The sequence below is a fragment of the Rhipicephalus microplus genome, chromosome 9, assembly GCF_043290135.1.
Source record: "Rhipicephalus microplus isolate Deutch F79 chromosome 9, USDA_Rmic, whole genome shotgun sequence".
NCBI classification, from domain to species: Eukaryota; Metazoa; Arthropoda; class Arachnida; order Ixodida; family Ixodidae; genus Rhipicephalus; species Rhipicephalus microplus.
Window position 1 is genome coordinate 98,949,567 of NC_134708.1, and position 144,179 is coordinate 99,093,745.

Here is a 144,179-nt window from a genome sequence, read left to right on the forward strand (position 1 = left end):
CGGACGAAAGTTGAGAGACATGTGATGTGGCACGCCCTCAAGACTGGCGCCATGGGAGTGAAGCGACTGCAGTACAAGCAAAACTTCATCGACATGATTGCCGTGGTGAGCGCTCAGGGAGTGTGCAAAGTGGTCGACGTGGCGTTCAGTCATTTACTGGCCCATTGCATGGACAAATAGTGACTGTAGGCGCTTCATGCGAGTTTCAGGGGCTCTAAATGGCGGAAATTGGGAACGCCCATAGAATCCTTTTAAGTAGAGAGATACGCCGGCAAGGTCTAAGGAAATGCGAAAACGCTACTCGAAAGCTCAAACTTCTTACTATGTTTACATTCTCTCGCCCGACATTTTTTCCCGTTTACGCTCAGTTCAAAAAGGATGCTTATAACTTCGTCACAGAACATCACCGACGTGTCTGAAGGCTGTTTTTCACTTCAAACTTTGCACTCGCTATTTTCTTAGCAAAATTTGAACGTTATGCACTAAGCACACTCACTTCGAAAATATATACGTGAAAATACCTGTCCATGCTGTTAAACAAATGCATTCCCACACCTCGCAAGTATATTGTCATTCAAAATACGTTGCAAAGGCTGCAACTTTGAATAGAGTGAGAATAAATGTCTTTGAAAATGGTGGTCCGTCGGGTGCTGTTGCACCAATTGAGCAGAATCCACTGGCAGGCGCTCTTCATCTGCCTTTTTTTTTTATTGATATGATATATAAGGAGATGTTGGCGCACCAGTATGGCGCCGGCTACTCCTTAGCCGTTGATTGAACCTTGAACACGTATCTCGAAGCAAAACATACAAAGCAGTGCATGGAAAATAGAAAACTCAGGCACAGATATGCAAGGGCACAATTATACGCACATATCACAATGGTAAGTAAATTTTCGTAAGTCAATGTAAGAAGTCTCTGGAAATGTCCCTCGTTAACATTCGGTCCACCAGCACAAAACAGCAAAGCACACGTCTGGTCCTTATAAAGATGCATTCGCTCGTATGTACATAATAGTCGACACGTCATTCATTTCACAACACACACTTGATGGGTGTCCCATGATACTGTACATAATAAGTACATGTGTTACAAATGAAAGTTTGTTCTTTGTTAATACTTGTCAGCAATCCCGCTGTCTTGTAAAAAACGTGTTAATGCTTTCAAAGCGTGGGACTGCAAAGCTCCAGTTGGCCATGGGCCCAGAAGTTTTTTCATGCTAAATGGTCTGTGGTCCAATGCGAACAGTTCGCTTTTAAGACGGCGTCTCGGCGTGTCATAATGTGGACAGTCTATGAGAAGGTGACAGACGTCTTCATCTATAAATCCGCAATCGCATTGGGGAGTTTCAGCTCTGCCGATTCTGTGCAAAAAATGTTTTGTGTATGCGGTGCCTAGCCTCAATCGGTGAATTAGAGTTTCTATCCTTCTATCTAATGCCAGCTTAATTTTGAATTCAATAAATGGATCGATGTGATATAAATCGCAGCTCTTTGTACTTTGGTCAAACCAAGCAGTTTTGCTCATTCTGAAAGTTGTGTTTTTTTATAATACTGCGCAATTCATTTTTCGAAATTGGTAAAGAAACAGTAACGTCTTTACGATGTGCTTGTCGTGCTGCTTCATCGGCAGCTGTATTTCCAGGAATGTTGCAGTGGCCAGGTATCCACTGAAATTTGATCTCATGTTGCGCCTTCTTTGCTTTGGTGAGCTCCTTCAGTGTTTCGTATGTCATACTATCACTTACTACTGTCCTGTTTGTACTGGAGAGTGATCTTAATGCGGCCTGTGAGTCACTGAAAAGTACCCATTTTCTAGCGTCTGCTACCGAGTTTATAAAACTTTAGAGCATACAGAATAGCGAAGAGCTCAGATGTAGTAGATGACGTCATGCGACATAATTTAAGCGATTCCTGAATATTGAGCTGTGGTATGATAAATGCCGATGTTGAAGACGTTATAATACTTGAGCCAACTGTGTAAATCTGCATGTACCCTGGATACCGCATGCGTATCTGATCAAGCGCTAGTTGTTGAGCAGCTCGGATGAACATGTCTGTCTTTCTTATAATGTCATCCACTGAGAATTCAATGTTTGGTATTGCATGCAGCCATTGTGGATAGTCCATTTAGGAGCTCCAAAATTCATTTCTTGGTAATATATGTACATTACTCTGTATATGTTTATGAACATTGCTTTTATTTCATCGTAATATCTCCAGTGCCAATAGGTGGCCATTTTGTTGCCTCTATAAGCGAAAAAAATGGCGGCACGTTTCGATTGTCCTCGTGACTGGAAATGGTGATTGCCTCGTCTCTGCTATAATAAGGCTTCTGGAAGTCACTCGTGGAACACCTATGCAGACGCGCAGTTCCCTAGCTGATAGTCGTTGAAGTCGCTCCTCTGAAGTGCGGGAAGGCCGTGTAGGACTGTTGAGGAATATGCAACTTTTTGTCGTATTAAAACATTGTGAACAGCGAGCATGGTAGATACAGATCCGCCCCATGATGTCCCAGCCATTCTGCGGAGTATATTCACTAGCGTATTCACCTCGTTTTCTAGTTTCTTTATGTGAGGTGCCCATGATATCTGCCTTCTTTATCACTTCAGATGTCGTTGACCGAGTCAACCATTTGTTGCGAGGCTATCGCAAGCATGATGAACATCACCTACCTCAGCCCTTCGAGCATGTGCTTTCGTGAAGAAGAGGTGCGTATTATTGGCAGCTACGTAGAGCAGACCACTTCTCTCACTTCCCTGGAGTTACTTCAGATTGAGGTGAGTGAAAGTGAAAGTGCTGACCAACCACTTCTATGTTAGCATTCGGGCAAATCTTGGCAGGCGATGGTAGTGAACTGTGGTAAATAAATAATCACGCATTTACGCACTAAAACACGGCAGGGCGCATTTGTTCCCTTATTAGACACACATTAGTAGTCTTTATGTGCCGTACTCACGAGCTGAAACGGAACATTGTTTTTTACTGTAACCTCTGCTGAGTTTATTTGCTCGTGAGAGCCACGTCGCGTGGCAGCGAGTCGGTGTTCCGGTTAAAATTACTCGGGAATTCACCCTGGTTTTGTTGTTGTGCTGCACTGCTGAACTGAAGGTCACGGGATTCAATGGCGGTCAGGCCTTCTGAGTTTCGATGCAATTCTAATTAGAGAAGATCGTTAGACTTGCTCTTGAGTGCGCGCTAAACAGGTACAGATGGTCCAAATTTTCAGAGAGCTTTACAATAGCGTACCCCACAATAAAAACGTGGTTCCGCAATGCACAATACAAATACCGTTGCAGGTTATCGCAATGTGAAAATATCTGGCGACGCTGTCAATGAAACAGCGAACATCACTTAGCCATAAATGTCCACATTTACATCCTTGAGGATAGCATAAAATGCGTTTTCCCTTGCGCTCCAACAGCTTGCCTCGTTCGTACATTTATGAAAACATCTGGTGTATTCTTGTGGCTTGTCATTCTAGATAGAGGTTTACCTCACAGCCAAGAGAGTCACGAAATCGCGGTGGCGGCGTCGCCCTATTTATTCATAAAAGTTTTTCTTTGATATCTTTGCCATACATTTCGTGCAGTTGTTCTTTTATGGAAGCCTTGTTCGTAAAGTTAGAATTTCCTCTCATTGTTGGTGTCATTTATCGGCCTCCCAATTATAGTCTACCTGATTTTCTAGCTAAACTGGAAATGATTTTTATGACAATATTAACAACGTACACTGATCCCGTTGTGGTAGCTGGGGACTTTAACCTTGATACTAGCTAAGATGCTAATAAGGACTACTCATTCTTGCAGCGGTCATTCAACTTCAGAAATGTTATAACCACCCCCACGCGTGTTACAAGTGTATCTTCATCAATTATAGATCACGCTCTAACAAATATAGATACCGACGTTCACGCTGGCGTTTTCAACGAACCCATTGCTGACCACCTTCCGATGTTTATTGTACTTAATAATTTATTCCAAAATAACAAGGAACATCGACGACATAGTATCAAGACAGACTACACAATGCTGAGAAAGAGCCTCTTGCAGATCAGTTTTGATGATATATACGACAATGATGTTAATACTGAGTTCTCGAACCTGATAGGAATTCTTAAAAACGCAGTTAATAACTGCTTTCGCGTACTCCCTGCACGTTCATATCAATTACCAATTTGCCCTTGGATGAATGATGACATTTTGCAACTGATAAAAACGAAGAATTTCTGGTACAATAAATGGAAATGCCATAAGACGAACCGTTACTATTTAGGTCAGCACAAGCTACTGCGCAACAAATGCGTTATGATAATCAGGGCCCGTAAAAAACAATACTACTCATGCTGCATCCAGGAGGCATCTGGCGATACACGCAAAATATGGGCTATCATAAATGAGGTTACTGGGGGCCGTCAATCACAGCGTGTTACTCCTGACAGCGTTGACAACAGCACCGTCGAAGCGTTCAACACCTTCTTTTCTTGTATAGGCAAAGCTCTGGCAGACAAAATTCCCCGCTCTACAGACAGTTACATTGCGTCAAACCCAGTTGTCAATACCTTTGTGATGTATGATATTGAACTTTCCGAAATTTTTCATATTATTAAACTAACAAATCTGCTGGGCTAGACCAAATTACCGCGCGATTGTTAAAAGAAAATGTGGATATTTTAGGCCCAATCCTATGCAATTTATTTATACATTCTATACAAAACGAAACTTACCCATCTATACTAAAAATTGCAAAAGTAATTTCAGTTTACAAAAACGGTGACATTTCCGATCCGTCTAGCGACAGACCGATATCGCTTCTTAGCGTTGTAAATAACAGTTTAGAAAAAATTCTATCAGACCGCATAAATAAGTTTTTACAGAAATACATGGTTTTTTGTCCTCAGCAACATGGATTCCGGTCTAATTATTCTACGTCATCCGCAGTGTTGACATTAGCACAATCGATTAACACGGCCCTAAACAACAACAAGCTAGTGGGAGTTGTTTTTCTTGGCTCACAAAAAGCATTCGATACGGTAGATCATTCAATTATTTTGCATAAAGTAAAGCACTACGGCATACGTAATCAAGCCTATGAGTTATTTTCTAATTACATCAAAAACAGACAGCAGGCTGTCGTGATGACCGATATTACTTCCACACTGCAATATCTGAACACAGGGGTGCCACAGGGATCGGTTCTCGGGCCGCTGTTCTTCTACCTTTATATCAACGACTTGCCTCATGTATTAAGCTCTTCCTAAATTATTATGTATGCCGATGATACAGGATTAATATGTACGGCCGACAATGTTTTTGAATTACAAAGACAAAAAAAAACAGAATTGAAAAAAAAAAAATTCCCAGTGGTTTTTTTGCTAACAGATTAACGGTTAATGCTAAAAAAACGAAGTACTATATATTTCATTCCCGCAGGAAATTCATTATTAGTTAATTAGTTAATTAAAGATATTCAGATAAAAATTGGCAACTGCATATTGAAACGTACGGACAAGTGTAAATACCTCGGGATTATACTAGATAATCACTTTCACTGGGCAGGTCAAATAAATGCCGTCGGTGTAAGGCTGGCTTCCAGCTGCCACGCGCTTTTACAAGCTAGAGGCTACTTCGATAAAAGCATTTTGCGGGCGCTTTACTTTGCTTTCATCAATAGTCATTTAATCTACTGCATGGAATCGTGGGCCTGGACTTATGATTCTTATCTGGATCCCCTTCGAAGGCTACAAAAGCGTGCCATAAGAATAATAACTCACAGTAAGTACAACAAGCCAAGCCGGCTGTTATTCCGATCGCTAAAAATACTAGCCTTCGATCTTTTGCGTGACTATAAGATGACCGTTTGTGTTAACAGTATCGTAAAATACAATAGCCCATTTGATGTCTCGTTATTTTATTCCTCTTCCCGCCCTACTAGAAGCCTGACGTTCGGTAACTTTAACTTGGCGCCAAGAAACAACGTTTATGGTGAGAGAATAATGCAATTCACCAGGATAAAGATCTGGAATAGTTTGCCCACTGAATTGAAGACATCACACAATGCTGCGGTAAAACTAAAAAATCAATTCTTGAGCAAGCTGTAAATGCTTCTTTTTCTCTTTGGTGGTAAGCACTTACATTTGTATAAATATACGCTGGTGAATCTTGTAAACCTAGCAGTTTTTTCCTTCTAACTAAAACTTGCGATAGTTTGATGTTCTTTATGTATTTTGACTGGTGTTTTTGGGTGTGTCCACGAAGTTATCTGCCATAACTTTTTGTATGCGCACATGCAGTTTTGTTTGGTGTGACCAGATTGTTTAAGAAGAGAGAGACTTCTCTACTCTGTATATGTGTATATTTACAGTGTCTGTAGAGCTACAAATGTATTAAGTGTATTATGTCTATTATTTCCTGATTCTATCCATTACTTTTCTCATTGGACCCTACACTAGCCTCAGGCTATGGGTCCAATCAGTGTTTGTAAACTTCATGTGACAAATGATAATAAACGTTCAATCCACCAATAAATCAATCAATACGTAGCTTCCGAATGAAGCTTTGCAGTCAGGAAAATAAAAAGAAGGTGAGGAACATTACTACAGGAGAAACATAAACTTGAAATAAGCAACCTATTTAAAGCGTAGGACACGAAAGAAGCAATAACTACCATATAGTTCTCGGGATCGTTGACAAACGAAGCTGAAAGCGGTGGCGCCGATATGTAGCACAGTGTTTACATGTTGCGAAGTAACCCTACCGTGCGAAAGTATCTGACAGGTGAAGCTTCGTAGCACTGACACAGAGATGAGTGCCTTTATATATGAAAGGAACAGAAAACACAATGTTCATTGAGGGTGAGAAAATTACCATTTGGGTGAAGCGCTATCTCCTTGAGCACATCAGACGTCAACATATGTGATGTGAGTTTTCCACCTTTTCGCACGTGCTTAGGCACAACATTTAGGAATCATTGAAGCAACGACCATGATTTATCGCGATCGTCAACAGTCAACACGTGGGCACAAACAGCTGAATTTTGCCCTCGTATATATATATATATATATATATATATATATATATATATATATATATATATATATATATATATATATATATATATATATATATATATATATATATATATATATATATATATATATATACCCACGAGCTATTCGAGCGTGTTCTCTTCATTACCCGTGAAGGTTATTGACCTGCCGTTGCGATGCTAACGCTCCCTCTCTCAGCTGTACTCCGCCCTAGAGCGCGTGGTCTACGGGCCGCGTGCGCTCGCGTTTATTTCATAATAAGGATGGTTTGTATGCCTCTTCCTTAGGCCGGGAAGATTTTGTTCAAGATATTGTCGCAACGTGCAAAGACCAAGCAGGACACAAGGCTTCCTTTCGACGTTAAAAGCAAGGTTCTATTCACATACAAAAACAAAGCGCAAGAGCAGACGCGTAACGTCGTCTTCCTCGAAAAATGCCAGAGACTTTTGTGTTTACGGCTAATAACCGTGACATTCGCCTCCCTCTCAAGAAGGCATCGTCCCGATGCTTCATCATCATGGCGGAAGGGTTTGTAGTCACTGGCAGACCACGGGTTCATTCGGACAAATAAGGTTTCATCCGAACCACGTGCACAACTTCTGGAGCATGTCTTCGACGTCTTCAACAATGGGGACTGTCGGGAATCACCTCATAGTCAACATCACTGAGACGACGGAGGACTTTATACGGCCCAAAGTACCGTCTCAAGTGTTTCTCCGAGAGGCCACGACGGCGAACTGGAGTCCAGATCCAAACTTTTTGTCCTGGATCATAGGAGACAGGTCGGTGACGAAGATTATAGCGCCTTGTGTCATACTCCTGGTGGCAACGAATACGTACGTGGGCAAGTTGGCGGGCTTCTTCATCAAACTAAGTTATGTAGTCTGCACTGGTGTCAACGCCATCACTTTCATGTGGCAACATAGCGTCGAGCATGGTTGTGACGTCACGGCCATAGAGAAGACGAAATGGTGTCATGCGTGTTGTCTCTTGCTGTGCCGTATTGTAGGCGAAAGTGACGTAAGGCAGTATCTCGTACCAGTTTTTATGTTCCACATCGACGTACATTCAAAGCTTATCCGCGAGTGTTTTGTTCATCCGTTCCGTCAGACCATTTGTTTGTGGATGGTATGCCGTTGTGCGCCGGTGAGATGTTCCACTTAGATTTAAAACTGTGCGTCATAGCTCGGCTGTGAACGCTTTTTCTCTGTCAGTTATTACTTCAGATGGAGCGCCATGCCTCAGGACTATATTCTCAATGAAAAACTGGGCTGCTTCACTAGCTGTGCCCCGCTCCAAAGCCTTGGTTTCGGCGTAGCGAGTAAGATAGTCTGTGGCTATAATTATCCATTTGCGACCAGCTGCCGAAGTTGGAAATGGTCCTAGAAGATCCATTCCGCCTTGAGCGAATGGAGTTTCCGGTACTTCAATTGGATGGAGGAGCCCTGCTGGTTTGACGGCTGGCACTTTCCTACGTTGGCACTCAAGACAAGTCCAAACGTGCTATTGAACGGTTGCCGTCAGTTTTGGCCAGTAATACTTCTGTCTCACTCGGCATAGCGTTCGTGTGTGGCCTAATTGACCGGATGTTGGTTCGTCATGGCACGCCTCAAGCACTTCTTTTCTGAGTGGTGTTGGGACGACAAGTAAGTAGATGTTGCCGCTCGGAGAAAAGTTCACCTTATAAAGGACCTCGTTGCGCAAACAAAACGATGCTATCCCTCTTACGAAGAGCTTTGGCATAGCAGATGTGCGTCCCTCTGAGAAATCAATAAGGTGTTGCAACTCGGGATCGTCACGTTGCTGCTGTGTGATTGTAGATGTGTTGACTACACCGACAAACGCCGCATCGTCATCATCTTCAGCATTTGCGTCTTCAAATGGGGCGCGAGAAAGGCAATCGGCGTCTGTATGTCGCTTTCCGGATTTATAAACTATAGTCATATCGAATTCTTGAAGCTTGAGGCTCCAGCGCGGCAATTGTCCTGACGGGTCCTTTATGTTCGTCAACCAACAAAGCGAGTGGTGATCGCTGATGACTTTAAACGGGTGGCCGTACAAATATGGACGAAACTTCATGACCGCCCACAACACCGCAAGACACTCTTTTTCAGTGGTAGAGTAATTCTCTTCTATACGGGAGATAGTCCAACTTGCATAAGCAATTACTCGTTCGGCGCCATCTTGCCACTTAACGAGCACAGCGCTTAAGCCGACATTGCTGGCGTCGGTGTGAGCCGCTGTCGGAGCGTCATCGTCGAAGTGACCGAGAACTGGCGGGCTTTGAAGGCGTTCTCGCAGCTCGTTGAACGCTTCCTGCTGCTCTTAACCCCACACAAATGTGACTTCTTCTCGGATGAGTTGTGTTAAAGGTGATGCAATACGCGAAAAATTCTCAATGAAGCGTTGGTTATAGGCGCACAGGCCTAAAAAACGCCGCACTGCCTTTCTGTCTGATGGCGTAGGAAAACTTGCAACAGCGGCTATTTTGTCTGGGTCAGACCGTACACCTTTACTGCTGACAAGGTGTCCCAAGAAAAGGGACACATTGTCCCTTCGAAGCTAAAGTGACATTTTTCTGGCTTAAGTGATAGTCCGGCCGATCGTATCGCTTGAAACACCGCGTGTAGTCGCTTCAAGTGCTCGTCAAATGTCGCTGAAAATACAATTACATCGTCCAAATATACCAGGCACGTTTGCCACTTTAGACCTGACAGGACTGCGTCCATGAGCCGCTGAAACGTTGCCGGTGCTGAGCACAAGCCTAACGGGAGAATTTTAAACTCATAAAGACCATCGGGTGTCACGAATGCTGTTTTTTTTCTCGATCTATTTCATCAACTTCCATTTGCCAATATTCGCTCCGTAAATCCATCGAAGAGAAATACCGGGCATGGCGTAGTCGATCGAGAGAATCGTCTATACGAGGCAGCGGGTAAACGTCCTTTTTCGTAACCTGATTGAGCTTGCGGTAATCAACGCAGAAACGTAAAGTGACATCTTTTTTCTTTTTTTCTTCACCAATACTACCAGTGACGCCCAAGGACTTTTTGACGGCTGAATAACGTCATCCTGAAGCATCTTTCGCACCTGACTTTCTATGGCCTCACGTTCTCGTGGAGCTACTCGGTAGGGGTTCTGCCGTATGGGTCTGGCCGTTTCATCCGTAATTATGCGATGTTTCGTCAACGGCGTTTGGCGAACTCTGGACGCCGAAGAAAAACAGTCCTGGAACTCATTAATAAGCTTCAGAAGGCTTTGCTTCTGTAGTTACGCAGGAGGAGGAGGAGGAGGAAGAAACTTTATTCAGAAAAAAAAAATTGAAATGCAGGCAGTTTGGTCGGGCCCTCAATCCAGGGCTCCGCTGGCACGAGCGGCTCGCTGGACCTGGTCAAGCAAAGCTATTTGGCTCTGCTTGCCCTCGTCCGCAAGCCATGCCTCCCACTGCCTGTGAAACATGTGTGGTTGCTTCGTGATGTGTGGGCTGTCGATGTGTGTGGGCCTCTGGGTGCACTCCCATGTTATGTGGCTGAGTGTTGGTAATTGTGAACACCACGGACAGGTGTCTTTATATCTTGCGGGATATATTCTACTTAGATGGTACAAATTGGGAAATCTATTGGTTTGTATGCGTCTCCAATCCCTGCTTTGCTGGCTATCCAAGTCCTTATGTGGAAGCCCATATTCCTTTCGTTGCTTCCTTTGTTGGAGGAGGATGTCACGCGAATTGGAAAGAGGTTCAACGTCGTGGCCTGCCGTCGCTCGGTTGGTGATGCCTCGAGCTATACGGTCTGCCACGACGTTCCCCTCCAAACCTTCGTGAGCAGGACACCATATAATGTGATGGTCTCCTGTTATGGGCTTATTTAAAAATTTATACGCTATTTTAGGTAGCGTTCCTCGGAGAAACATTCGGCATGCCGCCTGTGAATCGGAGAGCACAACCACTGATTCTCCCCTGATTTCTGCGTTGGATATGGCTATGGCTATTGCTGCCGCCTCTGCCACTCGTGTGAAACAAGTTTTAACCGACGCCATTGTGGTGTGATTTTGTGCTACAATTGCCACTACATGTGACCCTCTGCTCGCTTTACTTACGTCTGTAAAGACGGCTTCTGAGCTATTCTGAAATGCTTTGCGTAAGGAGTCTGCTCTCGCTTTCCTCCTTCCTGCGTGATACGTCGGATGCATATTTCTGGGAATAGGCGCCACAGCTAAATGTGTGCGTTTTTCCGCATCTATTAGCACCGTTTCCTCGTCACAATATTGCGGTCGCAATGTATATCCCATCTTTTCCAGAATTCTTCTCCCATGATAGCTTGAATTGAGCCTTTCCTTTTGAGATAAAAGCACCGCATTCGCATACTCCTCAAAGGTATTGTATATGCCCAATTTCTCTACCCTCTCGGTTTTGGCATTTTCTGGAATCCGAAAAGTCACTTCGCTCCCTCCTACGGCTGCGTTCATGGAAGAAGCGCACTGCATTCAAACTCAAACAACTGCGATAGTTGTTTGAGCTCGTCCACTGTATATCTGTGCGCACGTTTCGTAGCTTCTTTCTGTTTGTTTCGTTGTCAGCAGCGCTCCAAGTGTCGAGCTATGAACGTCGCTAGTTCGCGCTCGTCCTGTGTGTGTTCTCTTTGTGTGTTAATTTGTGCTTGAGTTATGCGCCACTTCGAGCTCCTTGCCGATCATCGACTGACATTAGTTTCTTGATATTGCATTCATGGCTTGGCCTTTGTGATGAAATTCATGTCTTTCTGTTTCCTTGTCGCATTCCCGCTTTCCCGCCACTGTCAGTGCACAAGTGCCTCTATGAGCCTCCCTCTCATAGAGGCACAAGGAGGAGAAAGACGCCTAGGTCCTGCTTCTTTGTTAACCTTGAGGCGCACCTTATTGTCTATGCCATATTTATTTATTTATTTATTTATTTATTTATTTACAAAATACTGCAGGCATGGAGCCCAAGCAGGAATGGTGCAGGCAGTAAGGCAATCAAGCCAAGCATAACACAGCATACAATAATCCAATCATCACACACATACAACAATAAGAAAGGGAAAACAACATGGCACCGAAAGTAAGCAATCAACAAAAAGGATCAGTGGATAATAAAACTGCAAATCATTTTTACATCCTCAGGAAAACATCTGCGTCAATAGAATCTGTCGACAGCAGGGCGGCAAACGGTAAATTGTTCCACTCACAGATTGTGCGCGGGGAAGCTAAGGAAAGCCGACTCCAAATGTTTATTTTTAGGAAACTATAGCTTGCCTGCTTCCCATCGAATGTCTGAGGCCTAAATTGCTCTCTAAACTGTGTGTCTTGCAGGCTGACGACGCGAACGCCGGCCTCTTCCCGGACCACTTGACTCGCAACAAGAGTCTGAAGTCTCTGCACGTGCACGAACCTTTCCTGCACGCGAGAGAAGGCAGGGCCTTCGCTCATGTCGTTTTACACCACGTGACTCTCGAGAAGCTTAATGTAAGGTACAATGTAAACTTCAATTGAAAATATTATTTCAGCTGTGCTCGGCAGAAAGTTTTTTTCCTTCGCGACTTTTTTCTAACGCAGTAATGAAGCGATGGAAATTTGTTCACCGGCAGTAAGGATTAGCAAGTTTAGAATGTATGTAGTCAAATCTACTGTAACCGATGAATAGTCAAGGACACAACTCACGTGGGCCGAAACCACCACAAGCTGCGAGCGCACTGGAAAGGCAAGGAACAATCGTTTGCAGCTTTGAGCCTTTCGCTCCTCTGTTGCGTCACAATTGTGAGAATTTTTCGTTGGGGCGACTGATGCTACACGACCTCTTAACTTGGATCTCCGGGAGGGGGGGGGGGGTATGGGTTCTTTAAGATATCTTACCGCGCAATACCGTCTTGATCGTCGTGCGAAATTATAGCCGTCACGCGATGCTGTGCTCATGCTGCAGGTGAAGGGATCCCCACAACACAGCCCGTGTGCCCTTCTGTCAGCGGCGACTGTAAGCCGGTCATTGCGGCAGCTTACAGTGCGGGAATCCTTCATTGACCCTGTGGACATCGAAAAAATGGCCACCGCGCTGGCGATACCCTGTCAGCTTCCCGAATTCGTTGCAGAAGTGATGGCGCCTCCGCCAATGAGCCGACTACGAAAACTCGCCTTCACAAAGTGTGTGCCTCCTTCCTCGCACCTACAGCGGGCATACGCGAAGCTCATTGGAGGCAAGTTAATTCTTGCCGTTATCGTGCTTTGACTTGATTGCGATTGTCTTACACATTCATGCCATGGCATCAATGAATTAAATTGTACGCTATAGTCTGAAGAAAAACGGAACTGTTCATCGGGGAACTTGACCATAGCGAAGCGAAGTAATATTAGAATTGTAGGGGCAACCACACTGATTGAAGTACGATGTATGTGAGAGACGCGTCGATTCCATGCAAATATCTCTTGGTGAATATCAACTTCAGGGTTTGCAGGTTTGGCTACTTTTTGAGGCCACTGGGAGCAGCAAAACATTTCGGCTGTTTTTCTGCTATTTTCTTCTTGCCTCTATTTCAGGCAAATTGCTGATCCCTCGCAACGTAGCAGGACGGGGCGTTTAAGTATATGTTCTCAAAGCATCACGCCAAAGTGTGCTTCCAGCTATCAAAATTGAATTGAGCGCTGTGAATGAACCTAAATGAATGGCTTAGTTCATTTAGGTTCATTTAGAATGAACCTAAATGAAAGGCCTGACCCACACAGGACGCAATCTTCTCCTGTTTGGCTCTTTCAGAGGAGCCAAACGCGAGGAGGACTCGTTCGAATTGAATTTCTAGTTCGCAGAACCGCTTTTGTTATAAGTTTAATCCCTCTTCACTTGTTTTATTGGCAGCCATTGGTCTCTGCCGAGCCCGGGTTGTTTTATTATGTCTAAAGGCACACCGACTACCGTTTGAAGTCAGCGCATCGCTCCGTCGTCATTCTTAGTCCACGTTTTTTTTTTCTTTTCTTGCGTGAACATGTTTCAAGACGAGAAATTACTATCTCACAAAAATGCATCTATTGCCATAAGTGTGTGCGCTCGAAGGTGCAAGTAGTGTTTATTGACATTTATTCGCATCCTGTTGACGTAGGTGCTCTGGTCGAGCTGCAACTGTCTCAATGCGGCCTGGGTGAAGAGTTCGCGGCGCGGGCAGTGAACAGACTGCTCTCTGACCGGCGGCTCCATGAACTCAACCTGGAAATTAACCCCTTCTCGATCAAAGCGATAATAAGCATGATAGAAGTCCTACGCGTAAGTTATACATGACTATGCATTTTTATCAACACATATAGGAAAAGCTCTAAACCTCTTATACTACTTTTTTTTGCTAATACGTGTGACACATGATGATGAGCCATGATGTTTTACTCCTTTGCTCCTAAAGGTACACGGGATGAAATTTATTTCAGTGAAAAAGCTGTCGAGCCCGTAAACTTCTATCACTACCGGTGACCGTGCACCAGTTACGGAGAAATCGCCCCTGAAAGAGTATCTAAGAGGGTTTTTTTTTGTTTTTTCATGACAGAGAACAAAGTGCACCGATTGCTTTCATTTTGTGGGCTTGGTGGTGCAAGTGGTGTTTTTTTTTACCTTTATTTGCATCCTGCCTACGTTTGTGTCCTACTTGCGCTGAAACTTTCTCAATGAACTTTCTCAATGAAACTTCTCAATGAAGGAGATCTTCAGGCAAAAATTGAATCTGTAAGCATGATCAGTGAACAAGATTAAAAATATAAACTTCAAAAATCTTACACAATGTCGCAGGGCAGTGGTAGGATTAAGAAAGGGTTACTCCACTGGCGGCTCCGCGAAGCCGCCAAAAGCTTTTTAGGAATATTTTAAAGAGAAAACATCTTAGTTCAGCAACAGAAGCGCCCTAGACCAGCAGCCAACCCAGAAAGGCGTTAGGAAAGTGTTCATTTCCCGAACCAGGGTGGATTCTTTCTGAACGGAGTGACATGAATTTGAAAAAAATGTATAGGTACCAATATGGCTTCTATTCTCGGTAACTACAGTCTCAGAATCATTCGTAAAGCTTCTGTGCTTTCTTTCAGCGGAAACCGTGCCTCATGGCCACAAATATATGGAGGCCCTCCAGACAGCAGGCCCGATTGTCAAAACGGGTTTTCAGTAATGCACCTACCTCCACGTGTATATGTTGCTGCTGTATGGCGATCGCAGTACAGACTAAATGAACCAGCACACAAAACATGTTGGGAAAACAGCAAAACCTGTGATTTTGTAACGGCCAAGAATATTTGCACCGTGGTTCACTTGGCGCACTTTAACATTTTAAAGATAGCAATACACTACCTTTATTAACGAAACGTTTCAAAGATAAGTGTGTTAGGTTTCTTTACTTCACTAACTATCATATTGGGTTACGAAGGGTTAGCGTTCACTCTAAAACACCCTTTAGGAGCTGATGGGATTATAGTTCTTCGAGACACCTGTAGCGCGTCAGGCAGAATTCCAGCAAATAACGGAAACTCGCAAATAAAAATAAACGCAATATATTTGAACCTCGTGAGAGAGCGCTCCCTTCCTCGTTTGTTCTCGCCTGACTGACGCAAGTTCTATTCCGAATAATTTTGTTTATTTGGAGTGTACATGCTCAAGGCGTGGCACAGGACATGATGCGTAGTTCTGAAGTGTGATTTTTGTTGCATGGTCCTCACTTCTTTGGCATGAGGAGAATTCGCGACCTATACATAAAAGTATTTAATGGCGGAATCATTTAAACGTTGCCATTCAAAGCCAAAAAAAGAGAACACTTTTTGTTTTCTTCTGCAGTTTCAAAATGGAGGCACTAGAGGGGTAAATCTGTTTTAATTTTGTTACGAGACATTTTGTACATGAATACAGCTCTTTCAAGATCTCCGTTGAAACGGGTCCTTCACATTGCATACTCTAAATCTCCTGCATAATGTAACCACCAAACTCCACTATTTAATAGTAAGTAGTATACTCTTCTTTATTATATCAAATGATGTTTACAACTAACTCAAAATGGCTACCATACCGATGAAAGGATGACGAAAGCATCGACAGAATTTCGCAGTTCGATTACTTTGTTTTTCAATTTTCGATGCAGTACTCGAAATTGCCCGTATATACCTCAATTATCGGAGTGGCCAATACTTATTTTTGCAGAACAGAAATATTCACACCAGTACTGAGGGCTCAATATAACGGGGCTTTATTGGTTACACCACACGGCCCCTGTGGGGTTAACGTGATGGTACTCAGTCGATTTTACCTTTTGCAATGCTATCTTGGTTTGACGCGTATATGCGCCCCCTACGTTGATTTAAGTGGATGTTACCTAAGTGGTAGCCATTATGTTTGACCACGTTTAAAAATAAAAGTTTTAAGCCGATTTCGATCTCGCACCACAGTGGCGTTTGGGCGTGGTAAAACGCCTTTTTCCTACAAAGCAAAAGCAATATACGGGCATAGTAAACGTTTATAAGGAATGTACACTGCGTTAGTGTATATCCTGCCTAGTTTTGTAGTGTAGTAGCGAGCTACAAGCATGAACGCTTATGCAGGTTAAAGGACGCTGAACGTGCTGGTGCTCAATATGACAGCCGAGCATCCGCAGGGACAAGTTTCTTCACTTTTTGACATGATCCGTCAGATCGACGCCTTCCCCCGCCTGCGGCTTCACTGGGTCTATCCTCGGGTGCTGGATTTTCCGAATTGCGTCCTTACGGCCCACACGCCCTCAGTTTCTATGAACCTGGACGAGTACAGAGCAGAGGACGCGGCCGAAGCACTGGGTGCCATTGTCCGCAGTGGCAACCTCGACTACGTCTCACTTGAATGCAGTGCGAAGACGCGGCAACCCGTGCTTAAAAAAATTGGCCGACACTCTCGCAAGCACCTAGTCTCTTAAGAAAGTACCGCTCAATTCTTACCTCCTTGTTAGGTCGGGGCGTGCATACCCTTAATGCTGCAAAACGCACGAATCATTATGCAAAAAAAATATAGGCTGAGGAAAATGCAAACCATTCGTTCCTTGTACTGAGGGTATATTTATTGAGTAAAAACAGCGAATAATTTGTCGCACGCCGTAATAGGTAAAGCAATCAGTAAATGCTTAAAGCTGCCACCAGAGTTCAATTAGGCTTCATATTGTTAGATTAGTTATATTTTGTTCGTGGTATATCTAATGGCTCTGGTTGCGGGATTGTGATATTTTTGTAGGTGTGAAATATCGAATGACCGAGGCTTCTCGTTCTTGCGTAAATAACTGAGGACCTCTGACACTCAGAGCTGTGACACTTAGAACTTTTTAAAATTAAGAACGATCCAGTGAAACTGTAGAAGTAACTAATGCGTTTGATCAGCTAAAATGAACACAAGTTTTGAAATCAAATCATTTTACTTCGCTAGTAACTACCCTTGGTTATTTGGCTGGGGCTTCTACGATTGATTTTAATGAAGGGCATAGAGTTTGTCAATTATTTAAGGGTTCTGATTGCCTAAGTGATGTAGATAACACGTGGTCATAGGAAAGATCAGCAATATTCTTGTCACAAGAAATTTAAAATAGGAAAGATTTTCTTGCGAAAATGAGTCGTAATGACACAGACGTATGCATGTAATAGATGACAGTATACGTAAAATTTGTATTCATGAACGAGGTAATGGTAAAACCACTGCGATTGCTTTCTGTGCGTTATCTTAATCTATAGGCGCAATGAACTCTCGTGTCTACCATAACCTTTACTTTGCAATAAATACATGAATCGGTGGTGAGTTTGTAGTGCTATAAACTATACATCAAAGGGCCCAAACACCTCTAACATTTTTTGAAATAATTTAAATACACACGCGCATTGTGTACGCTATGAAGCCGTGATTAACGATTCAATAGACACGTGACAGCGCTACGACCTCAGGTTCACCACTAATTTATGGACACGATATCTCCTTCTTTCCTGGTCTTTGAGGCCTTCGCGGGACGCTGAGAACTTGAATCTCCGACGCGCAGCACAAATATGCAGTGATTGGTCGAACAAAAGCCTAGGACTTCCGGTTAGTCAGCAAGCAGCTGTCCGCACTGCCTGTTCTTGTTCGTCATGTTTTCCGTGCGCGTGCACGCTCTTGTGCATCGGCTACTGAAGCCCTTACACAGGATCTGTAATGGCATGATTCGCAAAACCACGGGCCGGCATGGCAATAGAGGTTCGCTGAGAGAGTGAAAAGACTCAGTGAAATGAGTATACACCCCACACTCCTGCAGCGGGCCGTAGGAGTAAGTGGAGTGGATGAAGCTGGTTAGTCCCCGATCCTTTGAACCATGGTATTCGCCTGTTGTCCTTGGGAAGAAAAAAATTAGACTTCATGATTCAGCATTAATTACCGGATTCTCAACGCCGTCACAAAAGGGGATGTTTATCCGCTTCTAAGAATAAATGACAGCCTGGATAGGCTATGAAATCCCCGATACTTCTCCTTGGTGGATTTTAAAAGTGGATAGTGACAGATGGAAACTGAAGAAAGAGGTCGCGAAAAGGCAGCGTTTTTGACACTTGATGTTTTATGCGAATCCAAGGTACTTCCCTTTGGTCTTCATTAGCACGTGCCTCATGCCCCAACGTATAATCGAGACAGTGCTTTCCGGTCTGAAATGGCAGTCGTGCATGGTTTGACGATGTTGCAGTCTTCTCTGCAACCTTCGACGAACATTTGGAAAGCTCCGAACTGTGTTCACTGCTATCAAGTTAGTGGGCTTGACGAGAAAATTGCAATATTGCCTCGTCGGCTTCCGTGAGCTTCTTTTTTTCTGCCATCTCATGAGTGCAGAAGGTGTCCGCCCAGAACTCGAAGAAAGAAAGAAAAAGAGGCTATAGCGAAATTTCCGAAGCCAACGGACAACTCGAAAGCTCTTAGGTAATTTTGAGGTCTCTGCACCCATTTGTTTTCGCGAATCGTGAAACCGCTAATGCGACTGACCAAACAAGACATGATTTTCATATTGCTTGATGACAAGAGGGTGCTTTCAATCAACTATGGAGGCGTCTTCAAAGCCATGCCGTTCTGGTGTATTTTGACGAAAGAGCGGGAACAGGTATCCACATGAATGCAAGCTATTTAGGTCTTGTGGACAGACTCATCGAACGGCAAAACGGACAAGAACGAGTCATTCCGTATGAGATGTTGCACTCTTTGAAAAGCGGAGGTGAACTACTCGGCGACCGAGAAAGAATGCCTTGCCGTGACATGGGCTACCAGCAAGTTTCGAACATAGTTATGTGATAGGCCTTTTCGAGTTGTAAGCGACCACCGTTCACTATGCTGGCTGGCTAATCTCGAGGGCCTATGTAGACAACTTGCAAGATGTAACATGCGATCATGGTTGTCTATAAGTCCGGGCGTAAGCACAGTGATGCAGATTGCTTACACGTGGTCTGATTCAACCCACTGTTTCCCTATCTATTTAATACGTAGAAGATACTGCTTACTTGGGAGGTGTGATAATGTCCAAGATGGCACATCATCAGCAATCCTACCCTGCCATCCCTGTTGATCAAGTACCTACAGGGGCCGTCTGTCAATGTTACATCAACTTTCGCCGACGGTTTGTCAGCATTCGTCCCTGGAAACAACGTCATGCGTAACTCTGACAATAATACAGCGTCATTCCTGCTTGTTGCCCCTTCGATTGTGCGACCAGAGATTTTTTAGGCTTGCCAGGGCAATCCATCAGCAGGACACGCTGAAGTACGCCCGAGGTTAGCATGAACTCGCACTAAATGCTACTGGCCGAAGTTGCTCAGCACCGTACGACACTGTCAGAACTTGCCGGAACAGCAGAAGACGTAAAACCATACCATTAGAGCCATTACACCTCCTTCAACTGATAGAAGCACCAGAGGCCCATTAAGCCCATTAGTAATAGAAATACGCTATACTGGGGCCATTTACTACGTCGCCGTTAGGGAGAAGGTAGATAATAGTTGCAACTGACTACTTAACCCGTTATGTTGAAACCACGTCTATTGTTCGAGGATCAGCTGTTGAAGAAGCCGATATTTTAGTCTTCCACATCGTACGGCGGCATGGAGCTCTAAGAGTGTTGATGACGGGCCGAGAAACTGTATTTACGGCCGATCGTAAGAAGTAAATCATAAAATTTACGCACGAGCGTCATAAGAAATGACGGAATATCGTCCACAAGTGAGTCGCTTGCGGACGATATTACGACTTACCGAATTACTGAACAGAACGCCCGCTGATATGTTGTTGATGACGTGGATATAGAGCACCGTAAATGAAAAAGTATTATGAAAAGCACCATTCACCTAGAGCATCGTGATACAAGAGACAACGCGGATGACGGCATTGCAACTTGTTTTTCGCCGGATGGTCAGCACACATTTAGGTGCAATGCAATGGGTAACATTAACGAGACTTCAAAGAATGACTACGATTTCGGCAACTACTTACGAAGAGCAGAAGAAGCACAAAAGTTGGCGTGAAATTGTATTCACCAAGAGCAGAAAACCGACAGGCACTGACGCAAGCTGCGCAAAGGGACGTTCTGTACGCATCGGGAGACAGAGAAAGGGCATGGGTTTCCGCATGGATGCGTGACCTATCGGAAAAACTGCTTCACCACTCTTTCGGTCCCTTACAAAGTGCTCCACCGCCTTGGCTTGACGTGGCACAAGATATTTCATCATGATGGCGGTATCGCACGGAAAATGCATGTCGTCAGGATGAAACCGTATTACGACAGGCAATGAACCATTGAGGACACAACGCTGTTCGACCCTAACTGCATTCACTAAGTGGTGTTATAAACACTCACCTAGCAACTAGTTTGTTGCTAGTATCGGAACGATGTACTCGGGAAACTGGAGCAATGACACCATGTTATTTCAAGTTACGCACGCTCTCTGACTCTTATGCCCTGCGAACGACTTACGATGGGTATGTCTGCGGGACACAGCTACGCACAACCCGTGCGAGACACAAAAGGTGGAAAAACAAATTGGCACCTTATCTGCATGTATCTGCATGTAACAAAACGTTTATTTGATGTTCTGCGCTAGAAAAATGGTGAATGGTATTCTAGAGGGGCTGCGTAAAAGTGCCTCGAGCGTGCAGCGGAGGCGAACGAGGGCACCAAGTCACGTCACACGTGAAACATGAGCGCAATCTGGCAGTTATCTTCGAAAACGAAATGCGTGGCTCTAATACGGGCGTGCGCGCCCGTCTCAAAGGTGTAAAGTGTAGAACGCAAGGCGACGGGAAGGTTCTACCACCGTGTTGTCTTAGCAAAGCATTGGAAACACTTCCCTTTTCGTGCAATGGTTGGATGGTACGCGTGATAAACGCTACGGTCCTTAGAATAACTTATGTACGCATTTTCTTGTAAAAGACGCACATACAGAATATATACGAGTTGTTATGGTTTAGACATGCGTGATAATTGCTTTTTAATTGACCATCGCACAAGTACGAATGCTGAAACTTGAGCAACATTGGTGGGCGCTGCGAATGGGGTCAGCCGTTTAAAGTGACCGGTGTCGCTAAGAGTGGACAAACAGACAAATGGATAGATAGAAAGACAGACACAGACAAAAATTTTTGCTTTGATGGCCCCAAAAAAGACTTTCGTCTTTAAGAGAAGTTTGTTTTCTGGACTGGAGGGAGACTACGTCGCTCAATTTGTTTATCATTCTCGGGCACAGGTTTGACCTACATACATTGGTTTATTAAGTGTGCTTTGGAAATGTGCGTTCCTATATTCAAAAGAACCCAGTTTAAAGGGCACGCATTTTAGTTCAACTAGACAGTACATCCGCATTCCACATAAATTATACCTTAACATAAAAATGCAAACAAGCTTTCTTGTTTTTTTTTTTGAATCTGTACCAAAATAAATGTTTGGATGGCCTTCGAAAACATCCGTACAACAAAGAAGTAATATGATCGCTGACGCATGTAAAAGCAGTATGCCATGAAAGTAAGAACCACGTATTTTAAGCTGGAATCGCTACATGCAAAACTGATTCGACAAGCATTAACGAATGCGTAAGAGGTGCCTGATGATATAGGTGCTCGACGTAACTGATGTAAGAACGCATCGTACGTATGGTAATGCTACACACTGCTTCCGCAACAAGTCGCATAGTGGATCATAGCACAAAAAACTTGATTCCGTTTGTGGGCTTTATCAGCTACATGGAAGAAAGTGCATAAAAACAGTGAAACACTCGGTTAAACACCAATTTCATGCAGTTTTGCAAGCACTAGCTGTAACCTTATTTCTGAGGAGCGCATTGTGATTAGAGTGACACTGCATTTCGTAGTATAGCCGTGTAGTGGCATCCAAATTAACATATCTTTTAGGTAAGTGTTAATTTAAAAGAGCTCTTCATTAGAAGTGAGAAATAAGCTTTCTTCCAGAGCGTAATATTACGACCGTACGTACAAAAGTCTCCATGTTTACTTGAGGGCTGCTGTGTAGATGATAATTTATACATTCTCATTTCACCATCGCTGCAGCTTATTGAAGGCCGTACGACTCTATAACGATGTAGGGTATGTGTGCATCGCAAAGCATCCGCATCACTCAGAAAAAAACTACGCACATTACCAGGGTTTCTCTGGACCAAAATAGCCATAACATTGTTTTGCTTACGCAGGAATTTGCTGCTGACAGCTTTGCTGCAATGGTGAAGCAATGAACGCGATAGCAACAAATTTGAAGGTGACACAAAAAAATTGCAAGCAGATCGAAACATGCCCCGCATTTCTGACGCACGATTGACGTGCGAAACATACTCACTAGGACATATTGCTACGGCGTACCACAAATGAACATTGTAGAAAAGAGGACGATGTTTAGGGTGAGCTCGCGCAGATCGGGCTCCATATTGTATGCCTGCCTGTTTACCAAAAGTAAAGGCATTTTTCATACGCCTTCTCCCCGTAACATTTTGGCGGAGAGTGCGGGTCTTCCCACAGTCAACACCACGACGATTCTACGCTGCGGACGTTCCTTGGCTGCCTGTGCGATGCCTGATCAAAACGAACACGAGGATTCTTCGGAGACTACCCCAACCGTGCTTCGTCCAACTACGCAGCAACCAACAGCACCGCATCCAGCTGCGACTAACCGCACCGTCGTCCTGACTCAACCGCGTGACCCAGGCGCCTTTTCGGGCAGTGACAGTACTGACGTGGAGGAATGGCTTCAGCTGTACGAAAAGGTGAGCGCTCTTTACAACAGGGATCCGACGCTCATGTTGACCAATATTATTTTCTACCTTTATGGCACAGCTAAAGTTTGGTTTTCCAACCACGAGGAAGATATCACGAGTTGGGACTTCTGTAAGCAGAAACTCGTCGATCTCTTCGGCAAGCCCATCGGGCGTCGTCGTGCTGCGCAGAAAGAACTAGCGTCCCGACTCCAGTCCGGCACAGAGTCGTACGTCACATACATACAACATGTGCTCGCCCTCTGCCGGAAGGTAGATGACAAGATGCCAGAATCTGAAAATGTCGCGCACATCCTCAAAGGAACCGCCGATGACGCCTTTAATCTCCTCGTATTTCGAAACTCATCGACCATAGACGACGTTATTAATGAATGCCAACGCTTCGAAGACGCGAAAAGTCGCCGTATCACTCCACACTTTTCGCGTCTTCCCAACACGGCTGCAACATCAACCTGCGAGGACGCCCGTTTGGCACCAGCCCCTGCTGCTTCCGACAATATCGTGCGCATCGTGCGCCACGAAATCGAGGCAGCATCTCCCCTGTCTGACCAAGTCCAGGACCCTGACGATTCTTGCGCCACGATTTCTTTAATCAAGAGTGTCGTACGCCAGGAACTGGCCAACGCCGGACTTCAGACGCTATGCCCCGTTAACCGACCTGACTACCGACTGCCCAGTACACCTAATATGTCCCGCGGACCGAACAACCGCCCACGTTACCGGAACCCGGCAGAATGGCGAACTTCCAATGACAGGCCGATCTGCTTCAACTGTGGACGAGTGGGCCATATTTCACGTCATTACCGCTCTTCCTGGGGTTGGCAGCCATGGTCGCATTATGCCAACACTCGACGCCCACCTTCCGGCTCTCGGATGCCGATATACACGGCACAAGATGATGCTTCGCCATCCAGGCCCGCCCAACCAAGCCGCTCCCCGTCGCCCTCTGGACGCATGTCCCGCTCAACTAACCGACATCGCTCCCCCTCACCCTCCTACCACCAGTCCTCGGGAAAACTGACGGGCGCAGCTCCTAGAGGTGAGCCTGCTTCGACAACCCGACCCAAAATTCCTCTACACATGATACCCGCACACAACAACTTGATGAAAGTAAATGTTGACGGTACTTCTGTGGCAGCACTCATTGACACCGGCGCTCACATATCAGTCATGAACTCCAGCCTTTGTGCTCGACTCAAGAAAGTGCTCACTCCTGCTCCGATCACTCTTGTCCGAGAAGCTGATGGTGCAACACCAGCGGTCACCGGGATGTGTGCCGCCCGTGTCACTGTTGCTGGACGTCATACCACTGTTCTGTTTCACGTACCGGACCACTGCCCACATGACATCATATTGGGACTCGATTTTCTGTCGGAGCATTCCGCCCTAATTGACTGTTCTGCTGGTGTTGTTCAGCTTGTCCTACCACACGCCATTGACCCTCCTGATCCTGCGCCGCCAAAGCTATGCTCCACCGACTTTGTTCGCCTATCTTGTCGAGCTGTGACGTATATCGACGTCTCTTCTGATCCACCTGTGGCTGACGGCGATTATGTCATTTTGCCTAATCCTCCAGTACTCTGTTCGCTCAATGTTGCGTTCCCCCACACCATCATCATAACGAAGAATACCGTGGCATGTGTCCCTATTGTGAACTTTGGACTTTGCTCTGAAGTGCTGCCACGAGGAATATCCCTTGCAACCCTTGCCCCGGCCGGCGACTACCACATATCGGCCTTAACAGAGGATACACCGTCATCTGCAAGTATTCAGTCGCGCAGTACACTAGACTGCATAACTGGAATGATTGCCTCTGATCTCCCGGCCGAGCATGTGTCTGCGCTTCGTGGCATTCTTGCGTCGTATCAAGACGTCTTTGATCTCTGCGACCGACCCCTAGGTCAAACGACCGTCGTAAATCATCGGATCAACACCGGTGATGCAAATCCAGTACACCGGCAACCCTATCAAGTTTCCTCCACCGAGCGCTACGTGATCCAGCAAGAAGTCGACAAGATGCTTGCCCGAGACATCATTGAACCTTCAAGTCCTTGGGCTTCGCCCGTTGTGCTTGTGAGAAAGAAGGATAACAGCTGGCGCTTCTGTGTCGACTACAGAAATCTTAACAAGGTTACAAAAATGACGTGTATCCTCTGCCGCGGATAGACGACGCTCTTGACTGCCTTTATGGAGCAAATTATTTCTCTTCCATCGACCTTCGTTCCGGGTACTGGCAGATATCAATTGATGATCTGGACCGTGAAAAGACGGTATTTATAACTCCCGACGGGCTCTATCAGTTCAAAGTAATGCCGTTCGGGTTATGCAGTGCCCCGGCTACATTCGAACGAATGATGGACGCTCTTCTTCACGGTTTCAAGTGGTCAATCTGCTTATGCCACCTTGATAACGTCATTGTTTTTTCGCCAACTTTCGAAACTCGCCTCGAGCGTCTCTCAACAATTCTTTCGGTTTTCCGCAAAGCAGGTCTCCAACTAAACTCGTCGAAATGTCACTTCGGCCGCCGGCAGCTCACTGTCCTTGGACACCTTGTCGATTCTTTTGGTGTTCGTCCCGATCCTGAGAAAATCCGTGCCGTCAAAGATTTCCCTGTGCCGACCTCTGCGAACGATGTTCGAAGCTTTGTGGGCCTTTGTTCTTACTTTCGTAGATTTGTGCGGAATTTTGCTGACGTCGCACGAGCGCTCACGGAACTACTAAAAAATGTGACTTTTGTGTGGGGACCTGAACAAATCAGAGCATTCGTTGAACTTACGAGTAGACTTACGACGCCACCAATTCTCGGCCACTTTGATATATGCGCTCCAACGGAAGTGCGTACCGACGCCAGCGGCCACGGAATCGGAGCCGTTTTGGCTCAACGACAGCATGGCTGCGAGCGCGTTATTGCATACGCTAGCCGTCTTTTATCGCCAGCAGAGCGAAATTACTCCATCACAGAACGTGAATGCCTCGCACTCGTCTGGGCAGTGGTTAAATGTCGGCCGTATTTGTATGGATGCCCGTTCACGGTTGTCAGTGATCACAACGCCTTATGCTGGTTGTCGTCCTTAAAAGATCCTAGTGGACGTCTCGGCCGGTGGGCTCTACGGCTACAGGAATATTCCTACACGGTTGTCTACAAATCAGGTCGCCACCATGAGGATGCTGATTGCTTGTCGCGTCATCCAGTAGACCCAGCAGACCTTTCTGAGAGCGATGAGTCTACTTGCGTTTTGGCACTTTCCACGTTTAGCAACATCGGAGATCAGCAACGCTGTGATCCTCACCTCAGAGATATAATCCTTTGGCTTAGTGGTCCCACAACTCCTCCGTCTCTCCGTATGTTCCTGCTCCAAGATGGCGTCTTATATCGCTACAGCATGCATCCTGACGGACCTGAGCAGCTGTTGGTCATCCCACAACATATGCGTCAGACTGTCCTTGCACAGTTGCATGATATTCCGACAGCTGGTCACCTGGGAGTTTCAAGAACTTATGACCGCGTTCGAAGTCGCTTCTTTTGGCCCGGTATTTACCGATCCGTCTGCCGTTACGTCGCCTCATGCATATCTTGTCAACACCGCACAAAACCAGCAACCCTTAAAGCGGGATGCCTTCAACCCATTCAGATCCCATCCGAACCATTATATAGGGTAGGTGTTGACTTACTAGGACCGTTTCCTTTATCGGCCAGCGGAAACAAGTGGATAGCAGTCGTTACGGATTACACCACTCGGTATGCCATCACACAGGCCCTTCCTACCAGTTGTGCGACCAACGTCGCTGACTTTCTTCTAGAAGACGTCATATTACACCACGGCGCTCCTCGGCAACTGCTTACCGACCGGTGTCGCTACTTTTTATCACAAGTTATCCAAGACATATTGCACTCTTGCGCTACAAAGCAGAAGTTCACAACGGCGTATCATCCTCAAACCAACGGGCTCACGGAGCGGCTAAATAGAACCATCACGGACATGCTCGCCATGTACGTTTCTTCCGACCATCGTGACTGGGACTCCGCCCTTCAAATTGTAACATTTGCCTGTAATACGTCTCGGCATGATACTGCAGGTTTCTCGCCATTTTTCCTCCTGTACGGACGAGAACCTACGTTGCCTTTCGACACGCATCTTCCTGCCGTTGGCCACACGTCAGAATATGCCCGCGATGTGATTTCTAGAGCTCTAGAGGCACGTGAGATTGCTCGCCAGCGTCTGAGCGATTCGCAGGAACGACAACGACAGGTCTACAACGCGTGCCATCGTGATGTCCACTTCAGTCAAGGTGACACAGTTCTTCTCTGGACGCCGTCGCGGCGAGTTGGCCTGTGCAAAAAGCTGACTTCACCGTACTCGGGTCCGTACCGTGTGGTGCGCCAAGTCACCGACGTGACATATGAAATTGAACCTCTTAACGCCACCAGCGCGCGATCGTGTTCTGACGTTGTTCACGTCACTCGGCTGAAACGATATTACTCAGACCAACCAAGCACCGAGACGGTGACTTCGCCGCCGGGGGTGATGCTACGGGGTACCACAAATGAACATTGTAGAAAAGAGGACGATGTTTAGGGCGAGCTCGTGCAGATCGGGCTCCATTTTGTATGCCTGCCTGTTTACCAAAAGTAAAGGCATTTTTCAGACGCCTTCTCCCCGTAAAAATATGAACGCGAATAAGGGGCTCAGTTGTTACTTTGCCGTGTCTGAATAGTGCGCCTTTTCACAAACGGAGTTTGTGAAAAGAGTGCAATGACTTTTGTGCAAGCGGTAAGTACTACAGAATCGTTCCTGAAAGCTCAAGGCGCACGATTGTCTTGCCAAAGTGAGATAAGTCAGCGCATTAGTGATCGGCCACCCGGCCGCCTCTCCACGGGGCAAAGTACGCGTGGGAGATGAGAGCGCGCTCCGCCGCGTCGGGATGATCTGGGGACGCACAGTCATTGCGCAATCTCGCTGGTAATGCTAAAAACAGGACAGTTCCTCCCGAGATGCCCTCGCCAGCGGTAAGTGGTAAACATAAATAACTTGCCGTTTACACGTTGAAGCAGGTACTCCTTTTTGGCTCAGTGGTTAACGCCTCGCACTCACAAGTAAGAGGTTGAACGTCCAATTCCGCGCGCCGAAGTCCTTTTCTAGATTACTTTTCTTTCTGACATGTATGAATACCCATACATTATGGGAGTGGCAGCCACGAGCCTGCCAATGACAGAAGAAAGAGGAGGACGGTGATCGGGGGTGCGCTGAGTGGCACGTGACAGGTGCTGGCAGCGGGAAATTCCTTTATGTAAATATTTGTATGCATTACATTAACCACCACACTTTCCTAGGCTATCGGTAATCTATCTGTTATACCTCCATTATTCCAAATGTGAACAGTGATTTTTAAAACCACTCGATTATTGGCCAATCACCCATAGTGGGTATGCGCCACTAACAATAGGTGAACAACAACAACAACATTATCGGAGAAAAAGATTTTTAGTAGCCCCATTACAAAAGCTCGGAATACAAGTAAATTTACCAGTAATTTTATCACTTGGCGGAACTTCATTTGGTCACTGCCACAGGGATGTATGCTCCGCTGTGTTTGATTACATCAACGCAACTAAAAGATTACCATGCTAGTGAACCACTACCTTTTCAGATCTTTAGTTTATGATTCGTAGTTATGTCTTTCAAAAACAAAAGATGGTTTGACCGCTTGCTCAGCACACATTTTTGTTTTTTGGTAGTAGTATTTTAAGCTACTTTTTCAGATTGGCTTCCTTTTCAGTTTAGTTTCATTTAAGTATCCTGCCGCCCGGTTCTTGGCCCATCCCCCTTTGTGGGTAAGCGCCATCCATCAAAGGTCATCAGCATCAGCATCAACAGTTGCGGTCCGCTGCCAGCATATGCACTTCTTAAGATCTTGTGTTAGCAGAATAATGCACTTTCGCACAAAGATAGCTAGCTACACATGCATTACATAAAAAGAACTGAAGTCGTGAGCGTACAAACAAAAATGAATTTATTGGTCTTCAACGTTTGTCGATATAAATAAATCGCCACTAGTGAATTCTTTATAAATAAAAATACAAATGCACCTAAGTTAATGGCTGTAGTACCAGTTACACAGAGGCCGAAAATTTACTCATGCGAAAAAATTCAGTTCTCCGGAGCATGATGGTTGCCGACAGAAAATACAGAATCTCCAAGTAAGTCATTTTGAGAAAGACGCAGACACTACGTAAAGATTCACCTGCATGTCCTGTCGACGTGTAAAAAAGACAAAAAAACTTTATTGATGTAAAGTACACTAGAAGAAAAACTTGAAAGGTAAAGTGAGGTTATACTTAATTTGTTCGAAAGGTTCAACATTATAATGTTGCAATCACCTGACAGAGAAGTTTTTGGTTTCTTTAAAAGATAACGCCTCTGTGCACACGTATTAGGAAAATATTTTGCCATTCCTTTCCCCGCCCCCTACCTTCTCAGATTTTCTTGCTCGTTCGCAAATTTCGTATGTTTTGGAGCCAATGGAATTACTTTCTTAGGGCTTGTACACACACTACCTGCACAGACGCAACGTATGTGGCGGGGCACCTGCTACAGGTTTGCAAGTTTCTCACCACGTACGTGTCTCTTGCTGGTGTCCCGCCAAGCCTGCCACGCACACACGTGTTTAACCGAAGCACGAAAGAGTGAATCGGTGATACTCGTTTACCCTCGGCTTGCGCGTGACAGGTGTTCCAAAAGATGCGGTCCGGCTATGGGAGTAGCGCGTGTACAGGCCCTTATGTACTTACGCATTACGAAGTGTAGCTTCCATGAATTACATGAGAAACTCTTATCCTTTTCTGGCTTGTGCCGTCATTCATTTTTTCATTCGAGGAGAAAAACTTCTCTGTGATCTGAAAATACCTACAAACTGTCATCGTGCGTGTCAGAGCGTTCACTCTGTTAACAGTGCACACGCTACAAAATGCAGGCATTCATCAACAAAGCCGTCCACTTCGTCAATGGCTCAATGGACAAGACAGACGCCCTGGCATTCGAGACCTTGCAACACTGTCACTCGGTGCCACTAAGCATACGCACATTTGGCGACATTTCCCTGGAGGAAGCACTCGAGAAGATCGCTGAGGCACGCGAGAGGCTCGCCTTGAACTACTTCTTCCTCGTGGGCGTCGCGAAAGCTAAGATGGTATGCCGTCAAAATCGCAAGACAAAGAAGAAAATTACTTTGCTCGACAATATTGGACGTGCCATGCAGGCGCGCATCTGCTCCTATCTCAGCTTGACCGATGTTGTGGACATATGAGGGACGGCACTCTTATGTGTGTGTGTGTGTGTGTGTGTTATTGTGCGTCAGCCCTCTAATAAAGTGACAACGACTTTACCGAAAGTCAGCGCACACATAACATTCAAGCCCTATCAAATCATTTTTTTACTGCCACACCAAAAACCGTCACAGTGCGCAAGCGTTTTTTAGTTTGCTATTGTTTCATCAAACGAGTATCATTTTCGAAAGATATTTATTGTTGACTCATAGTGTTGCATTCTCTAGGACATTTAGCCATGTTACAATTCCATGTTTATGCACATCATGCGAATCGGCTGTAAATGTGAACTTTTTACATTCTTTGTGGCAGCACATTCAATCATATTATTTGCTTTATTTCAGTAATGCTGTGTGCCATTATATTTACCGTGTGACGCCAGAAATACGGGGCACATAGCTTCAGTTTATTCATCGCGACATGTGTACACAACGTTAGACACAGGCTTTTTGAAACGACTTTTCTTTAGACAATGCTAAGCTGCTTCGACTTATACTATGACAAATTATGTGACAGTTGTTCTAGTATTAGCAAACGCCTTGAAATTTTTATTGGTACTTTTGATCTGTTTTGCTGTCACTATACTATGTTTTTGTTTTAGCCACCCCTGACAGCTTCAAAATATTAATTTGTTCATTAGAAATGGGCCTGTACCTCGCCTTCCTACACGATGACAAGTTATCGTGCCTCACGCTTCTCTACCTTGCATTCGAGGTGTATATGCTTCCGTAGCGGTAAGACCCAAACATTGCTGCAAGGCTGCTGTCTCGCAGAATTTCTCTGGTGTCTGAACATGCGTACTATACTGAGGAATACTGCTTGTTACGTGTGAAAGATTAAAGCTATTTTTAGGAGAAGCATTGTTTGTTGGCTCAGTACATTTTATTTCGGAATTGGCTTAGTTTTTGTCTTCCAGGTAAGTGAATGATGCTGAATCAGAGCATGTGTTTTAAAATTACCTCCATTACCTAAAAAGGTGTCTTTAGAGCACAGATTTTCAAGCCAACGCTTTTTAACTATTTACAGCGAAAAGTATTCTGTATACTATGCAGACAGCATTATGTATTGTGCACATGGAAGTATTCCGTATTCTGTAAACAAATGTAATACAGATATAGAAGTACATGCACTGGAAGAATAAAATACGGATACTGAAATACGCTTGTCTTTGACGTAGCGGTATATTTTGGTGACAGATTTCAATGAGATGGAATGGAGTTGTAGGAACAGACACTAATATCCTTCTTTTTTATTTCGGGGACGAGGGTGAACAGAAAGTGTAACTATGAAATCGCAGCTTACCGCAGGCTATGACAGTGAAGAATATAACAATATATTGACAATTATTAGAGCTTATTACACTGAAGAATATGGCAGTATATTGACGATTACCAGTAAACCACATTGCTTGATTCACTATTGAATTCGAGTGACTGTGGAGAAAGCATATAATAAGTTTACCTAAACCTTCTTTACTAAGAAAGCTCTTCCTTTAACTGCAGTTCGCGAACAAAGGCTTCTCACGTATACTGTGTGCTAGACAGCGTTGATTCAGCTTTTAAACAAGACTCGTGAATTCGCCACAGAGCAGGCTTTCGAGAGAAGTTTAGGGCTGCTGACCAACCTCGAAAGATAATGACACTGTCAGCGAAACAGACAATAATCCATTGTGGTTATGCTGACAGCGACGTGGAGTAATTTGTCACAAGAAGGATTCTGTGCGAATGGAGAACACTTCGCGGCCCTCACCATGTCGGAGACCAGTGGTGCGCATTTGCTTGATTTAGGACAAATAAGTCTTGGTGCATTTTCAAACACGTCAGATCATTGCTGACAAAAAGAGTTATGGGATACTCATGTTCGGCGCAGTATCTCGATACAATCGATAAATACATCGTAAACGTACCTCAATACTAAGATGCAGAGAGACATTTTGGTTCCTATGAGTACCGAAATACAGGTACCCAAAAGGATTTACAAGATACTATTTGTCACTCTCGTAGCACAATAACACCGAGAGGAATCTTTCATCTTTCCGGGATGATGGCAGTATTCCGTTGTAAAATAGTTCTCTTCCGACTGTAGTAGTGAATGGCCAGGATAACTAAATGTCCTTTCGGCTGCAACAGTGCTCTGCAAGCCGATGGCACCGAGTTCTAGGCTGCACGCATCGCGTTTGATTTCTGTATTGTTGAAGCATTCGAAATGAAAAAAAAAAAATTCTCCACCGTGTCGGGAGGCGTTCTTGCAGTCATTGAAATATTTGGTTTGCGCTGATTTTCACTTGCATTCCATGTATTGCTTCGTGAAGTGTGTGAGTGACTCGGTGTTCAAGGAAGCTGAACTCGCAATGACTCTATACTGGATACAGAGGCCGACAAATAGGCTTGTGACCTTCCAGTCGGTGGGTGGCGGAAAGGCAGTGGTGCCAGCTATTTTCTGCGGGTTGGCGGAACTCTGGACTTGAAAATGGCATGGCCCAATAAGAAATACTTTTCGCACACGCACCGGCGATTCTTTGGTGCGAGGATGAGTAAGGAGGCCTTTGTTGCAAATAAATGAAGAATAATGGAGTGCCCAGCTTATGTTCATTTTGTTTGCTGGACTCAAAATTATGATATCCTTAACCTCGGTTTGTTCTCTGAATCACAATGCTTTCTTCTTGTCTCTTAAGTTACATCTATCATTTTCCTGTTCATCGCTCACTGCGTCATATTCAATTTTAGTTGAACCCTCTTTGTAAGCATCCAACTTTCTACTCCGTAGGTGAGTATAACGGCAAGATGCAGCTGTTATTACCTTCCTCTTGAGAGCTGGCGGTAGCTTACGGTTCATGATTCTAGAATGCTTGCCGATAGTGGTGCATCCCACTATTAATATTCTGGTTGTTTCACTCTCATGGTTACGCTCCATGGTTACTATTTGTCCCAAGTAGACATATTTCTGTACAACTTCCAGTGTCTTGCCCCTTATCGTAAAGCCTTGTTTTCTGCCGGGACTGCTGCATATTACTTTAGTTTTACGCATATTAATTTTTAGACATGATTCTCTGCTTTCTTTGTCCAGTTCGGTAATCATGAGCTGTAATTCAGCCCTTGAGTTACTCAAGTCAACGTCATCAGCGAATTGCAAGTTGCTAAGATAATTTCAATTGACAGTTATCCCTATCTCTTTCCTAGATAGAGCCCCAAAGACCTTCTGTAAACAAGCGGCGAGTAGAATTAGAGAGATCGTGTCTCCCTGCCTTACCACCTTCTTTATTCGAGTTCGGTCGCTTTCTTTTTAGAGAGCTATGATCGTAGCTCTCTATAAAAAATGGCTGTGAATCCGCTGTCAATTTCTTCTGGTATGTTCATGTAGGATTCTTCGATGCCCTGATTCCATAGTGCCTGTATCACTACTGATATGTCAACTCAGTCAAACGCTTTCTCGTATTATATGAAGGCGATGTATAGGGGTTGGTCGTATTGCTAGCTTTTCTCTATCCCCTGATCGATATTACGAATATGGCTTATTATCGAGTAGCCTGTACGAAATCCCGATTGGTTCTTTTGTCGATTTAACTGTAATGTCGCCCTAGTTTTATTAGCTATTACTTTTGTAACTAGTTTGCAGAGAACGAACAGTAAGCTGACCAGCCGGTAACTGTCAAAGTCCTTGACGTTTCTTTTCTTAAAGTTCAAGATGACGTTGGCGTTCTCCCAAGATTCTGGTACACTTTCCGTCAAGAGAAACTTCGTATATAGGGTAGCCATGTTTTCTAACAAAGTTTCACCGTCATCTTTGGTCAGGTTCGTGGATCTTTTATCCTCACCAACGGCTTTTTGTTTGCCTATTTGCAGTTCTTCTAGGGCTTTCGTTTCTTTCTTTGTCGTTATAGGTAGGATGTCAAATTCCCCTAGGCTACCATTGCTTCTTACGATATAATCCTGTTTTTTTTTTTTTCGGCTTCTGCACAACTCTCTGTAAAGCTCTTCAGCCACCTCAAATATCCTATTCATATTGGTTATGACATCACCTTCTTCGTCCCTTAATGCGTACATTCAACTTTTGCCTATTCAGAAGTTTCTTTTCGCCGCTTTTAGGCATTTGTCGCTTTTTCAAGCCTGCTTGATTCTCTTCATATTAAACCTTCGGATGTCGGCTACGTTACGTCAATCGAATAACTACGAAAGCTCCACTTGCTCTTTAGGCTTCTACGCAGGCCTATATGTACATTTTTATTGAAGAATATCTTTATATAAAAAGGTGGACCGTATTTTAATACTAACAAGAAAATTGTTGCCCGCATACACAAGGGTACAGTCACGTGACAAGGCACATCTTATAGTTAAGGTTTCTGCCACCAGGTGGCGGTACAGGTGAATCAACGCCATTTTCATTGAAGAAACAACATTTATAACTGCACTTCCCACGAGAAAAGCACGGTTGGTTTGAGTAACTGTCACGGACAATGTTTCCACCTGTGCAGCGATCTCATTTCAAGCTTTTGGGAGTGATCACTCCCTTGAAACCATTTGGCTGAATAAATTTTAGGGATGCATCAAGCATCTCAATCCGGCATCTTTCAGATTGTTTAGTCTTGTACTTGGACTCACCTTGCCTCCAATACGATGAAAAACCTTTTATTCAGATTGATTGATTGATATATGGGGTTTAATGTCTCAAAACCACCATATGATTATGAGAAACGCCTTAGTACAGGGCTCCGGAAATTTAGACCACCTGAAGTTTTTTAACGTGCACCCAAATCTGAGCACACGGGCCTACAACATTTCCAGCTCCATCGGAAATGCAGCCGTCGCAGCCATGATTTGATCCCGCGACTCTCTTCTCCTGTAGTTACATCGTAACTACTCATAGTCTTGCGCTGTGCAAATATGTTGATTCCCAATCACGAACTAGCCCAAGCATATGTCTTATTAGGTGAATTGAGTGGTTTGCTTGCAGCAACCACTCCGTGGGCATGGTCAATTTAACTCAGCTGATTTTCCATGTTCTCGCTGGCCAGAAGCCCTCCCATCGCTGCGCCGTGCAGTATGTATTAGTGCTAAGACTGTAATGGCCTGCCTTTTTCATCAAAATGTTAGATTTCACAAGTTGGTGATTCCGAGTTCTTCGCCGTACCATAAAAGCTTCGATGCGAATTGTTGCACATTGGATCGGACGAACGCAGGAAAAAAGACAGAGTGAATGGAAACAGCGTTAAATATAAACTAGTTTTCGTTATTTGGTCATTGCATAAATATGCAATTTTTCCACACGTACTAAAGAAACCCAAAAAAGAAGGGGAGGGGCAGGGGGAGAAATCACATGTCAAGATTACCTCATGTCAACAAAAGCTTCGCAGAAAACTAATTTCTTCGTTATACAGGGCAACAAGTGTTTCACTTACGCAGTTGTCGCATAGTTTCTTGATATAAGAATCTTCTGACAGCTCACGCCCTACCCTAGTTTTGCTTTTGCCCGGAATTCTAACCCTTTAGATCATGGCCACGCACCTCTTGCATGGGCTGCGATGCGTGGCCAAGTTTGCCCTTTCTTTTCTGGCAATTGACGCAGCATGTTCTCCAATTCATTCAATAATGCGTTTGTCCTACGTACAAACGACCGCACGTTAACGGGATGTGGTACACAACTCCTGTGGCATACTTCAGAAAACTTTTGGCCGTTCCTGAAGACCTTTGGCCATAAGCCGGCAAGCTTTTTTGGCGCTGAAAAAACAACAACACTTGGAAGCAGGCCTGTCAGGCACTTTCATCAAGTATACGTAACTTTGTGCATATATGGCACAACTGTGGTATCCATCCTGCGCAGTCGCTCTGTGTTGCTCTCAAGATTTTTTTATTGAAATAGAAAATAAACCAAGTAGTTGCCACCGTTACTTGTCAACGGCTACCCCTTTCTACTTTATTGTTACAAATGAAGAATTAAAAGTAAGAAAATAGCATATATACCTATACAGTCCTACATAAGGGAGTACAAAAACGCTCCAAAATTTAGTGCATGCAGCAGCATAACAGTGACGCTTCCACAGTGGTTGCCTGCATGACGCCATGAACGGCGACATGCCATTTGAAGCAACATATCTCTCAAAAAGGTAGCGTGGCCGCCAGCACTGCGACCACGAGGAATGAAAGACGCCATACATCGAATCTGTAAATTGAGCTAAAAGTTACTTCATATAATTTTCGCCGTGAGGCACCACACGATGGGTTCTCTTTCCCATGACCATAAAGCACACGCGAAGGCTAGGTGATGGGCGAGAGCATTAATTGGCTAAAGGACAGAGTGGTGCGCGGCTGGGTCGGGCACACCTGGCTTCCAATGAAAAACTAGAGGCAATTGCGGTAGTATGCGTTTTACTAAATGTGTAAGAATTTGGAAATGTCCCTGGTGTCCGCCCACGTTAAAGAACACCAGATGCTCGAAATTCCCGGTGCCCACCACTAAAGCGTCTCTTATCAAATTATGGTCGTGGGACGTCCCGTTGTTTATTGTTGGCAGAAAACTCGAAGGAAAGAACAAATATAAAATGTTAGCATCGCATAGAACAATTCAGAAAAGGCGATGCAACGGAATGCAAAAATAAAATCAATCCCCACCAACTTCTTTCTTTCTTTCTTTCTTTCTTTCTTTCTTTCTTTCTTTCTTTCTATCACTCTTTCTTTCTTTCTTTCTTTCTTAAAAACAGTTACAAAATTGTCAAAGGAGACACGGCAAAAGGCAAACATTGCCCTATGAGGTCGAGAACATGGCTGTGAAATTACGTATTTTTAATTACATAGAAAAAATCCACGCTGTATATCCACAAAGGGAATGATGTTCGAGCAGCTTGCTTGGAGGTGCACCGGCACTTTCTAGGCGAGACCACATCTGTATTGAGGCTTGTCAATGAGCTGGCGCGTGATGTGAACGCTGAAGGCAGCTTTGTCGGCACGTAAAGCAACCTGTGGGGCACAGTGTTTGCAACATTATTCGGCATGTTAGCCAACCTGCCCCTTTTTGGCACACTGGTGGTTGCCGTGAGTAAAATCTCTAACGCTCATAGGCGCGTGTGGCGTGGAGCTACCTGGCGTTTTTCAACAGGGTTGAAAGCAGGCAGGTGGGAAGCTTGGGAAGATATCAGTAACCATGTGTAAACGCATCGTGGGAACTCGTCACGTGCTACAGTGCCTACCAAGCGATGGGAGGACGTGGTCGTGGACGTGGTCGCGAGTAGGCAAGGCGCAGGATGGATGGATGAATGGATGAATGGATGGATGGATGGATGGATGGATGGATGGATGGATGGATGGAGATGGATGGATGGATGGATGGATGGATGGATGGATGGACGGACGGACGGACGGACGGTCGGACGGACTTATCCGGCTGTGCCCTTTAGGTCGGGCGGCATCTCACGCTACTTAACCATAATTTGGGACTGATTTTCACCCACGCCTTGATTCTAGCCAACAATTAGTTAGCCTTCTCCTGCTTATGTCCACCCGTTTTGCCTATTTTGCCTTCACTGTCCCTAAACCACAGTGCTTTGAAAAATTCCGCGCTATCATTTTGGACTATAGGTTGGAGCCTTTTTCAGAACATTATTAAATATTCAGCAGTTTTACTCCTTCTCTCCACACACACTACGCAATGTGCCTGTGCCTTCGTATTTGGTATTTGGCTCGGTACGTCTTGGTCTGATGCTCTTGGTACTACGGATGGATGAATGGCTTGATATGGCGGCACCCTTTAGATCAGGCGGCGGATAACGCCACCAAGTCGTAGTACATGGTGAACCAAAAACTAGATTTTTTTTTCTTCAAATAATGAGGTTGAGGACTCGTACTTTGCAGTGAAGGATTTAATTTTCACTCGTGCCTTGACTTCAGCCACCAATCAGATAACCTCCGTCTAGTTATATCTACCCGCTTAAAGTCTATTTTGCCCTCCTTGTCCCTAAACCCCAGTGCTTTGAAAAACTCTGTGCCATCATCCTGAACTATAGGGTGAAGCCCTTTACAGAACATTATCAAGTGTTTGGCAGTTTCCTTTTCCTCTCCACACGCACTGCATACCGTGTCCACCCCTTCGTATTTGGCCTGATATTTCCAGGTTCGCAGCACTCCCCTCCTGGCCTCAAACCGTAGAGAACTATTCCGAGTATTATCATAGATCATTTCCTTGAAAATTTTTTCTTAAAAGTTCGATCTCGGTTCGCTCTCGGTGGCGGTGCGCCGTCTGGTGAGGATTGTTGGAATCTCAGCGTGAGCGTTGGAAGCCAACCAGCACGGCGACCGGAGAAGTGCACACTGGCAACAGTGGTGTGCACGCAGGTGGCCGCCAGACAAGGTGGGATCATAAGAAGCTTGCCGAGCAAGCTCCCAAAAGTTTTTGTTCGTGAAACGAGACAAACAACATGAACGATTAATTCGTGGGAATCAATACATACGGCTTGGAAAGGGCAAGATAATAAAAACGAATGAGAGAAAGATAGGCTTTGCGCTTGCATCTGGACTAGTACATGCAACTGCAAGTGCAATGACGAAGGTAAATAATATTCTTGTCAGTTATTGCGATGGAAGCTGCGCATACACATGATGACCTAATGGAATGAATCGTAAACATTTCATTGACCTCCCTGGCGCAGAAGTTGCGATATCTACATGATATTCGCGTCTGTTCAAAACTCGCGGTACAACCACACTCGGCACGCTGAATTGCCAGGTTGCTTCCAGTTTTGTGTTGGAGACTGTTCTTGTGCTCTCAAAACTGGTCGTGCACGCAGCGAGCCGTTTGGCCAAGTAGCGGCCAATGTAAGCCGATGGTACCTCGGCTTTAGTCTTGCATGAAACACTTCTCGTGTACCCACGCTTTTTTTTAAAGATGTATTCTTGCAAACAAGCTCACGCTTGTACCTATTGAGGAAGAGGCGTTAAGATAACTTTAAAAAAAGAAGGCAATGTTTTGTTTCTGTTTTTATTTTTGTGGAGCCTAATGACTAACATGTGCCTTCCCCATTTTCAAATGAGCGCTAATAGCACCCATCTATGCTTATATACAAAAGACATGTCTTGAGGAAAATACTTTGCTGGCAGCGCATGCGCTTCGGTGTGCTTTATGCACTTGCGCATCTTCGGCAGATCTCGTTACCTCCTGCGAGTAAAGTAGGCGTTGCCATATCTCGCAGTCGCTGCTCACGGGATATTATCAGACAATCTCAAGAATATAGACGTAAGAAAGCATGCATAGCGTTTCATGTTTCTTGCTGTCGCCTGCGCTGTACCTAATAACATATGATTTATCAAAGTGCGTAACGCCCAGACACGTCATGAATATTGATTGCCTCTTGATGACGTCGTGCACTGAGCAGCTCAGCGTGCATTCGCAACCTTTACCACAACGCGCAGAGCATGACAGCTCGAGTGGTGGAACTCGGCTGTCCTGTAACACCTGCAGCTTGCGTGCTCCGGAACACCTTCGGAACTTTGAAAGGGTCATTTTACAGAACTGCAGTTCGTCGTTTCCTATTGAAGGTAAGCTTCGTTTCAGAGCGCTACGTGCACGTAATAATGCCGTTGCTACACAGGCAGCCTCAACCACGGTTAACGTAACCACGCTTACGTTAATCACGTTTTGTGTATGTTGTAAGGAAGAGGGAACATGGTTAAGTAGCTAACAACTGTTCTAGAAAACTGAGCTTGGCAACCCCATAAAATGGTGGCGCCCATGAGAGTTGAGAGCATGCCGGCGAGTGTGTGTGAAAAACACAAAGTAGGCGGCACGAACCTCGAAAAGCCAGATAAAATTTGGGACAATTCTTTGCGTGAGCTGCGGGACAGGTCACATAATGTAACGGTGTACGTTGCAATAACAGCTGAGGTTAACGTATGTATTCGCATAGTTGTCTCTGGAAGAAATAAGTGACATTTGTGTGATAACGGCAATAAAATGATTGTTGCGTCAGTTAGTTCAGTGTGTGCTAGGTGGTGCAAGCCGCCTTAACCTAGGATGTTTTCGCAATATGTAACATCGGCGAAATGTGGTTGACACCAACGGAAATTCCATGGTGTTGACAGTGGTTGATCGTAACCTCGGGTAACTTGCCTTTGTAACATGGGTATCACAGCGCATTGCGGGTTGGTATCTCAGTAGTAGCAAAGATTCGCCCTGTGTCTTGTTTGTGGAATGCGCTGGTTCTTGAGATGCATTACCAAATTTGAGTAAAACCTAGACTTGCATGTGTATTTGTGGGGTGCAAAAGTTTTGTACAACAAGCGTGGTAGCATTGCCAACCACTAAGAGTGGGTGGATCAAGAATCGGGATAAAGTTCTTGCGCTAAGTAAAGTAAATGAGATGCGTGTTTGCGTTTTTTGCTCCATTTTTATGAAAGCCAGCACGTTGTTCACCACGTCAGTCATGTTTAGGCGCTGCATTTACATGGTCGTTTGAAGCAATTGTTTGCCGGCCGGGCTTTGTAGGTACACCCGAGAAAACAGCATGCTTAGGAACAATGGAAGTAGACTAGAATGCAGCCGTGAGTTCCCCACCAACCTTCCTCTAGCGAAATGGTCTCGTGTTTTGTCTTCTGGATTAGCCGTCGTAAATCTTTACAAACAATTCTACCATAGACGTTCTGCTATATAACCACGAGGCCTCTTTGGGAAATAAATTCGTAAGGAAGTTGATGATGAAGTGCAAAAGGCAAATAAGGTAGTGTTGGGCCAAAGTTTGTAGACCTTGCTGCCTTATAAATACGTGAGACAGCGACCAGAGAACATTTTTACCACCCAGTATGCATGTCACTCTGCGTAGCATCAGTGATATGCGTCTGCGATGATACTTTGCCTTTGCAAGGTGCTTCGACGTGTCGGTGCATTGGAGTGCGGTTTTAAAAGACCGTGTACGTTCATACTGACATCAAATTTAGTGATAAGAGTACCTTAGTAACCTGCGCTTCGCCGATGACATTTTATAGCTCAGTGATTCAGGGGACTTTGCAATCGGTGATTACTGATTTAGACAACGAGGGCAATGAGATAGGTCAAAAAATTATTCTGCAGAAAAGAAAGTAACGTACAACAACCTCGGAAGTGAACAGTTCTTCGGGTTAGCTAGCAGTGCACTTGAAGCTGGAAAAGAGTACGTCTACTTAGGACAGGTAATAACCGCGGAGCCGAGCACCGATATTGAAGTAACTCGAAAAATAAGAATGGCGATGGAGTACATTCGGCAAGCACTCTCAACAATGACTGGCGGATTGCACCATCCCTCAAGAGGAAGGCATATAACCCCTGCATCTGGCCGGTACTTACCTATATGAAGTAGAAATCTGGAGGCTTACAAAGAGGGCTCAACTTTACATTTAAGACAACGCAGCGAGCGATGAAAGCGAGAAGGATAGGTGCAATTTTAACAGACAAGAACAGAGCAAAGTGGGTGAGGAACAAACTGGGGTTGAAGATATCATAGTTCGCATCAAGAAGAAATGTACGTACATGGGTGGGGCACGTAGTGCATAGAAAATATTACCGTTGGTCATTAAGAATAACTGACTGGATTCCTATAGAGAAGGCAAGCGGATGAGGGCGAGACAGAAAGTTAGGTAGGTAGATGAGATTAGGAAGTTCGGGTATAAAGTGGTATGAGCAAGCACAGGACCGAGTTTACTGGCAGAACCTGGGAGAGGCTTTTGTCCTACAGGGGGCGTAATGAGGCTAATGATGATGCGATTCAGTGGCCCCACGCTGCACTTAAGTCTTCGTTCGTAATAAGTGCGAAAATTTTACGGGCCAAAAGAACGTTATTTATCTCACGAACGCCCTAACGGAGGGCTCCAGAAATATTTAGCAAAGGAAGTTGTTTAACGCGTACTTACATTTATGTTGTGCATCAAGGATTTCCCCTGCATGAATAAAAGAGCGCCGAGATTACGATTGAAACTGCCGCTGTCGAGTCAGCAGCGAAGAGCCGCAAACCACGTCCAGTGGCTTCTCTTGAATAAGGCTCACCACAGCTGTGCTCCGTGGAGCGCACCTTGTGCGGCCGGGCATCTAAGGCCACGAGTTTCTGTGTCCATCTATTACTCATCTTTCAAGCTCTGGAGCACACCGCTTTTAGTGGCTGATGGAGATTCTGTATATGATACAGTATGGAGAATCAACAGTAACTCTAGTAGCTGCATGATCATGGCACCACCCATGCTTGGCTGTAATAGTAAAGGGCAGCGAGTTTGATCATGTGCGCCACTTTGTTTTGATACGCGCGAGCGGTGCGCAGGTATACGCTGAATTGTGTTCAACCTAAAAGTGGTCGCCCCTGTCTAGAGACAACAGAAAAAGTTTAGAGATCACGCGAGTGCATGGCCGAAACCTTTCATGACATATCTACTACGTAAGCTGTGATTCACAGCAGCCCCACGCCAAATACGCGTCCATTCAATTACCGATAGTCTGGCGGTTTCCTCGCTTGGCAGAATTTGTAATATTGCGATAGCAACGATATGGACACGCTCAGCTGGATTTTGCCACCGGCATCGGCGTCACTCACCCTATATGTTTACGTACATGTATTTATCAAAACGCAAGAAAGAAAAAAACATCAAGGAAAAAACACAACAGCGCGCGGGATTTAACTTAGAACCTCTGCTTCGTGAGTACGAGGCGTTAACCACCAAGCCACCGCGGAACACGTGGTTGTGTATGCAAACGGGAAAATATTTACATTTACTGCTGGGGACAGAATCTCTGAGGGGAACTATCGTTTTTAAGCATAACAGCAAGATGGCGCGATGAGCGCGCAGTTGTGCGTGGTGGCGCATGCCTTCATCTCTCACGCGAACTCTGCCTCGCGGAGAGGAGAGGGTGTTCGTAAAGCTCCTGAACGCACATTCGCGCTCCCTCATCTCGCGGTTGGGAGCATCTTACGTATTGGCTGCCCTCAAGCTTGCACCCGAACGATTGTACTGTTGTTACCGGGCGCACGAAGGTCACTGCAATCATTGCACTGTCTTCGTTTGGGAAAACAGCGCACTTTTCAGACACAGCGAAGTAACAACTGAGACGCTTATTCGCGTTCATCTGTACCTGCGAGTACGTTTTGTGCGTTATTTGTGCGTGAGAAACGTGGGGCACGTTTTGATCTGCTTACCATTGTGCACGTAATCTTCCAATTTGTTGCTATCGCGTTTATTGCTTCACCTTTGACGCAAAGCAGCGACCTTTATTTTATATTTTTTAATGAACCTGCGGTCAACAGGCTTCGGAACGTGCAGGAAAAGCTCGCGCATCTTTCGCACGCCTCACCAACCTTCTTCCACGCACAGTGACGTCAGCTCGGTGATCGGTGGCGTTGACTGAATAACTTTTTATTGATACCTGGTTTAGACCAGTCAACGAGCTGCGTGCTACGTCACGTCGCCGATCGCCGAGTTGACGTCACTGCACGTTGAAGGAGGTTGGTCACGCGCAAGAAAATTGCGCGAGCTTATCCTGCGCGTTTTGAAGCCTGTTGATAGGCCCTTTAACGTGGCGCGCTCTTCGCACGTCGCGGCTATCTGCTTCTCCATCTAGGGCAGTCTGTCCAAGTGATTTTATTTGCAATCTTTTTCAAAGTGGCATCTACTCAACGGCACATTTTCGAAGCACGCCTTGATTGTATTTATGCTGCTTTCAAAGCTCAAATGTGACTATGATAGCGCAGATAAGCGCTTCGCGTGATAGCAACAAACTAACAATGTTTGGCACAGGTATGAAAAATTATTCAGTCAACGAATGACAAGTTCCATATCATCGGCACACTGCTGCGGCCGACAGTTGATCGTGCAGCACAGGTAGCTAGGACTGGGCAGAATATTCTTCAGGTAGCACAGTTCCCAATCTGTTTTCGAAAGACCGCTTACGAACAGGCCGATTATTGAATCCCCGTCGTTTCTGAAGTTAACCGAATTGATATTAGTGCTCTCTCTGCGCCGATCAAAACTGTGACGTCAACCCTTAAATGTTTTAAGTCTGTTCGGTACACCGCTGTACTCAAAATGCATGCACCCACGAAGACAAGGCCATGCCGCCTAAAGCGGTTGCCGTTCACCTCGAATTCATCATGTCACCATGGTGCGGTAGCTCATTAGCTATAAACTCAAGTTTTTATTTGCTTAAGATTCATGTCGTCAAGCTTCCACAGCAAAGTATTTTGTCGATTCACCACTGTTTTTGGAAAACATTAACAAATAAACAATGCTGCGGACTTAGCAAGTGGCGATGGGCGTTTCTTAAATCTCAGAGAAAATGATTTGCACGTTTGTTAGTTTTTGCTAATTTCTTTGCCTGGTACCACTTGAAATGGTGACAACAACGACATACGCTATCCAGCACTACGCTACGCCCTACTGTTATCAAAATCACAGACAGACTGTAAACGATGCATTTGTACTCCCGTAGCACAGTCCCGAAAACAGGTTCCTTCTTTCAGCATTGGTCGTTCACTGTCAGGCACGTCAATCGGCGTCACGCTTAAGCATGTCACACGCAAAAACAGAGTGCCTTCACCATATAGCTGTGGTAGGTAGCCGGACGTATGTTAAAATCTTCTCCCTGCGGGACCATATGCAGCAACTGTATTTTCTCTTTCTTTCAAAATGCGCTACCTTTAGGTTGAATGGCAGCGGCTGTTTTCCCAAATGCCGCAAGTAACCATGCGTGGCGGAGAATTGGCAACCCAAGCCAAGTGCCACTAACATGATACCATTTTTCACTCAAGCCTTCTAACCCCTATTAGGCTGTTCTGAATAGTTGTGGCTGCCAAACCGTTCACAACCACAGGCGTTCCCCGTTTTCTGTGGTTCATCGCCGGTCGCTGACATGCCAGATGTCTCTATTGGTCTAGAAGAACTTGTATTGTAACGATTTGATGCCTTGTTTGCTGAAAGTTTCGCAGCTGGCGCCAAACTATAGGAAAACGAAAAAAGGGGGAGGAAAGAGACAGATGGGCACTTTGCACCAGTTACGAAACATTCAGCGTCCACTGGTGACACGCTTTTGGGCCTTTACACGCATTACCTGCACAGTCACACCGCTCGTGCCAGGACACCTGCCGAATGCAACAACATGGCGAAACAGCTCATCAGCGGCGCCCGTTCGCCTTCTGGTTATGTGCAGCAAGTGTCCAGGCACATGTGCTGCGGACAGCGCGTGGCCCCTAAAGGGCCGTTACACGCGCTACCCACTGCTGCACCACAAGTGCCAGGATCCCTGCCAAGCGGAGAATGAAAGAGCGTTGCCAGTTCGCTAATTTTACCCCTGCTTGGGTGTGGTTAGTGCCCCAGCACGCGCGTAGCGGCTGTGTGGGTAGCGCTGCGAAGGGCCCTAACCACACTAGGTAGGAATGTTGTTGTGGCGAAGAAGTTGTGCATGGTTCTAGAACTATCACGCAGCCTTGTGAATTTTTCGAAACCGTGCCCTTATAGTGGAGCAAGAGGCGTTTGATAATCACGACGTGACAATCTCTCCTTTCACTCTCTCCTTCATTACCCTCGGCTGGTCTCCTCTGTGAAAGCCACTTTGACGTTACCCACGGAGTGCCCCTCCCGATCTTCCCCGTTAGATGTGTTCACTGCCGCGCAGTTGAAAAGTGGTATATATCTTGTCTGACAATGTCTACATCCGGTTGCCTCCAATCAGTTCACTGCGTGCTTCTTGGCTAACCGCTGTTGCCATGTCTGCCATTGCTTCTGCGAATAGCGCCCGTATGGATCTTGTATGGCTCGCACACCTTTTAAAGGATTGCTTACATGATGACCCCACCACGGTGCTCTAGTGGATAAGGTACTCGGTTGCTGACCCGCAGGTCGCGGGATCAAATTTTTATTTATTTATTTTATTTATTTACAGATACTGCAGGCCCTACCCGGACCCATGCAGGAGTGGGATACAAACAATGCATTCAAGCAATAACTAGTAATACACTGGAGTACAGGGCATAAATGAAAGAATACATAACTATCAAGTACAGAAAAGTCAAATATATTTTCTCGCTGTTCAACAGAACTGCACTCAACTAAGAATATTTTCAACATTTGTAGCCGGATGATTTGCACTCAAATGACACTATTTTCAGCATACATCACTTATATGGTAAAATTAATCTTTTCTATCTGTTGAGTGAATGAAGCCGTCGAGGCAGCATTCACTACTTCCGCAGGTAATGCGTTCCAATGAAAAATTGCGCGAGGAAAGAGAGCGAACTTGTGGGCATTAATGTGGCTGGGTTGCTGCCTAAAGGTTTTGTTGTGATTTGTCCTAGCTGAAAGTTTAGAAGGCTGCTGAAGGTATCGTTCCCGTGATAATTTAAAGTCCCCGTGATCAAGTTGGTAGACGAATTTTAATCTGGATATTATCCTGCGCTGTTCTAGTATTTGTAGGCTTGCCCTATTACGTAGATTAGTTACACTATGTTGTCGGGAGTAAGCGGAATATATAAAGCGCAGAGCTAAATTTTGGACCCTTTCTATTTTCTTAATCAAATATTGTTGCCAAAGGCTCCAAATAATGTCAGCATACTCCAATTTTGGTCGCACGAGTGCTTTGTACGCTTTTAGTTTTAACGTGGGAGGAGTGTTACGCAGTTTTCTTTTCAAAAAGGATAATTTCTTCAGTGCACCCGAACACACATATTCAACGTGCGTTTCCCAACTGAGGTTACTGGTAAGTGTAACTCCCAGATATTTAACCCGATCAGCTCTCGTGATTGCAGCATTTCCTGTGAAATATGTGAAATGAGGGGGTAACGTTTTGTTGGTAAACGTAACGGAATTTGTTTTTGAACGATTTATTTTTAGTCCCCACCTTATACACCATTCGTTAATTGAGCGCAAGACATCATTAAGTTTAATTTGGTCTTCTTGGTTATTTATGGATGTGTACACTACGCAGTCATCCGCAAATAGTTTAATCTGGATTGGTGGCTCGACACAAAAATAAATATCATTAATATAAACCAAAAAAAAGAAGAGGTCCGAGGACTGAGCCCTGCGGAACTCCCGAATGCACTGCCAACTCTTTCGAGAGACAGCCATTTATGGTAACACTGTCTTCTGTTACTCAAGTAGCTCGCGATCCATGCTACAACCTTCTGCTCAATGCCTATAGCTAATAATTTTGTTATTAAATTCTGATGGGTTACGACGTCAAAGGCCTTAGAAAAATCCAAAAAGATGGCATCGGTTTGACCTTTCAAATTAAGCGTTCTAATTAAATCATCAGTTATTTCAGCCAGTTGGGTGACAGTCGACAAACCAGACCTAAATCCATGCTGCTGGGCATACAGTAGTTTGTTATTTTCTAAGTAAGTGATCATGGCCTTAAATAAAACGTGCTCAAATAGTTTACAGCAAGTACTAGTTAAGGAAACAGGCCTGTAATTGTTAACTTCCAAAGTGGAGCCCGATTTATGTACCGGAATTATTTTTGCCGAGCGCCAGTCATCAGGAATAACTGCAGCGTCTAACGATGCAGTGTAAATGCGTTGTAAATATTTTGCCACCCAAACAGCATATCTACTCAAAAAAGTATTAGATAGTTCGTCCAGACCAGGTGATTTCTTTACATCTAGTTTTTGTAAAAGGCAAAGGACTCCATCCTCAGTGATTTCCACTTCTGGCATAAGGCTATCAGAGTCATGTGACTGCAACTGAGCATGCGTGGCTGTCCGTGTAAAAACGGACTGGAAAAAGATATTAAATTTGTTGGCAATGGTAGTCGCGTCAACAATACTTTCTCCCGCGACCCTGATCTCTGAAATGCCTCGTTTATCTTTTGACAGATAGCGCCAGAATTTTTGGGGTTCATTCTTCATGAATGACGATAGAGTATCTGAAAAAAAGCTTTCCTTTGCCGATCGCGTTAGTTCTCGCAACTTAGAAGTAAGGCTTGAAAAATCACTCGTGTTCCGACGCTTGCGCTGACGCTTAATTTTGCGTTTCAAATGAATCATTTCTCTCGTGAATCACGGATATTCCCTATTAACTCGTTTCTTTTTTAACGGCACCTATCTTTGCTCGCAAAAGAGAACAATTTCTCTAAAATTTGACCACATTTCATTGACATCATTAACTTGGCTAAAACAATCAAAGCGCGATTCCAAGTATTCTAAAATAGCGTTATCATCCGCATGAGTGTAATCTCTCACGAAAGTATCCGACGGTCTAGTAAATGAACGTGTTCCTGCAACAGGACATGACACAGTAAGCAACTTGTGATCCGATATTCCTTCTTCTACATTGGCTGAACAACCTTGGAACGAGCTGCTAACCAGTGCAAAATCAAGGAGGGATGATGAACTGTCAACCCTGGTAGCCTCAGAAACTAGTTGCTGTAAGCAGAAGTTGAATGCGGTCGTAATCAGTATATCTGCACTTTGAGATTCTTTGCCTTCATAAGAAAAATCAGCCCAGTTTATACCCGGTAGGTTGAAATCTCCTGTTATTATAATCCGAGATCGAGAATTAGTATTATCTGCAAGGTAGTCTTGAATGGCTTCTAAGTATTCGGGCGAAGAACTCGGTGGTCGATACACGCCCCCTAAAAGTATTCTTTTACCAAGAAATTTAATTCTGCATCACACGCTTTCGTGGTTGTTGATGCCATCCAAAACAGTAAATGCGACGTTTTTAATGGCGATTGCTACTCCTCCCCCACGTGACTCCCTATCTTTACGAATAAGCTTGTAAGAAGACGGTATGACTTCCGAATCTTGCACATCTGCATGTAGCCATGTCTCAGTGATTTCTGAGACGTGTGGCTGATAACAGGAGATAACGTTTTCAAGGAAACTGGCTTGTTAACAACACTACGCGCATTCAGTGAAACAACTCTGAGAACTTTGCTCACAGGCTGTCAATTTTTACTGCTGCTTCTCGTGTTCACTCGGGTTGTTGCAGAATGACGAGAATTTCGCCGGGCCTGCGCATCACGTCGTGTAACTTCCAGCCGTTGGTTTGAAAGCTCGTCCCAGATATAAACTTTATCGTCTACTTTCAGTTTATCAAACAAGAGCGAAACCTTTGCTCCATTGGTTTTTTTTCACTGCTGCTGAATGCCACAACCTGTGGCGTAAGTCGCGAACTCTCTTGGAAAAATCTTCAGATATGGAAATCTGTGTTCCTTTTAGCTTGAAACAAGCGACATAATTGTAGTTTTCTCAGAGTAATCAAATAGCCTTAACATAATTGGTCGGTGTTTCCCAGCACGTTTAAAACCTACTCTGTGGATGCGCTCTATCGAATTCACTTCGACGCCAAGTAAGTCCTTAAATACTTGTTGTTGAACCCTGTCTTGCAGAGATTTGTTATCTTCTTTTGATTCTTCACTTAAACCATAAATCATCAAGTTGTTTCTTTGACTTCGCTTTTCAAGGTCATCAACTTTAATCGTAAGCTCGTTCACTAGTTCCCTCGTCCCCTTGCACGCTGCTTCGTGCTCAACCAGCTTTTCCTCGCATTTTTGTGGCCGTCCAAGCTCTTTTTCAATCGACGCTATCCTTTCTTGAACACCACCTATAGTTATTTCCACTTGTTTTAGGTTGGCAGAAAGCATGGTGAGCGTCTTATTGGTTTTCGTTTGCTCTTTTAAGATTTTTCTAAGAAGCTGACTGTTTACAGTAGCCTCGGATTCTGATTCCGAAGACGGACCCGGGTTCATCTCCATGTCCTCCGATGCTAACAAGAGCAATCTAATGACAATCAAACAGTCACACAGCGAAACAAACATTGTGGGCTTGGCAGCACTATCAAAGTAAGAGAATCGTCACGAATAGACTGATAGACAGGATATTTGTCACCAACCTGGACGAAAAAGCAGAAATGCATGAGCGTCCGCCCGAAGAAGGTGCTGCCAAGCCCACTGAAAGGCCGCTGAAGATGGACCTTGGTTTTATAGTCTAGCTGGTCAGTGTCCGCTGACGTCACACTGCGAACGTCATGGCGTCGACACAACACCTGAGGCGTAGCTTCCCATGATGATGTTCCATCGAGGCCTTGTCCCTGCGCATGCGCGATGGTACTGTCTTGGCTGTGGTAAATCCCGGCTGTGGCGGCTGCATTTCCGATGGAAGCGGAAATGTTGTAGGCTCGTGTACTCAGATTTAAGTGCACGTTAAAGAACCCCAGGCGGTCGAAATTTTCAGAGCCTTCCACTACGGCGTCTCTCATAATCATATGGTGGTTTTGGGACGTTAAACCACACAAATCAATCAATTGCTTACACGATGGATCCGTGCGTTGAGTTGTGGTGCTACAGCAGCTCCACTCGAGATGAGATGCCACCGTGCCCAGACCACAACGAAAAAAATATTGAAGGACGCTTTGTTCATTCCAGTGGCAATTCGCCTAATGCCTGCGATCATTGAGACAGAGTTGGTCAGAATAGAACGCAATGCGTACGTGTATCTTTAGCGTCAATAGACACGCTGGGCACATCAACGCTACGCAAGCAGTGCGAGTGATCTAGAGGCCGATGCGATCTGCGATCGCCAGCGGCCTTCTAGCACCGTACCGGGGCACAAAATGATGGACGTGTGCATGGCACATTAAAAACGCACGCCTTGAAAGAAGGAGCGAGGACAGCTGCTTGCTGACTAGCCAGAAGTCGTATTATTTTTGTCAACCAGTCGCAGCATGGCTTGCACTGCGCATCACAGATTCAACGTGGCGACGTCACACAGAGGCTGGAGTGACCCGGAGAGAAGGAGGGGCCATATCTTAGAATTAGGATTACATCTGCGGCTGTAGGTGTGCCCTGCATTCATGGCAAGTTTGGCATCGTTGACTGTGATGGCACTGTGGATACGATGCGCGTGTTTACGTGAAATGTTTGAAAAAAATAGAGGATGAGATTTAAGGAAGCTTAAAGCATGCCACATGTTAAAACGAAAGTCGCCTTCGCCACATTGCGGCGGTCGCTAGCTGGAGCTACGCGCAAGTATTTCACTTATAGATTGGCAGGCGCTTGTGTAGTCCGTGAACTTTTGCGGTTAACTGTACCACCTCAGCAGCTGAGGTCCGCTGCATGTGTCTCCGGTAAATTTTTTTACAGGGCCACTGAAACTTTTCAGAATGGTCAAAAGCACTGCTGGTCGGCAGTCGAGGCACCTGGGACCACGCGCGTGAGCCAAGCGTTGCAGTGCAGCACATTGCGTGATATTCAGAATTACTGGCTGAAAGCAGTTAAGCATCGCCACCTCATTTTTCTAGAAGTGATAAGATATAAACAATGACTACTTTAGTATTTTAAATTTCAGTGCAAATGCACGCTTCTCAATGGGAGTTGTCGGTCCGCCTTTGTTTAGGGAGTGGTCGTTATGCGACGCTACATGATGGGTAGCGCCACTTGCGTCACAACTGCTTCCGAGCGCTTTCCCCTGGAGAGGCGATAGGCCTGTTTCTCACTGCAATATCGCACGTCTGTCAAATTTGTTCCTTCGTGCTCCTTCTCTGTGGCTTGAACCGATGCTGTCATCGTATCCCATGCAGTAGTGTTCTAGTGATACTTACCCATTGGTTGCCCACATAGCACCACGAACGGTGACACGTCTCAAAACGCCGCATCTTTTACTGAGCATGCATGACCTTCAATGTTGTGACCCCGGAAGAATGCGAGGTGCCACTTTACAGATTTGTACGCAACCAAACTAAAAATTACTTCAGTTGATTCCATTCGTGAGGCCCCATTTGAGGGGTTCTTTCCCCTATGACCGCAAAGCACCCACGAAGGCTAGGCGAGAGCAGGAAAGGTTTAGAGGAGAGGTTGATGAACCGCTCAGTCGTGCTAATCTGACTTGTTTGCATTGATGAAATAGAGGAGGCGTTGTTATAAATATACCCAAGCTATATACCCAAGCTATATACCCAAGTTTAGAGCTATTGGCTTATTTTAGCAACATGGCAGAATAGTTACTGCGACTGCCGCAATAGGTCACCATGTTCTCGCTTGTGCATGGCTTGTGCATGGCGCTTTCAGCATGGCTGCGCGTTCAAAAGAAAACGGTCAAAATCATGACGTGGTCGTGGCGAATCATCTTTTCGCGTGCCATCTTTTTCTGCTTCGCTTCCAGAACGTTCATCGGGAAGAGAGCAGAAATAAAGCAATTAACGTTGTACGGCAAGCCTGTCCATGGTGTGGCCACTAGCCATCACTGTGCCGCATTTTGTGTAGATGCCTAAACTAAAAACCAAATTAAGATGCCCTTTTCAGGTTAATACGGGCACTCCACTACTTTCTAACAATGGGAAACACAGCTCGCCAGCTCTGACCCAGACGTACAGTTTGCGCTTCTGGGTCACGTTAGGCAGGTGTCAGCAACCAATGGACCCCCCCCCCCCCCCAGTATAGGTCCCTGGACATCGAGCTCACGACCACTGTTCCAAATCTTTAGGAATAAGGTTGTTATCGTTTGCATGTGACAAATATCTTACTGCGCTGCTGCCTGACATATAGATTTGGGAGGCTATAAACTACATTAGTGAAACCATTCGATTGTTACTGCTGAATGTGTTCCAAGACCCCTTTAAGCAGTCGAAAAGACGGAATATAGGGCATGATTTCTTAGTTTTCTTGGTAAGATTGTTTTAGTGTATGTTTTACACTTTTATATTGTGTTTACGTCAAAAGACAATATTCCCAAGACACTACCATTGGCACGTTTGCGTATACTAATTTTTCATGACGTACCCAAGTCTCACAGGCTAACACTGTATACATAGTTTGTATTTGCTCTGCCCAGTTGCATCAGAACTTTCAAAATTTTCTCAATGTTTTTTATTGTTTCGCTCAGAGTGTCTAACGTATGAAAGTACGACTCGTAGCCCCTGGGCTCACTGCTATGACTGTACTGCGGTTCTTTCTTTCTTCACTGAGTACTAAGAAAATAATTATTTGGTTCATCTCCAAGTTGTTTCAGTCACTCCACAAGGGGAAAAAACACCTGCCCTATATATATTTTTCCCGCTGGTTCGTCCAGGTTCGTATCTTATTTCATCAAAGGCATGGCGTCGCCATCAACGTCGAGTGTGGAGATCAGTGTCTTGACTCCTCACTACATGGCCCTACTTCAGAGCCTGTGTGTCATCACCAAACCAACTCTTAACGATGTCACCGCCATCTTCAAAGAATTCCACCAACTTTTGGACCCCAAAGATTCCAAGCCTTCTTCTGAGCGACCAACTTCGTCATCAGCAGCCTCCGGCGCTTCCAAAAAACGCGCTGGCAAGTCAGGTAAGAAACCTGTTTTCATATTTTTAGTTGTGTTTAAACGTTATCAGACCCTTGCCAGAAAAAGCTAAATGCTAGGCGAGTGCGTACTGAACATTGGCATGGAAGAACATGCATGACACCTTCTCTCTTCACTCAATCGTTCTTTTTTTAGTCACAACCTCATTACAGCCACTACACACAAGTAATACTGAGCAAACATAATCAGAGTACCGGATGGGATATGCTATGCGGACGATGTTTACAGGTCTTTTTTTTTTGTCCGAGTGGCGCAAAGACCACGTGTCCCCTAGCTTATCTTTCATTCGAACGACATGTTTTGATCATACTATGATAAAATATGTCATATATTGTTTATTTTATTCTTTTTGCACAAAGAACTTTTTCGAAACGTTTGCTAGCTGCGCCTATACAACAACGACCGTTATTTTGTTCTCTTTCCTCCCTTTTCTCTTCCATTATTCTGGAATTACGTCGATTTATTCATGCGCTGATCAATTATTGCATCAATTGAATGATAGTGTTGACGAATACACTTACCGGATGTTTTCTCGGGGGTCACAAAATTGCGTAATCACGAGATGTGCGGACAACGTGCCAGGGATATCGCAACTTAGATCGTTGCACTGTGAATCTAAGATTCCAAAAAAAATGTGATTACAACAAAGAAACCTTTGTTTCTTTTCATCCAAGTGCACTCGTGACCTGTGGTTGGCCTCGTTTCATCATGGTCTTGTACTATGTTGCAGAGAATGCGAAGACAAAATTTGCCACTTGCGCCACAGTCCGGCTAATGATTGGTTATAATACTTGATAGTGGCCTATTCGGCATAGTTTTCTAGTATACACTAGAGGGAACTCTGGCGCTAGTTAGTGTCTGTGGGAGCTGCAACGCACGGCGCTTCAACGAGCATGGGAATGATGGGTAGTACACACATTCGTCTAAAATTCGTACTTCTGGCCTGCTTTTGGCTCCGTGTGCGTTCGTGTGGCTCGAAGTTGTCTTCTCGCGAAACAAAAATGAACAAACCTTGAGTGGTTGCGCTTCACCACCCTATTATTTTAGACTTACATTTCCCAATTGGGCGCGAAGTTCAAAAGGGTTGAATTTTTCTTTCAAAACAAAACATTAACCAGCAATAAACGAAGCCGCAGGTACGATTGATTGATTGATTGATATTTGGGGTTTAACGTCCCAAAACCACCATATGAATATGAGAGACGCCGTAGTGGAGGGCTCCGGGAATCTCGACCACCTGGGGTTCTTTAACGTGCACCCAAATCTGAGCACACGGGCCTACAACATTTCCGCCTCCATCGAAAATGCAGCCGCCGCAGCCGGGATTCGATCCCACGACCTGCGGGTCAGCAGCCGAGTACCTTAGCCACTAGACCACAGCGGTGGGGCGAGCCGCAAGTACGATTCACCGCCCGCAATGCGAAGAATAGGCAAATGTGTGTACTACCCATCATTCCCATGGTCGCTGAACGATCGCAGCGCCAGAGTCCCCGCTAGTTTTTTTAGGAAACTCTATGCTATTTGGAACAGTAGCGCAGATAATTTCAAAGAAGACGACAGCTAAAAACAAGACGCTGCGCTGCATTATGTGAAGTTTTGATCTGCAGTTTGACCGGTTCTCATATTTCGCCACCCATTCCAATCCTTGCACTGCTGTTCCGAATTAGGCAAACAAATAAGTAATTTTGGCCGCATTTTTCATGTGTCTTGATGATGATATTAACACAGGCCAGAAGACACAAAGCTTATCTGAGTGTGTCATACCAACCGCATGCTCGCGCCAGAAAGATGTCTTCTTGTCCTTCGAGCGCATTGGTGACGATAATAAGTGCGGAGCTGCTTTTGGGCAAAACCACGCATATAGTTGAAAAAGAGGTAGAAGAAAAGAAATACGCAGCTTAGACAAAGGTGAAGAAAAACAGAAATAAGTAGAAAGAAACGAAAAACGTTCGATACAATAAAAAGAGGGAGGAGATAAGCAATCTAAGACAAAAAAGAAAGAAAAGAATACACCATCTCCAGATAAAGGATAGGAAATTGACAACATTAGGCCGATTGCGCTAACCTTTAATTTTGTGAAGTTGATTGAGCGAGCAATAAAATCGGTATGATGAAGTTCATGAACGAGAAAAATATTCTAAATCCGTCTGAAATTCGCTTCGGATCAGGCTACTCGATATAGCGTGCACATATAGATACTGAGAGTCGCATTCGGTTAGCTCGGCGTGAAAATATGCCGCATGAGTCACGTTGGACATCACGAAAGCGTATGACAGCGTTAAGCATGCAGTTTTAGTAAAGCAGTTGCACAACATGAAGCTCCCAAATTACATTACTGCATGCATTGAGGAATTTTTGTGTAATCGCACATTCTTCTGTTCCCAAAGCGGCATTTCTTCGTCTACGTACGCGCAAATACGAGTCGTTCCTCAAGGGCTAGTCCTTTCTTCTGTATTATTTAAGATACTAATGAGTTCTGTACCACGACATCAGAACGTACAGACATGTTTATGTGGATGACATCGCTTTTTTTTTTTTGCTGCGGCCGACAATATTCACAATCTATACCAGGGGCTACAGTCACACTTATAAGTTCTGGAAGGGTGGCTTGGTGAACTACACCTGCATATGAATGCGCAAAAATGCTCCACACTGCCATTTTCTTTGAAAGACCCCATTCATATTTCTCTTTATTAGCATCTAGAGTGTATTCCGCAAGTTGAGGAAATAAAATACTTTGTTGTGCTATACGACCGCTCCGTGTCTTGGAAGGTACACATCGAATACACGTCAGTAAAGGGTGTTCGGGCGGTCGGTTTGTTACGCAAGATTAGTCAGTCGATTTGGCATGCGAAGGCAAACGCTTTTATCAACATACTGTGTGTACGTTTGACCGATGCTGGATTATACGCTGGCGCTCCTGCCTATAAGCTTCGCCCACTTGTAATGCTTGAGAGGCAAGCCTTGCGTCCGTGTTTGGGTCTTCCTAACTTTGTAACCATTAAAGTCTTGTATATAGAAGCTAGACTACCATTACTTGATTCAAGTTTCCAATATTGGCAGTACGATTATTTTTAACTCATGACTTTTTCATGATTTAACTCAACTAGTTAAACAAAACCAACCCGTGTACAGAATGCTACTGCTACAACTCTGGATCTGTTTTTCGTTAGCAACTGCATGCTGCGTCGTGTGGCAGACACCAATGTGCTTGATGGAATATCCGATCACAAACTGGTGTACATGTGCATTAAACTTAATGATGATCCAAAAGGCAAGAGGGAAGAACGCGTGGTGTATTCTCGCGTGCAAAAGACGTAGAAATACTGGACACATTAGACTTACATTTTTCTCGATTCACTTTACTTTCTGAATGTAGTACTTGTACTGTTAACAACCTTTGGTGTTTCTTCAAAAACCTTGTGTTGCAGTGCGTTCATGACTTTGTGCCAGAAAAAGTGAAAATAATATAAAATGTTAGCCCATGGATTACTATGCCAGTTGTTCGTTTGGGGCGAAGGGCAAACAGGATAAGAAAACAGCATCGTCAGGACCCCACTCCGTCGACCATGCTTAAACTCAGTAACGTGCGTAAAGAATTAAAAGACAGTATCAAGGAAGCAAAAGATCAGTACTATAACGTCACTTTAGAAAACTTCTTGCGGTCATCCCCAGCGAAATTCTGGCAGCATTTCGCCCCAAACAAGAAGCGTTTTCGTATTATATGTGCAAATGGGACTATCGTAACTAATAAAGAAACTATTGCAGAATCATTTAACACGTTTTTTTGTTCAGTGTTTACTGATGTTCAGTATTTTTATTTCCCAGTCTAAGTTTTTCTTTGCAGCATATTGGCCAAGGTGTCACACGCCTCAAGTTCTCCTTACACAGAGTTTCCTTGACAACTTAAATGTCCAAATAAGTGCAGTATCTCCAATCAGTGATAGCAACAGCTCCATCTAATTTTTCCAAAACAAGCGAAACTAACGTCGGACCGCACTTTAAATTCTGTTCTGAGTGATTTTCTGGTTCATTAATCAATAAGGACAGTCATTGTGACAGATGCTTCGCAAAATGAATAAAAATGTAGATTTGGGATATTCGCCCCTATTCTATATTGGTCATTTTCTCCACGCACTCCAAATTTTGTACCCATTTACGTAGCAGAGTTTTCAGCGATCATTTTGGCTCTCCACAAATTCACTGCAACAAATAGTTCGGCAATAATTTTAACTGATTCGCTGTCGGTGTGTTCTTCTCTCACTACAACTGACAACTCCCACGTGCTGAGTACTTTTAAATCATTAGTTCTACCGTATATAGAGTTGGTTAAATTGTTTCGGGTACCGGGGCATAAGGAAAGTTTTCACAATGAGATGGCGGATGTATTAGGTAAATCATCAATAAATGGCCCAGTTATTCACATACTCCTGCATCTAAAGTCGTTATAGGGGCTACATATAAGAGGAAAATTGTTAGAATTTTCTTTGCCATCCATCATAAACACATTTAAATTTCAACACCTAAATTCTCGTTGGAACAGTAAATTATGTTACACGCGCGCAGTGGAAGTCGCAATCACAAGGCTGAGGTGTCATACTCCATATCTAAATTTCTATTTACACAGAGCTGGTCTAGCTGCTTCCCGTAATTGTTAGTTTTGTGGAGTCCCTGAGACATGAGGACATTATCTTATATATTGTAAAAAAAAAATACGCGACGTTGCGCAAAATCGCGTTAGATGCCGCCTTCCGTCTCGTAGGATTGGAGTTGACCACTTCAAAGGTACTTTCGTTGGGGGCTTTGTTCCTGTATTTAACTGACGGGAAAGTTTCCAATGCCTTGCAGGAGTTGGCTAAAGGTTCAAAAAGATGCAGAATTTATAACCTATTATTACTACTAAATTACTTTTTTTCCAAATTGGTTTATTCATTCATTTACCTATTGCTCTTGGTGAAACCATCTGCTTCATTTTCTGTATTCTTTGTTTCTAATTGTAGATTTCTCATCTATTTTTGCCGTATTTCAATATTTTAAAAACCGTGAGTTAACAAATTAACAGTATTTCGGCAGAAATACCCGGTTCTTCGCCAATCCCCCAGCGTGGGTGTGTACCACAGTATCAAGGCACTTCCTTCCCTCCTTCCTTCCTTCCTTCCTTCGTTTCTTTCTCTCTTTCCCTCTTTCTTTCTTTCTTTCTTTCTTTCTTTCGTTCTTCTCCCGCCAAATGGGACCATGTGTAGAAGTGAAAGCAGCGAGCGCAAATGCTTACACTGGGGGTGGCGTTGACGCTGGTGCTTATCGTGTTGTTGCGCAGGAAAAACCCGGGGAGGTGCAACGCACGCAGTGGTGAACCGGTGTTTAATACTGGAACATGTTGATCGCCGCTAATGGGCAATGATTGACAGAACACTGCGATGGAAGAGAGTGTCACAGCCTTGTTTTATTTAACGTACACACTGCGATTTTTTATTGTTCAACAACGCGTCGGCGAAACCTCTCACTGGTGCGGCCATGGAGGTCGATATCTAGTGTGTATATATATACAGGGCGGCCAGTGAACGGTTGTGCAGCGTGAGCAGTCGGTTCTCGCTAGCAGAAAAAACTCGCAGAAAAAACTCGCTAGCAGAACAAACTCGCTAGCAGACGGTGCCTCGGTCGGCCTTGAAAGTCTAGATAGGGTGCAGTTCATAAGAGGAGGGGAAAAGGGCACGCGTGCGCCACGGAGATGTAAACGACTCGGGAAGGAAAACCCAGAGGAGAGAGAGAAGGAGCGAGCGTAGACTAGTAGACGCTGCCTGCATCGGTGTTTCGAGGTAAGAGAAGGGAGCATAGGAGAGGAAGAGAGGGGGTGCCCAGTAAGGGTGCCCACGCCGCACACCGGATTGCACTCGACCGTAAGATGCTTCGCATCTAAAAAGACTGCTTAGCTCTGCCCTTCACTCAGCCTAGTCACCATTAGCATAAAACTGCCCTAGTTCCAGTCTGGCCTATCAAGTTAGGTTATTCTTCGTCGTACAGGCGCATACGGACTCATCGTATATAGACCACATATACGTCAGTTAGGTGTTGCTCATTTTCCTAACGTGCAGGTGACTCGCTGTGATCTAAAGAAAGTATTAACAACCTCGTGCAGGTTATAGCAAGTAGCAATCGGGTATTGAGACACAACGTACAGAATGGTCCAGCTAACTCGCTAGCTATTGTGTGTCAAGCCACATTAGAGGCAAAAGGCGGAATGATGTGCGCAAAGACGGAATAGTCCCCTTTATGTCCAGTGTAAAGCATGCTCCACCGTCAGCGGAGGGGCTTCCTATAGTCTGGTCTGGAGCAGTGTAGTTGCCGCGTTGGAGACAGAAATTTGCCGATCTTGGTAACGGCTAAACCAAGTTTATGGAGTGGCGATTCCGCTTCGCTTGCTTTGGGAAAAGATGGTCATTGGTTCGCTCGTATTTAACTTTTCGTAAAGACCTAATTCAGGCAATGACAACAAAGACCATTTACACGCTTTATTAACCATGGTGGTCTAGTGCTTAATGGTGTCCTACTGCTGAAAAAAGGCCGTAAATCAAATCCTAGCTGCAGAAACCGCCTTTGATAGACAATGAAATGCTGCAATTTGATTATATCAAATTTAGATGCAAATTAAGGACACCAGATTACGATAATCCCCAGAAGTCTCCACTACAGCTTGTATCGTAATCTTGCATTTAGGACGTAAACATCATGAGTTATGGTAAGTCCAAATGGCTCGACTACAAGTCGTGGATACATGCTTGTGACAAGGAAGCCAAGGTGTTGTGCTACAAGGTAACACGGTAACACGACTACAACATAACACGGTTACAAGGTAACATGGTAACCGGCAACCAGTAACGAGACTACAAGGTAACACGACTGGTGTGCTCGGTGTGAAAGCCTGTGGCAAGCTTATAAGGTACCGACCTTTCTTGTGAATCCTGCACGAAAGACTTAATTTGAGTTTTTCTGTTTTCTCAAACGCACTGCACCAGCGCTTTAGCCAAGGTCTTTAGCTGGCGCTAACCTTTGCTCTTCTCGAAGGTAAGATTCTTGCTGGGAAGCGTTTTTGATTTAGCACGACCACGTGAGTTTGATCTAACACAGTGACCGTGAATGCGTTCTACATAGGCACTTTCAGTCGCAACAAAACGACATGATATAGACGGCGCGACTCGGCGATGTGTCACATCTGTCTCGTTTTGTTGCGGAAAACGTTGCTAAGCGATTTTCGGGCTACTTGCGCGAGAAGTATGGTGGTCACATTAACTGGTCGTAATGGAGGTTTCATCGGGATGCAGTAGCTAGCTAGTTAGCTGCAATGCTTTGTACCTTGTATCCCAAGTCTTGATTGCCACTTTCTCAACGCTTCCAGCTGCACGTGCCAGTGCTGCGAGCGACGATGGCGACGGCGGCGCAATCGCCCACAGTGCTGTGGGCTTCGAACGCTCTTGCACGTGGGAGCCCGACAATAAGCGCTGTTGGATCATGTCCGACGTGGAGTCTTGGAACCGCGTCCTCGCGGACAACTGCATCGAACTTCGAGAGCTCAATTGGTGTGAGCTCGCGTTAATGGGCTACCAGTGGCCCGAAAAGAAACCCGGGGACAAAGACATGCTTCGGGCCTCGCTACTCATCCATGTGCTGCTGCGACAACACAGGTAATAGGAGGCTGTTTGAATGCTTTATGCTTCAGCGCTTCACTTCATGCACTTTGGCGACAGCTATGCCAGAACCAAAAAGCAGCTGTCGTGCGCCGACGACAGTGGTCGCTTGTGGTTTACAGTATTTGTTATGCTACACCAGACAAAAACATTCTTACGCAAACACTTCGTACGGGTAGTCAATGAGGGAACTGATAAGAATAGGAAGAACCTTGGAACCCATGCATGTGCCTAAATACTGCGCATTAACGTCTTCTTTTTACCCTACAAACGTGGGCACGAACTACGTAAAAGGTTTATTCTATCCTTCATCTCAACCTTAGCAAGATTGACGCACATTTAGGAGGCGCCATACGCAAGGATTGGCTAAGATAATTTGAAACTGTATCATGAGAGACAGAGAGAGAGAGTAAGCTTTATTGAATAATTAAAATTACGTGACTAATCCCGGGTGGAGCCCTCTTGTAGAGCCCCACTGGCCACAGCGGCTCGCCGGGCCTGGTCTAGGGTCACCAGTTGGCTCCCCAGTGCCAGCTCGGAAAGCCGTGCCTCCCAAGACCACGTTGTGAGTGTTTGTAGTGAGCGCACCAACCTAGATACTGCATTGGCTGGCCGCTCGGTACATTGGTAGGTTATGTGTGTAAGTGTGGCTGTGTGGTTACTACACCATGGGCATACCCCTGTTGTGTATATCTGTGGAAAAATTGCGTGTAGTTTTGATATGTGGGGGTATGTGTTCGTTTGGAGGCGGCGCCAATCCCGGGCTTGTTGGTTGCTTAAGTTCGGATGTGGAGGGGCATACGTGCGTCTTGTAAGGCGTTGGTTTTCCAATATCTGCCTGCTTGTTACACTTTGCTCTTCATGATGCCCTGTGAGGCGTCCTGAGGAGAGTCCTGCGTCTCGGCCAGTAAGTCCGCGAGCTACGCAGTTTGCCTCCTCGTTCCCCCCCAGGCCGTCATGCCCTGGGCACCAAGTGACGCCATGTGCCTCCATCAACATGGACCCCAAAATATCAGTGACGCACCTTGGAAGTGTGCCTCTAAGGTATAAGCGACATGCAGCTTGTGAGTCTGTCAAAATATACGCTGAGCGCCCCCTTCTTTCGGCTTCTCTGATTGCCAAGGCTATGACCGCTGCCTCTGCGGTGGCACTTGATCTGGTGCGTAGGGACGCGCAGGCCACGACTTTGCTTTGGTTAGTCACTGCCAATGCATATGCTTGTTTTCTGGAGCCTTGTGGTGGCGCGGGATAAAGACTGACGTCGGTAAAGTAAGCGTCTGGATCGCTACTTCTCTGCAGGAGTTTTCGTGCTCGCGCTTGACGGCGCTTTTTGTTGTAGAGCGGGTGCATGTTTTTTGGAACTGGTTCCACGATTATTTGATCACGTATTTGCTTGGGTACAATGACTGTCTCATCGCCACAATATTGAGGGGTGAGAGGGTATCCCAGCCTCTGTAGCAGTGTTCTTCCCTGGAGCGTAGTGGTGAGTCGTTCTCGCTGTGCGATTAGCGTGGCGGCGGCCAATTCTTCATACGTATTATGCATGCCGAGTCCCATGAGTTTTTCTGTGCTTGTGCTGTTCGGAAGTCGCAATGCTGCTTTGTACGCAATTCTGATGAGTCTGTCAATCTGCTCTATTTCGGGCTTGCGTGTTGATTGAAAGGGAAGAGCGAACGTGACTCGGCTGAGAACGAAGGCCTGTACAAGGCGTACCGTGTCGGCCTCTGTCATCCCATCATTACTTCGCGCAATTCTAGCTATATATAATGGATGCAATACTCTTTACGGTGTGTTTGAGTTTGCCTATTGCAGTCTTTACGCTGTTGTTTTCTTGCACGTGCATGCCTAATATTCGAGCTACTGGGGTCCTGTTGATGATCTGTCCGGCAATTTCTAGCTGCAGCGCGGGTGCACGGTTGGACCGAGTGCGTGGGGGTCTTATTTGCAAATATTCCGATTTGCTAGGTGCGCACGACATGCCTGCAGCAGTGAGGTAGCCTTGAATCATGTCTATAGCGGTTTGCAGTACATCTTGTCGTTCTCCATAGGAGCCCTTTGTTGCCCATAGCGTAATATCGTCCGCGTAAAAGGCACAGCCCAGGTTTGGTACAGTCTCCAGCTGGAGGACTAGTTTCCGGAAGCCGATATTGAATAAAAATGGAGACAAGATGGAGCCCTGAGGTGTGCCTTTCAGTGGGAGGTCGTATGGTGATGATTTGGTACCAGCTATGCCAATCTGCGCCTTGCGATTTCCAAGAAAATCGGAGGCATAGTTGAATATGCGTTGTCCGCATCCTATGGCTGCAAGACCGTCTAGTATGGTAGAGTGCGCAATATTATCAAATGCTTTTTCGATGTCGAGTGCAACGAGTAGATTGTTGAGACTACCTGGCGCTGGGTTAAGCACTTCCTCTTTGAGCAGTAAGAAGATATCCTGGGTAGACACTCCTCGCCTAAATCCGTACATAGATGTTGGTAGAAGCCCCCGTTCTTCTGTGTATTGCTCAAGGCGAGTAAGTATAACTTTTTCGAAGAGCTTGCCAATGCATGACGTTAAAGAAATTGGTCGTAGCTGATCAAGGCTTCGCCGTTTGCCTGGTTTAGGTATGAGTACAACCTGTGCCAGTGTCCATTCTGCAGGTATCTTTCCACTCGGTGTCCAGACTTCCTGATTAATGTGGTCTGTGATGGCTTGTAATGCTTCATCGCTGAGGTTCCGTACCATGGCATTTGTAATGCCATGCAATCCGGGCGCTGTATTTCTTTTGAAGCTTTGAGCCGCTGCATAAACCTCAGCAAAGGTTATGGGGGCGTCGAGCTCAGTGTTGGGTTCTCCATTGTATTCTTGACTGGGTGTTGGGCTAACGTTTCGCTTGCGTTCTCCTGCGTAGCGTTGTTTCAGCTCTTCTATTAACTGATCCGGATCACCTTGAAATTCCCCAGCTAGCCGTTGAAGGGTAGCGTTTGTTTCGGTTCTTGTTGCAGAGGGATTCAAAAAACTCCGTAGGATGTTCCACGTCTTTTTCATGCTTAATGTGCCTTTTAAGGAATCGCAGAAGGTGCGCCAGTTGTTGTTGTAAAGTTCCTTTGAGTATGCGTTTACTTCCTCCGTGATTTTCGCTATACGGAGTCTGAGTTTCTTATTTAGCTTTTGTCGGCGCCACCGTTTCGTGAGGCCTCGACGAGCTTCCCAAAGATGTGTCAAGTGGGTGTCAATGGCAGGTGCGTCGGTAGTTGTTTGATATATCTTGGTGTTCTTGTCATAGAGACCCTTAATGTACGGTGTCCATTGGGCTATAGTTGTTGGGTGGGCCCGTCTACTTCCTGTTGCTCTCTATATTTAGTCCAGTTAGTCAGTCTGGCTTTTCCGAGCGGGCGTCGCAGTCGAGCTGTTTCATATGTTATTTGCACAATATTGTGATCGCTGTCGAGATTGTCGTCCAGCACACTCCAGCGCATGGTCGCGGCATTGTTGGTTACGGTAAGGTCGGGAGTGGTGTCCCTGTTGACACTGTTTCCTATACGAGTCGGTATGCCCGGTGTCGGGAGGAGTGTGTAGTCGTAGCGTTGTATCGCTTCTAAAAGTCGCGTACCTTTGGGTCTGTCTGCGCTATAACCCATGTGGTGTGCCAAGCGTTGAAGTCCCCAGTGATGATCAAGCGGTCGCGTGGTTGAAGCTTGTTGTTCAAATAGTGGAAGATATTGCTGAATTCTGCTTTTCTGTCTTGTGGGGGACTGTATATGTTACATATAACCTGCCTCGGGCGTCCTTTCTTCGCTGGCCAGAGCGTTACGATAAGGTGTTGCGTCTCTTCGTTCGGTGCCGTTATGCATGTAGCTGCCAATTCTTTCCGGACGAGTGTCGCAATCTTAGGCGTATTTGGATCCATGTACAGTTTGTAGCCAGAAACTGTTTTAGGCCTGGCTCCCACCTCTTGCAAGCAGATTACGTCAGGAGGAACCAGTGCCGCCTTTATGTATAGAGTGAGTGTAGCGTGCTTGTTGTGCAGGGAACGACAGTTCCAGGACCATATAGTGAGATTCTCGTTTGCTATGCGTCGGTTAATTGCCATGATGCGAGGAGGTGGGTGTGCTTTCAGCGTCCGAGGTAAGCATGCTTTTGGCGTCGGACTCCTGGGACCACGGTTGGCTCTGCTTACGTCGACGCTTCGTTTCTTTGTTGAGGCTTTCATGAACGTATTGCTTCAGGTCATGAAATTCGACAAAGAACTGTTTCATTTGGGCTTCTGTTTGCTGCAGTATGTGCTGTTGCATTAGCTGCAGTTGTTGTTGTAAAGTGAGGTTTGTCGCTGTTTGTTCTGTTCTTATATTGGCTACAGGATCTCGTGGTGGTGTCGATTGCGGTTGGATGTGCCCATTGTCCCGTAGCTTTTCGCTTGGGTGGCTAGTTAGATTTTGAGAGGCCTGGACTGTAGTTTTCGGGGTGGCTCCCATTAATTGGGCCAGCTGTTTTTCGAGCCACATTATTTTGTTCTCGTATTTGTCAAGGCGTTGCTTAAGCTGTTTGTTTTCAGCGATTACTGCTTGATAGTGTACGGTTTGTGTGATGGGGGGAGTACATGCAGACTTGGGAGCCACGGCTTCCGCCCAGTTTACCGGAAGTGATGATGCCTGTTGGGTGCATCCTTGATCCCCGCCGTTGCCTTTGGCTCTCCCTCCTGGAGGACCGCGGTGGAGGTTCTGCTGAGTCGGTGCTGGCGCGCTATTCTTGGATGGCGAATGCGGCTTTCTGTCCGGGGACCGTGAATGCGACCGGGAACTGTGCTTGTCATCGGCTGACTTGTAGGCGTTTTCTTCCTCTTCGGAGGAGAACCAGCGGAGATTCTTGGTCCTCGGTGGGTCGTTGCAAGTGCCCTGTTGAAGCTTATCACTGTGGCCTGCTTGTACTTGCGGCTGTTTAGGCTTCGGTGGCTTAAGTCTTTTTTTGCAAGTTGGATCTCCTGTGGGGTGAGCCTCCCCGCACGAGGCGCAACTAATAGAACACGGATGTTCATCCGTTGGATTAGTCAGTTCGCACAGCCGGCAAATGGGGCGATCCGGATGCGGGCAAACGTCCGCGCGGTGTCCTTTTTCTCGGCAGACCTTGCAGACTTGAATCGGTGGTCGGAAGGGGTAGCAGCGGAGTTCACCCCAGTAATAGTAGACGGTACGAGGTAGCGTTGGACCGAAAAATGTAATGGCTGTGCTTTTCGTTGTGCCTATCATTCTGGCAGTGATGATCTCCACACCGTGCGTTCTGACACGTAGGTGCGCCATGAGAGTTTCGGTTGAGGTGTTCATCGGTGCGCCGTGAATCACCCCTCTCAGAGTATCGTCTCCATTTGCGGCGTAGGCACGGACAGCGTGAGCCCTGCCGTTAAGCACAAGGGCGGGTATCAGACGCACTTTGTCCGCCACTTCCTCATATTTGGTCGACAGAATCGCTATGTTTGACCCTGGGTTGATTCTAAGGATGAAATGGTCATCTCTGATGCCAGCTTGGCATGCCTCGATGATTGCTTGCGCGAGCGTAGGAGTCAGAATGTTTCTCAGCGGGAGGCCCTGGTTTGGACGAATGACGATCTTGTAATCGTCCTTCGGCAACGGCGGTAGCTTTGGCAATTTCTTGAATGTTGGCGTGCCTGTCTTAACTTGGTCCTGGAGCCCTGCGCTGCCGCGCCTCCGCTCCAGTGCCTCTTGCTTGCGTTTTTTGGTGGATTTCGCTGCCTGCCAGCTAGCGTCCTCTTCTGCATGCGATTGAGCACCGATAGCGTCTCGGCTCACCGTATCGTGGTCGCCCTGGAGTTGATACATTTGGTCGTCTGCTGTACCATGCTGGTCTAAGAGGTGGTATTGTTGGTCGGTCGCCGCGTTGAGAGCCATAGCTGGATGAAGCTCCGACGCGAGCGTCCCCAGCGTCGGTGCAGTTGCCGGCGGCTCCCCAGGTCAGCGTTTGGTGAGCGTCCTAGGAGTGACGAGCTTTCTGAAGTCCTTTGGCACCTCCAAGTGGCAAGAAATCCTCTTGAGTGGTGGCCAGGCGTTCCTCGGAACTTCTTGAAGCTGATAGTAGTTCTCATGATTTTTAGTGGTGTTTTCCGTCTGCAACCATCGTATCATGAAATGACACATTCCCAGACAAAAAGTAATTGAGAAGGTACAAGACACAACAGCGCTGATTCCATTCCATACAATACGTCCTAATTGTGTAATAAGATGCCTCGAAACATTAGCACATATGTTTTTATATATTCTTATATTGTAGCACTAAAGGTCTATGCAGAAAAGTTTTAACTTTGACCAATTTTGTTTCATTTGAATAAGAATAGGAAGAACCTTGGAACCCATGCATGTGCCTAAATACTGCGCATTAATGTCTTCTTTTTACCCTACAAATGTGGGCACGAAATACGTAAAAGGTTTATTCTATTCTTCATCTCAACCTTAGCAAGATCGACGCACATTTAGGAGGCGCCATACGCAAGGATTGGCTAAGATAATTTGAAACTGTATCATGAAATGACACATTCCCAGACAAAAAGTAATTGAGAAGGTAAAAGACACAACAGCGCTGACTCCATTCCATACAATACGTCCTAATTGTGTAATAAGATGCCTCGAAACATTAGCACTTATGTTTTTATATATTCTTATATTGTAGCACTAAAGGTCTATGCAGAAAAGTTTTAACTTTGACCAATTTTGTTTCATTTGAATCTCAAAAGTTTTCTTTGGTAGCTCTAGATATATCATTTTCACTTCAAACCAACCTGTTTACGTTGTTTAACTCCCTAACATAACTCCTTGAAGTTTCACTGATAGTGGTTCTTGCTTGTTTGCAGTGTTTTGTTTGGTAGCTCAAGATATATCATTTTCACTTGAAACCAACTTACTTACGTTGTTTTAGCTCCCTAACATAACTCCTTAGAGTTTCACTGATAGCGGTTCTTGCTTGTCGCTTTTGTAAAGGGTGGGAGTTGGTGCTCTGCTAGCTTACCATCTAGGGACGCCGATAATACATAAACACTTCAAAAAAAAAAAAGAAAACAAGCCTCCACACAAGGTGGAAAATACCACTGTTGAGTTCTATCTTGCCAATAAACGTGTTTTCGTTTTTTTTCTCAATGGATCGCAGGGTAGCCTTACGTCAGCGAAACAAATGCAGCCCCGAAACTTTTCTGATGTATTTTACCGCACTACACAGCGGTGGCAGGATGTTGCGGCTATTCAAATTATTGGCACTTGTGGCATCTGCTCCCTGGTGATTACTAACAGCGCACATGATAATTCAGGGAAGCATAAACTGGGCATCAACTACAACAACATAATAAAAGAAAATTGGTTGCATATCAAGCGCAGAAAATATAAAAACATGCACAGGAAGCGAGAGGTAGAGCTAACAATAGTCCTAAGAGTAATTATTGCGTTCTTATCGCAAGACGACCATAGCATTAGGATAGACGCTTCAATGAAAAGCTCTACAAGTATTCATCTTCCATAGGGTTGTAAAACCCAAATGTATTTACGCGAGCATCTAGCAATTCCTCTACATTGATATGCAGCCACCGCTATCCTTGGGATAGCCGTCAACGCCATAACCACTACACCGCTGTGGAAGATAACTCCTCACAGGTATGACGATGGGGCATCTAAGATGTGACCAGAAAAAATTCAGTGTCTAATAAATAGCTTACGATGGCACGTCAGGACACTCATAAAAATGAATGGAGGTTTTTGTATAACAATACTTTCGAATGCCTTTGTTAGCCAATCCAAGGTGGCTCCTAAAGAAGCGGCATTATATTAGAACCTAACTGAACTACATCGCTTAGCAGTTATGAGAATATTGGTTAATATGTGCTTTAGGCGTGGTGCGATTATTATATATCGCTTCTCAACTGTCTCTACAAACGAGTAAATTCAAGTGAATAGAAGTGTGAATTGTAGCAGAAATAATGCAGACAGTCAACAAGTAAGAATGAAGCAACAAGCTGACCTTAGCAGCACGTTAACCACTTATATCGGTAAGCAGGCTAAAAATAGAATGCGATATAGAAACAGGTAGTTTGAGGGTTAGAAAAGTTATGGAAGAAGTAAAAATATTTCGATGGCTTTAAAAGCAATTTCTACAAAAGAAAAAGACTTATGCCAAGATAATTTTGTTAGGTGAATATTTATCCTGTTAGATCCAGTGTCGATACCCGGTGTTCTGTAGCTGATACAACGGTATTTGCATATAAGTCGGTCTCATTGCATGTATTGCAACTTACATTCACGAGATCTTCTAAATTGTTGATATGTGAAATACACGATACACGAAGCCACCCCTCGACTCTCGTCTACGAACGACAATACGGCCGCATCCGAAGATGCACCAAAGACGCCACATGCACTGTAGTGCACGGCATTGAACAGTGGCTCAGTGCGAAGTGTCATGGTGATGACACTATTAAAAACAATAATAAAGTGAGAAAACAAAATATCGCCTTCGTTTTCTAGCATGCAAAAGGAAGGTGATCGTTTTGTAACTTCTTTATTGAGCGACACGCCATGAAAGGACGCTGAATAAATGTATAAAAGCTGCACGACCAAGCTAATGCTGAAGAGTTTGATATGTGTTTATAATAAATTGTTTGCGTCGCACATAAATGCCAACAAAAACATGAGTATTAGCAACACCACAAGCGATAACATGATATTAAGCGCTGGTGCTCGCGATGATGGTAGCCCTGTACTCTGCTACGTAAATCCACTTCTGCTCATGGCCCTTAACTTCAGATGACATCAACCCGACCTGTCGGCTCTATCGAACGAGTGCATATGTAATTTTCATAAAATCAGATAGCAAGCACTGCAACCAAAAACTGACGTTTCACAAACATTTTGGTCTATTTGAAAAGCAGTTCCGAGACCTGGTGTGGATCTGTGGTAGAATGCTTGATTGCCGCGTAGAATTCTTGGGTTCAATAGCTGCTGGGAACCTGACATTTATTATTGGCATTCGTCGGGTAAACGCTTCCGATGTTAGGTTTTTCTGAACATTCACACATTATTACAGCCCATATGAGTTCCCTTCGTTCATGAGCAGATTCCAAGTGCCAGCAACCTGTGGCGCACACTCGCATACCAGTGACACATACCCGCCTGTGGGTAAGTGCCACTGACTTGCGGCAAGTGTTTGATAACGCCCGCGATGGGATTGTGACATTATTCACTACTTGATGAGAGCGTCATAATAGTCCAACCATCTTACCATCCCCTGCTAATTTTGCTTCATGCTACGGGGGTGATCACGAGAACACCCCGACTTAAGTGGCTAGATAGATGTATAGGTACGCAGATAGATGCCAAAAATGCTTGCAGTATACGCAAAGAAACGCTTCGCATTCAATAATTGAGGCATGAAATATTGATAACGTATGCGTGAGTTAATGTTTATTAACCTTGCATATAGAAAAAATAAAAGGCTTCAACAGTTATGGGAGGAGGAGGAGGGATAAACAACAAGAAGGAAGGCAGGGAGGATAATCAGGCACATGCCCGGTTTGCTACCCTACGCAGTGGGAATGAGAAAGGGGCATAAAGATGAGAGAGAGAGAGGAAAGAGAAGAGAAAAAGAGGGAGAAAAAACAAAAAAAGGAGGATTGTCAGTCAATCGGCTGGTGCGTATGCAGCGGTGGCACTACACAAAAGTTAAACGTGGTCACGTAGGCCTGTAGTCCTCAAAAGGCACAAGACAGCTTTGACTGCTTTTTTCAGCCGACAAAAGGCGATGACGGTGTTCCAGTAGCATCTGCACAGAGAGTAGCCGATCGTCCGATTCTCGCAATGCGTCCGAAAGCTTCCGTCTTTCGGAGGCAAATCGAGGGCATTGACATATCGGATGGTCGATGTCTTCTTTGGTGCAGCAGACGTCGCGTTCCGCATTGTCGTCAATCCGATGAGGGTTCTATATGCTTTTGTGAAGGCAACCTCCAACCAAAGGCGACAAAGAAGTGAAGCTTCACGTCGACGAAGTCCGGATGGAGGTCGAAGTTCCAGTCGAGGGTTTATTTGGTATAGTCTCGTATGTTTTATGCTTGGGGTGTTCCACTCCTGCAGACTCAGACTACGTGCCAGGTGACGAAGTTGCTTTGCAGCGTCAGTCCTTGACAAAATAATCGGAAGGGTGTGCTCTTCTTGGTGCGATGTGCGAACTGCTTTGTCTGCGAAATCATTGGCACTGATCCCACAATGGCCAGGAAGCCACTGAAACTTGACCTCGTGGCCTGTTTCTGTGACGTGGTGAACAAGCTTGACAACTTCGTAAGTTAATTGTTCATGGCAACCTCGTCGAAGGACGGACTGCATGCTCTGTAGGGCTGCTTTCGAGTCGGAAAACACAGACCATTTACTCGGTCTTTGGGACTTTATGTACTCTAGGGCGCCACGAAAAGCCACATGTTCTGCAGCCGTAGACGTAGTGACGTGTGACAGCTTGATTCGCAGAGTGATTCCTCTAGCTAGAATCACCACCGCACCGCCAGAACCAGACGCTGTGGTTGAAACATTAGTGTATATGTGCACGTGGTTAATGTACATTTCGTGCAGAAGGCACAAGCTCAACTGTTTTAGGGCTGATGAAGGCAAATTTGATTTTTTTTCTGTGTTCCTGGAATTGAAACACGTACTTGCGGAAGTGTCAGGCACCACGGAGAATACACCAGTTTCTCAGCAGGCGTAAAGCCTGACGTAAACGACGCACGATGAGCACTGACAATTGCACTAAATTTCGTGAGGGGCCTCTCAGTAGCAAGGGTTGCCAAGTGGTGGGAAGGATTCCTAGCATGTTGCCTGAGGTACGTACACATCGTTTCAATAGTGATGTGCATCATGATCAAGTAGTCCTGTGCAATGGCATTTGTTTGAGCTGTCGATGCGCAGCGTGGTAAACCAAGGCATATCCTAAGCGCTTGGGCTTGAATATTTTGGATTGTGCACAGGTTCGTTTTCCACGTGTTAGATGTAACAGGTAGGCTATACCGCAGGAATCCAGTAAATAATACCTTGTACAGCTGTAACATAGACTCGACAGACATTCCCCAACTTTTCCCAGCAAGAAACCTGAATAAGTGACAAACGGCAGTCAGCCGCTTTTCCATGCAGTTTACGTGGCGTGTCCAAGACAGGTTTCGGTCGATTACGACTCCCAAGAACCTGTGACTCCGGCTGCATGACACCAACTGCCCGTTAATTGATATGCCCTAAGCGGACATTGGTTTTCTGGTGAAAGCCACGACTGCACACTTCTCACTTGTGATTTCAAGCCCTTGTTTGCGTAGGTGTTACGATGTCACTGATGCTGCCTTCTGAAGTCAAGCGCGAAGTTGAAGTCGAGTCACACCTGATGTCCACACACAGATGTCATCAGCATAAATGGAAAGTCGTTCACTGCTTGGTTGCTTGCCAACTAGTTCAATGAGTGTTAGGTTGAACGGCGTCGGGCTTAGCACTACGCCTTGCGGGACTCCTCGGCTGCAGTAATACTCTGGTGTCGGGCCATTCTCTGTTTGCACGTGAAATGATCTATTCTGTAGGTAGCTCTGAACCCACGTATATATCCTACCACCGAGTCCCACTCCTTCTGGTGCGCTGAGAATGGCTTCGTGGGTGAAATTGTCGTATGCCCCTTTAACGTCAAGAAACAGAGCAGCAGATAACCATTTGCAGGCCTTCTGGTGTTCTACATATGTCACCAAATCAACTACATTGTCAATTGACGAGCGGCCTCGTCTGAACCCGCACATGGCATCTGGATATATTTCGTAGAACTCGAAGTACCATTCCAGACGCGTTAAAATCATCCTTTCCATAACTTTTCCCACACAGCTCGCGAGGGCAATCGGGCGGTAAGAGGAAATGTCCAAGGGTGACTTGCCGGCTTTGAGAAGTGGAATCAGGCGACTTGACTTCTATTCCTGTGGAACCATGCCAGTTTGCCAGGAGTCGTTGTACAGCTGCAAGAGTGCCTTCCGAGCTTGATCTCCTAGGTGACACAGAGCGCGGTCAGTGATGCCGTCAGGTCCTGGTGCTGAAGAACATTTACACAATGCAAGCGCAGCCTTTAGTTCGTCCTTTGAAAACAAAATCTCCATTCGGAGATCACGTGAGGATACAGAAAAGTCGGGCTTCTTCGTCCCAGTTGAATTTGACCCGCAGGCAATCCTTCGACAGAAAGAATCTGCGATATCAATCTCTTCGCAGAGTAAGTGAAGTGCCAGAGATTTTAATGCGTAGCGCTGAGTAATGGTTATACGAAGACCCCGAACAGTTCTCCAGATTAGTGACAGAGGCTTTCTGAGATCCAAAGACTCGCAAAATGATACCCATTGTTGCTTTTCCAACTTGTCCATGTGACGCTGTATTTTCTTTTGTGTGCGTCTGGCCACTCTCAGATCAAGAAGTGACCTCGTGCGTCTACAACGTCGTTCTGCACGACGACGAATCGCTCGGAGTTTTTCGAGATCAATGTCCATATCAGTGCGAGATGAGCTCGCCGGAAGCGAACGCGTCGTTGACTGTAGGGCACTCTTTATTACGTCCTCTAGGTTTAAAGGTGAGGCGCGAACATAGTCTTCCACGATTAACTTAAAATTTTGCCAATCGGTGCACTGGACGGCTCTGGAGAACTTGAGGCTTGGAAAGCCATCAATCTTCAGGTATGTTGGGATGTGGTCACTACCCCTTGTTTCCAAATCCAAAAACCAGTGCACTCGGCTGGCGAACGAGCGTGAGACGAAAGTGAGGTCCAGGCAACTGCTATAGGCCGATCCGCGCAGATAAGTAGGGCTGCCGTCATTCACCAGGATAAGTTCACATTCAGAAGCAAAAGACACTGTCTACCTCTAGTGTTGACCCTGGAGCTTCCCCATAAGTAGTGGTGGGCATTGAAGTCGCCAGTTATCACCCATGGCTAGAGAGTTGCATTCAAAATTCCGCGCAAGCGCTCACGGTCTAGACGACTTGATGGATGTAAGTAGGCTCCCATGAGGGTGAATGTGGTCTTCTTGTTTTTTACTGTTAGGCAAACGTACTGGTTTTCTTCGGCAGGGGGTACAGGGTAATGAACATAAGTTAAGTCGTGCCGTATGAACACAACGACCTTGCTGCGCTCTCCGTGGGTAGAAGACATAAAGCACTCATATCCAGACAGTCTCATCTGAGCTGACAGGTTCGGTTCACAAATCACAATTATGGAGAACTAGTTCGTGAATACATATTGCTGGAACTCGGACATACGCGCCCTATGTCCTCTGGTATTCCACTGAAGGACAGATGCGTTCTTGACCTCCTCTCGAAAGGATAACTTGTTGCGGGCCATCGTTTTACCTTAGAGCTGCAAGCACCGGACTCAAAGTGTCCAGCACTTGGAGTGCGCTCTACGCTTATGGGGTGTTCATGTTGCTTAGGAGCATGCGCACTGCGCTCATAAGGGTCTGCAACGTGTTGATGACCTGGCGATTCTCAGTTGTCTTTTTATCAGTGGTTTGTGATGGCATCGAGGTTATCGAGGTTAACAGTTATCATTCATGCAGAACTCTAGGGGAACCTGGTTGATTTGTTTGGATTTTTTATGGGCCAAATAAGTTTTCATGCCAACTTTTTTTCACATTTTGTGCAACTCCGTAGTTTTTTGAAGGTGTCAGTTTTGTATTCATTGCCCTCTTGCGTCGATTATCGCATGCCTTGTTTTTTTAGGAATAAATAGCAACTCTTACAGCGATACTGACACAGAAGTATTTCTCATTTTAGGATTGCAGCTTGAATGTCTGAGAGCTGTTGTTACACTCCGTGAGTTTGTACAAGCAGTGAATTCAACAAAATTTGCCATTTCTCGTGCTTATGCACTCTTTGAGGCGGCATCGATTGCCTGCCTGTATGCCGTGCTGAATGCGTTAGAATTAGGGTACCCTAAAGCTTCGTCTTTAATAGTTGAACGCGGTAGTGATATCCTGTTCCTAGTGCTGTAATTCAAACACTTTGTGCGTGAAACCTTTTCGAACTTGCGATGCAGCAATTGCGTGGCCTAAGACAATAGGCGCAGTAGCGAGCATGCTTTATAGTGGGTGACCAGCTTTGAACCCCGAAGCCGATATTTTTATCACATGTTTTGACGACCGCTGGCAATGGGCACTTGTACCACGCATTTTTACTTCAATACTGCGCGTTGCATTGTTAAGCATGTATACAGGGTGCATATGTTTGTGTAGTTAGTTTCACTGCATTTCCAAGCAGAAACTCTTTTGACAGTATTCACAAGCAGACGTGGAGCAGTGTGGTACAACATTTATGCTTACCATGCGAACGACCCTGTTTCGATTCCAACTCGCACGCAAACGACGCTGGTTCACTCACGACTCTGACACAGGATATTTTATCACTTAATTTATTTGCACTGTCCTCAATCTTTCAGTCACGCATAAGGTGATGATTTTCCGCTCCCAACCAACGACATCGAAGCTGAATCTCTGCGAAACGAGCTCTTTAACACTGTCGCGCTAATCATGACTACGAACCTGGACAATTGCCCAGTAAGGTCAGCCTTAAGCGACTCCGGTTGTGGTTGCATAGTATACAGTGGAAATTTGAAATAAACGTTTAAAACGGAGCTCTTGAATCAATCTAATGCCGCAGCTACAGAACGACAACCAGTGGGAATTAAGCACTTTATCTACGCACTTCTAATCACCATCTTGGGAAATACCTCATCCATAGCTGCTACTACAATGGAATTCTCCCTTTCTCACATGCTGGGTCCTTCTTGGCTTGTTTAGAGATTGATCATCGACCAAGGATATTTAGGGTACAATTAAAAGAATCAGTGTATACCACGAAAATCATAATGCTATTAGCATCGATACACTACAGAACTCTCAACACCTATCATACAGTATTTTAATTAAAACCATGTAATAACGAATCTACACTGCAATCTGGATTCAGAACATGCGATTATCATGACTTCATGATTTAAAGCAGCCAACCAGCTACATATGGCACGTACACGTTACTGTGCCTTATTTCTTAAGGTCACGTAGTGCTTGCATAGTTAGCTTGAAAAGATTTCATGCACTAAATGTTTTAGGTACACACTACTAACAGAATATCGCTATCGCGTTCAACTGATAAAAGTGAACCCCCCTCTCCCCCACTTTTTATATTTTAAGTGAAAATCTAATCCGTCTTGTTGAGCAGCTGACTTTGCGGGACATGACAGGTGAGTGGAGTAAGACAAAACCCACGTGTCTTAAGTATTGATGACGTCCTGTTGCAACGTCTCATTGCCGTCACAGAGCGCGCCTAAAGGCGTCACGTCGTAATGACCTCATCACAAGACGACATGTCGTGATGCCATTGTGTGGCAATGTCGCTTCACTAAAGGCGAGACAATCAATCATTGCAATGTCATGCCATGTATTGGTAATAATGCTTCAGGCATTGGAACAATGCATTTGGTTGATAACGGCATGGTAATGTTAATGCAGTGAGCCTCTTTTACACTGTGGCTATTTTATTACAACAGTTGTAGTCCGCACCTATACCCCGTTAGGCCACATTTAGCATCATGCATTTCATTTCGTTTCTTTTTATTCAAGGCAAAGTGCTTTGGGGGACACACTCTGCCTTGGGAGACACGTCTAAAGGCTGAAAAAAGACAACGGACTAGGTCGTTCAACCCTGGCAGCAAAAGCATAAACACATCAACAAGCATCTGTCGTACAGAATACACTGGTACATAAGCATCCAGAGTGATTAGAGAAATATAGAAAATAATGAGTGCGCAAGGACATCTGCCGTAAAGTGATATCATACAACGAACGTGTACTCATGTTGAGCCTCCAAAAAAAGAAAGAATAAAAATATTTTCTTGCTGCTATTGCGAATGAAATGCACAAAAATATAATCAACATTCACTGGAGAAAAAAAAACGATATGACTAGGCACGCTGATGTACAGAGTGAGACCTATGAACAGTGTACTCATAAAAACTTTTAAAGAAAGAGGTTTTATATATAACTCAAACATGTCATTACTGAATGTTATAAACAATCACAGGACATTAAAACAAAGTGTACACAAATACAAGACATATATAGTCACAAAATTTTTTAAATCATTGGGGGCTTCGTTTTCCTCTGTTAGGAGTTATCTTGTTATTTTTTTAATGAACTGAGGTTCTATCCTGCACTAAGGCTTTTAATTCGTGCTAGAGGTCAGCATGTTGTCGAACGTATAACGAAATTGTCGTTTCTGACGACCCTTTATACGATGCAGGTGCGTGACATTTGTATACTTGGACTTGGCACATACGAAACTCGAGAGACGCGTTATGTGGCACGCCCTAAAGACTGGCGCTATGGGAGTCACGCGACTGGAATTTTTCCAGAACTTCAGCGACTTCACTGGCGTGGTAAGCGTTGAGCGATTCTGCAATGCTGTCTATGTATGTAGTTGGGTGAATCGCCTGGGCTATATAGTAAAAACGCCTGAGGGGAGGTACTGCAGACTTACTACAAGGGATATAAACCGTGCAAACAGCGACGCTTATGATACTCGTTTAGGTTGAGAGACCCGTCGACAAAATGTACAGAAAAGGGTGAATGCTAACCAATCAGCCGAAACACGTAAATTTTTGTTTACATCCTTTTGAGTTGTTTTGTGGTTAAATAGAATGCTTAGAGCCTTGTCACAGAATAACCCAGACGTGCCTGTGCGTTCTTTTTTTTTCACTTGAAAAGCTGTACTCGCTAGTTTCTCAGCAAGGTTCACACGTTCAGCAGAGAGCACACCGACCTTGAATATACATGAGGAGAACCACCCTATGGAGTTAAACATAGGCATCTCGCCCTCCCAAGCAGATTGCCATTACTTGATAAATACGTCTCAAAGGCTTCAACTGTGAGTGCAGTGTAGTTAAATAATTCCCGAAGTGAAATTCTGTGTAGAGCCAATGCAGCAACTGCCGACAAGGCACTGACACGCATTCTTCTCTGCTTTTTACTTCCTTTTCCCTCTTCAGATGACTTTGGCAGAGTCAAAAGTTTGTTGCAAGGCTATCGCAAGCATGATGAGCATCAAATACCTCAACCTTTCGAGAATGTGCTTCCTGAAGGAAGCGGTTCGGATTATTGGTAGCTACGTGGAGCAGACCACTTCGCTCACTCACATGGAGTTGCTTAACATTGAGGTGAGTGTAAAAAAAAACACGTTATTATCAGCCACTTCTAGGTTAACGTTTCAGCAAGTACTCATCGGGAGGGGGTAGCGGATTGCGGAAAATAAACGACGCATGAATGGACCCAAATAAAGAGAACACAGTCGTGTTGCCTAAACTAAACATTGTGAATAACTTAAATAAATAACAAAAACTGTGCAGCTCAGTAAATGAGAAACACTAAGAACACAGTGGCATTTGAACCCAGGTTCCCTGCGTGCCAGCCCAGGATTCTACAATTAGCCAAGCTGGTGTTACGAACTCAGTTGCAAACTTGCCTTAGGTGGGAAAGGAATAGCGTTAACATGTGTAATAAAGCGTTTTAGAACTGCAAAAAAAAACATCCAAGTATCACACAATGCAAATTCCGTAACGAACGGTTAATCCAATGTTCCAAAGCATTACAAAAGCTTGTTTTGATTACCTATTAAATGTGGCGCATACCCACTTCAGACCCCATTTTAATTCGTCGTCAGCCACTGCATAAGAGATCACACAGTTTTTTGCAAGTGTGTAGTGGATACCACGCTTCTCCGAGGAATGACGAAGGATAGCATAGTGAATACTGGCTTACTAAAACAGAAAGTAGGATTGTTTATGGTGCAGTGAGTACCCACTAGTGTTCTTGTAGCAGTTACCAAGAGTGTTTTGAAAAGGCTTTGAAACGTCGCTTTTCAAGCTTTTGCTGTGACTGTGCTGCGCGGTCTGCGTGGGCCTGGCGGTCTTTTTTTTTTAATATAACCGCTACTATGAGCAATCGCTCGTGATTACGATACGTCACAGCAAATGCGTTGTTTTGATTGATATGTGGAGTTTAATGTCCCAAAACCACCATATGATTGTGAGAGAAGCTTTAATTGTGTGGTTTCCTTGTCTGGGTGGCCGCGTTTTCTTACGAATCGAAATAATGAGGTTATTTTACATATATTGGAGCCCTTCTTAAAAAGCTTCAGGTGATCTAAATTAGCAGAGGCCTCCACAATTGACATTCAGTCATGTCATGGTGTTTAGATATAAATTGTCAAAAATTGCCATTAGTTATCCCAGCATGCCATAAACCGAAGACGCTGCCAGCGAGACTACGCGCGCGACTTAGCCCAAAATTTTCACGTTTTAATGCACCTGAAGCATGCATTTCCATGCACAAAACCCCTTTAGAGCACCGCACTTGGGGGCATTTCTTGATGCTTTTGGCGTTTGGCATAACACTTTTTTATGAATGATGTTTTGGAAGTATTCAGCGAATGTGTAGGGGCCCCAGTTTTACCCCCCCCCCCCACCCAGTTGCCTCAAGAAAAAAAATTGGAATTAGTAGATTTAGGATTATTTTCGAAGGTAAATGATGCTTAGTAGCAGTAATTAACTGTAGCATGTAAGTCTTCCCTAGCATTTCGATAGAGTCATATGAAAGTGGAAACAAGTGGTGTTAGCCTTGCAAGCAATCAGTCTTATTGCTCAAGTAGTGTCAACACAAGGTGCAACATAGCATAGTAAGGCTGGTCTAGAAGAAGCAGGGTACCCTGCATGGGTTATTACGAGGGCGGCTGCTAAACAGTATCAAAAAGACAGGACAACGAAAGCTAAAGGGAACAGCAGGAAGTAGTCACACAACTGCAATATAGGATGTGATATACCTTTGGAGACTTGACCATCACACCAAAAAGAACAAAAAAAGCAAGTTAGTCATGTGACTAGGGCGAAGGAATAATTGCGATAGCAAGAAATTTAAGTACCACACAAAAAACAAGCAGCTCAATATGTTGAGCACGCCGCTACGGTACAAAAAAAGGACGCTTGAAAACTAAGAGGTATACACTGGACAAGTGTGATTTAACAAGCATCATAGCGGTTACGTCCTTATATTTGAGGTACAGCTGACGCTTTTAGACTTTTCTTCTTTTTTTTTCTTTTAAAATGCCGCTGGTGGAATGACGCTCATGTGTCTCCTGCCACGTGATGGTGTCTGACGCGTGTGATCATGTATTTTTTTTCCATCCACATCATGAGTAGAATAAAAGGGGGCCACTTTTTTTGCCCATCTAAAAGGCAGTTTTCAGTTTGAAAGAATATGTCAGTGTTAGTGACAGAAAGTACGCCAGAGCTCTTCCGAGATCTGGATACACAGCGAGCGCTGAAACGTGTATTTAAATAGCTCGCCGTTATATAACCGGCACAAGAATATACGTGCCCACGTCTGTAAATCACAGGCCGTGCGAAGAGCCCGAAACCATCGAGCATTATTTTGTTCATCGCTGCGAGGCATGTCCTTTCAGGGACACTCTTAAAAGAACCATCAAAAGCGAATTTCCAATACGGTGTGCATGGTCTGTTTCGTATTATTAAAAAAGACGAAGAGTAATACGCTATAAGATTTAATTATGATAGGATTTTATTCATTATGAAGGAGCTGCATAATTGGCTGACATGCCAAGCCACCTCCCCCGACAATATCTTTTCTCTGAGAAGCAGCAGCCAATGTGCGTTGTGTTGTTGAAACTAGTCGCCTGTGTAATTTGCTGGACTCTAGAAGATTCATTGAATGAAATGGCGACTTGCGCGTGCATTGTACCGCAATTATGGATTGATGAAATGTATAGCAATATTTGATGCCAGGATTTCCATGCATTTAAAAAAAAGCATGGCGAGTGGCTGTGCTGGCCAACGCAGCGAGATGCGGAGTGAGGGGTCACTGGCTCGAGTGCCCGGTGTGTTACTTAGGATAATTAAAGACTATAGTCGTTCTTGGGGACCTTCGACCCAAAAATTTTGGTCTGCCTGTACATTTGTCTGTTCGTCCACCCTTAACAGTACTGGGTACTTTAAACGGCAACAGCAGGTATCCCAAACGGCCGACCCCATCCGCAGCGCCCACCAATGTTCGTACTTGTGTAATTGTCAATTAAAAAGCAGTTATCACGCATATCAGAGGCACCATAACAACACGTATATATTCTGCGTGTGCGTCTTTTGCTAGAAAAGACATACATAAGTTATTCTAAAGACGATAGCCTTTATCACACAGCGCTTGCTATGTAACGATTGCACGAAAACGGAAGTGTTTCCAACGCTTTGCTAAGACGACACGGTGGTGGCACCTACCCGTCACTTTGAATTCTACAGATAGCGCTCATGTCTCACGTGTGACGTGACTTGGTGCCTCCTCTGCACGCTCGAGGCACGCTAACGCAGTGCCTCCAGAATACTATTCACCTATTTTTTTGCGCAGAACATCAAATAAACGTTTTGTTCACTCTCTCCAGACGCAAATCTATCGTCTTTCGACGACATTCGCAGAGTAGCATGCAGATATGGAGCCATTTTCTTTCTACTGATTCATTTTTTATGCCTTTTTTACATATATATGTACAAATGCATATGCGGGACTTCACAGCTCCTGGCGAAAATCGGTCGTGAGTGCCCTTTTAATTGCTTTCGCAATGAAATGCGCTATTTGGTGCCATGTCGAAGCTGTATCTACTGCGGCAAAAAGTGGCATTAGGTGTACCCAGCTTTGAAGTTAAACGAAGAGTAAAGAGATAAACAGCAAAGGTGCGTGTACAAACATGCAAGAAGGTTAAGAACTGCGAAAGTAATGCATTTAAAGTCTATGTTTCCGCGATAACTTTTACACTGAGTAAAATTGTCAGTGCGTAAATAATAAGTTACATTATTAGCCCAAAATGTTGAAAAATACAGCTAGGCTCTCATTTAGCTGTTCGTTGCGGCAAAAGTACATGTCATTCAAGTTTTCATAAGACAGAAAGCTTGCAGTACCCTGTGTTCAGAGCACATTAAGAATCACTGACTCGTTTTACTTGTTACTGGGAGATCAGATGTACATCAGCCAGCCTTCGTGAGTATTATCACAAGTGAAAGTGCCGTATATATCTCAGGGGTAGGTTGCGTCGTGTTTATGTGTATTCAACTAGTTTTTCCAAGCATGCTGCTTGTTTGTCCTAATCATTTTCCAGAGCCCACTAATTACTCTTCGTGACAGAATTAAATTTTAGTGTCCAGTATGCGCTGCTGTCTGTCGTTCCTTCGCTCGACCATTTTCTATGATTGGCCATTTTTGAATTTCACACAGGGACGCTCACTTTGGTTATTTTTTGCCCGCCAAAACCAATCACGTCCTTAATAGGTTACGCTTAGGTTAGTGGTTACAAACGCACTGGTATCCAATGGCCAATGCATTGATTTTAACCTCACGCTGTGAAATTGCCCCATTTTCAGCAACACACAGAATAAGTGATTTCGCTCAAAACATGTTCCAACAACTCACGGAGGAAGCTCTCGATGTGGCGGCGATTCTTTGACATCTCGTCCCGACGTGAAAGCGACCCTTTTTTGTGTCCCAATGAAAATAGCGGGAGGGTTTATTCAGGGCAACAGTAAACTCTACTACCTACTTACCTCTAAGCTTTATCCCTTACAGCTAGCAGGATGGCTGCTAGAATAAATTATCTAAGGTACCACAGGCCACGGGATTAAATACCAGTCACTGCGGCTGCATTTTAGATGGATGCGAAAATGCTGTAGGCTAGTGTGCTTAGATTTCGGTGCACGTTAAAGAACCCCAGCTGGTTTAAATTTCCCAAGTGCTCCACTATGGTGACTCTCATATTCATGTGGTGGTTTCGGGACGTTCAAACGCACATATCAATCAAATCAAATCGAATGATCAAAGGTAGGACATGAGTGGCAGCAGGTAGCAGGCAACACGTTGCCGCTCAGAGTTCTCTTCGTTTGCGTTTCCGCACAGTCGTTTTTAACAAACCTATTTGTCTGGTTTCATTCAAGGCACCTCTTTTAACAGTGTAAGGCATGGAAAAGCACTGCGTTTATGGCTTATACCTATATATGGTCTGTAATCTTCTGTAAATTGCGGATCTTGCAGGTTAATGACGCCAACGCTAGCCTCTTCCTGGACCACTTGGCTCGCAACCGGAGTCTCAAGGCCCTGCGTGTGAACGAAAACTTTGTGCTCGCGCGGGAAGGTGTGGCTCTCGCAGAAGTCGTTCTAAATCACGTGACCCTGGAAACGCTTCATGTAAGGCACACTGTTTTCTTCTGTTGCCAGTATTGAAGCTGTGCTCGGCAGAATTTTCTAGCAGAATTCTAGAAGTGGGAGGCATTTCTATGAGTATAGCGCACCACGACAAGGACAAGGGGTCCATGTCGTGGTGCATGCCCTTATAAATGAACCACACCAACCAACTAGCCCGGCAACGTGTCTTAGGCATTTCTATTGTATACTTTTTTTCAGGGTAGTCAGTTCTAGGATGTATATGTAGCAATATGCAAGTATCTCTGGTACTAATGATTACGGTAACTCCAGATAAGGTGATTCAGAAAATATTGCTAAAATAATTCACGGCTCTATAAGAAGTGCATCATGAAGAGTGGGCAAAGCTGTTGGTATCGCATCGGCGAGTAACCATGCGTTGCCCCATCGTTATCCAATACCATGTAACTTGAGTGACAAAGTGGCATAAAGAGTAGATGAAAAAGGACATGGAATGTCTACATTGAACTCGCCGACGAGCATAGAGTTTGTGCTGGTGTTTTATATTGGGCTTTCATAATTATGATTGTTCATTTTTTAACGCAACAGGGTCAAGGAGCTCGCTTCGCAGAAATTCCGGCGTCTTTGGTTGTGAGCGAAAAATCACCCCTTTGCGTGATCGAAAAAAAGCAAGAAATATGACCCTCGAAAAACAAAAATCAAATTCTGGGTTTGAGTAGGGATCAAACCCGGGTAGTTTGCGTGGCAAGCGGGTGCTCTACCACACAGCCGTGCATCTTTTTTTTATTTTTTTATTTATATCCGGTAAAAAAATCACACACGCGATGACGAGGTAAGCATATTACAATACACAGCAGACATGACAGAAAAATTACTACGGGCGTCAAGCATTGCACATCACTACTATGAGAAACTTTGAGATTCTCTCGTTAAAATACTGTAAGGGTCAGTGAAATGCAGCCGTTCGAGATCGCCATGTACTGTGCAAGCCAGTAATCATAACTAAGCCGAAATTTAATTCACAATCAATCTCTATATTCAAATGCCCGACTCTCTGAAGGTCTAACGGAATTTTTTTTTATTTGCCGTTTCTAATACGTCCCGAAAATGTACGCCTTCCCAACATTGTAAAAAAAGGTGGTCAATTATTTCTGGAGCGTTACAGATTAGACAGTCAGATTCTCATGCGTATAAATCCCATGCTGCTCTATAAACGTATTTTGCATTTGGAGCTGCCGGAATGTTTTCAACTTGTTTAAGGTCATTCTGACCCTTACGTGCGGTATATAGCACTCTGTACCGTGGTGTGGGGAGCACAGTGTCATAAATTTTTGTACAGTTTTTTTTTTCTTTCGAACAGACCTCAGGTAGTTAGTCAAAAAACGGACACACAAACCCACACGCTGGCCACAACTACATACAGCCTTGCGGAGCACCCGTCATGACTTGAGTGTTCACAACAAAGTCAACCTACAGCCTACCTAGTCTTATTTGACACACTGTTAGCAGGAAAGGATCGATTGTATCACGGAAAAAGAAAAACAAAGCATCTACTAACTGCTTGATAAACAGATCGACTTGTGAATACAGTCAAAATAACTTTCTATAATTTGAAACTCAATGAAAGTAACTTTCATTCTTTATAAACACACGCACATGCTTTCACAATAGGTAAAATATTGCGTTAATAATACATGGTAAAAGTGCACATTGCCATCGAATGCCAGAATCTAGAATTATCATAGTGACATCATGGCTGAAAGCCAATCACTCACTAGAAAAAGCACACACGCTCCTAAACCCTTCCCTTAGGAGGTCCATAGCAAGTTAGAAGTGATCCCAATCAGTAAGTGTTTGTTGTACGGACTGGGAACAAAATATCGCTAAAGCGTTATTCGTCGTTAAAGCCAAAGCTTAAAAGTTGAACATGTTATTTTCGCATTTCGTTGGCATTCTTTATTCACAGGAAATAGTAAATACATCACTGCCCTAAAAATCGCAGCATATCGACGGAGTGAATTTTGATGAGTGGGGCCAAACTTCGAAAGGTTTATCGGTAAACTGCGAATCATCCACTGGCCGCGTGTGTGCGCGTGTGCGCGTGTGCGCGTGTGCGCGTGTGTGCGGGTGTGCGCGTGCGCGTGCGCGTGCAGACACGATGAAGCGACCACACCCAAGGTAAAGAACTCAGGCAAGCTAAGTCCCCACAGCAGATGAAGATGACGACCACTCATGATGATGAACATGTGTAAAGATAGTAGATGTGCTTAATGAATGCCTACACTAACTTCCCCCCTTCGTGAAAGCGGTCATCCTGACCGGAGTTCACGGCCGCCGTTTCAAGCGAAAAGGAACGCCGTATGACAGGCTTCATGCGGGATACGTGGACTATTTCTGCTGCCCTGCAGCGGCGGTCCGTTGGAAGAAGAACGGGTGCCACGCGATAATTCACAGAAGACGTTTGCTCCAAGACAGTGTAGGGGCCAATAAAACGTAAGCGAAACTTCTCGCACAGGTCGGGAGTGCGAATGGGTGTAAGAAGGACTTCGTCGCCAGGGCTGAAGGACACGGCACGATGAGAGGCATCATTATCAAGCTTGCGATCCTGTTGCTTGGCTTCAGTGTTGACGGAGCCAGGTGGCGGTAATGAAGTAGGCGAGACACGTATTCTTCACTTGAAGATGAACATGGTTTAACAGGCGCAGATAAGAATGAAACATCGAAGAAAGAAGAGGGGAAGCGACCGTGGATGAGGTAGAACGGCGAGTAACCGGTTGAGCGCTGTACAGAGGTATTATACGCAAAAGTGACAAATGGCCAAATGGTGTCCCAGTTTCTGTGGTCCGGTTCGATATACATCGCTATCATATCTGACAGTGTACGATGAAAGCGCTCAGTCAGGCCGTTCGTCTGAGGATGGTAACTGGAGCTTGTTTTTTGTGTAGTGCCGGATGCCTTGAGCACTTCTTCGACAAGTTCTTAAAGAAATACTCTTCCACGGTCGCTCAAGATTACACGAGGAATTCCATGACGAAGGATTATTGCTCGAAGGATGAAGTCAGCCACTTCCGAAGCTGATGCAGAAGGCACGGGAGCTGTTTCGGCGTAGCGGGTCAGGTAGTCTACCGCTGTAACTATCCATCGATTGCCCGTGACTGTTATAGGAAGCGAACCATACAGGTCAACGCCAACTACCTCAAATGGTTGCAGGGGACACGGGAGCGGTTGTAATTGTCCACTTCGAGTTGATGTAGGTAGCTTGCGACGCTGACAAAGGGAGCATGAGGCAGCGTACTTCGCGACACAAGTGGACAAGCCCGGCCAGTAGTAGTGACCTCTTATGCGGTCATATGTTTTCTGGAAGCCCATGTGTCCAGCAGACATGTCGTCGTGATATGTCTTGAGGACTTGAGCCCCAAGAGAGCGAGGTAGAACGGGCACCCAGCGTTGACCATCAGGGTGGTAGAAATGACGGCACAGGACGTGGTTGTTGAGCTTGAATTGCGTCAGCTGTCGGCGAAGACGGGCGTTAGGGGGCCGGCAATTCCCGTCAAGACGGTCCATGATGCGGCGACAGTAAGGGTCAGCACGTTGGTGAGATTAGAATAAACCACACTCGCTTGGAGAAGTTGGGTCCACAGTAGCTAAGGATGAAATATGTAGGGAAGAGACGGCCGAAAGCTTCTCGATTGCGGCAGTGGCGGGTTTGTTAAGTGGTTCCGAAGAGAGCGGGTAACGCGAGAGTGCGTCGGCGTCTTGATGTTTGTTTCGTGACTTGTATATAATCGTGAAGTCGTATTCTTGAGGCGAAGAATTCAGCGACCTAAGCGCCCGGACAAGTTCTTGATTGTCGAGAGCCAGCACAAGGCGTGATGTTCTGTAACCACAGTAAAGTGGCGGCCGTGGAGATAAGGTCGAAACCTTTGCATCGACCATACGACCGCTAGGCACTCCTGTTCGGTGATGGTATAATTCTTTTCGGCAGGGGTCAGTGCACGGCTCGCGTATGGGAGGACTTTCTCACGTGAAGATTTGTCGCGCTGTAGCAGAATTCCACCAATGCCTTAACCACTAGCGCCTGTATGCAGGAGCGTAGAAGCGGTTTCGTCGAAATGGCAGAGGACTTGTTCGGGTGTGAGTGCACACTTCAGTTGGGTAAACGCCGCTTCATATTCAGGAGACCACACAAAGGCGACGCCTGATCCGAGCAACTTGTGCAATGGTGAAGCTATTGAGGCGAAGTCTCGAATGAATCGGCAAAAATAAGAAACGAGGCCGAGGAAACTGTGCAATTCTTTCTCTTTTTCAGGACGCGGGAAGTGTTGGACAGCAGAAATCTTGTCTGGATCGGGACGAATACCGTCCTTGCTTACAATGTGGCCTAACACTTTAATTGTCTTGGTCACAAAACGGCACTTCTTGGTGTTCAGCTGAAGGCCTGCGTTTGCAAGGCACGTGAGAACTTCGTGCAGTCGTTGCTAGTGCTGAGGGAACGTTGACGAGAAAATAACGATATCGTCTAAATAGAAGAAGCAAGTCTTCGATTTCAAGCCTCGTAAAACTGTGTCGATCATCCGCTCAAAATTTGCTGGATCATTGCAAAGGCCGAATGGCATGACGTTGAATGTCTTTTCTTTGTCATCCTCGTGCATGGGTATTTGCCAGTAACCTGAACGCAGGTCTAGGCTTGAGAAGTACTCGGCACCTTGCAGTGAATCCAAAGCATCGTCTATGCACGGCATGGGGTAACGATCCTTGTGAGTAATCTTAATAAGTGCTCATTAGTCCACGCAAAATCGCACGGATCCATCTTTTTTCCTTACTAAAACAACAAGGAATGACCAAGGGCTCGCGGAGGAACGTATAATGTTCCGTAGCAGCATATCGGCTACATTTTGTTTAATGACCTCACGCTCGGACGAAGAGACGCGATATGGTTGACGGCGTACGATGGAAGTGCCATCGGTCTGGATATGATGCCTAATAATGAACACCTGTCCCAGAGATGAGGAATGGGCATCAAACAATCTCCTATGCTTTTGTAGCAAGGCAAGCAACTCGTTTGTCTGTGAAGAGGTCAGCTCTGAAAGAATAGTCGCAGCAAGAACAGAGGTGCTTCATGAACGTCCAATATAAGGCAGGTCAGAACACGCTGGCATAAGCGGGACAACAGAGACAGGTTGGGATTCGGTAACGCAAGCCATTGTGGTGCCTTTAGGAATGAGAATTTTCTCAGACGTCTGGTTTGTAGCGTAGAGAAATCCGGAGCCATCGTGGAACCGCGCTAGACCTGAAACAAGGGCTATACCTCTTGCGAGACAGCGTGCAGATGGTCGGACAAACACGTCACCAGAGTCTATCACATTATAAGTGATGGTGACTATTCGCTGATGACCAGGTGGTAGCTCGGTGTCTTCCGCAGCGAGCAAGCAAACGGGCTTGTCATCCGCATAAAGGGCATAGTCAGTTTTCATCATATGAACAACATTTTCTCGACAGCAGATGGAAGCGTTCGCCGTAGACAGAAAATCCCAGCCTAATGTAAGCTGGTGGGCACACGAACGCCGCACGGCAAATTGCAAAAATGGAGAAGACCATTTATGAAAACACGAGCGGTGCACATAGCGGCAGGTGTAATGGCATCCCCTTGAGCAGCGAGCAGTATAGGTCCATCATAAGGGGTTGTGACTTTTCGCAGACGTGAGCACAAGGAACAATCAATCAGAGACAAACAAGCACCAGGGTCTATTAAAGCGTCCACGTACACACCTTCTATTAAAACAGATATCGTATTATATGGACGCACTGGAAGAATTTGTCTTTTCGCTCGATGCAGCTTTTTCTTCAAAAGCTGCAGAGGTTAGTTTTCCGGGCGTTGGTTGGTGAATTGCGAGACAGGTCGCAATGGAGACGTGAAGCAGTGGAGGGGTGATGGTGAGCGGCGACTAGTAGAGCGGTAAGAAGTGGTTGGCTCAGATGTCGCAGTTGGAGACGGTGAGCGACGTAGCAGCGGATCATATGGACGACGTTGGAAAGCGTACAAGCTTGTCCCATCATCCCATCCGTAGGTGTCGAATCCAGGACGCTTGTCCTGCTGACGCTTCCGAGAGAAGCGTGCAATCTGGCCCCGATAGCCGCAGTAATAACAGATCGGACGAGGCGGCCGCCATGGTGGGTGAAAGAGCTGGCTAGGCGCACTCGGAGATAACGAAGCCAGTGGGACAGGCGTCGAGTGTACGGGCATCGGTTGTACGACGGGTGGTGAGCCAGCGAGGACTTGTGCGTACGTCGGTTGGAGTCGAAGTACTGGAGAGTCTACATAGACTGGCCCGGTCATGGACGCCAACTCCTCTTTGATAACGTCGCGCAAAACAGTGTTGGAGGGGGGAGGGGACTCGGTGTCATTGAGAGGCCGAAAGATCACAGCTCTTCCCGTATAATCGCCCGGATCCTGGTATGCAATGAGGCATCAGTCGTGGTGGTTTTTTAAGCACTGTCCGGCGGTAACCATTTGGACTGAAGTTCCTCTAGGCGTTTGTACGTGGCAACAATGTCAGCGACTGTGGTCAGGTTTTGTATGACCAAGGCATTGAACTTGACCGTGCCGATCCCTTTCAATAGATGACGAACTCTCTCTGATTCAGACATGGACGTGCTGAAACGGTGACAGAGAGCAAGCACATCCTCTTTGTACGATGTGTAAGACTCACCGAGTTGTTGCTTGCGAGCATCCAGTGTTTTCTTCGCGAGAGCGAACCGAACCACCGGGGTGCCGAAAATTTGGCGAAGCTGTTGCTTGGAACGTGTCCAGTCCGTGATGTCCGTTTCATGATTGAAAAACCATGTTTTCGCTACGCCTGTCAGATAGAAACACGGCGAAGCGTGGTAGGATCTTCCCAGTTGTAAGTGGAACTCGCTCGATTGAACTGGTCCAACCAATAGTCCGGCGAACGTGGGCGGCTCACGATGATGCGCGGCGATAATCCACGATGAATAGGCCGCGGTAGCCGGGGCCGTGGAGGTAGACGCAGAAGCGCCGATTGGCTCGTCCTGAGGCATGTTACGGGACACCTGGGAGAGCGGGCTGGGAGAGGATGGAAGATCGTAGAGCACACTCGAGCACTTGTGATGTAACGGTGAAGGCAACCCTTATTAGGCCCAGAAGACACGATGAAGCGACCACACCCAAGGCACAGAACTCAGGCAAGCTAAGTCCCCAGAGCAGATGAAGATGACGACCACTCATGATAATGAACATGTGTAAAGATAGAAGATGTGCTTAATGAATGCCCACAGTGTGTGTGTGTGTGCGTGTGTGTGTGTGTGTGTGTGTGTGTGCCTTTTTCGCCCCCTATATGTGAAAATACCTAAAAAGAAAAAGGATAGCCCGTACCACCAGGAGGTATAACGGGAACGGGCGCAAGCCAATCTAACATAAATAAAGAGAGCAAATTTCCCACGTTCTTTTTTAAGAAACCAATTAGTTAAAGAAACAATGACAAGGGTAAAACCTAATGACTGCGGCATGAAAATGCAAAAAAAACAGCTAGCTTCTCAGAAATGAGCAGGTCGACATGTAGCAGTATTGTATTTCCCTAACTTCAGTGTTTGGGGTGCGTGCGCGCGCGTGTGCGTGTGTGTGGTGTGTGTTTCTGCAAGTTTCTTTAAAATGTGTTGTCCTTGAACGTGGAAAGTCCAAACAAAATGATGAAGTGGGATGCGAGCCAGTGGTCTTGAGGATGGGCTAAACGTTACAGGAGGGTAGCAGTGGCCTCTCTTATGTCGAAGCCCATTTCTTCACCAGGAGCAGTGTAGCCAGGAATGTCGGGCTGTCGTTCCAACCAGCAATGCAACAGGAAACCTTGAGCAGCCTGTTTGCAGCTGCGAACTTAGACAAGGTGCCATTTGAAATAATGACAAGCTTTTTTTAAAAAAAAGAGAGGGTGGGGGTTTAGGGATAGGTACTTGCGCGAAATAGCGTTGTCTCAGTTCGCTCAGTCTGCCAATGGGCGTGCCAATATGAATTCAAAACTTTATCAAACTGAGTCCGTATTGACCGAATTGATATTTTGGCGTAACGCACGAAGCCTGATCTCCCTCCTGATGCAGCTGCTGCGTCAGCTAGTTAATTTACCAAATTTCCTATACGGCCAGGTACAAGATATACTTCTATAATTTTGCCTGACGAGATTATAAGGTTAAGAAGCAGCTTGATGTTCCTAAATTTTTCATCGTTATCAGTGAGACTTGAAAGTTTTATTTGAAGCGATAGATAGTCTGCATAAATGTGGACTGGCGTGTTAAGGTTGTTTGTCAATACGAAATGGAGTGCTTCTTAGAATGCAATTAATTCCGTGTCGTATGCGCTTGAAGCGTTACGAATCTGAAATTTCATGACAGTTATGATTTTTTCATCTGTTGTCAAAGCAATATATGCCACTCCGGCCGCGTATGACGTGTATGAGCCGTCATTCTATACGTGAATGGATTTTGTTTTGAAAATAACCGCTTCTTGTGATGGTGAGAGTTTAGTGAAACTAAATTTATATTTTTTACTGGGGTGATGAGCCCACGGACTGCATGGATATAGTATGTCAGCCGGTTTGAATGTTTTCACACCATAGTTAGTACAATCGGGAGTATGAATAAGGAAAATTCTGCAGATACTCTGTCCAACTCTAATGTTAACGGATGCGCGTAAGCGAGAATCTGTAGGGACGACTTGCGTGTGGTGTAAAACGCACCTGTTAAAGAAATTAAGACGGTTCGCTGAACTGATAAAACTCACGCCCTAATGAATTTCGATGGGAACATAGGCCACCATGCGGGAGATGCATATGTGAGAGAGGGCAGTATCACTTGACGGTAGAGTCGTCTAATGAGTGTACTGTTTAGTGAATGGAGCGATTTAACAAATGCGAGGAGGCGGCACGTGGGCACTTCAGCTTTTGCTTTAATGTAATCAATGTGGGCATAAAAATTTAAAGAGGGGTCAAATAATACGCCTAGAATATTAATTTAGTTTTTGTATTTGAGAAAAACGCCATTCATACGGATAGATGGGCGGCGTGTTGATGTACCCATGTGTCCGTTCTTAAAGAACACGAAGAAGGACTTATCGGCGCTTACCATAACTTTTTGGTCTCGTGCCCACCCGGATACTAAAGCCAGGACATGCTCAGCCTTTGCTTGTAACCGGAGTCTTGACGTATCTGTGATGACAATGATAGTATCGTGCGTGTACGCCTGTATGTGTACGCTGGGTGGCACGGGAAGATTGAGTAAGCTGTGCATTACTATATTTCACAGTAGCGGACTGATAGGGGATCTCTGAGGGCTGCCAATGGTTGTACGAACTGTCTCTTGTGCGACGATGGTTCAAAAAGCTACAGTGCGGTTCGATAAAAAGGATTTGAGTAGGCAGTACAAGTTTTGTGGACACCTGTGCTTGTGTAAAAAAGTTTAAGACTGCAGGATGTCAAGTGCTATGAAATGCTCCTACAAAATGAAAAGATATGGGTATGGTAAGAAGTTTAGATGCCTTGTACGCAGCTAATTTGCTTCGAAGTGTGTAACAGTGCTAAATTAGCACTTTTATTATGCGTAAAACTATATTGATTATTGTGAAGAAGATGATTATTGTGCAGAAAATAATACAGGCGAGCATTTAGGAGTCTTTCTAATACTTTACTGAAGAGAGAGTTCATTACTATTGGTCTATATGCCTTAGGCCAATTAAACGGACGACCTGGCTGCGGTATGAATATTACTTCTCCTCTTCTCCAAGCCTGCGGGAAGTGTCCGACTCTTAAGGTGGTATTGGATATTAAATAGAAAAATTGGGGATGGTATTCAAATATTCCTTCAATGAACGGGTGGGTTAATCCGTCGTGTCCAGGAGCAGAGTGTGAATGGCCCTGTTCTATCGCACACTCTATCTCAGATATTGCAAAAGGAGGGTCAGAATTGTGCCACGGGTAAGGACTAGCCACAATGTCATGTCTGATAGTGTGGTGCATGTTGTTTTCAAGACAGCTGTGCACTACTACCAATGTATCGAGTAGGAGCCGGGCGGACTGCATTACAGAAGTTCTGCGACTGCCGTTAGGTACATCGAGACGAGGAAGAAAAGTTACTTGGTGTTGTTTTTGAAATGCTGTTTTGAAAATATCACCATATAACATTTCTTAGTAAGAAAGTCCCAAATGATTTTATCAAACGATGATTTTTCTTTTCTGATTTTATCCTTATAGGTGGAGAATGCGTCAACGTACAATTTGCGATATATGTCTTGAAGGAGGGGGTCGGCTGTTCGCTGATATCGCCGTCGCGTAGACCGAACACGCTTACGTTCGATAGTCAATTCTGGTGTCCACCAAACATTACGTAATTTACTACGTGATGTTATGCGTCGTGAGTAACGTTGGCTTAAAGCGGAGTATATGGCATATAACTTGTCTATAACCATGCTTAAGGCTTCAGGTGACACAATGATGCCGCCGAGTATCTTTGTGAACCAAGTATCATTCTTTAGTTGAGAATTTTCGCTGTTCTTAGATTAGTTAATCGTTTAGCACAGCTGGTATGTGTTTGCGAGAACGAGAATTCAATGTAGTTGTGGTCTGAGAGGGTAGGAATTTGGAGAACCTTCCAATGGTAAGCATCGCGAGTTAGGTAATGCGAAACCATAGTCAAATCTATCCATGAATCTGCATAGGGGGTTGTGAAAGTTGGAAGGGAGATGGGGTTGTTCAATATGACTAAGTCATTCGCCGTCACGAATCGAACTGCTTGAGAGCCGCGAACATCCCCTGTAGCCAACCCCCCTCCAAAAAAAAAAAAACTCTTAGTATCGACATTTCATATCTTTTCATCATGTTTTCATCTTGAACAAGTACCGCCATTCAGCGGACATTCGACGTACTAGAACGAGTGGTGGCTATAGATACCGGAGACGCATGATCCACGCTTTAAGAAGTTTCAACCCTAAAAATAAGCGTTCAATCAGTACGTTGCTAAAAAGTTGCTGAGGCAGATGTTGTTTCAACATACACACTTCTACCTCAGTGACATTTTGTTAAAAAGACTAGATAAATGGCTGCCATTCACTATCATTAACAGACAATTAGTAGTGGCTACTACAGTATACTTGGAACGATTCACAATGGGTTTGCTTCGCGTAACGCTGTTCGTCTCGTTTAAAATCACGCTGTGTGATAATAGGAACGCACTGTAAGTATACACAAGCAAAATTGAAAAAAATTGTGGGGCGGAACTTCAAGGGCAGGGCCTTATGCCTTTTCCTAGCTTGTTCTTAGGCTTCAACAAATGACACGTATGACACGTTTAACTTAAGCAGCCTTAAGCATCTAAAGTCCTACCTGAAGCAACCCCCTTAAGCAGCCACCTTAAGTAGCCATCTTAAGCAAACACCTTAAGCAGCCAGGACATCAGAGCGACCTTCTTCTCTACACATAAATTAGGGCATTGTAAGCGGTCGACAGATTAGGGTATAATTACATCGTGGGGTGCCTCAATGTTTTCGGTACGCAAGTATGTTTATTCACGGAACAATGATTGAAATGAAGGTTCGAACAGGTAATAGGTCTTAAAAACGCAAAAAAACAAAAACAAACCAAGGCCGAAGCAAGAGGCCACGAGCAGGATGATTGCTAGCGCAGTGAATTAAGTAAAATATACATTATTTATTGTGTAAGTCCGCGTTATATTATTTGAAATTAGGGACATGCATCATTTCTTCGATGAGTTTACGAGTTGCTTCTTAATGTGACGATTCTTAACTTCTAGTATATAAACAAAAATGTTTCCATTTCATAGTCGCAGCTATTCATAACCAAACTATTTCACAGTTTGGATTGGCCCCCAAAGTCACCACTGATTATTTTTTTTTTACCTTTTCAAGTTGTAAACGTACGCATCGAGTTCCAAATGCTGCTACAATCAATAGCGCCAAACAAGGCGGTCTTACAAGTTGTGGGCGTGCCAATAAGGTCAGCAAGCAACGTCTTCGCCTTTGCGGACTTTTCGGTAATGCCTAGCGCGGGCCTTGACGTGGAGACTCGTGTGCTCATGACACCTACCAGGTCCTCCTCGCCTGCTTCTACTATCAGGAAGGTTCATCACGTGCTATTCTGCTTCTATGCTGCAGGTGAATGGTTCCACGCGCAAAAGCCCGACTGCACTGCTGGCAGCGGTGGCGCAGAGCCACTCGTTACAGTGGTTCACTCTACTGGGATCTTATATTGACCCAGCGGATATTGAAGCTTTGGCTGCCGATCTGGCAATACCCAGTAAATCTTTCAAGCTTGATGCAGAGGTGATAGGTCCGGCACCAACCAGCCGACTCCAAAAGCTACACTTGACGAATTGTGGGCCTTTCACTTCGCGACTGGAAGAGGCGTGCGCAAAACTAATTGGAGGTGAGTAGATCCTTCTTATTAGTGACGTGCTACCACATGACAGTTATTATCATCACCAACTACGTTGTGAGGCTGCGGTAACGATAAATGGCGCAGCAGGCAAAATATTGTAAAGAAATATAAATTCCTACTTAAGAAAACATGTGCATCGCAAAATCACTATTCGACAGAAGTTCGAACCTTGCTGCAACTGCAATCCTCGGAATGCAATGCACGGACGAAAAGCGTCTGATCTATTCAAAGGTCTCATCATAGATTTAGGCACACTGGCCGGTATTCTGGTAGTTCAAGAATCTACGTCTATAACGGCGTCTTTTATACATTTCGCTAGGAGTCGGTGATAGTCATTCAGATGTTTCGTGTACGTAAAGAGTTCCTGTTGAGCAGGCCGTGATCTCATAGCGTTTGTTGGATGGGGAAAAATGTTCACTGAAAATCGGTTTCATCCTACAATACGTAGAGAAGAATCCGGCGCTAGTGTCTATGCGGTTTTTTTTAAGGCCGCTTGTATCACTATGAGAGTGGCGAGAAGTATGGGCTTCGGATCTGCTTTGCAAGGGATGCGTTCATAAGCATTGTGATGCATGTTTTTCATGGGCAAAGCAAAGGTTTATGAAGTTATTTTCAAATAACAGTTCCTTCATTCTTTTGTATATGAGGCATATTGCAAAAAGTGTCGGTGACCACAAGACGGGAGTTAAAATTTGGCCAATTCAACCACTAAGGTATCCATTCAACTGCCATTGTGTTCCGAACTTGTAGTCAGGGTGTAAAAAATATCTTTTACGGGAGATGAAAACAAATTTTCTTCTTTTTTCTTCGAAAGTACGCTTCACCAGCGCATGAAAAAAACAAAACTGTAATAAATGAGAAACACCTGCAGAATCGTCTGCTACGATAGAAGTCTGCTGCGGTCCATGTGGTCTCTATTCAACGCACATCTTTGTTTTGTAAACTCCAGTCAGACAAGCATGCGGCGCATCTGCTTTGCTTCGGCGTCCTTTTGCAGTCGAGTTGAACTAGTTATGGCAAGACACAGCTATGAAAAGGTGTGAAGTCTATGCTATATGCTGATTTGCATGGGGCGCTCCAAGTACGCTCAGTGTCAGTGGTCAGTGCACGTAGTCTTGCTTACAACGTGTAATGTGATAATGACATGCTTTGGGCGCAAATGAGACACACCCAAACCAAAATCACTTGCGGCCAAAGCATGTCATTAGGCAACTACCAACGAGGTCAAAAATCTGTATTGTTGCAATGTGATAAAAGGCTATAAGGTTATTGGCTTGGCTCAAAGACAGACAACAGCGCAGCTATACGGAACAAGAAAGAACAAGGAAAACTTACACGACTTGGCGCTGGCTAACAACATGAGAATCTGTTGAGCAGGTGCAATAATATGTAACCTTCGTGGGAAACAGAAATGCATAAAATGACCGTGGGGAGGGGGGTGAGGAGGAGCGTAACGCACGCTATCAAACTAGTCATTCACGATGCTATGATCACGCGTGAACATTATTAATTTGTTGTCAGTTAGCACTATTGATAGTGCATTTACACTCGATTGCGCAATCGAATGAATGGCAAATGGCTCGTAGGGTAGGGTTCAACAAGGCGTGGAATATCCTCAGGTTCCTCCTGGACCCAGAGGAGATAAAAATGACACATAACCATTAAGTCAATAAGATAACTAACCACTACAAAGGAACCCACGCAGAACTCTTGCACGAACTCAAGTTCCGATACACTAATCAGACTAGACCAGTGCACCACTCTGAATACAAAGTCACTGTGAGCGAAAGCTTAGCTTAGCGACAGTTAGGATTGCTGGCGTACGCGTGGCGTCGCACAGACTCAACACAAAGTCAGTACCTGGATTGGATGGAGTTATTAACGAAACACTTCGAAACCTAGACGACACATCGATAGAGCAACTCACGATTTTTATTAACGAATTTTGAGAAAAACGGCATATTTCATGACAGTGAAAACCCGCTTGCATTGTTTTGATACCTAAATCAGCAAAGCGCCTACAGCTGGAAAATCTAAGGCCGATATTGCTTACGTCCTGCGTTGGCAAGGTCATGGAGCACGTCGTCCTCGTGAGACTAACAAACTCTCTTGAAGACCTTGAACTGATTCCTCAGATCAAGGTGGGCCTTCGAAAAAACCTCTCAACGCAGGACGTCATTACAAGTCAAGCATGATATAATAGACACGATGACTACATCCACCAAAGCAATCTTAGGCCTAGATTTAAAAGCGTTTGAAAATGTCAAGCACTCATCTATACTGACTTTGTTAAGAGAATTACGTCTCAGTGAATAGACGTACGACTACGTCCGTGCTTTTCTACCGGACAGGACAGCAAGTAACACCCTTGGAGAACTAGAGTCTGGAAAGATAAAGATAGGCAGCGCCGGCACTCAAGGCTTGGTATTTTCGCCCTAGCTCTTTATCCTCGTACTCATAGGGTTACCAACAAAATTGAAAGAAATTCACGGGCTCTATACACAGTCTGTACGCAGACGACATTACTCTGTGGGTAACTCGGGGATGCCATGGCCAAATCGAACAGACGCTAAAGCTAGCCATTGATACAGATCAATGTTTCTTGGAGGGCAGAGGTCTCACCTGCTCCGCTTAGAAATTGGAACTACTAGATTACAAACTTAAGCACAGAGGGCGAAAGCCCAAATACCGCGAACAAAGCGCAAATAGCACAGAGGGAGCGATATGGCTGACAACCAAAGACGGCCACGTCATTCCCAAAGTAGACGTGATACGCGTGTTAGGCTTGCATATTTCAGCCAATGGGCACAACGGCAAAACTGTTCGTAGGTTGAAAAACGCGGTAAATTGACAATCCGACCTCTAAAACGAATTAGAAACAGCCATAAAGGTATGACAGAAGGCAACACTATAAGGCTTGTGCAAGCTTTCGTCCTCGGTAGAATCACGTATGTTGCCTCTTATTTGAAATGGCACGTCGCCGAGAAGAGCAAGTTAGTTTGCTTAACCAGGAAAGTGTATAAGCAAGCCCTATGCCTACTCAAGAACTCAAGAACAGTGAAATTATTAGAACTAAATTTTCACAACACGCTCAACGAATTAATATAGGCGCACGACATAGCCCAGTAGGAACGACTTTCCGAGATGAAAACAGGTAGGTACGTCCTGTAAAGACTGGGAATACAAAATTGCACACCACAAGGTGAAAGAACTGACGTACCCGCCATGATGAGGGAAAGAATAGTGATTCCACCGTTGTCCAAAAATATGCACCCGTAACATAACACCGGCCGAGTAATAAGAGTGCACGGCTTGCAGAGGAAACACGGACATTGCAAGAAAGCAGCAATCGTGAACGCGGTCAGGTACGTGCGTAGGTGTGGTTACGGGGCCGTGGTGGTCGACTGTAAAGAAACATGCAAGACGAGCATTACGGTGCAAACGCCACTCACCGAGGCGGCTGAGGAGGTGGCCATCACCCTCGCGGTGGCGACCACCGCAGCCGAAGTTTGTAAATAGTGACTCACAAGCTGCGATACGTAACTATGCTAACGGCCTCGTCTCCCGAAAGACGCTGCGAATCCTGATGAATAACGAAGATAAAATTGGGATTAAAATTGACACTTTTGTCATATGAACCTCATGCACACTCAAACCTTACTGGCCGGCAATGAGGGGGCGGATGCACGCGGTGGTTCGAGCATTCAGGAACCGAGCCGCTGCGAACGCCGACACCACCTTGGCCGAAGGTATGCGAAGGAAAGAGTGAGAATGGGAAGACCCCATGGCTAGTTATCACGAAATAACGCAGCACTACAAGCTAGGAAGGCGGAAGTGCACTCCGCCACACAACAGGTTAAATAAAAAGCAGGCCGCTGCATGGCGACAACTGCGAACATATACGTATCCAAATCTAGTTCTCTTTCATCTCTGTTAGCCTGATCTGTTTTTCACAGAAAAATGTAAAGTTTGAGATGACAGGGCAACACTGATTTACATGCTATGGGAATGCTCGAGTTTCGATGACACATCAGACAAAAACCACTAAAGTTTCAGACAGCAAGGGGCGCTGAGAGGGGGCTCTGTTCAGCTCCCTATTAGAACAACTGTGGGCCGTCAAGCTAGTCAAGGAAGCCGCCCAAGCCCAGTGGCTCATGGCCGATGCCTAGGCTGGGGCTGAGGCCCACCCCAAATCAACCTCGGTGGACTTATTAATAAAGATCTTGTTCTTCTTATTGCGGCTACATTAATTAAAGCAAACTTGCCAGATTGCTCTCACTTTCGTTCTTGAGGGTGTTCATGGGCTCTGCAGCGGGTAGTTAGTGGAGCGACCTGCCTGCCCACCATCAAGACTTCACTAATACGCAGACATTTCGTTCACTTTAGTTTTGTGTTCACTTTAGTATTGCGCATGCGACATACTATGTCGCATGCGTGTCTGATAAAAATGTAGTACTGCTGCTACCCTCGGCACAATGGTTTACATAAATGCTTCCAGTTTTGGCCTTAGGGTTTTTCAATAACTCCGCCGCCAGTTGTTTATCCAGCGACATCTCTGCCCAACGTGACGGCCTCTGCGATACGAAGGTAGCTCGAGGATGACTTTAGTTTTGCAGTGCCCACACTAGGCCACATGCTGGTTCTTTCAAGTGGAAGGATTTTGGTGAGGGGTATTCACCTTCTTGCACAATCAACCTAGCTTTATTGGCACTGAAACATCCTCCTTGTGCTGGCACGTGCAGCTGCCATGTTGATCCTGTGTGAAACACCACGAAGGTAGGGGATGACCACCTTGTCCTCTCCAGCATGATGTTTAGCCTTCTTACGCTGCTAGTTCAGGAGTCCTTCGACTAGCTCCGACAGCAATTGATCATAGAAGGCAGCCTCCTTCCACCTACAGTCATAATTAGTTTGAAGTTTGAAGTTTATTCGCAATAGAAAACATACAACATTGATTGATCAAGTGGTTCAATGGGAAGGGATAATCAAAAGGCAATTGGATGCCTTACAAAGCACCGACCCTATCCTGGCTTCCATCAGGTTGCTTTTAGTTAAGCTGGACGCAACCGGATGTAGACTACTAGCACATTCTTCATAGGTGAAAGACCAATTGGTCGGCTCACCAAGTTCAAATACTGCTTTTAAAAAGAAAGTGTTTTTTAACTGGGTCTGTACTCCCAGTAAGTGTACTCAGCACCAAAGGCTTTCATGAGGTCTAGGGAGCGTATTTGACCGCTCTCTGATTACTCCGTGGTGAACGAATATCCGGCAGAATTTGAGCGAGAGCATTCGGACATCTTGTCAGCCTTGCTATGAGTTTTAATAGAGTTAACAACCCAACTGGCACGCTGGTAGTCTTGCAAGTTCCTGTAATATCGGGCGTGAAGTAGGTCGCTTAGAACCGGGGCAAAGCACTACGCGACGGAAACATCGTTCATCAACACAAGCCCCTGTGTGCGCGAAGAGGTGGAGTTTCCATCGCCTATAAAGGTTGGCTCGAGAACGGCAATAAATCGGCTGTAAGGTGTAAATGAAGAGTATAACACAAAAGCTTTGACATCTCGTATTTCGGGATATGAAATTGTGTTCGAAAATCACCGTTTGGCAGGATGCTCTGTTGGGGGCTTCAAGTTTCAACAGCTCTCTGTACTTCTACTACCCGGACCTTTCTTTTATTCTGTTATTTATGTTTATGTTATTTTGAGGGATCGCTCCGTCAAGAGAATTCCGTGCCTTTTTTCTACTGAATCACAGACATTTGTTGTACAAAAAATTTGAACATCTAAGCTCCCTATGGCAAGGTAATCACACACCACAGACACACACACCATCTCACATACTTGTTCTAGGAATAACAATACCTTCTACTGTACAATACCGTTGTGCCTGATACTTGTGAACTTTAGGGTGCTATTCCTTCCCTCTGAGTAGGGAATAACATTAACATGATTGTATGAGTGCTGCGTGAGCTTGCAAATTTAGACTTGCTAGGTAAGATTACTGTTTGATCGAAATGCAATGATTGTCATGATAAAGTGCACTGGAAGATGCAAGTTGTTTTTTTTTCGCCTTCTGTCGTCTTAGGTGTGCTGGTCGAGCTGAAACTGGGCCATTGTAGTTTGAATGAAGTTTTTGCGTCACTTGCTGCAAAAAGACTGCTCCACGACCGGCGGCTGCGTGAACTCAATTTGGAAGATAACAATTTCTCAATGAAATCTATAAGAAGCATTGTAGAAGTCCTACAGGTAAGGTGTAATTAGTTTTTCTAATTGATAAGTTTTGCTTTATTGATAAATATTATAAAACATAGGTAGAACGAGATATCATACCTCGTTTTAATTCACTGATAAAGACGGCACTATGATATGCCTTACTCTTTTTACAACTACAACTCTTAACTAGAAGCATGTGGGACATAACTCATTTCGGTTGAATAGCTTTGACGAGAACGTGCAAGGCCAGGAAATTCTGATGGCCACCGCTTTTAAGAAGACAGCTCTGGAAAACGAAACAAAAACAGTTTCGCATGACAGAGATAAAACATTGAGTTAGTAAGCAAAATCAAATATGTTTTCTCGAAAAATTGCAGTAAGCAGTGAATCAGTCAACACATTTGCAAAGGCAAATTTGCGGTGGAAGGGTAATCGATAGTCACTTGTGTGTTGTTCAAAGCCGCAAAAAAAGGCGTACGCATTTTTCTGAAAGAAAAGATTCAGTTTCAAGAAAATTGGTCCTAATCCAGCGACGGACGCGAAAAGGAGTTCGCCTCTAGTCTTATCTCTGCATCACTGTACCAGAATAGATATCTCCAGAACTGAGAATTCAAAAAAAGCTGTATGGTTTTCAACACGCGCTCACGCTAGACGAATAGTTTGTCATTATTTGCCTACATGTCACTGATTGTCTCTCTCATTCTAAGAAAGGCTCATTCATTATTTTTCATTCTTCAAGCCTGCCCGTGCTGCTCCGCATGCTCCACTCCCATTCGCTAGGGCACACGCTATGCTAAATATGGAAAAAAGACTCACAGGATAATCACAAGCTTTCTTATGAGCTGAAAACAACAGCGAAGAAAAAATGTTTCTTTTTTGTAGTATTTGTAAAGTACGTTTGTGTTTTATTACGGTGCAAAAGTGTTTCGATGGGTGGCACAAGCACCATGAGGTAGGAGTACAGTTGTTCTGAATCACACCGAAGTAAATGATGTAGTTTTACACAACAGAACTTTAAAATAAAAAAAGTTCAACGCACCGTGCTTCGTATCAGTCGAGTTTCTTAAACAATTAGTCTTTCCCAAGTATCTGTTCCTTCCATTTTTTTTTAATTTGCCATTCAGTAAGACTTCAATAGAACCGTTTTTTATTATAGACCACTTAACCACATATACTTCTCTTGTACGTCCTAAGATAGAATGCGCAGCTATCGTGTGGGATCCTTACACAAAAACTATCATCGATGCGTTGGAAAGAATTCAACGCTAAGTATAATGTTTATCTTTTCTATAGATTGTACCAGTGACTCTCCAAGTGCCTTAATGGCCCAACACATCATTGAGTCTTTACAATTAGGAAAATTTCACAGACTTAAACTTCTGTTCTTACTGTATAATAATAAGTTGTCTCTTTCTCCTGAACCTTATATTAAGCCTCTCACTGCTCGCCGAAAAGGCATCGCCACTCTGCTATATTAACGCTTTACAATGTCAAAACCAACCTATTTAAGTGTTCCTTTTTCTCTCGAACAGTAGCAGACTAGAACTGCTTACCTCTTAGTACACTCAGCAACACCGACTCTATAGCATCTATTACATCTTAAACCTGGCCTTGTACCAATTGAATAGACAGATAGTAATGTACTGTTGATCTTTTCATTCTGTATATTATTTTCATTGGTTCACATTTTCAGTACTTGTTTCCTTGTTAATAGTTTCATTTTGTTGTCAATATTATCTCTTATACCTGCAGACTTTTTATTGCTTCTTTGTATCTTTCCCCTCCTACCTGGGTCTTTTAAAGGCCCGCAGAAATCATAAATAAATAAATAAATAAATAAATAAATAAATAAAATTACTATGTATGACAGTTATGTGCAAATTTGTGTGAAGGGTCATATAGTTCTCTTCATTTTTATATACGTGATAGGAATAAAGGGCTTGAATTGAATAATTGAAAGTTCTTCTTACAGCCTTTTGCGCTACCTGTTTTTCATGGTGTGGTTTACAGTGGAAGCTATAAAATTTTGCGGCATTCTATGAACGCTTATGCAGGTCAACAAGAGGCTAGAGGCACTGGTGCTCAACATGACAATGCACTACCTCGAGGAAGATGTTACCTCCCTGTTCGACATGATCCATCGGATCGACGCCTTCTCTCGCCTGTGGATTCACTGGGTCTACCCTCGGGCGTCAGAGTTTACGAAGTGCATTCTTACGGCCCGTACGCCCTCAATTTCTATCTGCCTGAACGACTACGGAGCAGAGGAAGCGGCAGAAGCATTGGGTGCCATTGCACGCTGTGGCAAGCTCGACTACGTCTCGCTTCGATACAGTGAAGAGACGAAGGAACCCGTGCTTCAGAAATTGGCCGACACTCTCGCAAGCACCAAATCTCTTAAGAAAGTACCACTCATTTCTTACTTGCTTTTCCCCGGCTGCGGCGGCTGCATTTCCGATGGAGGCGGAAATGTTGTAGGCGCGTGTACTCAGATTTGGGTGCACGTTAAAGAACCCCAGGTGGTCAAAATTTCCGGAGCCCTCCACTACGGCGTCTCTCATAATCATATGGTGGTTTTGGCACGTTAAATCCCACAAATCAATTACTTGCTTTTCTGCCCAGAATGTGCAAAGTCACAATGTTGCAAAGCCAACAGGAACGTTTCTGTTGAAAAAAATGGCAGCATATTTACGGGGTGAATGATGGGGATTGGGGCGAAGCATCCGTCCGTACATTCGTTTTGTTTCCGTCCGTCCATGAGTCCATCTGTGTGACCATCCGTGCGTCCATATTCACCCGTCCGTGCGTGCGTTTGTTCATACGTCCACACGTCCATCCATGCGTCCGTCCCTGCGTTCGTCCATGCATCCACCTGCGTCCCTGCGGCCGTCCCTGCGTTTATCCGTCCGTGCAGCCATTCATGCATCCGCCCATGCATCTGTCTGTGTGTCCGTTCGTCCATCAAGTCAACACTCCAAGCACCTCTCATCTTTTCGTCGTATATGCGTCCGTCTGTGTGACCATCCGTGTGTCCATTCACCCATCCGTGCGTGCGTATGTACGTGCGTCCGCATGTTCATCCGTGTGTCCGTCTCTGCGTGCGTCCATGCATCCGCCCCTGCGTCCGTCCATGCGTCCATCTGTCCGCGCAGCCATCCATGCATCCGTCCATGCATCTATATGTGTGTCCGTTCGTCCATCTAGTCAACACTCCAAGTACCACCTTGTCGCATCTTTTCATCATGTATGCGTCCGTCTGTTTAACAGTCCATGCATCCATCCGCCCGTCCATGTGTGCGTCTGTTCGAGCGTCCGCACGTCCATCCATGCGTCCGTCTCTGCGTCCGTCCATGCATCTGTCTCTGCGTCTGTTCATGCGTCCATCCGTCCGTGCAGCCATCTGTGCGTCCGTCCATGCATCTGTCTCTGTGTCCGTTCGTCAATCTAGTCGACACTCCAAGGACCACCATCTCGCATTTTTCATCATATATTTCGCATATAGAAGCACCGAAATATAGCGGACATTCGATGGACTAAACGAGAGGTGGCGCACGCACACTTTCTTACGGCTTGCACTTCCTGTCTAATTCCCACCTTTAACCACTTCGAGTTCATGGTATATACTAGTTCACCGTATTCATGGTACTGCGGCCCAACGCTCGCTAAACCTTTCTTAAACCAAAGAGGTTACGCTCAACCAGTATAGCCTAGCAACCCTTCTTAGTGGCGAAGCTCCTTAAAGCGGCACCTGTTCGTCCCTCGAAGTCGTAGTCGTAGTGTGTAACCAGCTAGTCTTACATTTTGATGTGCAAAGTGGTGCCGGTGGGAGATTACTCCTGTGCTTTGTTGAACAATAAAAAGTTCACGGCGTGTGCGTTAACTAAAAGTCGAATGCTCCTGTCTCTCGTTGCCAATTAGCAGCCATTGGCGTGTATATTGAGCACTATCTAACAAGAAATGGTTGCTACCTTATAATCGCTGGGTGTAACCTCCTTAGTTTTAGAAAAGATTAGCGAGATTTCAGCTGCAGTGACATGAATAAAATGAACTAGTATATGCCATGAACTCGAGGTGGTTAAAGGTGGGAAGTAGACCCGAAGCGCAAGCCGTAAGAAAGTGTGCGTGTGCCACCTCTAGTTTAGTCCTTGGAATGTCCGCTGGATGGCGGTGCTTCTATACGGGGAATATATGATGAAAAGATGCGAGATGGTGGTACTTGGAGTGCTGAATAGATGGACGAACGGACACACAGACAGATGCTTTAATGGACGCATGATCGGACGCAAAGGCGGATGCATGGACGAACGCAGGGACGTACGCACGAACAAACGCAGGCACGGACGGGCGGATGGACGCATGGATGGTCCGACAGACGGACGCATGGATGGACGGAAGCAAGAACGAATGGACGGACGAATGCTTCGCCCCACTCTCCATCATTCACTCCGTGGATATTCTGCAATTTTTTCTTGTCAGATAGTGCTTGATATACATGCCAATGGCTGCTCATTGGGAATGAGATACAGGAGAATTCAGCTTTTACCTAACGCGCACGCTGATAATTTTTCATTGTTCAAAACACGCAGAAGAAATGTCCCACCAGCCCCACCTTGCAGGTCAAAGCGTATACATGTTACGCACTACTACGAGTGAAGAATGGGTGCTGCTTTAAGGAACTTCGCCTCTAAAAATATGTTGAATAGAGGCCTAACCATTGATTCCGCGAATAGATCACAGATTTACGAAGCAAGAGAAGTGAAGTATTTCATACCAAGACGTAGGTATAGCAATGATTAAATATTTAAATGTTGGCGCTACAATAATTTCGCGCGTCTAAAAATGCAATCATAACAGCTTTGTATGGTACACTACGTACTTTTAGGTGAATTATATTACGTATATTAAAATTGTAATGGTCGACATCACGTGGTTGTAATAGTTTTTTGCAGACATGCTATGTCAGATCACTGAGGTTTTGGGCTACTGGTTTAGAAGGTAGCGGGAACTCTGACGCTCAAAGCGATTGAAAACTTACTGAAATTAAAAAAAACGTCCAATCAAAGTATAGAACAAAATAATTCGTCTGCTCAAGTCATATTGAACAGTGTTTTGAAAAGAAAAACATCAAAACTGTTGTAGCATGCCGATAAGTAAAGCGTTGTGCTCGACCAATCAGTACTAATTCCGGGCATAGAGCATCGCCCAAAATTTCTGTGGTTTCCATAACGAACGGTAATTGGTTATTAAATCTAAACGACACGAAGTGATAGCCAGAATCAATTTTTGAATGCGACACGGCAGACTACAATATAAACCCACCGAGGCCCACTTTCCTTTGGCACGGCACCGCATAGAAATCGACGCACTCATCTAGCTGCTTTGTCAGGTTAGATATTTTTTGAAATGCTTCGTGTTGTAAAAGAAATAAATACTGTCTTTTGGCGTTGTCGTGCCCACTCGAACTTTGCCGTGCTATAACAAGAGTGCTAACTTTGCTGTCAAATATTCACTCAGCCTATTTCGGGTTGTGACTTCTGTTGTCCGGAGACGCCGAACTCAATGCAGGCGCCAGTATAGAAAATATGTCGAGTAATGTTTTGTCGACTGTACAGCGCGTAGAAGCTGAATTGAAAAGCACGTCGGATACAGTGTTACCACTAGAAGGTAATGCTGGTTCTTTTATTTGAGTCCAAGTCGTGTAAAGTGGTACTCGACACAGTGCTTCAAATTGAAACTGCTCTCCCTGCTTTATTTGGGGAAACATAGCCACACATAAACAAATGCTGAAGTGAAGCTTCTTTCAGAGAGCACATCGAAGCTCGAGTGCAATACCGCAAAAGCCACTTCATCCAGTTCTCCTAAATCTTCCATGTCTAACAAACTAGCGAAAATTAAGTCGAGATGTGATGACACAAAAAATAGGCTCAGACGCTGTAACATGCTATTTTTTATGTCAAAGGTAATGAAAATAAAGACTGCAATGCATCCGAGAAAAAGTAATTATATTTCGCTCGAAAAAAAGCAGAAGAATGCAAGTTCCACGAAATTTGAACGAGTTCACAAACATGGTCGCTTTGCTGCTCGCAAACACCGGACTATAATAGCAAAACTTGTTCTTTTTAAAGATGAGCAGGGGATTCTCGCCTAAAATTATAAATTAAAGGGATCCGCATTTTCAGTTCAGCAAGACTTCTCCTTGCCTAGATTACGAGTCAGAGGAAAGCTTATCAAATTTGCCTAAAGTTAACCTACGCATGAGCCTAAGAAATGTTGTCTACGCATGAGGGAATAAAACTTAAATCTATGATAGTGCTGCTAACGCAGTAAAGCTGTCCTCTACATAGCAGAGGCACAAGCATGCATAGGTTTCAAAAAAGTTTGAAGTGAATCTGTGCCTCCTGTGCCTGTTATATTTATTTACTGATACTCGCAGCTTACCGCGCAAACGTGATCACAATTGTTCGTTTCTGAAAGATAGTGTTTCTGATGTCCTTCTGCTGACTGAAAAATGGCTGTCTCAGAATGTGGACGACCGTGAAATTCTTCATGGGAATACGAATAAAAATATTGTCCGGTGTGATCGTCCAACCAAACAAGGAGGAGATGTCTTCACTTCTATGAAAAAATCAAACCGGCCTTTGTCATTGATACAGATTCAAACTTGGAAATTGTTTAGATGGCGTGCACCAATTCTAGCACAAAAATGTTGGTGGGCGTATGTTACCGTCCACCAAATTCTGAACAGCCATTTATAGATCATCTTTGCAGCAGCACCAATTTAGTTACTGAGGGATGACGCACTAATAGTTTCTATCTCTTTAGGGATTTCAATTTGCCACTTATGGACCGGAAGAATTATTTATTTGAATCCCCAATGTCTTACAACTTTGTGTATTTTGCCTAAGACTTTAGGTTTTGTCAAGTAATCAAGCAGCCAACATATTGAAATATTACTTTGGATTCACTACATACCACGAATACCCATAATATAGGTGAAATCTCATGCCTTGAAGGATTCAGGGACCGTAGGCTTGTCCAAATAACTTCAATTAACAACAAACACTCACCTGAAAGACTCAGATAAAACTAAAAAAAGTGATTGAAGACTACAGTAAGGCATATTATAGTGGTATGAATTCTGAATTAGAAAAATTCTATACGTGCACATTCTTGCCCTCATTGTTAAGTCGTATTGTCTATGAAAATTGGTCATTGTTTAGAGATAAGATTGCTTTATTATTAGACAAATAAGTGCCTGAAGTTTTATATCTAACGACAAAAACTTGAGAACATTGACGAACAGGAAAAAAAAATCAACGGTATCGGTCTAGGATGCATGCTTCCGGTGCCTCAGCTTGAAATGTATAGTATGTCTTGAAAGTTAAAAGTTATACTGCAAAAAAATGTTACACTACGTTATTCACTACAAAAAACAAATGTTTTAAACATGGCCTACCTTTGTTATAAAAATTCAATCCCAGAAAACTTTGGTAACAATTATCGCCAGTTACAGGCACTACTTTGAAGTGCGAAATTCAGCTATTTCTGCCAAGAGATCGTCGTGCAAGTGCAGTTATGAAGTTTTTTTCTTAAGTGCGCACGCGGGAAGATCGCTCTAGCATTCTCAATTTTCTTGAACTTAATTACTCCTTCGCAGCACCTGTAGATAGAAACACCGAGAGCATCACCGATCTAATCAAGAACCTTAAAGTAACTGCTTCTAATGCTCTTTATATTGTTACGTGAGTAACGAGACAAAGTATTGCGAATATATTCGAAAAATATATTTGCAAGAGCGGTTGCAGCACTGGCCAGTCTGGCTCCGAGCTCGAACAGCCAGCGAGCCTCATCTTCCTCGTCGGGCGCACACGCGCATTCGCACTATGGTTTGTGGCAGCCTACAGGTAGCATAACCCCCGTCGGCAAAGGCGCCGTCTCGGCGCATCTAGATGTCAAGATCATTGGGCGAGTGGTACTGCTTCAGGCGTGCGACGTGTACGATGTCGGTGGCCCTAGGGGTGGATGAAGACGGCGAGGCAGCAGGAGTGATTTCATAAGTGACGGGAGTCACCTCACGAAGCACTCTGTAGGGCCCTGTGTACCTAGAGAGCAGCTTGTCAGACAGGCCAACGTGCCTGGTCGGAGACCACAGCAGAACCAACGAACCGGGCGAAAAGTGCACATCGCGGTGTCGTTGGTCGTACCGACGCCGTTGGTTTGCTTGGGAGGTCAGAAGGCGAGCACGAGCGGTTTCGCGTGCGTGGGCGGCCCGGCTGATGGCGTCCAGAGCATATTGTGAAGTTGGAGCTGCTGGTAACGGAATCGTCGTATCGAGGGGTAATGTGGGTTCGCGGCCGAACAGCAAGAAAAAAGGGGAGTAACCAGCCGTGTCGTGGCGCGAAGAATTGTAGGCAAATGTCACGTATGGTAAAGCGATGTCCCAGTCAGAGTGATCTGAGGAAACGTACTTTGCAAGCATGTCAGTTAGGGTTCGGTTCAGGCGTTCTGTGAGGCCATTTGTTTGCGGATGGTACGACGTAGTGAGCTTGTGGCGTGTTGCACAAGAGCGTAGGATGTCCGCTATGACTTTCGATAGAAATGTGCGGCCTCGGTCCGTGAGCAGCTGGCGTGGAGCACCATGTTGCAAGATCACGTCGTGTAGAAGAAAATCGGCGACGTCAGTGGCGCAACTTGTTGGAAGGGCGCGTGTGATTGCGTAGCGTGTGGCGTAGTCTGTGGCCACAGCTATCCACCTGTTGCCAGCAGAAGACAGAGGAAAAGGGCCGAGTAAGTCCAAGCCGACGCGAAAGAAAGGTTCCGTAGAAATATCGAGTGGTTGAAGGCGCCCAGCCGGAAGCGTCGATGGTGTTTTGCGGCGCTGACATTCCTCACACGCCGCGACGTATCTTCTGACGGACCGTGCCAGACCTGGCCAATAGAAGCGACGGCGAATCCGGTCGTATGTGCGGGACACACCCAGGTGACCGGCAGTAGGAACGTCATGAAGTTCGTGGAGTACAGCCAAGCGGAGGTGTTTGGGTATGGCAAGCAGCAGAGATGGGCCGTCTGGATGGAAGTTATGCCGGTATAATGTGCCATTCTGGAGTACGAACGAGCGATAGGATCGGTTCGATGGGGAGGAGTCGAGGCGCTCAATGATAGCTCGTAGGGCTGCATCACGGCGTTGCTCGTCGGCTATGTGGTTCAGTTGAGAAACGGAGCACACGCAGGCGTCGTTGTCAGGTATGGTGGCCGATGGGTCAACTGGATAGCGAGAAAGGCAATCGGCGTCCTGGTGCAGGCGTCCAGACTTGTATAGCACAGAAAAGGTGTATTCTTGCAGTCGCAGAGCCCAGCGACCAAGTCGACCTGTAGGATCTCTTAAGGATGAAAGCCAGCAGAGCGCGTGGTGGTCGGTGACGACGGAAAAGTGAGTGCCATATAAATATGGACGGAATTTTGAGACCGCCCAGACAAGAGCAAGGCATTCTCGCTCCGTGATCGAATAGTTACGCTCTGCAGGTGTAAGGAGGCGGCTAGCATACGCGATAACGCGGTCGTGTCCCTGTTGGCATTGGGCGAGAACGGCTCCGATACCGTGACCACTGGCATCAGTTCGGACCTCAGTTCGGGCAGATGGGTCAAAGTGGGCGAGAATAGGGGGCGTCGTCAAAAGTGTTATGAGGTGAGAGAAGGCGGCAGCTTGAGTGGACCCCCAGGAAAATGGAACGCCTTTCTTCAAAAGATCGGTAAGTGGTTGGGCGATTGCCGCAAAATCTTTCACGAACCGCCTAAAGTAGGAGCAAAGTCCCACAAAGCTCCGGACATCTTTGGCGGATTGGGGTACTGGGAAACTCGTGACGGCACGAATTTTCTCAGGGTCCGGTCTCACACCAGAAGCATCGACAAGGTGGCCCAGCACGGTAATCTGTCGGCGGCCGAAGTGACACTTCGAGGAGTTCAACTGGAGGCCAGCTTTGCGGAAGACGTCGAGAATGGCCGACAGACGCTCAAGGTGGGTCTCAAACGTAGGTGCAAATACGAGGACGTCGTCTAGGTAACACAGGCATGTTGACCATTTGAACCCGTGTAGCAGAGAGTCCATCATACGTTCGAACGTGGCGGGGGCATTGCATAGACCGAAGGGCATAACCTTGAATTGGTATAGGCCATCTGGAGTGATGAAGGCGGTCTTTTCTTGGTCTTTCTCGTCTACGGCAATCTGCCAATAACCAGAACGAAGGTCGATGGATGAAAAGTAGCGTGCGCCGTGGAGACAATCGAGGGCGTCATCAATACGTGGTAAAGGATACACGTCCTTTTTGGTGATTCGATTTAGATGCCGGTAATCGATGCAAAAACGCCATGTGTTGTCCTTCTTTTTAACCAGGACGACGGGTGACGCCCATGGGCTTGATGAGGGCTCAATAATGCCTTTAGTTAACATCTTATTCACTTCAGCTTGAATAATCTGGCGCTCCGACGCGGACACGCGATACGGTCGACGGTGAATGGGAGCAGCATCACCGGTGTTGATGCGGTGCTTTACAAGAGAAGTTTGGCCGAGTGGGCGGTCGTCAAGGTCGAAGATGTCACGGTAGGAAGCTAGAAGGCGTGCGAGAGCGGCTGATTGCGCTGGGGGAAGGTCAGGGTCGATCATGGGACGTATTGACATGTCGAGGCATGTGGCATCGAGTGGGCGACAAGGAAAATTGGGGCATGCGTCGGCTGCGAAAGTGGTGACGTGATCATCGGCTAAGGACCGCAACGTGGCAATTAGGATGCCTTCAGGGAGGACTTGCTTTGTGAAGCCGAAATTTATGACGGGTAGACGGGTCCGGTTGGAGGCTACAGTTACGATGCAGTGAGGGACGGTGACGTCACGTGCCAGTAGGACATCAGGAATCGGCGTGACGATGTAATTCCCATCCAATACGGGTGAGGTCGTGGCAAATTCGGTGAATGTGAGGGCTTTAGGCGGTAAGCGGAGGAAGTCTGTGGCAGAAAGGCCGTGTTGAGGTTCAGGGTGAATATCCGGTTGAAGAGGAAGGTCTAAGCAAAGAGTACCAGCGGAACAGTCGATGAGAGCAGAATGGGTCGACAGGAAGTCCATCCCTAAGATGAGGTCATGAGGACAGTTCTGGAGCACCGTGAATAGAACAGGGATGTAACGGTCGGCGATGCGTATGCGAGCCGTACACATGCCAATGACAGGAACAGTGCCGCCATCGGCCACACGTACAGCTTCGGTAGCAGGGGGCGTGAGTACTTTTCTTAAGCGGCGACAAAGATGAACGCTGATTATGGACACATGAGCGCCAGTATCGACTAGTGCCGACAGAGAAATACCGTCCACGTGTACATCGACAAGATTTTTGTTCGTATGAAGCGTCAATGGAGGGTTTGGTTCAGACAGGGATGATGCAGCACTACCTCCAGGGGCTGCACTGTCTAGTTTTCCGTCGGGTACGATGAAAAGTTAGGCGGCGAGTGATGGCGGCGTGGCTGGGGCGACGGGGAACGACGGCGTTGAGGGGACGGAGAACGAGCAGGAAGGCGGCTGTTAGACGTGTCGAAAGCAGGGGCGGTACGGCTGGACGAATACCGGCGAAGATCTTCATATGGGCTATAAGGTGCGAAAAACTGGCTCCTATGTGGCGGCGTCCAGGAGGCACGGCAGTAGCGGGAGACATGTCCAACGCGGTGGCACCGGAAGCAGATCGGTTTGTCGTCAGGAGTTCGCCATTCCGCCGGGTTGCGAGATCGTGGAGCAACAAATGGGTCACGTCGAGGTGCATTAGTGGGAATTGGTCTGGAGGAGGGGCAAGAGATGGGGCAAGCATCAGGGAACCCGCGGTTGGCGAATTCTTGTCGTACGACCGCCTGAATAACGGAGATCGCGGGGGTTGTCGGTATCGTATGTTCGAAAGAAGTGGGCTGAAGCGGCGCTGGACTTGCTGCTTCAAGTTCCCGTCGAACGATACGCGTTACACTCTGCTCAAAGGGCGGTGTGACGGTAGAATCGGAGCAGGTGGACGTAGCCGCCGTGTTTGGCAACCGAGAAAAAGGAGGGCGCACCCGACGGCTTTTTGCTGTTTCGAAACGGCGGCATTCTTGAATTACACGGTCGATGGTCGAGACGTTAGTGTACACCAGCAAATTGAAGGGGTCGTCCGCGATCCCCTTCAAAACGTGTCCAACCTTATCAGCCTCAGACATCGCCTCGTCCACTTTTCGGCAAAGAGCGAGAACTTCTTGGATGTATGACACATACGATTCAGTTGGCGACTGGACACGGGTAGCCAGCTCCTGTCGTGCAGCTGCGTGGCGACCGGTCGGGTCCCCAAAGATGTCACGTAGCTTCTCCTTGAACGTGTCCCAGCTGGTGAGTTCGGACTCATTTGTCTCGTACCAGACACGCGGGGTTCCGTCCAAGTAGAAGAGAACATTAGCGAGCATCATGGTAGGGTCCCAACGGTGAGTTTGACTGACCCGTTCATAAAGGCGAAGCCATTTGTCGACGTCGAGGCCAGGTTGCGCAGAAAATGTCCCGGGATCACGTGGTGTTTGGACGGCGACAAAGGTTGTCGGAGAAGCCGCAGATGATGAAGCGGACGCGTTGTCACTGGAAGCCATGGCGGAAAGCTGGAGGATGCGGCCACTGCGGAGCTGCGTGGTGAGGACGGGGATCGTTCCACCTCCACCAAATAGAGCGGTTGCAGCACTGGCCAGTCTGGCTCCGAGCTCGAACAGCCAGCGAGCCTCATCTTCCTCGTCGGGCGCACACGCGCATTCGCACTATGGTTTGTGGCAGCCTACAGGTAGCAATATCATCAATTCAAAGATACTAAAATACGATTTCTACGTCCTCCCTAATATAACTTCACATCTTCAGACAGTTTTTGTCTACTGGTGAGCTTCCCATAGATTGGAAAATATCAAAAGGTATTTCTGTACGGTGTAAACGTCAAGTTGAGAATTGTCGGCCCATTTAATTAACCTCTATCAGCTGTGAATTACTTGAACATATCATTGTTTCTCACATTTACCATCATCTTGAATCAAACAATTTTTGAGCTACACACAGCATGAACTCAGAAAAGGAATGTCGTGCGATACACTACTTCTTCAATTCACGACAGACCTACACACTAAGATGGACATGAACACACAGACAGATCGCGTTTGCCTAAATAATTCAAAGGCATTTGACCGTGTTGTCCATTGTCGTATGATTCCCAAGTTATCTGCCCTCAAATTAGACTTTGTAACATGATCACGGCTCCGAATAATTCTTTTATTTTGTGAACAGCTCACGTTTGCAACTGGTTTTCATTTATATCTCGCAGAAGTCAGTTCAGAGTACCCTAGAGCAGCGTCATTGGCCGTCTAGTGTTCCTAATCTTCAATGATGACCTAATGACGGGCACTTCATCTTGCATAGCCTTTTCGCAGAAGACTGCGTCATTTATCGAACTATAACTTCTCCCGATGACCATCTCACCCTTCAAAGTGACCTATACTCGTTAGCAGTAGGCGTACAGAGTGGTTGATGAGTTTGAATACTAAAAATGTAAAAGAATGTCCATTTTTCTAAAGAAAACTCGCTAACCACTTCTTCATATAAAATAATATTAACAAAACATTTTGAAGCACCTCATACAACTAAAACGGGTTAATACTGACACTAAGCTCTCACGGTCTTCCCACACAACTTTCATCTGTTCAGAGGCACCCAATACACCAGCATGCTCGCAAGTAAATCTTCATTACTCTACACTTAGTATCCGCAAACTACCTTACTTAACGTTAGTACGTCCACAGTTGGAATATTCTTCACCAGTTCGGTTTTCTCATCAACTCTGTTTAGCACAGATAATCGAAGTCATCGAAAACAGAGCTGCGCGCTTCATAACTCAGAATTACAAACTTCATAGCAGTATTCCACAAATAAAACGCGATATCGATATACAGTCATTAGTAATCCACATTAGAATAGCTCTCCTTGCGTGGTTTCAGAAGTACACCCATTGCATGAAATTGAAGACATCATCTCTCCCTCTACACACACCGGATCACAGGTAATCTCGCGTACGCAAAATCAGCGCAGCGGTATATGTTTTTCCCGCAGAACGCGTGCATTCAACCTATCTTTTTTTCCACGTGCAACGTCACTGTAGAATGATCTTCCTCAAGTGATAGTTTCTGTGACAAACAGCAAGCTCTTTCGAGAGCAACTCCACTTTCATCGCTTACGTTGTAGTGCATTTAATCGGTAACGACAATTTTTTTGTAATTATTGTTTTTGTTTTCAGTGCCTTCATTAAGTTGTGTACAATTTGTATAGTTAAAATGTATACTTTCACATCGATTAGTTCAATTCATTTTTGTTTCCTGTATGTGTCCCCTTTATCCCATGCTGTAAGAAGAGCCTGTAAGTTATATTAAAATGTAAATTCTGAGAATGAATGTCATAATGGTGCAACCGAACGCATATACCGTCGACGACCATTTACATAAAAAGCATAATTATACATGATGTGTTGGTAGAAACACTTCGCTCGCTCCATTAGCGTTATATGACGCAACGTTAAGTCTTCTCTCGCGGCGATTCTGTTCATTTAACCTTCACTGCAAACTCAATTCGATTATACGTTTCTCGCGATCTATATATAATATGTAATAATTAAAATTAGGACAGCTGGATGATCATACATACCTGTTTTGTTCTGTTTTAACTGTTTTGCCATACATACCGATAGCCCAGGAAATGTAAGCCAAATAGAATCATCAATTCTTCATAAGAGTGCGTAGTTAAGTCAATGAGAAAGTGAAAACTTTCCATAAAATGAGAAGCCATCCTAGGCTTCTCCCGTAGGACTGGTTGGTATGCTTCGTCTACGACCCTAATACAGCACTTTCGCAACCACATCAAGCTTGTGCCGCGCATTTTCGCGAGAGAGAACGGCAGCACACACCGATGGAGCTGACTCAAAGACTAGGCAAGGCAAGACTGCCTCGTTGCACCGTCCTCTTCCGTAATGCATTCAGCTTTCTTCGGTCTCTCATGAGTTAGTGCGGTAAATGGAACTTCTTTAAAGATCGCCATTCCTACTTTCTATCACTTCATGTCTAAACAATGAAACGTGACGCTGAATTCTTGCTTAGTTTCAGCAACTATATATTACACCTAAATATTTTTAGGCTCCATAAAAACATCCGGATCGTGTAAATGTTTTCATTGTGTCTGCATGTGAAATCGGTGTGCATTGAAAGTGACAGCCTTTTATTTATCATATGCTCAGGTGACTGCACATGAAACTGTCTCCACGAGCACCAACAGACGTGCTGGTGCTCGTGGAGACAGTTATATCATCTACATAATATGGTAGTTCGATGCAACCAATGCAACCGCACAAAAACTTCCATTGTGAAACGAAGGATCGAGTCCCTGCATTCTCTTAGCGTAGTCTTGTTCGCTTGTAAAAGGAAGTGAATAAAACCACAACTAAACACATTTCGCAGCCCGTCCATACAACTATGCAAGCACCGAACCCCATTTCCGAGGATGGCATTGTGATACGAACCCAAAGAGCATTCCTCACGTAGAATCGAATTGTGTGGGAAAGCCTTGGGAAACGAACCATTTGGGGTAAAAAAAACGAGCGCAGACAGCTCATAACAAAAAGCACGGAGTATTTTTCACTGGAAGGTATTGTTTAGTCCATACATACACAAAAAGGCCAATTTTCTCAGGCATGCAGCGGATAGCCTAAGTTTTCATTCATTCGCATAACCTTAGTGCAGCGTGTTATTGTTGTCCATAAAGCCATTTCACGATGCATTACATGTGCGCATTAACATGAGCCTCTCATAATACGAAGGTTCGTCCTGATGGCAATAGCCACAACATTCTTTTTTGCACTTCCGCAGGCATTTGATGCTGACCATGATACGCGTTCCCGATGCGGTCGTGGTCGACCTGTTTCGCGCCCTCGAGAGGAACCAGACCATCTTTATGATTGAATTCAGTGGTATCACTTTTAGCAAGAGGAACGCCAAGGCGCTAGGGCGATTGGTTGAACTCAACCGAGCGTTCATTTCTCTCACCTTCGATCTTAGACAGAGTGATCCCCGCGTTGACCGCATGGTTCAGTGCCGCGCTATCATCCGGGAACTGAAGGAGGCACTTCGCAAGAACCGCTTCCTCATCACCGTGCGCGTGAACACAGGAAATGCTGATCCCTCCTGTGAACCTGCCATCAAGCATTTCAGCAGGCGAAACTCGGTGAGCCGTCAAATTATCTCTTTTGAATTGATTTTGAGATGCGAAGAGACATTTCTCATGGTAGCGCGACTTACTACGTATGTGTGGGCGAAGCTTCCGGCATCGTTGAGTGCTGTGCAACTGTGATTGATGCCTGGAATATCTACATCAATCGCGGTCAGGCTCACGGTCCAGTTCTTCGTGTTAAACGAATGTCACGGTAATAGCAGCTTCTCCACTACTGACACTCTGCCACAGCATACGATGACTTGGTGAAGGGCAACAAACGTGAACGTCTTTTCTACCGTGGTGTTTCTCTAGTATCACGCTGAACTAAAATATCAGTTATTTATTAGTATGCAAAGTGTCGAAACCTCGGACTAACACAAGAAAAAGAGAAGTAGACAGAAAGAGCGCAACCTAACAATTGAGCTTCAAACAGCTTAATATAATCTTTTTTTCAGCGTCACAGGGAAAAGAGATATGGAAAGAAGATGAGCCAGAAGTGCGGAAGCTTCGATAGTTGCTGCGTAGCCATATTTGCAAGTTTTTTTTTTTCTGCGCGCGAACATAGAAAAAAGGGACAGGGTAGACAGAGCGCTAACTTCCAAATAACATTATTTCGCAGAGTGGCGAAATATATGCGTCGAAAAAGACTATGCAGAACAGGAAGATGAAAGACAAGCTTAATCAATGGGTCAGTATCAAGACACGTGTGACGGTTCCTCGGTTGCCTAAAAGCCCAGCCAGGCAATCGCGTTCTAATTGTGATGAAGCAACAGATGTGAAGATCTTTCAGTTATTGAAGCGCAAAACGTACACCCGCTAGGTAATGTTCTGTCTACCCTGTTCCTTTTTTCCTATGTTCACGCGCTGAAAAAACTAGTAAATAAAATGAACTACTGTTAGTTTGGCCTCCTTTTGCCTACATAGTTTATTTTCCTGTGTTCGTCTGTCATTTGCGCACTCTTCCCACATTAAGTCATGTCATGCACCGACTCACCCAACAAGAAGGTCTTCTGAGATGTAAGCTATGTCTGTTTATTCTCTGATCCACTCTATCATTGCGTAGCACCTGCCATTTTTCGTTCGAGAGCACACGTCATCACTGCCAAGATATACCTAAATTGGGGTATACAGCAGGAGCAATAAAAGTTGTGGCTATAAAAGTTTCAAGGTATTTTAAAAGTACATGCAAGTTTCTTTGAGAGTTCAAAATTAGTTGCAAACTTGCTTTAGCGTTTTTTATTTTCGTTTTTAGTTTGTTCTGCAAATGTACTACGTTTAATATATGCTTCATGCAGAACATTGCAGCTTTGCGCAGAAGTAGTCAGAAATGCTTTACAAAGTCGGACATAAGTAGTTATGGTACAACAAAAACTACATCTGTTTGTGTACCTTTGGCAATCTATCACCGGAATATACACTAGAACTTTCTGCGAACGTGTCAAAAATATCAAATTATGTTTTTAACAATGAGTGCAAATTCTAAAATAGAAATTCTGAAGCAAAATATTTCAAGAGATCACAACGGCCGTTTTTGACCCTGTAGTCTTTGTGTCTGGTGTCCGTAATCACCACGGCAAGAAATTAAAAAAAAAAACAAATAAAAAATTATATCTGGGATCAAACGAAACTGAAGCTTGGGTCACCTACATGGTAGCCCAGTATTTTACCACAGGACCATGCAGGTGCTTGAAACACCTTCACAAAAACAACCTATACAAGCTCCATGCTGAAAAAAAACGATGTTTCAGGCACCACAAAATCCACATTGCATATAAGGTGTCCCTAAGATATCTATTCTGTGACTCATTGGTCTTTGAAGGGTTCCAACTCATCAGAAAAGGCACATTCATAAGTCACCATCGTCATTAGACACAGCACTAAGAAAGTGCACACAGATGTTATAGGTGTGTCGCAGACTCGCAGGTGCCACAGTTTTCCCAGAAAGACGTATAGTGGCATGCTGGATGCTAACCTATTTAACAAAAATTGAGTTTTAGCGTAACGGGTACCTCACAGTCTGGTATGCCAAAAAATTTCATAAAGCCACCCATGATCTCTTCCTTGAGCACCTCAATAAAGCTTTCTCTCTCCCTATTTCATACAATTTTATCTGTCTATTTCTCAATATGGCATCACTAAAGCATAAGATAACGACCGGGTGTCACGCACTGCAAATCGCGTAATAATTGCGTCGTTTGAAGCCTTACACCCATTACCAATTACCCAGCCTAAACTTTTCATCAGCCACGCACCCAACAAACTGCACACTTCTTGGCAGATGTGTAGCTGTTACCTTGCTTCTCCGCGAAACAATAAATAATGGCGCATTGGGTGTTCCCATCTTGGCAAAAAGTATTTGTGGCATGGTGAGAACTTCTCCCGTATAGTTGTATTGGTAGCCTCAAGTGATTTGGCAATGGGCTTCAGAAATGCCGTTCTGTTTCAGCTACTGCTTTCACTATGCTACGATTTTCGCGCTAGCGTGGCATTTTTGGACGAAAGGAAGTGACACCGCATCTTGGATTTTCAGACTCGCTGGTTGCTTTGGGTGTTGATGCATGATATCTTTCAGCTAAATGAAAAAAAAGAACTGCTGTTACGTGTATGAATACAACTGATGAGTGAATCTCTTAGTCATTGGACTCAAACAAATGTGTGCCTGATCGTCATGAAGCGATTAAATGGGGAGCTGGTGGTGAGAACGTTTGATGCGCTCGGCGGCGGGAACGAATGAGCAAGTGAGTGTGGCTCACGCGCCGCAGAGTGAGCCATCTGCAGGGAGAACGCCCTTGTCGTTTTTCTCGGTGCGCTTGCCTGGCGCAGGTAGCTTCGACGGCGAAAGGCCTGACGGCGAGAGTGGTATAGTTCAGGTCTAAATAGCTTCGCTGCGCATAACTATGGTGCTAAGTTCCCGTAGTTTTGCCTTTTTACAAACTGAACCTAAACTCACGTAGTGTAACACATTGTTTCATGTCTGGCCAAGGTACTATGCGACGCAGCTTCTTGCAAGTTTTCTGACCTGAAGAATGCCCAGCGAAGGCTCTGTCATGGTAGTACGCTATAGAGGGTTTGCGAAGTTTGCGAGGAATAACCACTCGAAATGGCGATTCTGTACAACGATCATCAACTTAGAGAGAAATACCGGAACAAGAGGCCTCCTTCTCAAACAGATAGTAGTCGGTACTCTCCTATAAAATATAGTATGCAGTTTGCTTACATTGTTCGACGAACTCGTGTGCTTTCGTGATTTTTACGTCTTTGTTTTCATTTTGAATTCGAAAAGAAAAAAAAAACTACTGTGGGCTTAAAAGAGCTACGAATTGACATGCGGTCTGGGAAGATTTGTGCCAATAACCCCTCGCTACGTAATGCAGGCGCTCATCAACCAAGCCGTGCGGTTTGTCTATGGCTCCATGGACAAGAGCGACGCACTGGCCTTTGAGCTCTTGCAGCACTGTGCATCGGTGTCGATAAGGATGGAAACGTATGCCGGCCTCTCCATGGAGGCAGTGCTGGAGAAGATTGCTGAGGCTCGCCAGAGGCTCGCTTTGAACTACTTCATCCTCACGGGTGTCGTCAAAGTCGAAATTGTGTGCCAGCGGAGTCGCAAGGCAATAGAGGAAAAGGTCACCTTCCTCGACGATATCGGCAGGGTACTGCAGGCGCGCGTCTGCTCCTACCTTGGCTTGACCGATGTCATGGACATATGAGGTTATGTACTCTGAATTTTTTATCGTTTTACCCTCGATCAACTGACAATGACTCAACCATACAACGAATTGCACGCAATATCAAAGCACCATCGAATATGTTTTAAGCATATGGCCACATCAGAAAAGCGTCATACCCTGCGCAATTTTTCATATTGTCGTAGTTGCATCAGGCAATCATTTTAATGACTCCTTTATGAACCTAGTTAGTATCGGCTAAGGCTATTGCATCTTCTGTCATTCGTTATGCAACAACTTTATGCTCACGCACATCATGTCAACAAGCTCGACTTTCGAACTTCATGCATTTTTTATGGGAGTATATTATATTTTAAGTTTTTTTTGTTTTACAACCAATGTGGATGTTTTAACTTTGCCGTGTAACTTAGGAATAATTAAGCAGTGCCAATTTACTCCCCACCACACGCGCACAGAACACGAGTGCATACGTACACATAACTAGTTTTGGTGAGAGAATGCTTCGCCATGTGATTTGACGAATTTTTCGACAATGGTTGCAGTAATACGAATGCCTTCAAAATTTTGACAGTGTTTCTCAACTGCTTTGCTATTGTTATGGTGCGTATCACTTTTTAGTCACCACTGCATACTCAAAATGCATGTTTCGTAGGAGTCTGCTTTCATATTGTCATCTGGTGTATCTTAACTAACGTGACGTTATTCGTGATGACCATTTGTCATGTGTTATTTCTTTTTTTTTCCTTGTGGTATTGGCATCTCTGTAGCGGTAAGACAAAAACATTGTTGTAAGTTTGCTTTTGCGCAAACTTTCGTTATGTTTTAACCTGTGCGTGCTACTGAGCATTGCCTCTTTTTTTGTGTAAACAAGTAAAGTCAGTTTGCGAGAAGCGTTGTGTTTTGGGTCGTTTCATTTAACGAGACATTAAAGACGATAGTTTTCTTGGGATACTTCAACGGAGATATTTTGCCTCTCCGTGTTTCTCTGTTTGTCTGTCTGTTACTCAATTCAGACAACCCGCAAAAATTTACGCCTTTGCTCAACACCCAGCCATCTTGATCTGGCAGCTGCGCTCATATGTTTCATATCTGAGGCGCAGAATAAATACCTAAGCATCAAGTGGTGTGCCTTATCACTGCAAAGTGCACCGATGCGGAATTATAAATGGCCTGGTGTTTTTTACGGTGCGCTGACAACGCGATGCTGTGCTCTAAGAGTGTATATGCTTTCCTGAGACGGAATTGTGCTGCCACCTCCCGGTGGCTACAGGATATTTCGTTTCCCGACGACACTGCGAGGTGGCGCCCATAGCTCACTCAGCGGCTCCATACTGAAGACTACAACTTTTCGATGACATTTGCCGCGAAGCAGCCAGATACGCGGAGTTTTATTATGCTTTATATTATTTCATTTATTGCATCCTTAAGGCCCGAGGGCATTACTAAGGGGGGGGGGGGGCGCAACAAATACACTGTGAGGGTGTACAATTCAATGTGAACAAATTATTGTAAACATTACAGTTCTATATACGCATATGGTAGTTTGGCCAAGAATGACAACAAAAACTATTCAAACAATAAACAAAAGAAACGTTTGACTAGGAATCAGAGTACAAACAACATGGCAAAAAAAATTATACATACAGTACGCTGGTAGGATATATCTAAATCTATGAGTTTTTGGGTGGAATCAAAGTGTGGGATTCCAACTTTGCGTGGAACGATGTGTGGTCAGGTGTGGCAACTATGGAGTTGAGCAGGCGATTCCAAGGTGTAGCTGCTTGGGGGGAAAATGAGTCTTTCATTGCAGATGTTCGGCCGTTGATTGGTGCAAAGGGGGATAGATTGATTATTGCGAGAAGTTCTGTTAGGGGGCTCTAAATGTTCGTGTCTTGATTTAGGGCGGAAAAAGAAACTGTGCAGGAGGCATTGACGTGAGATCAGGCGGCGTGACGCGAGAGATGGTAGTTGGAATAACTGTTTTAGGGCAGTGACGCTGATTTCTCTGGAGAACTGTGAGGTTATAAAGTGGGCAGCGCGGTTTTCAACTGATTCTAGTTCGTTAGCGAGAAATGGCTGTGATTAACTCCAAGTTGACGAAGAATATTCGAGCTTTGGGCGTACTTATGTTAAGTATGCTAGTTTTTTAACGTCAGGAGATCGCGATTTTAGGTTATGACGCAGAAATCCAAGCGTGCGCAGAGCGTCTGAGCAGATGGACTGCACGTGGGCCGCAAATGAAAGAGTTGGGTACATGTGCACCACGATATACCTGTACGACGAAGCCGAATCGAGAGGAAGCGAATTAATATGTTGGTATGATGAACAGTGGCGCGCTTACGGGAAAATGACATCGATTTGCATTTGGCAAGGTTTAACAGCATTGATGAGTCTTGGCACCATAGCGCAACTGAGTTGGGGTATTGTTGTAGTTTAGTGCTAGTTTCAATGTTGTGAATGGTGGAGTATATGACACAGAACGTATATTGGGGCTTAAAGAACAACATAAAGTAAATGCCTCAGCCTGCACCACCGAGGTATAACAGGCTTAAATCAATGGAAATAAAATGAATAGGGCTTGCGCCAAAGGGTTGATTTGGAGGATAGAAAGGAGATAAGAGGGCAGGAAGGGAAGGGGGAAAAGGGGATGAAAAAAAGAAGAGAAAAAGTGAAATACTATCTAGCGTCACCCCGGCCACGGGAACAGGCCGACTCAATCCGCGGGATTTATTTTCATTTTTCATTAAGATATGTGGTTTTACAATAATTTTGTTCTTGTGCCTTGTATCTTGACAAACATTTCTTCTTCTTGGGCTTCTCGGGTCTTGTGTGTGGATCTTCGTTCTCCTTCTTCTCGCCGGCTCCACGGGTTGACCTTTGTTCTCAATTATTCCTCCAGCTTGAGAAAAGACTATTAGTCATAGGTTATTCACTCTTTTGAGATACCGTGTTTGTTCGCCGTATGGTTTCTCAATTTATCTCCTTAAACCCTTCCTAATTGTTTGTGTTCTGTGAACCTCGATATTTATTTGGAACTTTTGGAGTCTGGTTGGGTAGTGAATGAGGTATTGACTTGCTATTTATATACGTTGTCCTGTTACCTAATAGCTGTCACCGTCATGCGGTTTTGAGCTAGACCTTTTCCGTAATTGCTTCCTGCATTTATGTTGTCAATGTTTCTCTTGTCCCCTTCTCCCTTTTTATTTTTATTCTTTTCCCCTCGTCTCTTGTGTAATAATATTTGCTTACCTGGGGATCTTGGTGGACCCAAAGCAATGTTAATTTTGGAGTCTATTTGGAAAAGTTGCTTTCTTACTGCTTCACCTCTTTAGACTCATCTTTATTTTATAACTCTAGATATTGTTTTGTATGCTTTCTTAAATCTTATTTTAGTTTTGATGATGGTACTCAATGGGTATGGGATGTCCGAATGCATCTTCCTTGCCAATTCTGTTATTTTGATTCTTGGTCGTGTTCATCCGTCATCCAAACATGCCAGCCGGGGGTGACTCCGCATCCTCCACTCCATTGTTCCTGGGTGGTTATTGTTTCAGGTTTAGGATTAAGAATCAGGAAGCCCTCCTTTCGTGGAACTTAGCCACGCTTTATGGGGTCTATCACATTTGATAGCCTGAGGCTGTGCCTTATGTCCAAACTTCAGAATGAATGTCCTTTGCTTGTTTCTGGGTTTTGTGCTGACTTCTTCGATGTCTGCGTAGGTCTGGGATCAAAGGGTGGACCTAGGGTCCTCGATCTACCATCGACCTTCGCTTTGTAGAAATGGTGGTTCGGGTATAGGATCATCGTTGGACGACTTATCCAGATCCACTATCGGCCCGATATATCTGAAAGTGGATTCGGCACTCGTCTGATCCTTTTAGACTGATGGACCTGTGAGGTGGACTTGGTTCAGTGGTTCGGATGCACCGTTAACCCCTCCCAGCGACGAAATTGAATCACGGATTTGATTGTGTTAAAATTTCTCGATATAGTGTATCTTTTGATCTCATTGAGTACCCTCGTTATAATTATGCCTGTAAAACTTTTTCGTTGATAGTTTTAAATATGTCCTTTATGATTTCTATGCCTTCTAAGTCCTTAATGACCTCCGGTTTGGCTTTGTTCGGATTAGTGTATTTCTTCTTCAGTGCGTTAATCTCTTGTTTTACTGTTTCACATGAGTCCAAGTAATGGTCAAATGTTTGAGCCTCTTCTCCGCATATATATCTGTCGCTTCCGGTTATTTTGAACCTCTTGAACTAGAAAGGAAGCCTACCATGTCTGGTGACAGCCTGTGTTAGCCAATAATCAAGTGGGAATGCTTTGGGGATAAGTTTGGTATTTTTGATCCACTGATATGTGTATCAATGCTTCCCTTCCAGGTTCCAGTATTGGTTCCATTGCTCTGAGCATTGTCTGCGCAATTCCTGTTTAACGAAACTTTTTGACATAGGGATATCATAATCCGTACCCTCTTTAGTGGCCTCTTTGGCCAATTGATCCGCCAATTCGTTTCCTGAGATTCCCTTATGTGCTTTCGCATATATCAATGTTATTTCGAGTTCTGCCAATTGATTTAATAGTAATTTGATTTTGTGGATAAACGAGTTGGTGTTGTTTGGGTTCTTTAACGCTTCTAATGTTGATAAGCTATCCGTTACTATTTGATATTTATTTTGTTGAAAAGACCTCTAATATGGCGACTGTTTCAGCTTCAAAGTTGTTGGAATATTCTGGCAGTTTAATCTGCTTATACTTTATGGCGTTACCACCACTGTCAATATTAACGTATGCTGCACCGCATTTGTTTTCCTGTTGCGACCCATCCGTATAAAAGCTGTAGTCCACTTATTCAATTGTTGTAACGTAGTCATATTTTCTTTTCTTTGCTGGGTGTATTCTTGAACTCCGAGTTTTGGTGGCTATTTCCTCCTTTCCGAATTCCTTATTCTCAAAGACAAATTTTCCGTCTGCGTTTAGGATATTAAATAATCTATTTTCTCTTTCTATCGTGAGATGTATAGGGGGAATGTTGCAGATAATATTTCATGATGCGTTGGAAACAGTGTGGAATGCCTTAGCTATTTTTGAAAGAGGGATCCTCTGGATCGCTTTGAGTTGCTTCTTTGAGTTGCTTCTTTTTGTTGTGTTTACATATTGGGGGGAAATATATTCGTGCTCCGTAAACTATCGTTCTTACTATGCTCCCAAAGTAAATTTGTCTTAAATGCTTGGGAGTCATACCCCAATCCGTCCCCATGAATTTTCTTAATGCTGTAGTGATTTTCTGAACCTTTTGCTTTACTGCTTTAAGACGTGGAATCAATGACAATTTATTATCGCATATTACTCCCAAGATTTTGGTTTGTTGTACTCTTTTAATTGGGTTATTGTTTATTTTAATGACAGGTGGTCTGTTCCTATATGTGTTACCTAAATTAATAAACTCACATTTGTTCTGGTTGAAAGTTAGCTTGTTTTGAATGCTCCAATTATGTATAATGTCCGGCGCTTTTGCTGCTTCTTGTTCTAGGATAATTCTGCTTCTCCCTCTTACTAAAATTGTCAAATCGTCAGCAAACGCTTGCAGACAGACTGACATTCTCAGGCATCTCTATTGCTAGGAGTTCCGACGCAATAACGTTCCATAGGAACGGACTAAGTGGAGAACCCTGTGGTGCTCCCTTGGATAATTTAAGTTCTATATTGTGAATCTCCAAGTCCTAGATAATTGTTCTGTTTTCTAGTATATGAAAAATTAGGTCTCTCATTTCTTTTGGGATGCTGAGTTCGATGAATATTTGTCTTATGCGTTCGAATTTAATGTTTCCGAAAGCATTGGTTATATCTAGGGATATTACTATTATGTTTTCATTGTTTTGAAGTGCCTCCACCTTGTCCTGTTTTAACCTATATAATGCTCCAATCGCTGTTTTACCATACGTAAATCCAAATTGATTTTCTGGGAATAGTTCATGAGTGTCAAAGTAACGGTAGAGTCGATAATATATCAATTTTTCAAAAATTTTTCCGAGGATGGAGTTAATGGCAATTGGCTTAAAATTGTTTACATTTTGCTGTCCTTGATCCTTGTTCTTTGGGATCAGAATTACTTTTGAGATCTTCCAAGCTGATAAGAAATGACGAAGTTTTAATGCTGCAATAAAGATATTAGTGAAAAACTTGCATGTAGTACACTCTCTCTATAAAATCAGTCTTTATTTTGTCGGGCCCTGGGCTGACATATTCTCTTATGTTGTTCACAACATAATCCACTTCAGTTTCCGTGAAATCTATGTGTTCGCACTCTTAATCATCTTTTCTTCGTTTTCCCTATCTCCTCCGTCTATCTCTCCAATGTCCTCATTCGTTGCATGGAGCTTATTAAGTATATATCTTATCGTCTCTTCTTCGGTAGTGGTTGTCTCTCCATTCTCCTTGTTTAAACCTTGAAGTACGATTTTCTTTTTTTTTATTGGCCACAAGTTTATACGGTAGAGAAAATTGATTCTTTTCTTGCTTATTACAGTATGTTTTCCACGATTTGGTTTTGGCTTCCTCGATGTCATTCTGATAATTCTTTTGACCTTCTTGGTATGCTTTCTTGAAATCCTCTATGAGCTCGTTTGTACACCTTTGGAAATTTCTCCATAATGCTCTTACTTTTTCCTTTTTAGTTCTAATTCTGCATTCCACTATGGTTTCTGCTTCTTATCATCACTTCTAACATGTTTTGAATGTTTCTTTTTAAGCTATTCAATCTTTCTGTAGAATTGGTTTACTATGGTTTCAACCTGATTACTATTTTCTATTGTCCTCTGGGCCGTGGTTCGAAGCCATCTGTTTTTTGTAGCTCCTCTAATAATTTCTTTTCCCCCATTTTCGTTATTCTTTTTTCTTTCTTGATTTTGACTTTGAAAAGTTCCATTTTAATGAAACGATGATCGCTAAGACTGTCCTCCTCTAATACCTCCGAATTATGAATGTTTTCACCCAAAGTAGTCGAGCTTATAGAGAGGTTTATCCAGCTTCTGCCAATCGAGGATTGAAAAGTTGGTAATGATTGTGGGTCATTTATAACAGTTAGGTTGTTTCTATTAAGAAATTCTAAAACTTCTATGCCTCTTTGATTTATTGTTTCCCCTCCCCAGATTATGTTTTTCGCGTTGAAGTCCCTGATAACTAATATATTGTCCGTAGGTTGGGACTTGTTGAGGATCTCTTCTATTTCCAGTAATATAGGTAATGTATCTGATTGTGGCGGAAAATAAGTTTATTCTCAGTAATTCGATGTTGTTCCAAGTCAATCTAGCTACTATTAATGTTTGTTAAACTTTTAGGGAAAGATTCCAATTTTCTCGTTATGTACTATTGTTGCCGTTTTCGGATTGTCGTCTGCTTGTATAATTCTAGTTTTGATGGGGAACTCGATAACCTTATTTTTAAGGTGATACGCTTCTTGCAAGAATGAAACATCCTGGTTCTGTTCTAAGTGAAGGTTGTTCAAATTACTTGTCGCTCGAAAGGAGCGACCTAAATTTGTTTGTAAACACACCAGTGTGTTCAGTCCTTCCATTCTTAGTTTTTTTATTTATTTTTATTTTTTTATTTTTCCCTACTGTGGCTAGGAAGTGTTAATTACCTAAATCGACTGGCTATAGAGTTAGTGTATTGATACCTAGGTGGGAAACTTTTTATGCGAAACCAAGCTCTCGCCTCCTCCTTTGGTAGCTGTCCTCGAATGTGGGGCATGGCCCATCCCACATCGAGTGGTCCACTGCTTGCTTCCCTGCATCTGCGCAGAGAGGACAGCTTTTCCCTTCCTCCCTGCAATCTTTATAGTAATGGTTTCCTCCACATTCCGTACAGCGTGCCTTCTTGGCATAGCAGTTTTCCTCTCTGTGCCCCCGTCTCGTGCAGTACGTGCACTTGGGGAGGTATACGTTTTCCATGACTCTACCCTTAGACCAGCCAATATTGGCGCTTTGCTTCTGCACCATTTCCTTGGCCGGTCCTATATTAAAAATGCGCAGTGTGACATGAGAGCCAAATTTCCTGTCTGACCTCCAGACTACTTTAATGTCTTCCTCTGCTCCCTCTATCTCATTTTGCTCCAGAAGTATCCTTGAGATGTCTTTGGAGTCTACATGTCTGTCCACCGAGACGAGCCTAATCTCCGGATCAGCTGCATCTACTATTTTGGTCTCGAACTTTTTTGTCTGCTCATGTTCCATAATTCTGTCCTTGAAATTCTTGATTGCTGTTGCGGAGGTGGTAGTTACTGCTACGCCACCTCTGATTGACCTGAGGCCAACGTCCTTGAGGCCAAGCGTTATGGGGCCAAAGTGCCTGACCAGTTTTTCTCGCACCTCTCCAGAGCTTGTTTCTCCCTCGTCTTCGGGAGCCCTGCCCTCACTAGGAGGACTGCTTTCCTCTCACTGGGTGTACTTTGATTTTCACCGTCCCGTCCTTTGTTAGCCAGGTTTGTTCTCGTTACCTCCGCAAAGGTCCTAGTTTCAGCCGGTTTGACCCTTGCTAGTTCTCTCACGCGTCCCTCTAGGTAGGCATTCTTCTCCACCACCTGCAGCGCGATCTCTTTAACTTTCTGGAACTCGTCCAATAGGCCTCTCAGGTGCTGACTTGCTTGGGGGACCTCATGTTGAGTAGCCATGAGGAGATCAATGAACTCCTTATCGCAGTGGAGGATTGCACTCGGTCTCAGGTCTCGTAGGCCTTGGACTTTACACTCCTCTCTGTGTAACTCCATCTTACCTCCCCCATCTCTCTACTGATGTCATCTTTCTCTGTCTCTGTACGGAACTGTTGCTTCGGCTGATTGGCCATACATGGCCGAATCTCCGAGAATGGTTGACTCAGATCTGTACTGTCGCCCCAATAAACGGGGCTAGCTGGCCTCTTTGCTCTTAAATCAATCCCTTCTGGACTTTCCTTGCATTTGTCATCACCAACTTTTGTTTTCTCACTGACTAGTGCGCTCTCCATTGAGGTGCTGCAAGTAGGTTCTTTCTTTTCTTTCTTTTTCCCATCCTTACTACGTTCCTTTGTGAAACTTTTCTTTGTTTTTGTCTCTCCAGTCATTGTTGGGGGCTCCCTGAACCCTAACCCATGACTATCTAACGTTTCCTACCTTGTTGTATTAACAGAGAAATGCTTTCCAGCAAATTCTGCACTAGTTGCGTGCAGTATGAATACTCGACAGCTTAGTTCCGTGCAATATGTGTTTAAATGGGAAAATAATATCCAATTTCTCTTCAATTACCAATGTAATTCGAAAAATTCTGCTGGGTATTTGTTAAGCCCTTTATGTTCTTCCAAGCTACCAGAAAAGTTTTGTTCAATACGTGATTTCAAGCTCGATGAACGCAGATTTAATTATGATGCCGTTCTCATTCAAAATGGCTGGCCCCTTGACGCTGTTTATGTAGGATATTCAAACGCTTGTTTCTGCGTTACTACGGCAAAATACACTTTGAGTTTCTAGTATTCTGTAGGTTCAAGGATTTAGAATCTAGTAATCAACTCGGTTTTTGTCGATGGCACTTAGATTTGTTTGATTGTGGGAGATAAGATTATCTACCGTGCCATGTGCTTCCTATGGAAGGAATACATGGGGAAACCAAAACCACTATAACTCGACTTCTATTGATCCTAGAATTTCACGAATTTTCGGAGCGTGTTGCTCTCAACAAAATACGAGAGGAACGCGAAAGCGCAATGCTTACATCATTGAGGAGACATTTTTAAAAAAAATTTGAACTTCCAATACCCCTGTATAGAATATTCGGTTTGTTTACATTAGAAAAACGCAATTTTTAACACAAAATCACAGAATAACTGCCGAAACTAAAAAATATTCCTGATCGCGAACACTTCACGCATCTTCTGACACCAAATACGTCTAGTTATCGGCTCGAATTCACATGAATATTGTCAAATAAACAGGAGCTTACTTACCGACTGCCGTCTGGTCCCGTAGCCGGGGTAGTAGAGTATATGACACAGTCGTCCGCAAACACTCGTAGTTCCGTTTGAATGTTTGTGGGCAGGTCCTTTATGAATATTAAAAATAGAAGGGGTGATAAGCCCACGGCCTGAGGTACGCCTGATGATACGCTAGTTAAATAGGGTTTATGATTATTAGCAGATGTGAAATGTTTACGGTTAGAGAGGAAGTGTTCAACCCAGGAGACAATATTCGGTGCGAAGCCAAGTGAATGAATTTCGCTAAGTAATAGATTATGTGGCACGCGATCAAAAGCTTTAGAAACATCAAGGAATATGGCATCGCTCTGAAGGTTGTCATCCATGGTTTTAAGTAGGTCGTGGGTAAAATCGGCCAATTGGGTCTCTCATAAGAAGTGCTTTTGGAAACCGTGCTGGTGGTTATAGAAAAAAATTATTGATTCAAGGTGAGTCGAGATGTCGGGGTATCTGCTGAGTCTGGATGTTCTAGATCAGGAGAATCATGCAAGAACAGAGCATTCGTTCCTGGGTTGCTGCCCTAACTAACATAGATGTCGTTACATCAAACGTTTTAACACGATAGCGTTAATGAGCTTGTTTCGCGAAAATTCCGACAATGGCGTCAGCGTCGTTGGTTATCAGCAAAAAATCATTTTATGCGTGACCGCGAAATCGAGAAGGATACAAACAAAATAAAACATATACAAGTCCTGGGTGAGGGTAGGGACCGAAGCAGGGTCGTTTACATTCGAGTGGGGATCGAACAAGGGTCGTTTGCGTGGCAAGTAGACCTTCTACCACAAGGCCATGCATATGTTTCCGAATGCAGTGAAAATAACTTCCTGTGCTAGGAAATGCAGTGAAAGAAGCGTTCATGCCTTACAATCACACGTCTCCTGTATACATGTTTCAGATTGCAACATGAAATATTGCAGAAATATTGAGTGGTACAAGCGCCTAATGCCAGTGGGCATCAGAACATGTGGTTATCATAAGGGCATTGTGGATTAAAGACGGTCACTCTCTACAAATACAACAAACGCTACTGCACCCATTCTCTGAAGGCCAAGGGGTGGGTGCAGAGCAAGTTCGAAAATATTTCATGCACGAAGTGTTTAAATTACGCATTAGGAACAAGTTGTCGCTACCGCGTTCAGCTCCTAAAGGCGAAGCTTTAGGGTTCTTTAATTGTTAAGCCAGGGTTTTATAATATTGGCGTTGCAGTGTGGTAGGCAAAAGACCGTGTAAGCGCGCGATATGAGATGAGGAGTACGAAGTTGCACAGGCCTCCAACATTTCATTAGCAATACACAGTAATGAGCTCATTCCGCAGGCGAATTATCCTAAATATTCGGGCATCTTGTATAATGACGCATTAAATTGGAGCAGCCACATTGATGATGTGTACTCCAAGGCAACACGGGCCATGGGGTGGCTACGGAAGCTCAAAAACCGTAAAGCCGGTTTAAGAAGAGATGTGCTAATAATATATAAACTTTATGTGCAGCTCAACATGGAATTCGGATTTGTATTATTTTCTGGCAGTGCAGCTTATAAAATGAGACCCCTAATACTGCTGGAAAGAGAAGCGTTGTGTTTGTGTCTGGGTCAACCAAAATTTGTTGCAAATAACGTGTTGAATATGGAAGCTCGCGCTCGCGTACCTTCTCTGCTAAATAGGTTCAAAATTCTTACTGTGCAAGCATTCTTGAACATATACAGTTCACACCAAAGACTCTCATTTTACCTTTTCATTTTAGAACCGGCTTTATTTTTCGAAACACGTTGGTCGTGACTACACACCCCGCAAATAATATTTGCACCAGCGCTACTACAGCAACTGAATAAAAAATTAAGATATTGGTTCAATACACAACCTAAAGTCAATGCTTAGCATACAATTTGATATATTTCCTCATAACGCGAAACAATTGGCACATAGGTACATAATTGACCATTTAGCAGATTATCTAGGTCACCTAGAGATAAGCAATATCATTCCGACTGATGCATCTGTGTGAAAAAAAAAAGGCTGGGGTCTGCATCTTCTCCCCTTCTTTGGACTGGTCCTTTTCGATTCTACTCCCAGATTATACCCCTGTATTCATTGCACTCGTAGCACCTGTATTGCACCTGCATTGCACCTGTATTCATTGCAGGATTATCGGTTATGGTTCTTGTCTCACGTAAATTGCCCTCAAGCCAATAATTAGCAGTTGTCATTATAGATTCGTTATCAGTGTGTAATGCACTTTCTGCGGCAGCAAATGCAGAGCTGATAAATACGTTTCTGCATTTAGTACCGAAAAACGTAAAAAAAACTGCATTTGCTATGGGTACCGGGCCACCGCGGATTACATTTGAACAAACTGGCACTCTTTAGCAGCATTATGTCTGAGTGGGCCCACCATCCCACTTTTGCCAGATACGGCTTACGTGACGCGCTAAGGTTCCAAAATGCTTGTCTGCAATGGGCAATAGGTAATTTGGATGAATTTAAAGATTTCGAGCATTTGAGGTATTGCTGGAATAAACAGTGGTATGTATGTCACCAGTTAGAGGTCACTTATACCAGATTGCGCAGTGTAGTTTCACAACTAAATTATAACTTTAACAAAGCTCGACTCAAGGCGTCACCACTGTGCATTTTTTACAACAAAATTGAAACAATTGAACATTTCTTTTCATTCTGTCATCGTTACTCTTATCAGAGAAAAAGATTTTTGGTAGCCCCATTACAAAAGCTAGGAATACAAATAAATCTACCAACACTATTATTACTTGGCGGCACTTTATTTCGTTACTGCCACATCAATATATGCTCCACTGTGTTTGATTACATCAACGCAACTAAAAGATGACCGTGCTAGTGAACCCTAACCTTTTCAGATTTTTAGTTTATAATTTGTAGCGATGTTTGTCAAAAACAAGAGATGGTTTGACTGCTTGCTCCGCAAACATTTTTGTTTATTGGTTGTATTACCTCTAAAATAATTTTCCAGATTGGCTTTAATTTTATTTTAGTTTCATTTACGTATCCTGCCGCGCGGTTCTTGGCCCATCCTCCTCTGTGGGTGAGCGCCATCCATCTGAGGTCGTCAGCATCAGCATCAATACTTGGGGTTTCACATATTTTCGATGGAAGTGACAATGCTGTAGCCCCATGTGCTCAGATATAGATGCACGTTGAAGAACCTCAAGTGGTCTATTTTTCGGGAGCGCTCCACCACGGCGTCTCTCATAATATGGCGGTTCTGGAACCTTAAACCCCACATATTGCGCTTTGACATTTAAAGACAACAACTCCTTATAGTCCGGTGCAGCTCAAACAAGCTCTCATTTGTGAACGCGTGATAGTGAATCGACTACTTCTGAGAAGACACGTGTCACATTTGTTTTGTACGAATTTCTATGAAAGAGGAGCCAGCTGTGTTTTTGAAGCAATAGCCTTCATGACGTACTTTTCCGTGATCTTCCATCTCTGAGGCTGCGAACGTTCCCAACGACCATTTGGGGCCCTGCGAACCCAAACGAACTAGGTTCTAACTAGTAAATATACGGCTGGAAGTGTGGGTGGCACGGTAACAAAAATTATTAAGCGAAATGTCAGAGAGGCAAAGAGAAATTGTTGGATGACAGCGATGGAAAAGGAGCCGGCTATCAGTAACAACCGAAAGGACGAGAAGGAAATAAGGTGGGAGGAGTTTTATGATAATTCAAGGGGAAGCGCTTTACTGTTCAAAGTGACACCAGGTTGCCTTAGAACACGTAGTTATAAAGCGAGATTCACCAAAGAAGAAGAACAATGTACACGCTGTGGGGGAGTTAAGGTAACGATGGAACAAGATGTGATTCAATGAGGCGGTACCCAACCACGTATACGTGTGGGTAAAAGCCTAGATGAGGCTTTAGATTTCAGGGACAAACATAGAAAGGTGGTCACGTCCAGGACACGGCCAATGTACTGGTGGCGGAAAAGTAGAGATAGAGGAGAGAACTTGTGAAAAATTTGAGGTCATCCTACCTGAGTAAGCAAAGAGATAGAACACAAGTATTATATTGCGATAGCTATTATATAGGCACGCTCAGCTGGATTCCGCCACCGGCGTAGACGCCACTCACCGTATGTGTATACATATTTTTATTATATGAAAACGCAAGAAGTAACAAAATCCAGAAAAAAAAACTCCGGCACAAGGAATCGAACTCGTGTCTTTTGAATCGTCAGTGCAAGACGTCAACCACTGAGCCACCGACGAGCACGTCCTCCAACGGCCAAACAGCAAGCTATCTATATCTATCACGTATATCTACCACTGCTGATGGCATCTCGGGGGGGGGGGGAGGGACTATCGGGTTTTCAGCATTACCAGCGAGATGGCGCAATGACCACGCGTAGAAACATCGTCACGACGCGGTGGCGCGCGCTCTAATCTCTCAAGCACACTTTGCCCCACGAAGAGCAGGGGGTCGATGCTCACTCGCGTGCCCTTATCTCGTGGTGGGCAGGATCGTACGTCTTGGCAGACCTTCGGCTTTCACCGGAACGATTCTGTTTTAGTTACCGAGCACACAAAAGTCATTGCAATCGTTGCACTGTCTTCGTTTACAAAAAAGAACGTGGTTTCCAGACATAGCAAAGTAACAACTGAGACGCTTATTCGCGTTCACCTGTACCTGAAAGTACGTTTTGTGCGTCATTTGTGCGTGATAATCACGGGGCACGTTTCTATCTGCTGGCCATTCCGCGCGTGACCTCCCAATTCGTTGCTCTCGCGTTCAGTGCTTAGCCTTTGCGGCAAAGCTGTGACTTTTTTCTTTGCTGCAATAAGATCAATTCATTCGAGGGAGATAAGGCATTAGGCCAACATAAAAAATTCTGCCATATCCACGAAGTGAATGATGATGAGTGGGCGAAGCTCCGGAGGTAAACCTGGTAAACCATGAATCCTCTGTACATTTTGCCCACTCGATTTTATTACATCGCTCCCCCTAGCGTACGTCGCCGCACTAAATCGAACGATTGCCTTCAACCAATGACACGTGCTATATGTGACATCATTCCTATTTTATAAGATCTCGCGTCTTTCATCAACTGCAAGTACCGCTTTCTAGTTTATAACATCTTGCATCTTTTCATCATCAGCTACAAGTACCACCATCTAGTAAACACTACAAGAACTAAACGAGAGGTGGCTACATACAGGAGACGGTACCGCCATCTAGTGAACACTGCAAGAACTAAACTAGAGGTGGCTACATACAGGGGATGGTACCGCCATCTAGTGAACACTGCAAGAACTAAACTAGAGGTGGCTACATACAGGCTACAGGGGACGCACAGCCCACGCCCTAAGGAGCTTCGCCCCTGAAAGAAAGATTTAGTTCTTTCCTTGCGAACCTGGTGGTACACATTTCACCGCCCCTATATGAAAAGGATGCTATAGCATTCATCCATCTATCCAGCTGGCAGGGCCAATGGTAGTATCTCATCTTGACTATTTGCATATTACTCTATGGTGCACGTGCCAGCCATGCATGTTCACGAGCGTGGGGCCAGCGTGCGCCGGATAAAAAGCAAGAGAGAACACAACGTCATTGTCGTCAGACGAAACGAGGTAAGTAATCCACGCGGCTGAACCTTGTCGCCACCTTCTCTGCCCTTTGTATGGCCTGGAGCTGAACTGTCAGGCTGGTGGCAGTCAAAACCTCCTCCAACCCTCTGACAAGGGAGTGACCAGGAGATGGGGAGAGGGGGTATTTTCCCTGCAGGCCCAAGCATGTCACTTGGTGTGACTATATAGTCCCAACCGAAGCAATGCAGATCTATTGTGTCTGGGTACATGCGTGCATAAATGTATGGGGGGATATAAATGTGTTTGTAATCACTGCCAGACAACCTCTTGGCGATTAGTTAGATTTTGGGGAGGGGGTACTTTTCACTGCCTTCACAAACGGTAATGACGGACGAAGAAAGCGATGTTAGAGGCCATTGGCTCATGATATAAAAAAAACTCCATCGCTTCAGTCTTTTGCAGTGGGACAGCTTATTTTTGATTTTTATTTTTATTCCTCTCCATCTCTTTTCTCTTCCGCTTTCATTTCAAATACTCGCTTTCTGTATTTGTTCCGACCCCGAAGTTTCTCTCTCTTTTTACCAATTTTTGTCGTTTCTCTCTTGATTACTCGTGGTCTTGCCTTATTTCTATCTCTCGGTCTTTGTATTTCATTTCTCTTTCACATTCTCCGACTCAATATTTCTTGCTTCCTCTCTCGTTCTCTCGCTTAATTTCTTTTCTCTATTCATCCTTTATTTTCTCGTTATCTTTCTTTTTTTCTCTCTACTGTATTTTTTTGCATGATACACTTTTCTGTCTCCACTCACTCGCTAATACTCACCCTCGAGTTCATCATCCTCATTGTCACTTCCCTCTTCATATCGATCTGGTATACCATACAGATTATATTATGCTATGCTAACCTTCATCGATAATCCAGTGCTTACTACACACTCCTTTGAATTGATGGTACGCGGGTGGTTATCTCATGATGTCTGTTTTTAAAGTTGATAGGGAACCTCCGACGCAACAATTTTGGTCTGTCTGTCTTTTCATTTGTCTGTATGTCCACTCTTAATGGTACCGGGCTTTTTAAGCGGCACGAGCAAACGCCCAAAAGGCCCGAACCCAAACAGCCCCAAACGAGCGACCCCATCCGTAGCGCCCACCTATGTTTCTCAAGATTCAGCATTCATACTTGTGCGATTGCCTATTAAAAAGCAATTACCGCGCATATCTGAGGCAACATAACAACACGTATATATTCTGTATGTACGTCTTTTACTAGAAAAGACATATATATATAAGTTATTCTAAGGACTGTATCATTTATCACGCGGCGCTGGCCATGCAACCCTTGCACGAAAAGAAAAGTGTTTCGAACGCCATGATAAGACAACACGGTGGTGGCACCTATCCGTCGCCATACGTTCTACACCTTATCATCTCTGAGACGGGCGCGCACGCCCGTCTCAAAGACGCGCGTTTTGTTTTCGAAGATAACTGCCAGATAGCGCTTATGTCTCACGTGTGATGTGACTTCGTGCGCTTGTTCACCTCCGCTGCACGCTCGAGGTACTCTAACGCAACGCCTCCAGAATACCATTTACTGATTTTCTTGCGCAGAACATCAAATAAACGTTTTTTTTTCACTCTTTCCAGATGCAAGACTATCGTCGTTCGACGACATTTGCAGATTAACATGCAGATACGGGGCCAACTTTTTCTAAGTTTCTTTTTACCTCTTTCGGTGAACTCCTTCTCTGACACATAAGTGTTATCAGAATTGTGTGGCCAAGCAATTGGCCCACGTGCTTGGTGAACAAAGCAGAAGATGTAGAGGACGAACAGAAACAAGATGAGTACTTTTTATTTGCCGAAACTAATTGAAGTCTAATGTTATCAAAGTGAAGCATATTAATTGAAAACAGTAGTCTTCTTTACTTTTTTCTTGTGGATTATTCTAACAAGTGATTTCAGAACTATTTATTGCTTAAAACCTTATTATAAAGAAATATTTTTATAAAGCAAGGTACCCCTCGTGTCAAAGTCACAACACCATGTTGGGTTCCACCAGGATAAAAGGAGCAATCAATCAATAAATCAATTATTCAATCAATCAATCAACCAATGACAAACACAGTGCGCCACATCAAGATGATTTTTTGGGGAACTGATTACAACTAGTCGCTCTCATAAAAGAGCTCTGCTGTGGAAAACGTGTCACGTATATTGAAAAAAAAAAAACTAACTTGGCTATAAAAACTGCACTCACAGGAGTTCACTTCTCAGCAGAAAGTTGATGCGAATAAATCTTTGTTAGGTTCCTACTCACGATAAACGCCCTTTATTGTGACTACCTGTTCCGAAGATGCTGTTTGCTGAAGATGCTTTTCTAGCCACTAGCCGAGTAGTTTTCTTATCTTTGTTACCCGCTTATCCCTGTTAAAAAATGTTAGTCTTTCTTTGGTTGCTAGGCCGCTTCTATTGCTAGAGCAATTTAAATTGTCTGCAGTGTTTCAATTACAGCTGCACTTATTATTAGAACGTATATTTACTTTATAGGACATTGATATTGCTGCCACGAAGATATTGTTGTACCATCGTAGATGTCTGTATTGAACTTGTGATGCTCTGTACTATTCATAGTCCCCCCCCCCTATGTACTGCCTTCAGGCGTCTAGGGTACACAAACAATTAACGGCTTTTACATATCTTATATATACGGACCGAGTGTGAAAGAGACCTGGCAACAGGATTCGCTAAACATGTCGATACTGATATCCAGACTGAGCTTCACATCTGGACGCCATTTCTCAAGTACAGTTTGTTCCGTCGTCATGTTTCAACACACGGTGACTACTTGGGCTGCCTTCAGAAAGAGAAAAAAACTATGCTTGAGATCAGTACCCTCTCAACCGCTTACCCGATTAAAGCAACCACGGGCTACGTGTTTGAGACACCTATTCTAGAGCATTCACGAGTGAAGAAGACGCCACCATTTGGGAAAATAGTACGAGTCTATCATGGTGCTTTTAGTCATTAGGATTGCTCTTAATTGCTGTTTATGGCGGTAATGACGGTAATGTTGAGAACAGTGTTTGCTCAAGAGCATAATTTAACCGAATTATTGTCATTCTTTTTGCTCCCATGCAGAAGTGCGAAAATGTAGCTTCATCTGCGACCTTGTTTAGCTTAGCTTAGATTAGCTTGCTTGCTGTCATTGTCTCCCTATGAGTAAATATAGTTATATTGTCTCTCAACCACCACAGAACTTGGGTGTTTGTTTTTCTTGCAACATGGGAAAGCCATTCGAGTGAGATGTGCTGCAAAAGGGCTGGTAGCTGCGACAGTTGGTTGGATCTGTGGTAGCAAAGAGCACGAAAAACAGGATAGACACGGATGAAGAGAGAAGCAAGCGTTGACTTTCAACTGATTTTCTTAAAATGATAACTGAAGCACAGAGTCAAAAGAGAAATCTTAGTTCAAGGTCAGCGCGTTGTGACCATCCTGTTTTTTGCACGGTTTGCTACAATGAAGATGTGCTAGTCTATTTCTTGTGTAAAGCTGAGGTCGATTTCGACGGTGGGTAGTACTTCAATAAAATGCAGGCCAAAAGTAATTATGAGTAACCATAATGAAAGGTAATGCGAGCTGTGGATTATACGCCACCAAATAAATCAAACGACTATTGGCAATCAGGACGCGCCCAAGGGAGATTGAATGCACATGTGCAAAGTGCCATCCCTCACAATGTGCAAATTCGTTACAAGCGCTGATCACTAGATCAGCCAAAAAACATGCACTGGCATAAATTGCGGGATAACACCTTTTCGATGGGAGTTGAATAATAAACCTATTTCCTTCCAAGTTGTAATTATCTGCACGGAAGCACACTTGTTCTTATGTAGTTTCAGGGGGTTAAAACTCTCAACAGTCTACGGATATCAAGGACGCTGCAGTGAAGGGCTGGGAATGATTTTGGTCAAAGGTTGCTTTCTTACGTAATGTTAACTACCGTCACACGACATACGTCTCCCCAGCATTTTGGCAAGGCATATATGCGACCGTCTCTACGTGGCAGTATCGGAGTCACTTATTCACTATCAAGGCAATGTTTTACTTTTGTGTTATTTAAATAACGGGTTTTGATGCTGCCGTGCAAAACCAAATTCGTGAAGCTACGCTACAATGCATCCTTTAGGAATATCTTTCTGCATTACTTCTTTTTGGCTGGTACTTGAATCCCGGTCACCTATATCTTGTACGCTTGCTGGATGCGCTCTTTCCGACATGGGCTGTGCGTGGTCTGTCTGAGTAATGTGTGGAGGGACTGCAAGGCGCTGTGAAAGCAGCAGTTGGCGGTCTTTGTGTGACTGTGGAGACTAATGATATGAACGTCTTTGAGGTTACTGTATCGAGCCAATACGAGTGAACGCAATAAGAGTGAATTGCTTTCCGTAGAATTATATATGAGAGGGTCTGCAATAATGAGCAACTTTTGCGCAACGGCAACGCATTCAATTCGATAGCAGCAAATGATCAACCTAAGTATCCTTGGTGCTTTCAATCACTTTCAGAACTCAGCTGCGAAAATAAATCACGTACAGTGATAGTACAGTATGCTGATCTGTTGCAATATAGCGTGATTGTCCGCGAGTGCACTTCTGGCAGAGCGCTACCTCAAATAATGACCCGTAACTCACTACCCTTCATGCACAATAGTGGCAGCTGGTATTGTAAAATACGGCGTCATATTTATCTTATCATGAATGGCGACATATGGTAAAAAAAAAGTCAACTTGAGGTTCAATGTCAGCCTGAGAGCTTCAATTTGTAGATATGGATCATTTAGATGCGGAGCATCTTATACTCGCGCCTTGTAGTGCGCCGTCCGCGCCGTCCGCACCGCTTCTCGAACATTCGACAGCTGACGCGCGCGCATGCGCCGTCGCGCCGTCGCCCACTCTTCCACCATCTGTGCATCCCTTCCTCCTCTACACACCGCGCGCGCTTCACTCCTCCACCATCTGTGCACCCTTCCTCCTCTACACACCGCGTTCGACATCTACAATTCTCCTGATTCTCGAGTGGACGCGCATGTGGCGTCGCGCTTCGAGAACATTCAACAGCTGACAGTGCATGCGCCGTCGTGCTGTATATATACTCAAGGTCGGCGCTCGCTCGCTCAGTTGCCGCTCGTCGGTTGGTTTGTACGGCGCGTCGACGTCCAAGGTCGCGGTGAAATGAATTCCAACGAATCCACAAACACAATGATCGACGTCCCTTCGACCAGCGCCGCCCTTTCGCATACGTGTGTACGTGTTCACTCATTTAACACCCCCTCCTACAACCACGTTAACCAATTTAGCCATCGACCCAAGTAAGTCGCAATTTAACACCCCATTTCACAACCACGTTAACCAATTCAGCCATCGACCCAAGTAAGTCGCACTTTAACACCCCGTTAACCAATTATATGCTCCGCATCCTCCTCAGTGTTCCCCCGAGGGAAGCTGCGGGCAATTTTTTTGTTTGGCTGCAGTGTACGCAAAGTAAGGATGCAGTTGCGAAATGAAAATTTTGGCGTACAAGATAATTTAGACATAATTATAACAAGTACTGAAGCTGAGAGGTGGCCACGTACAATGTCTGATCAACGAAAAGGGGATAACATTGTTTTAGATATAGAGCGAAGGATGATACAAGCAAGCTTGAATTTTTTGTCGTTGCAGTTTTCTCTGCGCTTCAAATGTCATAAGCTGCTCACTATGAGCTCGTTTTTGTCCTGGTGCAGGTCAAGGGTACCTAGCCTTTAGTTCTTCGTTGCTGCTGAAAGTTGTGGTCCAGAGCGGAACGCTGACCTCATTGTCCCTGAACGAGTGCTTGATACGTGCTGATGATGTTTATAATATGGCTGCCGCGCTGACTGCGCATTCGAAGCCTGTCGCGTTTGACGCTGGGGACACGGCAGTTATGACCCCACATGTGAACTCCCAGAAGAAACTAGAATTTTGAGAATGCATGGGCGCCGATCTGCATCTGAAGGCAGCTTACGCTGACTTCATCAGAGGCAAGTAGCCTACTTCGAACATTTTGCTGTATACCTGTCAATGCGATGAATACATTAGAAGGCAGTGTGCTGAGATGATGGG

The 144,179-nt window shown here is 44.8% G+C and overlaps 3 protein-coding genes across 3 annotated transcripts in view; all 3 read left to right on the forward strand.

Annotated features, from left to right (window-relative positions):
• Positions 1-12,765, forward strand: part of LOC142772053 (uncharacterized) — a 13,892-nt gene extending 1,127 nt beyond the window's left edge. Inside the window, exons 1-3 of the mRNA XM_075874153.1 lie at positions 1-105; positions 2,612-2,779; positions 12,379-12,765. The exon at positions 1-105 is cut by the window's left edge and continues 1,127 nt beyond it. Of these exons, the coding sequence (XP_075730268.1) occupies positions 25-105; positions 2,612-2,779; positions 12,379-12,558 (429 nt within the window). The 5' untranslated portion in view covers positions 1-24 and the 3' untranslated portion in view covers positions 12,559-12,765. The remainder of the gene's footprint in view (positions 106-2,611; positions 2,780-12,378) is intronic.
• A 26,828-nt stretch (positions 12,766-39,593) lies between these two features.
• On the forward strand, positions 39,594-105,311 carry LOC119185174 (uncharacterized). The gene is made up of 9 exons (XM_075874154.1): positions 39,594-40,149; positions 53,625-53,878; positions 61,288-61,573; positions 77,888-78,023; positions 78,633-78,800; positions 83,725-83,877; positions 96,023-96,293; positions 102,390-102,550; positions 104,572-105,311. Exons 2-9 carry the CDS (start codon positions 53,650-53,652, stop codon positions 105,103-105,105), a joined length of 1,938 nt encoding a protein of 645 aa, XP_075730269.1. The 5' UTR covers positions 39,594-40,149; positions 53,625-53,649; the 3' UTR covers positions 105,106-105,311.
• A 12,713-nt stretch (positions 105,312-118,024) lies between these two features.
• LOC142772054 (uncharacterized) lies at positions 118,025-123,445 on the forward strand. The gene is made up of 2 exons (XM_075874155.1): positions 118,025-118,805; positions 122,168-123,445. The coding sequence occupies exons 1-2, from the start codon at positions 118,458-118,460 to the stop codon at positions 122,501-122,503; spliced, it is 684 nt and encodes a 227-aa protein (XP_075730270.1). The 5' UTR covers positions 118,025-118,457; the 3' UTR covers positions 122,504-123,445.
• The last annotated feature ends 20,734 nt before the right edge of the window (positions 123,446-144,179 follow it).

Bases quoted from the DNA above. Each gene is read 5' to 3' on its own strand.
- LOC142772054 (XM_075874155.1), top strand. From the start codon at position 118,458: ATGCTGACCATGATACGCGTTCCCGATGCGGTCGTGGTCGACCTGTTT. The intron at 118,806-122,167 runs GTGAGCCGTCAA...TACGTAATGCAG, and splicing joins ATTTCAGCAGGCGAAACTCG to GCGCTCATCAACCAAGCCGT.
- LOC119185174 (XM_075874154.1), top strand. From the start codon at position 53,650: ATGGCGTCGCCATCAACGTCGAGTGTGGAGATCAGTGTCTTGACTCCT. The intron at 61,574-77,887 runs GTAATAGGAGGC...TATACGATGCAG, and splicing joins GTGCTGCTGCGACAACACAG to GTGCGTGACATTTGTATACT. The intron at 96,294-102,389 runs GTGAGTAGATCC...CTGTCGTCTTAG, and splicing joins GTGCGCAAAACTAATTGGAG to GTGTGCTGGTCGAGCTGAAA.